The sequence below is a fragment of the Micromesistius poutassou genome (genome assembly GCF_964030765.1).
Source record: "Micromesistius poutassou genome assembly, chromosome: 2".
NCBI lineage: Eukaryota > Metazoa > Chordata > Actinopteri > Gadiformes > Gadidae > Micromesistius > Micromesistius poutassou.
In genome coordinates, this window is record NC_140272.1 from 21944688 (window position 1) to 22088866 (window position 144179).

Sequence of the window (144179 nt, forward strand, 5' to 3'; positions counted from 1 at the left end):
ATTTTAACCCTGAAGTTTGTATCTTATGACAATGGTGATCAGTCCCAACTAGCAAAACACAAGAACATTTTCAATCTCATGAGTATGTCAAAAAATGCTTTAAACCACTGACAAAATAGAAGGACTTTTCCTGTATCCACAAATTCATATATACACATTCATATATATACACATATACATATACACACACACACACACACACACACACACATTTAATTATCTATCTATCTATCTATCTATCTATCTATCTATCTATATATATATATATATATATTAATATATATATATATATATATATATATATATATATATATATACTGTATATATATTCTTCTTTTTCACATCAAAATATTCTGAAATACTGCATCTTAGCTCAAATGATTAAAATGTTACCATTTAATGGGTTAAAACTAAATAAAGGCCATTTAACAAACACTATACCATGTCAGTCATTATTTACGTGAAAACAATTTAATAAAATACAGTACATTATACATGGTCAATTATAGTTCTAAACATCATTAACCATTCAACTTCCAAATGCCTAAATGCATAAAACTGGATCAACTTTGACACAGGAGGTCTGTTCTGGCTGGTTGCTTGTCCACTTGTGCATGGTTCTTTGGATAGCTTCAAAAGCTGTGAATTGAATCATAAAACACAAATATTAAATAAGCACGTGTGTTTATAAAAATATTACTAGAATAATTCTAAAGCATGATGGGAACAGAAATGGAACAACTTTATCTTATTTTAAATATCTTCAAAGGTTAAGCACCTTATTGTGCGGTCACGTTGACCAATGCCCCTTAAACCCTTTGGGTTCTCTTAACCATTGTCCATTTCTTTTACTTAAGTCTTAAGAGTATAGCCGTAGGTTATTATAGCATCTTCAAAACAATTATAATTTTACAGTGTTAGAGGCATCTGCACATACTCCGATTATTTATCTATCGAATAGAAATCTCAGCCTTCTTCTGTCATTTACAAATGCCACTCAATTCACCCACGGTCGGTTCCATGAGTGCAATCTGTCACTCTCTCTCTTCAGCTGCGGCCACTCAGGACAGCAGCTCACAAGGCCGTTGTCCCACTGAAACCACCTGCTCACCTCTGCAGGCACTATGACAATGTCGAAACACAGTATAGTCATGTTAACACGTTAGTAAGAACATAAAACTATAGAAACGGTGCGCTGTCAGAGAAGAGATAGAGCAAAGGTGAGACCATTTTTAGGTCATCTCGTCATCTTCATCTCTTCATCTATTCACAGTCAATATCTTTAATAATAGTATTATCTAAGAATATAGATATTTCGCACATGATTTGTCGCCGCTGATAAGTAGCAAATGTGTGTACGATACAAGCGCTTATTTAAACAATTTAAGAGTAAACATAGTACATGGTTGTAGGAGAACTGTGAGTATTACATGTTCCACTGCCCACTGTGCCTGGCTGTAATGAACACTATATGGGTTGTTCTCATACTGTTCCAGCAATCCTCCAACCTGAAGTTCCGTTGATCATCTTCTCAATGAGGTAAGACCAACGTTGACAATCTGGTCATTGAGCAAACACTTGGATCTACTATTTAGTCAAATTTCGCCAAAGCGTTTATCCCAACGACTGAAGCTGAAATTCTGAAATCAAAGTGTACAATCAAAATTGTACAACTGCAATGAGCCCTGGGAATCTAAACAAGTTCCTAGTAGAATATAGAGCTAAAATAACACACGTCAGGACTTAAAGATAGAGAGAAAGATCCAGAGGGTCTCAGATCTTGTGGTGGAGTCATCATGGTTCCTGCTGTCAATACCGCCTCTCTCTCCTGTGGAGACCCCGACAGCCCCTCCTAGCCTACAGCACCCTCAGCCCCCCCAGCACCCCCAGCCCCCCCAGCCCCCCCGACCCTACCCCTCCACCTCCAGACAGGGGCGCGGGGGAGTTGGTGATGGAGCGCTCCCTGGCAGCTCTCAAGGTACAGCTGAAGGCTGGCTCCACCCCCTGCCTCCACCTGCCTGTGCCTGTGCCTGTGTGTGTGTGTGTGTGTGTGTGTGTGTGTGTCTGTGTGTGTGTGTGTGTGTGTGTGTGTGTGAGAGAATGCCTGGCTGTGGCCACTGGCCATGACAAGGGGTCTGACTAGCCTTCTCTTTTCTCCTGCAGCAGGCAGGGATGATGGGCAAGGACTGGGGTCAGAGGTCGTCCCAGTTCACTACGGCGACGGTAAACTACTGGTGGGCGCGCTACGAGGAGTTTGTAGGACTCAATGAGGTGCGAGAGGCCCAGGCCCGGGTCACCAAGGTAGGTACACACACACACACACACACACACACACACACACACAACCCAAGTTGTCACAAACTAGAACTGCACACTTAATTGCACATTATTGTAAATTGCCCTCTCTGCCTGCGGATCAGGCGGAGACCTCCTTCATGGTGGCCAGGGGTCTGGTCCAGGAGGCCCAGGCCAGCATGGAGTCAGTCCTGCAGAGGCTGAAGGAGGTGAGGACACGTCTGGACCGGGGAGGAGCCCCACTACCTGGAGCTTGCCACACTGGAGCACAAACTACTGCAGGTCAACCCGCATCTTTTACCTCTAACCTCTAACCTCCAGATGATCCAACCCTAACCATTGCATGAGAGAGAGAGAGAGAGAGAGAGAGAGAGAGAGAGAGAGAGAGAGAGAGAGAGAGAGAGAGAGAGAGAGAGAGAGAGAGAGATGGCTTTACAGGCCATATATTTATGATAAAGCAACCTGACCCTGATTGAGGAATGGCTCTGGCTGCAGACCTCCTCCATCAGTACAACAGCCTGTCAATTAAACATACAGTCGGTGCAGGTGCACTGCATTCACTGTCAAATCATGCAAGAATGTCGTGGTGCCGCTAGGGGGCGGCAAATGTATTTTTAATGGTTGATCCAAACGGGTTTTTAACTTTTGAAAGATGAGTTACTTCTAACTCATGCTACCTGATAGCACAGCTGTAGGCCTATTATGGGAACCTGCTTGTCCTCGACAGCAGTAGTATTTGATATGTCCCCAATTGCAAAGCACATTGCTTATGAAGTAAACTTGATATCATTATAAAAAATAATTCAGTACTGCGATGTACTGTACTATTGGGGTATCCTTGGGGAACTTCCTAATCTGTTTATCAAAGTCTAGTCGTAAAACTTGATGACTTGATGATCAATATCAATATAGATAACTACTAGCACATAGGCCTACCGGCTAACAAACGCTCACCTCTGCATTTGCTACCCTTTCAAACAGGGGTTCTGGCACCTTTAAGGGCTGATTATGGTCCCACGTTCACGCAACGCAAGGGGGTTACGGACCCCTACGTCCTTGCGGACCCTCCTTGCGTCCACCGCAAGGGCATAACGTGCGCCACCCAAAAATTGTAGCGTCTGCGTCGAAGCGTCTGCGTGGTCAATGCGTTGCGTGAGCGTGGAACCACTCATCTGCTCAGGGACTTGCATGTGATGGGCCCTGAGTTGATGGTGTGTGTGTGTGTGTGTGTGTGTGTGTGTGTGTGTGTGTGTGTGTGTGTGTGTGTGTGTGTGTGTGTGTGTGTGTGTGTGTGTGTGTGTGTGTGTGTGTGTGTGTGTGTGTGTGTGTGTGTGTGTGTGTGAGAGAGAGAGAGAGAGAGAGAGAGAGAGAGAGAGTGAATATATTTTATTGCCACGAGGGGGCGTCAAATGCCTTCATTTTTAATTGCTAATCCGAAATCAGTATCATGTATTTTACTTTCTAAAGGGATCAGAGTGACTGAACTCATTTCAGACATCACCTAAATGCTCCCCGATAGCACGGCGGTGTTTGGGGAGACTTTAACTCTCACAAAATATGAAAAATGTGTCGGAAACGCGAGGGGATGATTAGATGCTGTAATCAGACCCACTACGGTCGCACAGTGAGTTTAAAGTTTTAAAGTGGACTGGAGGAAGACAAAGGGACCCGTTTTACATGCCGTTGTGTTTCTGTTCACATTTATTTCCATTTTTTCTTCTATTTAAATCAGCGCTATTGGATAGAAACCCCGCGGGTCGCCGGACGGTTGCAGAACCTTTACGCATCGTTCCCAACCGTGCAGCAGACTTTCCTTCGTGTGTTAAAGCCATATGATCACTGAAGATGTGGATCATTTTAACGTTTATCTTAGCAGTGGTGCACGTGGAGGTGGGCCTGGGCTGTCAGCTGCCCGGGGACTGGCGACCCCAGACCGAGGCGTGCCGCGCTGAGCTCGCGGAGATCATCGTGTTCGCCAAGGTGCTCGCGCTGCACCAGGAGTCGTACAGCGTGTACAACTCCCTGCCCTGGAGGCACGACCCGGACCTGTTCTACACCGCCGAGGTGGAGCTGCTCTGCGACCAGGCCTGGGGTAGCATGCTGGAGGTGCCGGCCGGGTCCCGGCTCAACATCACCGGCCTGGGCTACTTCCAATGCTTCACCTACAGCGTCACAGAGAACAACTCCTATTATTTCTTCCTAAGGTAAGAGACAAAACCGACAAAGCTTTGCCCTGCATTCGATGGCCACATTTTGAAATATTGAAATGTTGAAATATACTTATATATTGTAATATGTTTCTTGAGGCTGATGGATGATTAATACATGCATCTCAATCTGCCCAACGTTAGGCTTCAACCTCATCCTATTGGTAAACGAACAGGCCTTCATGTGGAATGTGCAATGCTGGGTACAGTTCGAATCAGAGTGTTGCAAACTAGTTAGGACGCAAACTTTTCGTCCTAACTAAACGTCTGCTGAAACTGCTGAAACACCTTCGTTCATTTATTTCCATCAAGCTGATAGTCCGATTGTTTGCACTGCAACTCCATGTCACTAAACATCTGGCTGCCATGAGTGTTGGATAGTGTAGGAACTTATTTGCCCATGTTTTGCAATGTGTGTGCGTGCGTGCGTGTGCGTGTGCGTGTGTGTGTGTGTGTGTGTGTGTGTGTGTGTGTGTGTGTGTCCTGTGGTAGAATTGTATAGGCCTAACCCTAAATAATATGAACCCCATTTGGGGAAGCGAGAGCTTCTTGATGATAGCAATAGCAGTGATGAGGGATGAAAGGGTTCTTATAAACTGTGACCTTCTCTCACACTATAGCCTATCCACTAAAATAGAATTTGTGAACTCCGCAGCAAATTTGTATCGTTTAATCGTAGATCGATTTGGTACCCGGGAGGCAAGGGATCGTTGTTACACACAAACGCAAAAGCATATTTTTGTTTCAATATGCATTTGTTCTTGTGTGGCACCGGACCGAGCTCTTACCATAGGACAGCGCCGGGGCTGCGTCCCGGCCTGCATGATTACAGAGCAAGTCCGAACTCCAGTAGTGTTAGCCTGATGATGGCTTTTGATGTGATGGCCTGTTCCTCCTCCCTCTTACATGCATCAGAGTCCTCTGCTACAAACTCATCAGAACCCATAGAACCTATATCTCTGCCGGTCGGCATGGGTAACCCTCCAATAAGGGCTCAGGGTTGACATCCAGAGGCCCTCCTTCACCATGGAGGTCCTCTTTCAGTTCCATAATGGGACGTGAACAATGGCCAGGAACATTTGGAGGATGCAGTGAATTCTCAGACAGACACGTATTCACAATTCACACAAGTGTGAATGATGAAGGACGTCAGCGAGAGGTTTTGGTCATGGTTTTATGACCAAGCGTACCATGCTAGGTATGGTGTGATGATCTCAGTACGAGGGAGGACGGTGTAGGGTTTCAGGGAGTTTCACTCCCAGCCAAAAGACTTGTGGGTTTGACCCCTAAAGTTCACAAAGTAAGCCTGTATGCATCCTTGGTACGCCAGCTTCTCCATGAGATTTATCTCCACTGTGGTTACAAGTGTACTACGGTCATTTAGGACAGACAATGCAAACTCAACGGCAAGCGACGCGATGAATCTAGAAGGCAGGGTCAACTTCAATCAACCAGTCCATGAAAACGTTCAATCTTTTTTGCTTGCTTTTTTGTTTTCAGTCAGCAAGACAAAGTCCAAGTGAGTCAAAAGGAAAAACAGCGATAAGTCTGAAAAAATAAACACTTTGCGTGTTTTATTGTTTTCATTTGCAACACTGAGAATAAGGTCTTGGATCAAAAAATGTTTAATCATTCGCTCTGTAATCTCCAGTGAGTTCCATTTCCTGCGATTAAAATATCCCCAAAAACATCTTCCCAGACCAAAATAACCGTCCCCAATCAATCACTGATAAAAACAACCCTGAGCCAGCGTTGGTCAGACTGAAGCATGGAGAAAAATGCATGTCGGGGTCTCCCAGCGGACCGAGAAGGAGACGTGTACTTAGTCTGCTGCCTCCTAGTCTGTCATTTACTCCCATGGGATTAAGACCAGTGTCAGGAGGTGAGGCCCGCTAGAAAGACAAACATCAGCTTTAACTTATAGTTAAAACTTAACTTATAGTGTTTATCAATGTGGCATGGAGATATTTTCAAAATACCACAAGTGGTTTCTGTATTATATGAAAGGGTTACCATTTTCTCTGTTGAGGAATGGGAGACTGTGTGCTACATCTGTGTTGGGAGTGTACCATGGTTGTGGGATTCATGTAGTCTTGTGTGTGAGATGCTGTTGAAGGAGTTCATGAGTCTTGTTATATCCAGATCACACTGCACCCACTTTTGGGATGCACAACTCTTCGGGATGCACAAAGTCACAGCCTATCTGAGTTGCGAGGTCTAGAAATTTGATTTGTATTATGAGAAGCCCCACAAGCCAAAACAACACAATTTGGGATTATACAAACATGGAAAACTTAGAAGGTGTGTTTGTATACTTCAAGTATAGTAAATCAAGTGTACAAACATTCAGCCTGTGCATGTGCAAACACACGTTAGCCCTGCACTCATTTACACACACGTACTACACACTAGGGCTGCTTGATTATGGAAAAAATCATAATCACGATTATTTTGGTCAATATTGAAATCTCGATTATTCAAACAATTATTTTTGAGTTTGAAAACATGATGAGTTTATTCATAATTTCTCTCCAAAAAAAACACTTTGTAAATGAGAACTTTGAAATTTCCCCTTAAAAAAATACACAAAACTGTCAAATAGAAAATAAAGTCCAGATATGAATCCAGCTGTTCTGAAATTTGAAAAAATGATAATAATAAAAATAAAATCGTTTCAACTCGATTATATTAGTTTGGTGATCGTTTCACTCTGAAATCGAAATCGCGATCAAAATTTGATTAATCGCCCAGCCCTACTACACACAAATGCACACACACACACAGACACACACATGTACACGCACATGCACGCACGCACGCACGCACACACACACAGGCTTGAGAGTCCCAGAGTGATGATGGACTGGACAGGGATAGTCAAGCTTTTGATGGACCACAAGGGACACTAGATGGGATCCAGATGGATGGGAGCCATGTTGCTTCGGAGACTTCCTCTGCTACTCCCTCCATAGTGCAGGAGAAGATGTGTACCATGCGGGGCCCATTCACATGAAGGGCTCTGCCTTAAGCCGCGTTCACACCCAAAGCGACGGGGCGGCGTGACTCCATACAAAGTCAACGTATGGACGCGTTCTAGGCGCCTGTCGCCTGGAACACGTCTATATGTTGACTATGTTGACTCCGTCTATATGTTGACTTATTCAACATAAAGACTTATGTATTTTGGTGTCGCTTTTGGTGTGAACGCGCCATTACCCTCATCCAATGGGTATGAAGCTTCTAAATAAGGAGTATGTATTATCTCACTACTTGCTCTGCGTTGGTTGCACTTCTTACATAGATTGCTTAAACTTGTTGTGTTCAACCTTCACCTAGATAAATGCCCCCAATAAACAAATATCACTCTTTTTATCTTTACTCTTGACTGAATCATATTTTTAAGGAAAATAATCTTGAAAAAAGGCATCGTTTAAACCACACACTGAAATTCAGATTCGTTATGTTACACAATATGGAGAGGTAATTTTTGATTCCAAGCAAAATAAAGTCACTAATTGAGATTAATTCCGTCATGTGCTGAAGAAATACACACATTTGTGCAACACGCCAATGATTTCAACACATTGTTGAACCAGACCGAATGGGCCCCTAGAGGCAGAACCACTAAACGATGGTTCATAACGGTTCAAACGTTTACTACTACTCAGTTGAAGTATATGTACTGTGTGTTTCTCCCAAGCACTGTGTGTTACTCCTTGCCTGCATTTTATGTACGTATCTATGCAATCACATGCAATCACTCGCAATCCAACAACCTCCACAACTACCTGCCAATCCCCCACCAGGATGGACGAGAACTACAGCATCCTCCCTCATGGAGTCAACTTCCAGGACCCCATATTCCCCGACACGGCCGAGAGCCACCACATGTTCTCCAGCCTCTTCCAGTTCTCCAACTGCACGGCCGGGACGCAGGTCCACACCTACACCCCTGAGTGGGAGGCGCAGGAGGACAGCAGGGTAAGGAGCGCAATGGTTCATTTGAACCGCTAAAGTTGACCGTTTCACATTCAGACCATGAAGTAGCACTATCTCGGTACAACTCGGCATTGACTGATCGCTCCGTCTTCCACTTTGTCGCTGATTATTTGGAATAGAAAACAATCCCAAATAAATCAGGCTCTCACTTGGAAAAGAATAAAAATGTGGTTCAGTTTTCCATTAACGACCCTCTCTTTGCTGGGGTCTCTGATTACACTCAGAGCCGTCTGAGCTGACCCAGACAGCTGGTTCGTGTCATGTTTAGGGTTCTCCTGAACTAAAGAAAAACACATTGGTTTTTACTTCCACTACCCAAGAACGGATAATAGACTTGACATCAACCTTTGCCCGATCGCCTCATGCAGCGCCCAATGCTTGGAGTATGAAGTTGGTGAAACCTGCCAGTGCTGTAGAGAGATTCAACCACCAGCTCTGTTGACTAGAAACAGGCCTTAAAAGCTTGTTCCTTACAAAGCTTGTTCCTTGGCTCAGTAAAAAAGAAATCCCACCAGCAACCAACGATTAAACACAACTTTATGGCAACAGTTTAGTTGGGAAATGTCCTTATGGGAAATAAAGTTTATTTAATGTGTGCAGCGTTGGAACAGGGGAATTGATGATGTGTGATAGCATGAAAGGTGGAGTACAGCAACATCCTATCAGCCATCTTATAACAAACTGTCAATAATTATGATGCATGCAGTGAACATATTTGGCTCTTCCCAATGCTCAGCGTTTTGTAATGACTGGCATGCTGTACAGATTAAGAGTTAGCAGACTCTGGTGAACAGTTGTAGTGCAGAGAAACATCTGCCTCCTCTTATGAAGTCCCTTATGAACCAGAAATTGGTTCAGCATCCTGCAAAGGATGGACAGGTTTTCCAAAATGTCCTTGATTTCTTTACGACATTTGGGATTGATTATGGATTATAGACATGAACAGGAATGGAAAAATAAAAAGGGTTGTCCGGTACAACGTCCTAGTCCTGCACTGCTTTCCTTGCCTTCATGATGAGTTGTTGAAGTTAAGTTTAGTTTAAGAACATTAATAAGATAAGATAAGCTAAGATAATAACTTTATTTCATCCCATACGTGAGAATTGTATGGGATGTAATTCCAGGTAAGCCTTCCATTCCAACAAAAGTATTGGTAATGGTTTGATTCATTTAGATTGCTGCTTTCCAGTGTTACCACAGAAAAAAACAAAGCTTTATGAAGTATGGTGCTGCTTTTTTGAGGCAGGTTAATGCTGTATTTTCTAACAGCATCTCAAGCTCCGTCTCTGGGCTTTCCCAAGGCCAATTATCCAAGTATTTGTCCACACAGGAGCTTAGACGGAAAAATACATCAGGGTAGACATGGATTGGAACCATCTGTAGATTGACTCCCCCGTTTGAATGAAATTGAAACCTGTGCCCCAAAGAACACCCAGCTTTCTGTAGCGGGTTTCGTGCTAACAAACAGGAATTCTCCTTTTGGAAATAGCCTGCCTCACGAGTGACGTGTGATCACTTACACAGAGGTAAGACTTTATAAGTTGTAGATTGCTCACTCACAGAGGTCCTTGTGGCATAAGTAATAACATGTACGATAAAGCGTACAAAAAATGTATTTTACATTTCCTCAAACCCCATCCCACAGTTATACGAGTCAAATGTACTGCCGTGATTCTATCTGGGCCACGAGGAACTACTGGGCTCGGAGAAGTAAATCTACACCCAACAGAGAGGCAAAGAACAGAGATGCATTGAGAACCACCTGGCCTTTTCCACATAGGAGAGCAGGGCACCAACATATTGTAGACTCAAGAAATGTCTTCTTTCTTTTCCTGTGCATCAATACAGGCTGCACTATTTTAAACTAGGAAATAAATATTGTAATTGAGTTCGATTTGGGTTGAGTTCCGAACACCCAAAATGTTCTGACTCTTGCCTTTAACTTCAGATTAGCTTCCATGCTGTAGCGACAGTGAGAAAAAAAAAAAAAAGTATCTTGGATTCAGTTGTTCCTAGCATGGGGAATAGGGTTAGGTTTAGGTTTGGGCTGTTATGATTGGTCGTCAGCCCAAAATAACATTCCGTCAGTGTATGTATAGTGATCTGGTATATGCCAGTATATGTCATCCTTGCTGATGATTAATGAACAAGCTTTTGCATGATTAATGAAAATAAAAAAAGGGCAACAGATTGTACAAGCACTCACTTCATATGACCTGATTATGCGCCAAAGTTAATTCAATATTTACATCGGTCCAATGTGACTTAACCCTCTGCATGACTCAAAACGCCTCGATTTAGATTCAGTCACAAGTCATGGCTCTTTCTCCTGGGCAGCTGCTCTGCTCGGCGGTGCAGAAGGCCCTGTTTGAGGAGGAGGAGGAGGTGAGGACCCTCTCCCTGAAGGTCAGGACCCTGGAGAAGGCCAACGGACACCTGAGGGAGAAGGTGAAGACGCTGAAGAGGCTGCTGCGGCAGGCCCGGCAAGAGACCGGCGCCAAGGAGCGGCAGACCCACAGCCTCAAGCAGCTGTACCAAGCAGAGCCCCAGGCCCACCCGGACCAGGACACCCGCCAGGACCAGGGGAGCCCCCGGCTCAAGAAGGGCCTCACCAAGACCATAAGGGACTGAAGTACCACACACACACTCTTTGTTATCGCTGGTTCTTATCAACCCCTGGGCGGTGGGCTGTCTTTCACAGAGCATCTTAAACATGAAGGAGGGACATTTAGGGACCGAGTTTGTTTTGTAATATAAGGCTGAGCAATGTCCATGCATTCAGTAAGATGAATAAGTTGCTGCCATTGGTTTTGACTTTGTGAGGCTCTGATACGGGGAGTGAATCGCTCTGTTGGTCCTCCAGTGCACTACTTTTATATTCTTATGCTTTTGTTGCTGTCGCTTATATTCATATCATTTCATAGTAAGATTATCTAAAGCAAAATATGACTTCATTTGATTTTATCTCATTATACACGTTATAAACAAACAAAAATACTTAAACATTTCTTAACGGATTGAGCTTGAGGCTGATGGATTGGCTGAAGGATGTCCTTATTGCATTGGAATATCATTTATTTCTTTTTTCTGTGCTGGACACATGTATGTTATGTTGTGTTAGCATTTATACAAATTGACTATATGTTTGATTTGGGGGGATCAAAATCCACACTTATTTTCTGTAAGATGTGATGCACTGTGGTAACGGTGGGCGTTAGGTCGTGATCTGGACGTGCCACTCTGCATCAAGAGACACCATACATGGGTGAAGATCCATGCCTCAGGGACCAGCTTCAATCACAACAGAGTCCTGTTATGGTCCAGTAATGTTCTCACGCTCCCTATAGTTGAACCATCATTAATTTAATCCATTACTATTTAATTTACAGTGGTTAAGATTTGTTCAAAGTATGTGTGGGGACAACGATGTTCATCAATATATGTTCATACGTAATCCTTCTGGAGTTACAATCGACCATCCATCCACCCTGGCCTTGGTGGGCCAGCTACTGTACATAGTGCGTCTCCAGTGATCAGGGTTTCACTCGTTGAGGTTACTCTGTGTTACTGTACATAGTGCGTATCCAGTGATCAGGGTTTCACTCGTTGAGGTTACTCTGTGTTACTGTACATAGTGCGTATCCAGTGATCAGGGTTTCACTCGCTGAGGTTACTCTGTGTTACTGTACATAGTGCGTATCCAGTGATCAGGGTTTCACTCGCTGAGGTTACTCTGTGTTCTTTTTTTAAAAGTCGGATTGAATGTTGGATTTTTTTGTTATTAAAATATGGTGCTGAGCACTCAAATACAATACTGTCCATTGTTTGATTAGTCAAAAAATATCTTTTTTATTTTATTTATTATTATTTGGATGCAAATACAACTAATGAAAAAAATCATCTGGTTCGCTTTTGAGATGGCTAGTGTGTTAGTTTGTATAAATGGATATAAATTGCACTACAATTGTAATTTATAAGGTGATTTCTAAGGTGCCATTATGCTGTTCTAAGCATAACGGCACCTTAGAAATTAGATCGATTGAATCTATTGAATCAAACCAATTAAGAAAATGCATCTTACTTCTTTCCTCTAATTAGTCATTCCATCAGAGAGCCATTTTAGGAAGTGGACATTGAGGACCAGAGGACGCCCACTCCGTACCACCTCGCTCGCTTAGTTCCTACTTCTAGCTTCCTGCAGAGGGACGGCCTGGCGGCCACCATGACTCCATCGGTTTAGGATAAACGTGTTCAGACTACAGGACTCTGAGGTGCCAGAGGATTCCACTACATGTGTACTGCATGTCCCAATGCCGCTGATTTCTGATTCAGAATTGAAATCGAGCTAAAAAGACCAAACGTCAGTGAACTTCTTGCGGTGTGTGGCAGAGTGATAACACAACGTTCACGCTCGGTGCTTTGTTCTCATGGAAGTCCGGTGAACACCGGACAGGGAAAGTCATGATTTGTGATGAAACATGTTTTCTTGAAGCTACATCATCATTGAGGCTGACATTCTTCTAAATCAAAGTTGAACAGAATACTAAGAAATCTATGCCAAACAGGTGCAAATTCAAAAATAACTATTATATTTTAACCTTTTTCTCTCAAAGTTTTGTAAAAAAATAACCTTTTTTTTTTTGGGCTTTTTTTATGCATTTGGCCAGACGGTTTGCGCAGGCCATTTTTGAATGTCAAATAAACTTTTCAGACGGGCTTTAATGCAATCTCCATGAGAAAACACAGCCTAAGCTCTTCCATGTGTTGCCATGTATCATAAACGAGAAGAGTAAGAGCAAAGGATGAGGTGCGCGGCAAACGAAGAATGGCCTTGGAAACATCCACGCTACAAGAGAAAAGGCTTCTCCATAACCAACGTTTATACGGCCATAAAAGAGTCTTGAGTCTTGATAGAAAGTGTTTAAACTAATCTCCCCCTCTGAGGTTGTATTCATCAGACTCGCCTGCAGCCATCTGTCTAAATCTCGGGGAGGAGGCGGGCCAAGGATGATATACACACAATGCTTCGCTCACGTAAACCTTTGCGCGCAACAAATGTGCTAAACAGATGTGACGCTCCCTTCCAGGGGATGTGGGCTAATAGGAGCTACGCTTTATTGGTCTCCCCTGTGCTCTGTGTTTCCTTTACCGTTGCATTGGTGACCAATGCCGTACCGTGTGATGATCACAGGGACGTCAGCGTGGCCGCTTGTTGTCCAGCGCCGTCTCCTGGCCGATCCCTCGGGGCCCATATGTCACACATGCAGTCGTTTGTCCGATTATAGGTTAATGTTCCTTGCCGTCGAAAGTCATGGGAACGAAGGAAGCCAAACGTACCTACGCGTCAGGCACCAGCTTTTCCAGCCCGCTTCGGATCTGTGATCTGTTGGCAATTAGTGGCGCGTCGAGAGCCAAGACGTTTTCAGCAAAGCCCGGGAGCTTTGCTCTCTGTGTTTTTAATTAGTCATCCTATAATGTAGACGTACAATGGAGACGTGGATCTGAGCCGGCGCTTGGCATGGCCCAATCCGTTTCCCAACCTCTTTCAAATACGCTTGGAAAGCAGGCTGCTTGGAAGAGTTAATTTTTTAATTTTAGGATTAATGTAAGATATGCATAATTATATATGCTGGTCTGCAACTTCCTCATTATCAGAACTATGTGAATAGTCACCTGATACCTGAGGCGTCGACGCATTGGATGCAATACAGAACCTAGTGAAGCACATTATGTAAGAAGTGTGAGAATAAGGTGCGAGAGACTTACAAGGCAGCGTATACAGCGAACCAGTCCACGGCCACCACCACTCCCAACTACCAAACCAGTTCACTATGAAACATTTCCGACCACGTTCCTGAGGCGAAACAGGGATTCAAGTGTCACTGTGCCGGACCAGATGTGCCGCGGTGCCACGTCTGATTAGTTTTCCATCAGTCTGTGTGTCTGCTCCAATCAGTTTGACTGATGAGTTCCGCAACCCCCACCCCAACCAAAGACTGTTGGCGAACAACACTGATCATAATACCATACCCCTGCTCTCGGCCCGCGTGTGGCGGTCTGGGACCTCAAAGGGGGAACTACATCATGTTGGCTGGGCGCAGGGGTCCGGTTCAAGAGTCCTGCTTTATACGCTGTAATAAAGTGGTGGCTGCTTTGTAATTGCAATAGCACTGAACATGGCCAGCTGCTGTGGCGCTCACAGTGGCGCCCCGCTAAATAAACTACATGCAAGTGTTTTTGCGATTGGGATTTCAACTCAGACAAAAAAACAATGCTGATGCTCGCAGTCACTGACAGTGGCTGCAGATCATAAGTCTAGATTCAAAATATCCAAATCGCACAAGTGAACAAATGTCTTATCCGGATAGTGTTTCATCGGGGGATATTCCGTTCTGTTGTTTCACTAATGCCACTCCAACTAACTCTGTGTGATGCTGTGACAGAGCTACAACTGGGTTTTCCCCAATCGGACCTTCTGAATAAACGGTTGTTTCTCTCACTAACTTTGTTGTGTCCACAGAAAAAAACAGCAAGAATGTGATGGCATGTGTTTGCAGTTAGCGCTGCAGCATTTTGTTGTTTTTTCCTGCTGTCGGTTGCACTCAGCAGCCGACTTGTATTTAGCGGTGCCATATTTTCCATGCAGGATGTTTACAGTGCAGTGCCGTGATTGTTCAGAGGTTTGGGGTCTCCTTACACATACATGTACTGCATACAACATGCATAGCATGTACTAACATTTTAAATGAAGCATAGGTGAGAATGGAACATCCAACTCACTGTACAACAATGTTGTTTTAAGACAAATGCAAAGTTATGTTTGTCATTTCTTTTAATGCTCCAACACATGCCCACACACACACATACGCACACACACACACACACACACACATGCACAGACACGCACGCACACACACACACACACACACACACACACACGGTCATACACACACATGCACACGTACATACACATGCAAATGTCTGATTGATGTGTGTTTATTTGTTGCGTACATTTTGGAGGACAGCTGTGTATCTGGAATGGAATGATGTGATGTGTTTAGTGAACCTCTCCTCTCCTCCAGGGGGAGAGGGGCTGTGTCTCCTCCAGGGGACAGGGAGGGGGCTGCGAGAGGGGCTGTGGACCTCTCCTCTCCTCCAGGGGACTCAGGGTGAGAGGGGCTGTGGACAGGGTGGTCAGGATGGAGCTGGCCGATGAGGTTACGCTGGAGGTGTGGCTGTGGTGGAGAACCTGATTGGACTCAGGATATGGAAAAGCTTTCATTTGTGCATGTGGCCGCAGCGGAGCCGGACGTATGGTGAGAGGACTGCAGTATGAAAATATACTGACGCGTAGGCACGCACACACACACACACACACACACACACACTGCTGTGATTCAGAGACACAGAGACATACACTTGCACACCTGCACATACACACACAATTACACACGTAATGCACAATACACATATTTTTCAAATTACCAAGATTCTTTCCCGCTCTATGTAAAATGAGTTTATGTTTTTTATTGAATGCCAGATAATCCTTTGCCAGCTATTTTCTTGGGACCAAAAAAGGGAAAAACAGACAAAAATCATCAGTGAGGGAGGTTGTTCCCATTGGAAATATCCAGTGTTCCTGACTCCTCCAGCGAGGGTGGGATTAAATTATTTCATGCGCCAAACCAGGGTGGGTGGGGGGGAGCGGCACCATGCATGGTGACAAGACACACACGCGCACACACACACACACACACACACACACACACACACACACACACACACACACACACACCCACAGAGAAAGGTTCTTTGCTTTGGATCACCTCATTTTATTGACATGTTGTTGAGGCCACAGGAGGTAGAACGACGTGTCTGGAAACAGGAGAGCATTTGAACTCTTGTCGTGTTACATGGGAAGCAGATGAACTACCAAGAGGTTTATCAATAAAGCACTATATGTATAAAAGCAGTACGTGTACATCCAGTCCTGGGGTAGAAATACCACTATGCTTCAATTAATAATTAATATTGCACAAGCACCCCAATGAATCCATGTAATCCATAAACTTTTTTAATATGCTACTCATACAAAGGATTTTTCCTCATCCATGTGTCATTCTTTGTATCTGTGAATACAGTACAATACAGTACATAGTGAATACAGTACAATACAGTACATTGTGAATACAGTACAATACAGTACATAGTGAATACAGTACAATACAGTACATTCAGTGGATACAGTACAATACAGTACATACAGTGAATACAGTACAATACAGTACATACAGGGTCTCCAGTTCTTTGAATGATAACTTCTGGAAGACAGATCAACGTGTTCCCTGTCAGACCGACAGTTAAAGGACAATTCTGGTATTTTGAACATTGAGCCCCCTTTCTGGGCTGTCTAGGATGAAGGATTGCTCGTTGGCCAGAAACGGAAAAGGGGGGCTGTTTGCATTTGGTTGTCTTTTCGTTCTCCGTCTCAACAGTAGGGCTAGAACCAAACGAAAAGACTACAACCAAACGTAAACAGCCCCCCTCTCCGTTTCCGGTCAACAAGCAACGAGTCTTCCAACAAAAATCAATGGGATTTAATAAATGTGATAAATGTGCAGTAAAACACGACAGAAAGTGTATTTCGCTACGATACTTGATTTGGAACATCAACCAACACCACTCGGTGAGTTTCACATTTCTGAAAACGAACGTTTAGGGTTGTTTTAAGGACAGGTTTGTGAATGCCCTATAGCCAGCCATTCTGAAGCAGGCAGGGGCGATTCAAAATGAGCCAAATACCCGAGACAGGACCAATAGTCCAAATTTCGGTGTCAACCACTCTATCTCATCCTAGACGACACAGATAGGGCGCTCAATGTTCAAAATACCGGAATTGTCCTTTAAGCAACGCCTCTCATTTATATGCTGCAGATATTTTCAAGAACCGAAACGGCCCTCAGGGATTGATAAAGCCCTTATCTTATCTTAGTGAGGAGGAGGTTGGAGCAGACTGTCTCTGGCGTCTCCCAGAACTCACCATGTTGAGATGCTAACTGGACTGGGAGCAGACCTCTGAGACCAGTGGCCTGTGGTGAACATAGCTCAGCACTATTCCAACACCGTCATTCATGGTTCAAGATTGACATTCATGCATACATTTATTTATTCTTTGCAATCCTATGAGATTTTCATTTGCATGAAGTCAAAATTGAGATTTTATTTTTCTGAATATATTTTCTTCTTTCATTCCTTTCTTGATCCTGTATTTTGTTTTGAAATATATGAATCTTTGTGTTTTATTGAGTCAGGTCGGGCTGGACACTGACTGACAGCTGGACGCAAGTATGTTTTCTTCCACTAATAAATCATTTTCCAACACAGATGTGTGAAGAAAAAGTGTGACATGTGAAAATACACAGAGAGCTCTCTGTTTCCCCAGCTCTGATTGACAGGTCTGATTGACAGCACAGACCTGAAGGCAGACGGACTCCACGGTATCCACATGGAGTAAGGCTCATGGTGATCGACACACGAGACGTGAGCCATATATCTGCTGGATGCATTTCATTACGAAACCGACTGATATGTGGATAGGGTAACCTTGAATTACTTCTTCCTCCCAATGCAGATTTCACATTTGATTTGATCCCAAATGATGTCTTGGTGGATTCAGGTGGATATATTCCCATTCTTTGGCTTCTCTTTGTAGTCTGTAAACTTGTGGACCTATCTGGAAACTACAGGCCGGCAGCGGCAGTTAAATCATTGTAATATGTAGACTGCAGTGGTTGATATCGGTGCATGAGTATATCAACTTGCTTTGCCATTTTCCACAAGAAAACATTGTGTGTCTTTGAACTCGCAAAGGGTTTGTCTTCCTTCACCGTGCTACAAGAAGTACCAAAGTACACAAACACACACACAGACGGAACACCATCTTACATGTTACGCTGGCGGTCTAAACTAGATGGACACACGTTTTGAGAGGAAAACTTTGTTAAAACATGCTTTTTATTTTCCTTCCCCTGTGGCGGGGGGGGGGGTAGGAACGTGAGTGTTGCTGTGATGTTCTTTAGGTGCTGGGAGGCTCAAGCCCCCAGTTGATGGTTTCCACCCTGGCTCCGGCTCCACGTCCCCGCCGCTCCGCCGTGCCCCCCCCCCCCCCCCCCCCCCCTCCCCTGAACCCTATAATCACACCATGTTATGCTGGATGTGTCCCGTGCCCCTCGGTCGACCGCATCGTTTCTACCCTGTCCGCTGCGCCCCTGGTGAGGTAGACCACAGAGAGAGAGAGAGAGAGAGAGAGAGAGAGAGAGAGAGAGAGAGAGAGAGGCTCCCCGAGTAACGCATCCCTTCCTGGTCTATTCTAGAAGATGTTCTATTACCGCTACTTAGATACAAAGGTAAAACTCATTGGAAACGTGACTTCAGGTGGAGAAGACTCTGGGGAAGTCCTTCGCTCTTTGTATTCAACACATTGTTGAGTGTTTTGTGTACCGCTGTTGTGTCTTTCAGCACTAACGCACTCATCAAGAGCACTTGAAGAACCCTTGCATTTCTGCACGTCCAAACGCTGATGGAAATGTGGTCTGTGCGGCACTTCAGGTTTGCAGTAGCTCTAGTATTTGTTTGTATATTGATGCTTTGATTGTTCAACTGCGCTTGCACTCGCTTTGGATTAATAAAAGCTTCTACTAAACACATTAAATGATAACCATTATAAGGTGAAGCTGTTCCACAATGGTCGTCTCTATTAATACGATGTGTGTGCGGTGACTGCATGTACTGGACTGGCAGCCGTTAACAGCAGCGCGGAGCGGAGTTGTCCAGAACCAGACCTGAGCTGGAATGGATTAGGCAGCAGCTGGATGCGAGGAATGTTCTGAACATGGAGAGTCCTGTCATCATCATGTGACCACTGCCAGCTGACACCCGACCACAGGACCTACCAGGTGTAGCTTCGCCCCCGGTATGGGGACGGCGCTCGCGAGAGAGAGATCAGTCGGACACACAGTGCATAGACATGACATTTAATGTGTACACTTCACCAATGCTTTACTTACAGTTCAGTTCCAAGCACACGTTTTGTGGGTCTCACTACTGAGCCGTCGTCAACATCCCATAATCCACAAGGTCATCTGTACAGTCTGAGCTGGAGCCATATGCGGCCTTCACAAAAATAGCAATGTCATCACAGTACAAATATCTTCATTCGTACAATATCACCTTTCGATGGCTAAAGGTACTTTTCCGAACAAAGCGGCTGGTAAGAGAGAAAAGCAAAACGCGGTCAAAGTGGAGGAGAGATGAGTTCCTGAACAAGCCGTGGTTCATATCAAGACCGTTCCCTCAGAATAACAACTGTACGCTGTGTGCAAAAGAAAACAACCGCTAGGAACAATTTAATTATGATGTTCTCCTATAAAAGGAGGACTTTGGTGGTTTTGACCACCAACTCCCGATGACCCTGCTGCCAGTCAACAGGCTGGGGAATATAAATGCTCATTTCCCTTTAAGCTTGTAAGGTCCTGGTGTGATTGGGTAGTGAAGCGAAATTTGATGTATTTAATTTTTACATGATGCTTCATGTGTCCAAGCAATAGAGCAATCATCGTATTTAAAAATAAATAAACAATGTAAACATATCCAAAGGGACAGGTTTTTGTACTGCACACACATACACACATGCGCACGCGCACACACACACACACACACACACACACCAAAGATTGCACTTTGAACTTATTGGAAACCTCAATACATTTGCAAATCAGCTGCAAAGCAACTAGTACAGTCCCTGTTAAGAGGAGCAAACCGCGGCAGTCGTAAGCAGCACTTCAACAACTGAAACTAAACATCTTCAAAAACCGTAACACACCAGTCCACCATCTTGATTCACGAGTGTATCTCGAGTGTATCTCACGATAATCAATAAAAAAACAAAACATCTTTGGAGTCTTCTCAAAAGCTTGCAGACGCACACTGCTGAGTAATTATGTTTTTGTTTGGGTTGTTTTGTATCCACGTGGTTCATAACACAATGAAATGTTAAGTGTATGAGTTGACGACCGCTACCACTTTGAGACATCAGCGCATTCCTAACATAAAACCAACCGTACCACACACACAGACCACTGAAAACACATGCACTCACACACACACACACACACACACACTCACACACACACACACACACACACACACACACACACACACACACACACACAGAAGACAGAAATGGAATGATATTGTGACGCGATGGGATCTACATTTACATTGTTTTATCCGTGTTCACTGGGCATTAGATGAAGGAGGCGTAGTTGACTATAGAACAGATCAGGTACTGTAGAGGGTGGGTGGAAAGAAATGATCTTTAGGTCTGTAGTTTGGTTGGAGTTGAGTTGTAATTTAGTGTCCAGGGGCCACAGAAATGTGAGTGGTAAACAGTAACACTGTACCTTACACTGCAGAATGGTTGTGTCTCACTGTACGTGAACACTTTGTGTTGAGTTGTGAATAGGTCATGAAAGGAGCATTTTTAATAACATGGGACTTCAGTTCAGAGTGGATTATTTCAACGAAGCCTCTGGTATTCTGTCGTTTTCTTTCTGCTTTAACAAGACGTGGAAACATGGGGCAAAATAGGTTCAACCCCCAAACCTCATGAAACCACAACAATGGCCGCCTATTTACACCGGTCTCCATGCAACAACATTTGTAGGTGATAACGTCCCTTACACTTAATCGTAAACAAAGAAAAGTGTAAGTCTTATGTATATATATATCTGAAAAAAAAAAAAGAAGGACGTAATTCAGCAAGAAGAGCTGCGTGGTTTAGAAGCTACCAGTGAACAAATCTGGCCAACTTGTCTATCCTGAAGGCACGGTGACGAGAGAGCCCCCTGTGTGTGGGCAGAGAGGTGAAGGAGGGCGGGCCCACCACAGAGCACCGCCTCTCCCTGCTCACTTTAAAAACACAAACACATTTCACGTGTTCAGAAAATCTAATCTTTTTTTCTCTTCGGCGGAAGTCGCATTTTGGGACGTAATACTGCAATATATGTCGCAGCGCAGATCGGACACGCGACTGCGATAGAAACGTACGCAGTGGGCTCGTGAGGATGTGCTGCTGCTCTCATCTGCAAAGGTTGAACATGAAGGGAGGGGGACGAAACAAAAGGTATTTATGTCAAGAAAAAAGAAACATGACCTGAAATATACGCGGCGCGCTGAATCAATAAAACGCCTGACTCAAACAAGCTCTGTCCTGCTACTGCGGAAAAACACAAAACCCCACCATACCCCAGGGGTGGGGGGGCACCACGGCCTCTCTCCCCCCCCCCCGCCCGCCCGCCGTCACCTAACCCTTCGCTATCATCCAGTAAGTGAAAGTCAACTCCTCTGAAGCAACGTTGTCAGCGTCATCACCATCATCAACATCCTCATTGTCAACCTCACTATCACCCCCCCGCCACCCCCCCACTCTCCCCCCCCCCCCCCCTCCCCAAAAACGACCAGCTACAATTATTCTCATCATCCTTGCTTCAGCCCACGTTACTTGAGTGGACATGTGTAGCCCCCCCCCCAACCCCACCCCCACCCCCACCCCCCCCCCCCCTCCGCAGGGGCCCGGTGGGAGGACCCCACCGGGTGATGGGGGAGAAGCAGAGGCCTCAGGGGTCGCCCCAGGAGTAAAAAAAAGGAGAGTCAGTGGGGTGGATGGGGCGGCTGGGCTGGCCCTCAGACCCTGCTGGTGGGGTGGCAGCGGTAGGTGGGGGCCAGGGACTCAGACTCATCAGCACCATCCGAAGGTTGGCAGCAGCCGCCCTCCGACTGGGACCCTGGGAGAGGAGAGAGGAGAGGAGAGAGGAGAGGAGGAGAGAGGAGAGGAGAGGAGAGAGGAGGAGAGAGGAGAGGAGAGAGGAGAGGAGAGGAGAGGAGAGGAGAGAGGAGAGGAGAGAGGAGAGGAGGAGAGGAGAGTTAGAGGAGAGGAGAGGAGAGAGGAGAGGAGAGGAGAGGAGAGGAGAGGAGAGGAGAGGAGAGAGGAGAGGAGAGGAGACGGGAGAGGAGAGAGGAGAGGAGAGGAGAGGAGAGGAGAGAGGAGAGAGGAGAGGAGAGGGGAGGGGAGGAGAGGAGAGGGGAGGGGAGGAGAGGAGAGGAGAGGGGAGAGGAGAGGAGAGGAGAGGAGAGGGGAGGAGAGGAGAGGAGAGGGGAGGAGAGGAGAGGGGAGGGGAGGAGAGAGGAGAGGAGAGAGGAGAGGAGAGGAGAGGAGACGGGAGAGGAGAGGGGAGAGGAGAGGAGAGGAGAGGAGAGGAGAGAGGAGAGGAGAGAGGAGGAGAGAGGAGAGGAGAGGGGAGAGGAGAGGAGAGGAGAGATGAGAGGAGAGAGGAGGAGAGAGGAGAGGAGAGGAGAGGAGAGGAGAGAGGAGGAGAGAGGAGAGGAGAGGAGAGGAGAGGAGAGGAGAGAGGAGAGGAGAGGAGAGAGGAGAGATGAGAGGAGAGAGGAGGAGAGAGGAGAGGAGAGGAGAGGAGAGGGGGAGAGAGGAGAGGAGAGGAGAGGGGGAGAGAGGAGAGGAGAGAGGAGAGGAGAGGAGAGAGGAGAGATGAGAGGAGAGAGGAGAGGAGAGGAGAGGGGGAGAGAGGAGAGGAGAGGAGAGGAGAGGAGAGGGGGAGAGAGGAGAGGAGAGGAGATGAGAGAGGAGAGGAGAGGAGAGGAGAGAGGAGAGGAGAGATGAGAGGAGAGAGGAGAGGAGAGGAGAGGAGAGGAGAGGAGAGGAGAGGAGAGAGGAGAGGAGAGGGGAGGAGACGGGAGAGGAGAGGAGAGAGGAGGAGAGAGGAGAGGAGAGGAGAGGAGAGAGGAGAGGAGAGGAGAGAGGAGAGAGGAGAGGAGAGGAGAGGAGAGGGGAGAGGAGAGGGGAGGAGAGAGGAGAGGAGAGGAGAGGAGAGAGGAGGAGAGAGGAGAGAGGAGAGGAGAGGAGAGGAGAGGAGAGGGGAGAGGAGAGGAGAGGGGAGGAGAGGAGAGAGGAGGAGAGAGGAGAGGAGAGGAGAGGGGAGAGGAGAGGAGAGAGGAGAGAGGAGAGGAGAGGAGAGGAGAGGAGAGGAGAGATGAGAGGAGAGGAGGAGGAGAGGAGAGGAGAGTTAGAGGAGAGCAGAGGAGATGAGGGGAGAGGAGAGGAGAGGGGAGGAGAGGAGAGGAGAGAGGAGAGAGGAGAGGAGAGGGGAGGAGAGGAGAGGGGAGGGGAGGAGAGATGAGAGGAGAGGAGAGTTAGAGGAGAGCAGAGGAGGAGGAGAGGAGAGGAGAGGAGAGGAGAGGAGATGAGAGGAGAGGGGAGGAGAGGAGAGGGGAGGGGAGGAGAGAGGAGAGAGGAGAGATGAGAGGAGAGGAGGAGGAGATGAGAGGAGAGTTAGAGGAGAGCATAGGAGATGAGAGGAGAGGAGAGGAGAGACGAGGTGGGGAGAGAGGAGAGGAAGTAAGAGGACGTAAGGTAAGTTATGAGGACATACAATTATATTAAGTCAAGTTAAGGCATGTTCTCTTTTATTGGCAAGACACGTTTCAAGACGGTCTTAAAGCCCAGGCCAAAGTATGGCAGACAGTCAACTCCAAACGAAGGATGATGGATGTTTGTATGCAGACATACGTTTGCACTAATACACCATATAATAAAAGACGCATCGGTATACAGAAAGGACGTTCCTCTTCCAGCCTGTTCCGCTGTGGATCCCGACCCATTGTGTCCATCACGTTAATCTGGGACCCAGCAGTCCTACCAAGTTAGACTAACAGACTTTCTATGGAGAGACATCCCAAAGTCTGGGCCTTGTTCCCTGTTTCATTACAGAGATATTCCACCCAGAGAAATACATTTGTGTGAGCGGTTGCTTTCGTAAGGGTTTTTTATTTCAGAAGGGGAAAGCATATTTCTGCAGTGGCCAGTCGACAGGGCGTTCGTTCTAACGTTCAGAGCCACTTTTCCACAGTTCACCAGTGCTGGCTGGAGTTTGTGTTCGCTGTTTGCCGACGACACGTGTACAATAATAAAACATGTAAATGAAACGAAACGCCTCGTTAGCCCTGATTGGACCTCGTCCACCATTAGTCTCAATCTGGAGTCTGCTTGGTGAGACCAATGTCAGGTATCTTCTGGTCCAGAGAGCCAGGCGCTACCAGCAGGCGCTGCTAATACCGCCCGCTAGCACCGCCGGCTAGCACCGCCCGCTAGCAGGCGCTGCTAACACCACCCGCTAGCACCGCCAGAGGAGAGTAGCAGGCACTGCTAGCCAGCGTTGCTAGCCGGCGGTGCTAGCGGGCGGTGCTAACCAGCAGTGCTAGCCAGAGGTGCTAGCTGGTGCTGCTAGCGGGCGCTGCTAGCGGGCGCTGCTAGCAGGCGGTGCTAACCAGCAGTGCTAGCCAGAGGTGCTAGCTGGCGCTGCTAGCGGGCGCTGCTAGCCGGCGCTGCTAGCGGGCGCTGCTAGCGGGCGCTGCTAGTGGGTGCTGCTAGCGGGCGCTGCTAGCCGGCGCTGCTAGCCGGCGGTGCTAGCGGGCGGTGCTAGCGGGCGGTGCTAGCGGGCGGTGCTAGCCGACGCTGCTAGCCGGCGCTGCTAGCCGGCGCTGCTAGCGGGCGCTGCTAGCGGGCGCTGCTAGCCGGCGGTGCTGGTGTGTGTGACCTGTACCTGGGAGGTCCTCCGGCAGCAGGCTGGGCTGGTTGGGTCCCTCCAGGCTGGTCCCCAGCTGCAGGCGGCGCATGTGGCGCACCACGGCCGTGGCGTTGAACGCTCGCTGTGGGACCACAGAGACCGCGTGGTGATGAACCTCGTCAGGAGGAAGGAACCAGGGATCCACTGCCTTTGAAGATCTCACTGTCTTTGTTTTACACCCCATTGTTGTGTAGCCTAGTCCTAACTAGACCTTCGTACTCGTTTCATTCGTACCGATGGTCTAGAGCTGCTATAGAGACAAACGATTGCTCACTTGAAGGCGGGTGCTGTTGAAGTTTAAAACCTGTTGGCTCTGCCCAGTGCCACTCCGGATCTGCCTTAACCAATCGCTAACGTTTGGGCCTGACGTATTTCATGCTTAGCAAACTCCTTCTCCACTAACGGAGCCAGCTGGAAAATTAAACTTTTCCCGAAACCCGTGGGAAGAAGCGCCACAACATCTTCACCACCAACAAAACTAAGCAAAGCCTGTTCCTGCTCCGGCTTTAATTTATCGATATTCGGCAGAGTTTCCACAAGAGACCGAATAGCTTCGTTAGCATCTTTCTTCATGTTCTTCCTGCTGCTTGCTGGTATTTGTTTTGACTACAACTGAAACTCTCTCAGGACCTGTACATCACTGTTCTCAGGCCGCGCCTCCAAACTTGAGGGAATAGAAAGCGTGTGAACATTACACTACACCCAGACCGAAGTACTGAAGGGAGATGAAGATTGAGTGGAAGTACGGAGGCGGGCGGAACCAGGATATTTGTTCTGTTTACTGTTGAGCAAGAGGGCGGCTGGAGAATTGTGTCGAGATAGTGAAGTGAAGATACGTTATTTGTAATGTGCGTAGAGCGTTTTTACTTGACAACTTTTGAATGTTGTACACTGAGCTATGATCCAGCCCTGCTGTAATGTGACGTACTGTACATCTCTCACTGTACACGTCTCCACGGGGTTCTGTGATTGTGTGCATCATGGTATCGTATTGTTGGTTCTCCGTGTGTCTCCGTTGCGTTATTTCCTAATGTGAATCAAATGTTGTCCAGTTGCCCCCGACTACAACGACCCCTTCCGCCCTGAAGACCAGACCTGCACTACAACAGCCAAACTACTCTTCTGTTGTTTGACTTATGGTCCAAAACTACATCAGGAATGAATGAGATGAAAGAGTGAATTCATTCCACATGGAGTGAGAGCATCACTGCTGGTATGTCGCCTCACCCTCCACTTGGTCTTGGCAAAGTTCTTTTTGATCTGTGCGCTGACGGACTCATGGATGTTCTTGTCCAGGGCCGTGTCCCCTGCAATCCTACACAACACAGAGCAGACACAACAACCACATATCAAAGGCCTGGTGCCTGGAGTGTGTTACTGTTTATGTGAAAGAAGTGTGTTTATGTATTGTGTCGGTCTGTGCGTGTGTATGTGTGGGGTGTGTGAGTATGCGTGCATGAGTGTGCACGTGTCTGTGTGTTTTGGTCTGTCTTTGTGTCCGTGTGTGTGTGTGTGTGCAGACGTGTGTATCTGTGTGTTTGGTTCGGTGTGATGATTTGGGAGTGTGTGTACGTGTTTGGGCCTGGGTTAAGTGTCTGTGTGTGTGAGTGTTTGGGACTGTGTGTATGTGTGTGTGCATGTGTGTGTGTGTGTATGTGTGTGTGTGCTCTACCAGGGGTGCTGCAGGGCCTGCTCACAGGTGTAGCGTGTCTTTGGGTCTTTCTCCATCAGGTGAACTATGAAGTCTTTGGCTGTTGAGACAGGAAACAGGAAACCAATTATTCACGGGCATCTGCTGTCATTTAGCACACACCCATTATAGAATAAAACATTATGTTGAGCCTTTGTGTCTGTAAAGATCACTAACAGCCAAGCAGCTGAACCGAGAAGAGTTTGGTCCACTTCAGTGGTTTCTTATTGCATTCTGTTAACAATTAGGGGTGTAACAAAAAACTATTTGAATCGGTGATTTAAAAGATGCGAATCTTCTGAATCAAACTGAATCGAATCGTTCCATTTTAAAAATTTATCGTTCCTGAATTGTATCGTACCCCATGTATCGAGATACGCATCGAATCGTCTTTTATTGGAGAGATGCACACCCCTAACAAATACACTTCTTCTCTAGTCTTTGATAAATCTTTTTGAAGGAAATGCCACATTTACAAGTTAATTCATTTTGTGAAATGATTGTCTACTTTCAACAAGAAATCCATTGCATCATACCCTCTCGAATTGAGCCGTGCCACATCGAATCGAATCGAAATCCTTCTGAATCGAACTGAATCGAATCGTTCCATTTTAAAAATGTATCGTTCCTGAATCGTACCGTACCCCATGTATCGAGATACGCATCGAATCGTCTTTTATTGGAGAGATGCACACCCCTAATATATATATATATATAAACATGTAGGCTATAGTAGCCTCCATGATAGCCTATTATTACTTCAACTGACCAAATGAGGTGGATTAGTAGTGATCACATTCCCCCCCTACCAGATTCGGAGATGTCGTCCCAGTAGGGAGAGTCAAACTCGTACTCTGCCTTGAGGATCTGCTCAAAGAGTTTAGAGTCGTTCTCGTCGTAGAACGGAGGGTAGCCACACAACCTGGGACAGCAGAGGAAGGGAGGTTATTCATTCAGCGATGAGGAGGACCGGACCCCACCACCTCCTGTTGATGGACAGGGAGGACCGAGGTAGGACAGAGAGACAGACGGTGTGTTCCAGACGCCTCCGACACCAGCCTTCAGAGACAGACGGTGTGTTCCAGATGCTTCCGAGGTCCAAGCGGGGAAATCTCCCAGCTTTCTTGCGGCAATTCTCGGAGGCACGCCCCCCATTTGGTCGCGCCCCCCCTCGGAATTCTGAGAGTAGACGGAGCTCAGTGACGACGCTCTCAACAAAAATGGCTGCTCCCGTGAAGAGATTTCATTTTCTTTGTATTTGTACCACGTTGGTCATTTTAATGTCGATTTTAAATGCTCTTACACACTTGATTACAGTGCTATTTTATTCCGGTCACCAATGTCTGCATTGCTCGGTCTTGCTGTGCGTGCGACACAATGTAAAGTTGTGTTGTTCGTTTTCGAGCTGGTTCGCTAAAGAGGCTAATGTCGCTAACAATAACAACGACTAGCCAATGACACGACGCGATCACAAAGACGAACGGGAACGCTATAAGTGCTACGAGACAGGAAATGACGTCACAAGTGCAACTTCGGAGGGCTGGTGTCCGAGGCATCTGGAACACACCAAGAGCATTCACACGACCACACAGGAGCTCACAGTATGTAGGCGATAACTCCGATAGACCAGCAGTCCACTGCCTTACTGTACGGTTTCTGAGCCAGGACTTCTGGAGCTGAGGAACATAAAGGGTAGCGATGAATGCGCTGACTCACAAGTTAAATATGCAGTATAAAACACACACACACACACACACACACACACACACACACACACAGAAGAAGGTGAGCAGTTCGTACCGACGTAGCCCGGCGTTCCGCAGGCCGTGGACATGACGCTGCCAGACGCCTCGATCTTGGACAGGCCGAAGTCACTGATCATGATCTTGGAGTCCTCGTCCATGCTGTAGTACAGCAGGTTCTCCGGCTGTCGGAAACCATGGAAACAAAACCAGAGGTCTTCAACCCCCGTCCCCACAACGACACAAACCAGAGCCTCCAGCCACACAACGACAACACAAACCAGAGCCCTCAGCCCCACAACGACACAAACCAGAGCCCTCAGCCCCACAACAACAACACAAACCAGAGCCCTCAGCCCCACAACGACAACACAAACCAGAGCCCTCAGCCGCACAACGACAACACAAACCAGAGCCTCCAGCCCCACAACGACAACACAAACCAGAGCCCTCAGCCCCACAACAACAACACAAACCAGAGCCCTCAGCCGCACAACAACACAAACCAGAGCCCTCAGCCCCACAACGACAACACAAACCAGAGCCCTCAGCCCCACAACAACAACACAAACCAGAGCCCTCAGCCCCACAACGACAACACAAACCAGAGCCCTCAGCCCCCTGTCACACAACGACAACAACACAAACCAGAGCCCTCAGCCCCACAACAACACAAACCAGAGCCCTCAGCCCCACAACGACAACACAAACCAGAGCCCTCAGCCCCACAACAACGACAACACAAACCAGAGCCCTCAGCCCCACAACAACAACAACACAAACCAGAGCCCTCAGCCCCACAACAACAACAACACAAACCAGAGCCCTCAGCCGCACAACGACAACACAAACCAGAGCCCTCAGCCCCACAACAACAACACAAACCAGAGCCCTCAGCCCCACAACAACAACAACACAAACCAGAGCCCTCAGCCCCACAACAACAACAACACAAACCAGAGCCCTCAGCCCCACAACAACAACACAAACCAGAGCCCTCAGCCCCACAACAACACAAACCAGAGCCCTCAGCCCCACAACAACAACAACACAAACCAGAGCCCTCAGCCCCACAACAACAACACAAACCAGAGCCCTCAGCCCCACAACAACAACACAAACCAGAGCCCTCAGCCCCACAACAACAACACAAACCAGAGCCCTCAGCCCCACAACAACAACACAAACCAGAGCCCTCAGCCCCACAACAACAACACAAACCAGAGCCCTCAGCCCCACAACAACAACACAAACCAGAGCCCTCAGCCCCACAACAACAACACAAACCAGAGCCCTCAGCCCCACAACAACAACAACACAAACCAGAGCCCTCAGCCCCACAACAACAACACAAACCAGAGCCCTCAGCCCCACAACAACGACAACACAAACCAGAGCCCTCAGCCCCACAACGACAACACAAACCAGAGCCCTCAGCCGCACAACGACAACACAAACCAGAGCCCTCAGCCGCACAACAACAACACAAACCAGAGCCCTCAGCCCCACAACGACAACACAAACCAGAGCCCTCAGCCCCACAACAACAACAACACAAACCAGAGCCCTCAGCCCCACAACAACAACACAAACCAGAGGTCTTCAACCCCACAACGACAACACAAACCAGAGCCCTCAGCCCCACAACGACAACACAAACCAGAGGTCTTCAACCCCACAACAACAACAACACAAACCAGAGCCCTCAGCCCCACAACAACAACACAAACCAGAGCCCTCAGCCCCACAACAACAACAACACAAACCAGAGCCCTCAGCCCCACAACAACAACAACACAAACCAGAGCCCTCAGCCCCACAACAACAACAACACAAACCAGAGCCCTCAGCCGCACAACAACAACACAAACCAGAGCCCTCAGCCCCACAACAACAACACAAACCAGAGCCTCCAGCCCCACAACAACAACAACACAAACCAGAGCCCTCAGCCCCACAACAACAACAACACAAACCAGAGCCCTCAGCCGCACAACGACAACAACACAAACCAGAGCCCTCAGCCCCACAACAACAACACAAACCAGAGCCCTCAGCCCCACAACAACAACAACACAAACCAGAGCCCTCAGCCCCACAACAACAACACAAACCAGAGCCCTCAGCCCCACAACAACAACAACACAAACCAGAGCCCTCAGCCCCACAACAACGACAACACAAACCAGAGCCCTCAGCCGCACAACAACAACACAAACCAGAGCCCTCAGCCCCACAACGACAACAACACAAACCAGAGCCCTCAGCCCCACAACAACAACACAAACCAGAGCCCTCAGCCCCACAACAACAACACAAACCAGAGCCCTCAGCCCCACAACGACAACAACACAAACCAGAGCCACCAGCCCCACAACGACAACACAAACCAGAGCCCTCAGCCCCACAACGACAACACAAACCAGAGCCCTCAGCCGCACAACGACAACACAAACCAGAGCCCTCAGCCCCACAACAACAACAACACAAACCAGAGCCCTCAGCCCCACAACAACAACACAAACCAGAGCCCTCAGCCGCACAACGACAACACAAACCAGAGCCCTCAGCCCCACAACAACAACACAAACCAGAGCCCTCAGCCCCACAACAACAACACAAACCAGAGCCCTCAGCCCCACAACAACAACACAAACCAGAGCCCTCAGCCCCACAACAACAACACAAACCAGAGCCCTCAGCCCCACAACAACAACAACACAAACCAGAGCCCTCAGCCCCACAACAACAACACAAACCAGAGCCCTCAGCCCCACAACAACGACAACACAAACCAGAGCCCTCAGCCCCACAACGACAACACAAACCAGAGCCCTCAGCCGCACAACGACAACACAAACCAGAGCCCTCAGCCGCACAACAACAACACAAACCAGAGCCCTCAGCCCCACAACGACAACACAAACCAGAGCCCTCAGCCCCACAACAACAACAACACAAACCAGAGCCCTCAGCCCCACAACAACAACACAAACCAGAGGTCTTCAACCCCACAACGACAACACAAACCAGAGCCCTCAGCCCCACAACGACAACACAAACCAGAGGTCTTCAACCCCACAACAACAACAACACAAACCAGAGCCCTCAGCCCCACAACAACAACACAAACCAGAGCCCTCAGCCCCACAACAACAACAACACAAACCAGAGCCCTCAGCCCCACAACAACAACAACACAAACCAGAGCCCTCAGCCCCACAACAACAACAACACAAACCAGAGCCCTCAGCCGCACAACAACAACACAAACCAGAGCCCTCAGCCCCACAACAACAACACAAACCAGAGCCTCCAGCCCCACAACAACAACAACACAAACCAGAGCCCTCAGCCCCACAACAACAACAACACAAACCAGAGCCCTCAGCCGCACAACGACAACAACACAAACCAGAGCCCTCAGCCCCACAACAACAACACAAACCAGAGCCCTCAGCCCCACAACAACAACAACACAAACCAGAGCCCTCAGCCCCACAACAACGACAACACAAACCAGAGCCCTCAGCCGCACAACAACAACACAAACCAGAGCCCTCAGCCCCACAACGACAACAACACAAACCAGAGCCCTCAGCCCCACAACAACAACACAAACCAGAGCCCTCAGCCCCACAACAACAACACAAACCAGAGCCCTCAGCCCCACAACGACAACAACACAAACCAGAGCCACCAGCCCCACAACGACAACACAAACCAGAGCCCTCAGCCCCACAACGACAACACAAACCAGAGCCCTCAGCCGCACAACGACAACACAAACCAGAGCCCTCAGCCCCACAACAACAACAACACAAACCAGAGCCCTCAGCCCCACAACAACAACACAAACCAGAGCCCTCAGCCGCACAACGACAACACAAACCAGAGCCCTCAGCCCCACAACAACAACACAAACCAGAGCCCTCAGCCCCACAACAACAACACAAACCAGAGCCCTCAGCCCCACAACAACAACACAAACCAGAGCCCTCAGCCGCACAACGACAACACAAACCAGAGCCCTCAGCCCCACAACGACAACACAAACCAGAGCCTCCAGCCACACAACAACAACACAAACCAGAGCCCTCAGCCGCACAACGACAACAACACAAACCAGAGGTCTTCAACCCCACAACGACAACAACACAAACCAGAGCCCTCAGCCCCACAACAACACAAACCAGAGCCCTCAGCCGCACAACGACAACACAAACCAGAGCCCTCAGCCCCACAACGACAACACAAACCAGAGCCCTCAGCCGCACAACGACAACAACACAAACCAGAGCCCTCAGCCCCACAACAACACAAACCAGAGCCCTCAGCCGCACAACGACAACACAAACCAGAGCCCTCAGCCCCACAACAACACAAACCAGAGCCCTCAGCCGCACAACGACAACACAAACCAGAGCCCTCAGCCCCACAACGACAACACAAACCAGAGCCCTCAGCCGCACAACGACAACAACACAAACCAGAGCCCTCAGCCCCACAACAACAACAACACAAACCAGAGCCCTCAGCCCCACAACAACAACAACACAAACCAGAGCCCTCAGCCCCACAACAACAACAACACAAACCAGAGCCCTCAGCCCCACAACAACAACAACACAAACCAGAGCCCTCAGCCCCACAACAACAACACAAACCAGAGCCCTCAGCCCCACAACAACAACAACACAAACCAGAGCCCTCAGCCCCACAACAACAACACAAACCAGAGCCCTCAGCCCCACAACAACAACAACACAAACCAGAGCCCTCAGCCCCACAACAACAACAACACAAACCAGAGCCCTCAGCCCCACAACGACAACACAAACCAGAGCCCTCAGCCCCACAACAACGACAACACAAACCAGAGCCCTCAGCCGCACAACAACAACACAAACCAGAGCCCTCAGCCCCACAACAACAACAACACAAACCAGAGCCCTCAGCCCCACAACGACAACACAAACCAGAGCCCTCAGCCCCACAACGACAACACAAACCAGAGCCCTCAGCCCCACAACAACAACAACACAAACCAGAGCCCTCAGCCCCACAACAACAACACAAACCAGAGCCCTCAGCCCCACAACAACAACAACACAAACCAGAGCCCTCAGCCCCACAACGACAACACAAACCAGAGCCCTCAGCCCCACAACAACAACAACACAAACCAGAGCCCTCAGCCCCACAACGACAACACAAACCAGAGCCCTCAGCCCCACAACAACAACACAAACCAGAGCCACCAGCCCCACAACGACAACACAAACCAGAGCCCTCAGCCCCACAACAACAACACAAACCAGAGCCCTCAGCCCCACAACAACAACACAAACCAGAGCCCTCAGCCCCACAACAACGACAACACAAACCAGAGCCCTCAGCCCCACAACAACAACAACACAAACCAGAGCCCTCAGCCCCACAACGACAACACAAACCAGAGCCCTCAGCCCCACAACAACAACACAAACCAGAGCCACCAGCCCCACAACGACAACACAAACCAGAGCCCTCAGCCCCACAACAACAACACAAACCAGAGCCCTCAGCCCCACAACAACAACACAAACCAGAGCCCTCAGCCCCACAACAACGACAACACAAACCAGAGCCCTCAGCCCCACAACAACAACAACACAAACCAGAGCCCTCAGCCCCACAACGACAACACAAACCAGAGCCCTCAGCCCCACAACAACGACAACACAAACCAGAGCCCTCAGCCGCACAACAACAACACAAACCAGAGCCCTCAGCCCCACAACAACAACAACACAAACCAGAGCCCTCAGCCCCACAACAACGACACAAACCAGAGCCCTCAGCCCCACAACAACAACACAAACCAGAGCCCTCAGCCCCACAACAACGACACAAACCAGAGCCCTCAGCCCCACAACAACAACACAAACCAGAGCCCTCAGCCCCACAACAACAACAACACAAACCAGAGCCCTCAGCCCCACAACAACAACACAAACCAGAGCCCTCAGCCCCACAACAACAACAACACAAACCAGAGCCCTCAGCCCCACAACAACAACACAAACCAGAGCCCTCAGCCCCACAACAACAACAACACAAACCAGAGCCCTCAGCCCCACAACAACAACACAAACCAGAGCCCTCAGCCCCACAACAACAACAACACAAACCAGAGCCCTCAGCCCCACAACAACGACACAAACCAGAGCCCTCAGCCGCACAACAACAACACAAACCAGAGCCCTCAGCCCCACAACAACAACACAAACCAGAGCCCTCAGCCCTCAGCCCCACAACGACAACACAAACCAGAGCCCTCAGCCGCACAACGACAACACAAACCAGAGCCCTCAGCCGCACAACAACGACAACACAAACCAGAGCCCTCAGCCCCACAACAACAACAACACAAACCAGAGCCCTCAGCCCCACAACAACAACACAAACCAGAGCCCTCAGCCCCACAACAACAACACAAACCAGAGCCCTCAGCCCCACAACAACGACAACACAAACCAGAGCCCTCAGCCCCACAACAACAACAACACAAACCAGAGCCCTCAGCCCCACAATGACAACAACACAAACCAGAGCCCTCAGCCCCACAACAACAACACAAACCAGAGCCCTCAGCCGCACAACAACAACAACACAAACCAGAGCCCTCAGCCCCACAACAACAACAACACAAACCAGAGCCCTCAGCCCCACAACGACAACACAAACCAGAGCCCTCAGCCGCACAACAACAACACAAACCAGAGCCCTCAGCCCCACAACAACAACACAAACCAGAGCCTCCAGCCCCACAACAACAACAACACAAACCAGAGCCCTCAGCCCCACAACAACAACAACACAAACCAGAGCCCTCAGCCCCACAACAACAACAACACAAACCAGAGCCCTCAGCCCCACAACAACAACACAAACCAGAGCCCTCAGCCCCACAACAACGACAACACAAACCAGAGCCCTCAGCCGCACAACAACAACACAAACCAGAGCCCTCAGCCCCACAATGACAACAACACAAACCAGAGCCCTCAGCCCCACAACAACACAAACCAGAGCCCTCAGCCCCACAACGACAACACAAACCAGAGCCCTCAGCCGCACAACGACAACACAAACCAGAGCCCTCAGCCCCACAACAACACAAACCAGAGCCCTCAGCCCCACAACAACAACACAAACCAGAGCCTCCAGCCCCACAACAACAACAACACAAACCAGAGCCCTCAGCCCTCTGTCACACAACAACACAAACCAGAGCCCTCAGCCCCACAACAACAACACAAACCAGAGCCCTCAGCCCCACAACAACAACACAAACCAGAGCCCTCAGCCCCACAACAACACAAACCAGAGCCCTCAGCCCCACAACAACAACACAAACCAGAGCCCTCAGCCGCACAACGACAACACAAACCAGAGCCCTCAGCCCCACAACAACACAAACCAGAGCCCTCAGCCCCACAACAACAACACAAACCAGAGCCCTCATCCCCACAACAACAACACAAACCAGAGCCCTCAGCCGCACAACGACAACACAAACCAGAGCCCTCAGCCCCACAACGACAACACAAACCAGAGCCCTCAGCCCCACAACAACAACACAAACCAGAGGTCTTCAACCCCACAACGACAACAACACAAACCAGAGCCCTCAGCCCCACAACAACACAAACCAGAGCCCTCAGCCGCACAACGACAACACAAACCAGAGCCCTCAGCCCCACAACGACAACACAAACCAGAGCCCTCAGCCGCACAACGACAACAACACAAACCAGAGCCCTCAGCCCCACAACAACAACAACACAAACCAGAGCCCTCAGCCCCACAACAACAACAACACAAACCAGAGCCCTCAGCCCCACAACAACAACAACACAAACCAGAGCCCTCAGCCCCACAACAACAACAACACAAACCAGAGCCCTCAGCCCCACAACAACAACAACACAAACCAGAGCCCTCAGCCCCACAACAACAACACAAACCAGAGCCCTCAGCCCCACAACAACAACAACACAAACCAGAGCCCTCAGCCCCACAACAACAACACAAACCAGAGCCCTCAGCCCCACAACAACAACAACACAAACCAGAGCCCTCAGCCCCACAACAACAACAACACAAACCAGAGCCCTCAGCCCCACAACAACAACACAAACCAGAGCCCTCAGCCCCACAACAACAACACAAACCAGAGCCCTCAGCCCCCTGTCACACAACAACAACACAAACCAGAGCCCTCAGCCCTCAGCCCCCTGTCACACAACAACACAAACCAGAGCCTCCAGCCACACAACAACAACACATCTCAAGGTGACTGCTGCCGTCTCAATGGGGTCAAACATTCCTTGATAAGGAACCGTTGTACGCGTTACGCGGTGGGCGTGGGGGCGTGTCCTCCCCATGGATCTACTTTCACTGTGGGCCGATGTCCAGGTCATCAAAGGTCTAATTATTTGTACTAATTACCGTGTATGTTGACAATTCAAACACAGTGAATCACTGGCGATTGATCTGATCCTATCGTCTCCTAACATCGTAATTGGGAGGGGAGCATGTGGATATCTGGAATTATTTCTACACGGCATTCAGCAGCACAGGTAATCAACCAATCATTGGAACACAAGTGGAGCATGAAAGACATTTTTCAATGCTTCACTGTGCAAATGTTTACTACGCAGGAAGTAAACATTACCGAGGCTGTCACTGGCTTAGTAAAACATGCAAATGTTTTAACGCCCTAACGCAGCACTGTGAGGACTGTGAGCTCACCTTGAGGTCGCGGTGGACGATGCCCATGTCGTGGAGGTATTTCACAGCATCCAGGATCTGTTGGATGAGTTTGCTGGCGTCCTTCTCTGTGTAGAAGCCCTTCTCTATGATGCGGTCGAACAACTCCCCGCCAGAAACCCTGCACCAGAGACCTCTCGGTTAGGAACAGATTCCTTTGAAACGCAAGGTGTAGGACCTGACCAATGTTGTAATGTCTGAACAGCACGCAGGCATTGTTGAGAGAGACGCTGTTCTCCTCTTCACCGGCTCCATGTCTGAATGAACTGTAATTTGTTATTTAGTCTTTGTAATTTAGCATCTGCTAAATGAAAATAGTAACTAGCGTTGAAATCATGAGCCTCATATCACTACTCAACATATTGTTGTCACTTCATTGTATTCTATTTATTGACCACTAGGTGGAGGCCGCTAAACGTGTGTTCAACAGAACCAGAACACACACCATGAACAATGATATCATGAGACACACACACACACACACACACACACACACACACACACACACACACACACGCAGGTAGGCCTAATGAGATCAGGGAATACATGACGAAAGGACACATGACAAAAAGTTTAAAAATAGAAAGGGGTGAAGACAGGGGAGGATAGGTTTGTTTCCCATGACTTCCATGAACACCAATGTTATTTGTCATGTAAGAATAATTGCACACCGTACTGTTCCTCCTTTTAATTGCCATCTTTGAGGCTTCCATGTTCAAGACACCATATTTTATCCAGCTGAGTAGGCTATAATTAAATTATTACATTCTATATTATTCAGAGTGAGATGTGGCCGTGACAATATGCGGTAAAACGGGATGTGAGAGTGCTTTGATCCAGTGTAAATTTAATTGAAAATCCCAGACAATGTTTATGCATATTGCATGTTTCACATATCCCACTTTCCAGTCACTCTAGCCTTCATCTCTCTCTCTCTTGTCTCTTATGTGAGGGGGAAATGCTGACAGCCAGATGGTGTGAGGGAACTCCCTAATGGTTATAATTGAGTGTGAATGGTAAAAGTGTCTATGTGTGTGTGTGTGTTTGCATGTGTCTCTGTGTTTATATAGCTGCATGTGTGTGTGTGTGTGTGTGTGTGTGTGTGTGTGTGTGTGTGTGCGTGCGTGTGTGTGTGTGTGTGCAGTGCAATAATTAAGGCGTGACACACCACTAACAAGGAGCTTCAAACACACACATCACAAAAGCCTGTCAGGTGCGCTTGGCCCACACACCCACGTTCATACTCACAGCTGCATGACCAGGTACAGGTGGGATTTACTCTCAAAGATGTCCTCCAGAGATACGATGTTGGCATGTTTGAGTCTGTGAGTGGGAAGACGAAGAGAGAGATAAATATAGTGAGGAAGGTTTCACATTCATTACAGTATTGTTTCACTGTGAGAGCTTGCTAGAGGTAGACTCTATCTCGCCCCAGCAATATCCATAAGAACAATGAAAAAAGATGGGAATATAATTCCTCACAGTGATTGTCATGTGTTGTCTGGGGGTCAGCTAAACCACCCTCTTTGCTACCTCACTGAGCACAACCCAACCCAGAGCCACAGCCCGTAGAAGTGGCCTCGCCTCTTTGCAGAAAACAGGGCCCTAATTGGCTGAGCGCCGTATTCTGATACTTCCCAAGACCTGTTGGCGTGGTGACGGCGAGAAGCGGATGAGTCACCTGGAGGCGCAAAGTTAGTGAACTCACAACGCGCAGTTATCTCACAGTGTGGGACAGACTGCACCAGACATTGTGACATTCTGTCTTCTAACCAGGACATTCTGACAGACTCTGACACAGACACACACACAAACACACAATTACTGTAGAAATATCGACTAGCATTCAAGAAAGTCCAATAGTGTACCAGCCTATGTCACTTGGATCACAGACTTTGGCTGCAGAAGAACAGCAGCTCCATGCTGCCCCCTTGTGGCTGTAAGGGCGATGTCTACACACAGAGCGGTGTGACAGGAGGATTCAATGCATTCCTTCTACACACATTTGGATTCTGCCATAATTACCAGGACTAACCCGAACCCTTATCAAATATTGTACCTACGTACGGATGAACAAGCAATCACACGTACTGAATAACATGGCTGAATCAACGGCCTCACTGAAATGAAATTGAGATAATTGTGATAAACAATTCTGAGGTACTTGACAGGACAGAGAACGACATTCTGCATTCAACAGCTAAACAACAGACAGCGGCAAAACACTTTGCAATGAAAATCTAACAAACCCATTGATCAGACAATATAGCGTTTCTCCCGCTATATTGTGAGACGCCCAGAGCCCTCCTGTGTGGGCAGACACCTTGGACTAAACACCTTGTGTGTGTGTGTGTGTGTGTGTGTGTGTGTGTGTGTGTGTGTGTGTGTGTGTGTGTGTGTGTGTGTGTGTCTATGTGGGTCTTCAAAGTCAGCAAGGCCTTCACTGTACTGGAGCATTGAGTCACTCTCTCCTCATATCAAATGATTACAGTGACTCATTCATTATTATTTACTTATCCATGCACCTCTCTTTAACCAGGCTCATAGATGTCCATTTCCACCACCACCCGTTTCCAATGGGGGCTTCTTAACCCGGCGGACTCCCCCACAAACCGGCCTCGAACCAACAACCTTCTACCGCCCGAACACAGTTTCCAGCATGGAAGGGGATTAGTGCTGTGGCGTAACGACGGAAGGGGGACCTTCATCCATCTTCATCAATGTCTTTGTTCCTCTGAAGAGATACTTCTGTGATTGGATTAAATGATTAACTGATTGAAACGGTCAGATGAGGGGCGTGCTCAAAACCGTTGTGCAAGCTGTGCAGCCTTGCTTACGCGCACGCGCATGCACACACACACACACACACGCACGCACACACACACACACACACACCTGCACACACACACCTGCACACACACACACACACACCCACACACACAAAACTATATGAATAATGTATGTATTCATGCGTGCAAGATGAGCATGTGTGTACACATCTTGCTTGCTTGTCTGATCTTCTGCACATGAGAGGTGAACGGGCAGGTTCTCTACGTGGCTGTGAGGCGTGTAGGTCTGGCAGGATGATGTAACCATACAGCCCTTCAATGCTATCTGTATTGATGGCTGCTGCCAAACAGCATGCAAGGGAATTGGCAGCAGATACCATTTCATCACACGAGGAGTGTCTGTTGTGTATGACTCCACGGTCTGGGTCTACCCCTTTTAACTCGGACTGCAACCCTCTCATGGAGCCAGGGGAGCGGAGGGACGGTTTCGGACCAATGAATATACTGAATAGTATTTACATCCGTCCCCCCATGGCAATACATGCGTCCTTGCTTCGCACCGTGAAGGAATGAATGATGATGACTGATGATGTCCCAGCAGAGATACCGAGCGGACCTCTTGAGACTATACACTGTAGCAACAATCCTCAGGCCACCGTTTCTTTCAGTTCACCACAGTTTTGCAACCCCAAAAAAATTGCTCCCACCCCCGCACCCACATCTCCCATTCCACAGACCTCACCTAAGGATGGCTGCATATCGGCAATGGATGTGAGCCTCATGTAACCCAGGCAACAAGGACTCTATAAATAGCTTTAGGACCCAACGTAGTTCAGTCATTTCCGCCCTGGCTCTGTAATTCCTCCACTTCTACGGAGAAGGCTTTTCAAACCGCTCCACAATTGCTGGGGAACAAGGTCAGTTGGGTTTGTCTCAGAAACTATGCCATGTATCCATAAATCCCCATTACTTGTGGCGTCAACCCCTATTCGTCAGTAGCCGTTCACTAATCAGGTCAATCACTATTGACCTAGTAGGTCAATAGCTGTGCGTTGATAGGTGTTTGTGATAGCTGTTCATTGCCTGCTGGACAAGAGTTCACCACCAGGTGTTGAGTCTGCAACCCACTTTCATGGAACCTGGAAGTGGCTTTGGATGAAAGTCGTCTGCTACCTGTGAACGTGAATGTAAATATGATGTAAAGGAAGGGATGGAAGGTTAATGGAAGGCCCCTCACTTATGCAGGACGGCAATCTCGTTCTCGATGCTGTTCTCCTTGCCCTCCAGGGCTTTCTTGGGGATGCACTTGATGGCCACCAGCTTCTGGGTCCTCTTCTCCTCGGCCAGGACCACCTCGGAGAACGCTCCCCTGAAACACAAACCACACGGCCAAGCCCCGTTAGACCCTCCATCCCTGTGCACACCACGCTCTCGTTCGCTTGAGCACCCTCTCCCCTCTCCCCCTCTCCCCTCTCCCCCTCTCCCCTCTCCCCTCTCCCCTCTCCCCCTCTCCCCTCTCCCCTCTCCCCCTCTCCCCCTCTCCCCTCTCCCCCTCTCCCCTCTCCCCTCTCCCCCTCTCCTCTCTCCCCCTCTCCCCCTCTCCCCCTTTCCCCTCTCCCCTCTCCCCCTCTCCCCTCTCCCCTCTCCCCCTCTCCCCCTCTCCCCTCTCCCCCTCTCCCCTCTCCCCCTCTACCCTCTCCCCCTCTCCCCTCTCCCCCTCTCTCCCTCTCCCCTCTCCCCCTCTCCCCTCTCCCCTGACCCAAGCTTCAGGTGAACTGTCTTGATGACGGACGTGTCGATTAGCTAACCCTAGACCCAATAAATCATGATTAAGTGGCTGTGGACCGGATGCTAAATAACCAAGTCAGTCAAAGTTCAGCCCAGGTGGGATCTCTTGTCGTTGAGTGACGTTGCTCCATACATTCAAAAGCTTGGTTTAGTAGGATGACTGCCTCCTTTAATTTGCAGTAAATTGCCCACTTCTACAAGTCTTCATTATACAGTCTTGGTTATAATAGTTTAGTATAAATACTTCACATGGTGAGATCAAATTGTTGTATTTCATGTGGCCGTGTTGCGTGGGTGTGTGCATTGGCACTGTTGGTCACTCTAATGCTCAACCAGAAAATGTATTTTGATCTGAATAAATTCATAGCCCGGCACTTTTAAGCATTTGCCAAAAAATATGCCAGATGGCCACACTGTGCAAATCTCATCCATGAGTGTATGTACCCATCGTCATGCTTTCTCTCTCTGGCTCTTCTCTCTTCCGCTTCACAGTTATACATTAACAGCCATCATGGGCAGACCAACCTAGGTCGAGCTGCGTTGTCACTAAGCAGAGCTTTGTAAGCATTTTCCCATGACCTCCAATGAAAACCACATATTTCCTCCAGCCACAACATGTTGTTGGCCAGGGTCCAGCAGTTCTGGCAGCCCTGAAGAGCTCTGCATCACGCACACTCTGGACTCCTCCCAAAGCGTACTAGGGTTTTAACTGCATAGGTGTTTATGAAGTTTGACAAAGAATGTCGTTTGACTGCTGTGGTTTCCAAACATATTTTGCAACCCAACTGCCTGTTTCTCTGTCTGCATGTACACATGAGACATTGTTGCTTTACCATAACCATCTGAGTCATATACTGCTGTAAACATAACTCAAATATCTTAGAGTAGAGGACTGGAATCAACAAAAAAAAAGTAACAAAAAAAAGTATTCCAAACCAAACACTGTGCCAAATCCTACCCCCACAAGACAAAAGCTGATTGTGTCTGGGTGTCATTTCCCAGAAATACGGAAACACACAGAACAAAACAAGGTCATGGTATGAGCGGAGAGGAACTATTGTAACATAGTTCAGCATGTCACAGAAAGTTAAACTGAACAGATCGTACAGTAGCCTACGCTACCCTGACGACAACCAGCAGAAGGAGAAGGTGGATGGACTACACAACCGTTACTTGTAAAGATATATGGATGTTTGCTTGTCTGCTTTCAAACAATCAGGAACCAAGGTCTGAGGTTGTTATTGTGGGAAAGAAAAGGGACATTTTGACTTTGGGAAGAATTCCAGCTGTGAAGGATGCTGTCAGGAGTTCAAATTCCTGTGTAGTATAAAGTGGACATTTCCAACCCCCCACTTAAAGGGCCGGCGCTCCGAGATGTAGGGGCTAGTTCCTTGCTAAACCACGCATGTATGCAATGGAAAACCGTTCATTAAACATGTGACTTGTGCAAAGGTTTGCTTAGATTTGAATGAGCTTTCAATAGTCATTACATTAACATAAACCATAGCAGAATTACAATGCATTGTTGTGGAATCCATAATCCAAATTTCCACTAAAACCACATTTTAGTATTTAGCTCAGGGTGGCTATTGACAATTGTTAAAGCTTTTAAAGGCTATCACAAATGCATGATTACAAACAGATCATCGCTACTAACAATGCCCTTAATCAGACACTGGTCAACAATACCGGTCAAACATGTAATACCCAGGAGTGTATGTCATTAGTGTTTAATATTCTTATATCAATAGCATTTTTCAATATTGCAATCTCTCATAATAATCATCAATTATAATAATAATAATAATAATAATAATAATAATAATAATAATCAAAAATAATCAATGATGCTGTGTATTAATGATTGTTTGGTTTGGCGGACATTCCTGTGGAATTGGAATCTAAAAGGGTTAAGCCTAAGACTAACCAACCATACCTCCAAGGCAATCCATAACTCCAATACTAGTGGTGAGGACTACCAAAGACTATGGAGAGTATCTCCATCAACAAAATCCAAGAGTGACATGTACTCAGGAGATTGGCCGCGATATTCACTATTACTAGGGGTGTAACAAAAACCGATTTGAATCGGAAAATCGATTTTGATTTAAAAGATGCAAATCTTCTGAATCGAACTGAATCGAATAGTTCCATTTTTTAAAAATGTATTGTTCCTGAATCGTATCGTATTGGAGAGATGCACACCCCTAACAAATACACTTCTTCTCTAGTCTTTGATAAATCTTTTTGAAGGAAATGCCACATTTACAAGTTAATTAATTTTGTGAAATGATTGTCTACTTTCAACAAGAAATCTGTTGCATCATACCCTCTCGAATTGAGCCGTGCCACATCGAATCGAATCGAAATCCTTCTGAATCGAACTGAATTGAATCGTTCCATTTTAAAAATGTATCATTCCTGAATCGTATCGTACCCCATGTATCGAGATACGCATCGAATCGTCTTTTATTGGAGAGATGCACACCCCTAACTATTACCATCATTTAGCAAGGCAAAGAGTCCACTGCTCACAGTCACAGAGAGAACAGACAGTAGAGAGAGAGAGAAAGAGACCGATTTGAGGTTTTACTACTTCCAAGGCAGAACCCAGAAGTCATGATGACATCTTGGGTCACCGGTGTTGATAAGACACACGCGCGCACACACACCCACAGGAAGCAGTGTCAGCTCCCATCTCAAACACACACAACTCATGAGTGGTATCAGACAATGAAACCATTGAGTCAAGCATGTGTCTTCTGGCCCTCAAAGTGCTCATAAAACATAACTCAACAACAAGCAGGAATAACAACGTGTCCACAAGGGGCTAATCAAAATGACGGGTGGGTGTGATATGAATATTTGATAGTTGAAAGTATAGACGTCTGAGGAAATTCTGTCTAAACGCACTTTGCGCCTGGACTGCCAAATCAACATCGGTGTTTACAGAGTGGGATATCCGCTCTGTTGGCACCAGGGGAGACCCCTCCAGGAAGACACACTCAGTGTCCTGAAGCACAGCCTATCAGCCGCTAAGTCCTCAGTAAGGACACACTCACTGCCCCCCCCTCGTAGCTCTACAAACACAATGCACACCATCTCCAGTGTGGACAGGCAAAGACGCTTAAGTGATTAAGTGAGACTTAAACAATGTCAATATTGACCCGTCCCTGCTTGTGGTGACGGATAGGGTGGTACGGTAGAAGCGATCTGAATTAAAGAGGGCTTAATCCATGTCCAAACAGCACAGTAGGACACGTGGTCAGGGCCTCTTTGGTCAACGGTTTGTTAACTTTCATCCTAAAAGGGATCCATCAACGCTTGGTTAGCATAGCAATAAAAGCCACAAGTTCAGCCCTCCTGGCTCACAGCTCCCGACCACCAGGGCTCCCGTATGCGCCTCAGAGAGAGCCGGCTAATATCGGACTGTGTCTCTCAGGCCTCCTCGGCCTTATCGTCACCTCCATCGTGAAGCGGGAGGGCTCACACAGAGCAGTTCCAGGGACCGTTCTCTCATCAACGCTATCTTGCATCAATACAAGCTACATAAAAACGGATACGTTGTTTTATATAAATTGTATACAAACGTGTTGAGTTGATCACCTCACCCCCTACCGCCTCACGGTGCACCTTCTCCCCCCTGCCGAAGCCCTCCCCGTGTGGAAACGGCACAGAAAGGCTCCTTCATGGGCGCCAACCCCGTTCAAACTCACGCACGTTGCTTGGTTTCCGTCGCCACAACCAACCCTTTCATGTGGTGCCCCGCGGTGACTGGCCGCAGCTATCAAAGGGACTCAGAAAGAAAGGAATGCGGCACGACCACGACCCACACCGGGAGACACAGGGACAGGGACAACGCCATCAACAACATCCTGTATACCCCGGGGTCAGCGGCCAGGCCCCGCTCTGCTCAGTGCCATCACATGATCAGTCAGAGGACTTCAGCGGTGAAGAGTTGTAGAAAGAGGATGTCCGTTACGGATTAGACTCACATCTGCTTAAAGCCTTTTGTTTGCTATGAGCAGCAAGTGATCAAATACTGTATATGTGCATCTTCTTCACTCAGACTTACTCAAACCTTTATACTGACGCCACTCCAAAGGAGACAAAAATCCACAGAAAAAAAGCCTATATTTTGGACTATTTATAGAAAGGGTGTGGGGACTTCGCTTTGCCACCTGTTATCAATACCAAAGGAGGAGGTAAGATCAGGTGATCTGAAGTAGGAAGGGTATTTAAAGGCTGGTGCATGCATACATCTAGCTGATACGGCGACAGGGGTAAAGGAAACGTTAGATCACGACATCCCCGCTTATAAAGGGAAGAACATTTGTGTCCCATAGCTTCCTGCCATGTTCCATAAAAATACAAATCCTTCAATTTATGATTACTTTTGCCCTAATCCCAGCTGGGAAATGTGGTCAAGAAGGTATGACCAATGACAATATGGTGTTCACTTTAAAGGTCTGAGAGGAAACAGCCATCTGGGCTAGTCAGGAGTCCCACTGTGACCCTGGCCACACAGATGGAAACAAACATTTTCTCTGTGGGTTATTAAAACCAAAACCACCTGCCTAACCAATAGAAACACACGTTGACATGACATCAAAAAGGTAACACAGAAAGGTTAAAATGTCTCTCCAGACTTTAACTCAAGGTATGTGCATGTGACCCTCACCAGTTTATCTTATCAAGCTCCATGATGTGAGTCTCTTTGACTTTACTAGTATAAATGCATCTTTATTTCTAATCATACATCTTATTATTAACTATAACTCACTAACTAACCAGCCATATTAGAACGAATGGTTCTTAATCTGGATCTATGTGGACCAAGTGTCTCTCTTTGCAAGCTATTCAATGTGTTTCAACTCCTGAGTCTGTGCGTAACGCACGTTAATTTGTCATTCTGTTGGTCTAATATTAGGAACAGCTAACCATGCACATCTCCCCAACCTCAGAATATGCTTGCACTATACTTTCTGCAGGTGTTTGGAAGAAACACTTGCAGAAAGTAGTGAGTGCCAGGCCATTGTAATTGCTGTCCTAATTTAGTACCTATGCCAAAGTGAAACGAGAACATTTTTACGGTTTGAAACTGGGTTCTCCCTCGCAAACAAGTCTGCTGGTGTTGAAGACATTCTTATGTGATATTTCATCCCTGGTGTCTCTACTCGCTACACATTTCCCATCCCCCATCTTGACATGATGAAAGGATTGCAATGCCACTTCATCCTGATGTAGTTCAAGTCTAAATGAATTCCATCTGGACAAGAATGTTCTCAACTGCCTGCCAGAGAAAAACGAATGTGGAGAACGCTGAACGCCTATGAAGAAAGAGAGAGGAGCAGAATCAAAGCAGTGCATCTTGCACATTGTTCATGTCTGCTGGTGTTCAAGATCACAATATAATGGTTAAATATACACACTAAGTCACATTGCTTTGGAAGCATTCCTTCTGGAATCAAATCTGGTTTTTGACAGGTCAGTCAGTTCAATAAAACTAAAAATATCTACAGATACCCAAGCAACACATTTGATTTGGCTGGGCCTCAGTCCTTTGGCCAGGCTCCTCAGAAGAGCTAACAGACAAGCTTTGGCCCACCAGTGAGGCGAGGCCCTGCCAACAGTGGAAACATTAGAACGCCTCTGAGATTTCTACAAATTCAGATAAAACTGCTGTTTGAAAGTCCTCAAGGGTAACATTGTTGTTGGGTGTTGAAGGACGTAGCACAGAGAAGTATAGGTAACGTGTTATGCTTTGCATACAGTGGGATGTATTGAGGACGGGGAATGTGGAGTGTGTGTGGATGACGGCTGGTTTAAGACTGACCTATTGTACATTTAGCAGTCAATGTTCACACGTTAAACCAGCCATGACCACACACACTCTCTGGCATGGCAGCACGTTAAATCTACCGCTGTGTATCATTATACTCAACCGAGACAACAAACCGATTCCAACATCACCATCCGACACAATTGTTTTTTGAGGAGCCAAATAAAAGCCACCTAGGTGGTGTGTAGCACGGACATTGCTACAGGGAACTATAACAGATCGAAGTTACAAAAGTTGGACTAACAGAAGTTGTGTGTGTGTGTGTGTGTGTGTGTGTGTGTGTGTGTGTGTGTGTGTGTGTGTGTGTGTGTGTGTAAACTGTGCGTATGTGAGTGTGTGTATGTGCATCAGTGTATGCGTATGATCGTATGCGTGTGCTCCAGTAAAACGGTGCTGATCTGTGCAGTGCAGGGTGTGTGTGTGTGTGTCAGTGCTCTGCGGGCGCCTGCTCCAATAGTCAAATTCATTAAAACGGAGAAGAGAAAGACCGAAAAGTTAAACTCCCGGGTAAGCTGTGCTGTTATCAGCGCTACAGAAAGGGCTCAGCCTGAATCTGCATCCAGATTCTAATTCACTGTCTGACGTATTCCAGTTCTAAGAATAACCTCAAATCTGTCTTTCTTGTGCTTTTTCACGGAAAAACACACACTCCCTCTGGACTGTCAGAAGACAGAGGAGATCTCAGTGGAGGAAACAAATGAATAATCAGTTAGTTTGTGTGAGTGTTTTTGTGCGTCTCTCAGTGTGTGTATGTGTGTGTATAGTACATGTTTTGAGAGAGAGAGAGAGACAGAAAGAGAGATAAAGTTTGAGTGTGTGTGTGTATATAGTAGGGGGGAGAGAAAGCAAGAGCATTTAAGAGAAAGTGTGTGTGAGAGAGAGAGAGAGAGACAGAGAGAGAGAGAGAGAGAGAGAGAGAGACAGAGAGAGAGAGAGAGAGAGAGAGAGAGAGAGAGAGGACATGAACATACAGAAGGCAGGGTGTGCTTGCTGTCTTACTCGCTGTTCCTCTTTGGGCTTATCCACGGCTGAGAGGGAATTACAGGCTTGTCATATTAACATGTTGGACTGTACTTAGAGATACAGGGGGCCCTCACTCTCAACCCACTCTCCCCTTAATAAGGCAGCCCCGCGCTAATGCCTTTCTGCTCTACTGTCCATGTTGGGGACACAGAGAACGCCAAATTAAGCAGAGGAAACATACACCAGACAACACTTAAAGTGAATGAATGAACAGAAGAGATCAATATGAATGTAAATATGAATGAATATGAATAATTCATATGACTCCTATTAATGACTTCATTAGTTGATCTGATCCAGCAGTGCCCTGTGTTAGCAGAACCTCTGGGGGGAGGCGGGACAGCCTTGGCAGGAAATCAAGAACTGAAAGGGGCGGAGTTAGGCCTGGTTTCCTGTTTCATTACAGAAATATTCCACTGAAGAATACTCATTTGTGCAGATGAATGAATCTTTCAGAAGGGGATTTTAATTAAGTGTTTTTCTACAGAGGCTATACACAGTGTTGAATTGAAACCTATACAGACACTTTTTCTTTTGGCAAAGTTTCTCTTCGCCAGTTACATGGTTACAGATCGCAACATGATCGGTAAAATCGAATATGCTCATCTACGATTTGTGAGATGACCAGTGGCTTATAGTGAAAAGTAGAAACATTTCTGCACAAAAAACGACCAGACCTATCCTATATATTTTGAGTGGGATACAAACATTACCCCAAATGTTTACAGCAATGTTCAGACCCAGGAAATACGTAATGTTATTCACGGCAACAGTGTTACATTTGGTTGCATGACAAATGACCAAGCTAATGCTATCTGTGATAGATATTGTTTCCCGTACAGAAGTAAACAGAAAGAGAGAGTTTCTGAGAAGAGAGATTGAAGAAGATTGGTATTCTTCAGAACTTGATGGAATCTCTTCCTCAGAATCATTAACTTTGGGGCTAATCTCTCCATGGTAACAGGGGGGGAATTGGACATAATTACGTCCTCTACGTCCATGTACACAAGACAGCGTGGAGGACAGGATGGCAGGGAGAGAGTGAGAGATGAATAATAGATGGACTGGAACAGTTCTGTGTACTGGTTCCTGCTGGGAGAGCCAGCTGCTCCCCAACATTCAATTCTCCAGACTAAACAACCCAAACCTACAACGCCATATTGCTGCGCCGTCATGGTTACGCACAAGTATTACAACAACAACAACACTGCTGCTGTACAGAACATATACAAACATCTGGCTTAGGGTTTTGCATTCCTCATTTTATCAATCCTCAGAGAGCAATACAGGAAAATGTCACACTAACACCAAGTTGGTTCATTCATCATCTCAGACCAAACCTTTTGAGACAACATCTCACTATGCCGTATAGGTTTCAATCAACACACTCTGAATAGCAGCATTAGCTACAGGATGTTGACTCACCTGCTTCTAATGTCACATCACCAAAACATTGTACTGGTGGACCTCAATATTCTTCTGTGGTGACAGATTGACGAAGAGCCACTGACATTTCATAAACAGCCAAAAAACGTTAAGGACCATTGGTTAAAATCGGACCCACGGTTGGCTCAACAGCTTGCACAGCTGATGTTACCATTGCTATTATCAACCTGATAAGGCCATCAATCCCCTGAGGTTGATTTATACGTCAGAACAACCAGCACTACCACTGTAGTGACAGCAGCTATAGCAGTAATAGGCCACGATGGGGAAAATGTAATTAATTATTTTGCTTTTTATTTCATGTCAGCAACTTTTAACAATAGTAAGTAACTTATTTTGATTTAGTCTGGTTCATAAGTGCCTGAAATTCAGGACAATGTATTGTGTTTTCCTTTTTTTTATAAAGAAAACACGTGGTTTGATGATCCTAATCCTAATATGTTCTGGGTTAGAATTCCACCCATGCACTCGTTTATATTTACCTCTGCCACGGCTGTTCTGTATTTTCATATCTGCACAAAGATTACATTATATTATAGAGTATCCTGTGTCAATGTTCATCATTGACAAAACATAAAGTATCCTATGTAAATGTTTATCATCCGATCCTAGTATGCACATGTGGCACCTGTGACTCGTCTCCCACCTTTGGACTATACTCAGTACACTATATTTATATTAATATATATATATATATATATACAGTATATATACATATGTACTATATGTACTATACTCTGCAGGTCTGAGAGAGTAAATGTAGACACATTCAAATGTCTTGTTTCGTGTTCCTTATATATTCTTTCATATTGCATTTCATATGCATCTCTTCTCTGTCAATGTGCACACTCACAAGATACACATTACACAACGGACACACACACACCCACACACACACACACACACACACACATCTATGGACACAAAACATGCACGCACACACACCAACACACGCACAGCTATGGAAACAAAAACACACACACAAACATACACACAAACACACACACACACACACACACACACACTAAGAGTTTGACATTAACAATCAAACATACTGTACGTACACAATTACATTATTTGCTTGTTCTTCAGTTCTTCAATGAAAACGTTGCTCTTTTAATACTAGGACAATTTAAAAGACAAAATGAAAATGGATAGTATTATATAATAAGGATTAGGGTTAGAAATAACCCTCAATATATATATATATATATCTAACTTCAGACATGTTGTCATATTAACTGTGACCTAAAACCAAGTGGGCAGCAGGAATCCTCTGAGACCAAACTCCAGCACACAGACCTCACCTCGTCCTTGGATGAGAACCGTCAGATGCTGGAACTGCGTTTATGGTGAGTGATTAACACACACATTCTGTGGAGGACTTTCTGCATGAGAAAGCAGTGCGAGTTAGAGGACTATTCTGAAGACGCCATTAATCACCATGAAGCTCTGGGGCCATGAAGACCACTCTGCGTTCAAACACCAGCGAGGGTTTAGGAGGATCTGGTGTCCAAAGGGAACAAGACCAGGCCTGCTGGGAGGCCTCTGACATCAAGAGGGGCCGATCTCGTGTGTGTGTGTGTGTGTGTGTGTGTGTGTGTGTGTGTGTGTGTGTGTGTGTGTGTGTGTGGTGTGTGTGTGTGTGTGTGTGTGTTAAGAGATAAGAGCACTGGCAGAAAATAAATCAACACAGATAGAGAGAGTGAGACCTACAGAGAAACAGAGACAGAGAGAGAGAGAGAGAGAGAGAGAGAGAGAGAGAGAGAGAGAGGAGAGAGAGAGAGAGAGACATAAAGAGAGAGAGAGAGAGAGAGAGAGAGAGAGAGAGAGAGAGAGAGAGAGAGAGAGAGAGAGAGAGAGAGAGAGAACAGAGAGCAGAGAGAGAGAGAGAACAGAGAGAGAGAGAGAGAGAGAGAGAGAGAGAGATAAAGAGAACAGAGAGAGAGAACAGAGAGAGAGAGAACTACAGAGAACAGAGAGAGAGAGAGAGAGAGAGAGAGAGAGAGAGAACAGAGAGCGAACAGAGAGAGAGAGAGCAGAGAGCGAGAGAGAACAGAGAGCAGAGAGCGAGAGAGAGAACAGAGAGAGAGAGAGAGCAGAGAGGAGAGAGAGAGAACAGAGAGCAGAGAGCGAGGAGAGAGAGAACAGAGAGAGAGAGAGAGAGAGAACAGAGAGAGAGAACAGAGAGAGAGAGAGAGAGAGATAAAGAGAACAGAGAGAGAGAACAGAGAGAGAGAGAGAGAGATAAAGAGAACAGAGAGAGAGAACAGAGAGAGAGAGAACTACAGAGAACAGAGAGAGAGAGAGAGAGAGAGAGAGAGAGAGAGAGAGAGAGAGAGAGAACTACAGAGAACAGAGAGAGAGAGACCAGATATGGAGAGGTGTCCAGAGAGAACAGAGAGAGAGAGCATGAGAATCTGTCACTGACCGTCACACCACACAACAGATGAAGATCCCCCTACCCTCTGCTAACTCCTGTGGTGATTGGCCTGACCACCGGTTAGCGGATTACCTCACTGGTTAGAGTCATCTGAGTTCATAACTGTGATGACCGTCCTCTTGTTATGTGGTGTATGTCTCTGTGCCCTTACGGCTGTCCTGTGTGTTTCTGTACGTGTATTATGGATGCGTGGACTCTCATTGCCTTCCGATTATTTTGAACTTTCCAATTTTTTCTTTCCAAGTCCTGCCTGTACCCGCTAAGAGGCTCAATCATTTTCCTGCGAAACTCCCCCTTGCCCCGTTCTGCAAACACATATCTCTCCCCCCACAGCGGCAGTGCCCACGTCGCACTCCTCTCACATCAATCCAGGAGCCTGATAACGAGCCATGGGACCTGATGGGGCACTAGGTCACACGTGATGACCGGCGCCGTGCGGGACAATCCATCACACCCATTGATTGTAGGGGATTAGAGGAAAACAACCGCTACCCACAGCCTCCGCACTTCCAACACCTTCCCTATTGCTCAACTCACTAGCCTGGTCCTGGTCATGTCCCAGAGCGACCCAGACAGCTCACACGGACACGCTGTTGACCAGGGTCCGTGTTTAACCAGCGTAGAGTGTGTTTTGACCATGAGCCCCGTCCTGGGAGAAAGTGGCACGTTGTGCCGTTCAAACAGCACGGAGGGAGGGGGCCGTTACAGAGTTCTGCAGCTCAACGAGAACGCGTGATTGATGAACTGAGTGCCGGAGAACATTTACAGATGTCAAAGTCGAGGTCCAAAGTCGGTTGATTGTGATTTATTATAATATGCTAATATAATTATAGAGAAAACTTTGTGGGTGTGTAATAAGCAATGTGGCTTTGCTACAGGAATGTGCTTGGCTGGGGTGAAGACAAGATGAAGACGCACCTTTTGGAGATTTCAATATAAACTGAAACTGAAACCAAATTGTGTAGATTGTGCAAAGTGGTTGGGATGTTTTTTCTCCTTTAGAGACGTTACATTTAAACAAGGGCTTAGGGTTTTTTGCATCACATTTACAAGGGATGTCCGGCTATAGAACCCTCCATGTGGCCAATTGATTCCAGCCCTGAACAGGATCAATGGTCAGCCCTGATTCGCTCTCGCCTCCTGGAATGTAGTCCAATCAAAGAAGTTATTTGAATTGCATATCAAAGAGCCTCGGACACATTAGGGCCTAGCAGAGCAAACCAGAGTCCCAGTAGGAATGAGAGAGAGAGAGAGAGAGAGAGAGAGAGAGAGAGAGAGAGAGAGAGAGAGAGAGAGAGAGAGAGAGAGAGAGAGAGAGAGAGAGAGAGAGAGAGAGAGGGAGGAAACACAATCTATGCTCTCAGTCCGGCAGGAAGTTTGAGATACATAGGAATATATTTACATGTTCAGCCATGAATACTCCACCAATCACACCGGCCCACACGCAACCACCACCTCTACATCCTCAGTAGTCTGGCAAAACATCTGAGAGTGAAACCATTTCACAGACTAGAACCCTTTCAGTTCTATTCTGATGTTCAGAATGTGTGAACTGTATGAGACTGTGTGTGTGTGTGTGTGTGTGTGTGTGTTTGTGTGTGCATGTGTGGTTTATTTCCCTGCATAGAAGAAGGAAAAAAGGCTTAATCCCTCCCCCCCCCCCCCCCACACACACACACACACAAATTTACACTATGCCCACATATGCAGCCGCAACAGGCGTTGGATTGTTATTGGCAAATCAAAAAACTTTGTTTCCATAGTGACTGTTTGAGTCCATTATGGAAAGTGTCTCCTGTTGTTGCCAGGACAACCATTGGGGCGACGGCAAATGAGCGTGGCACACAGATGAATGATATGGTGAGCCGGTGATCTCTGCACAAACAACACCTCCTCCACCCACCCCACCACACATGCTGTTTGTGTAGAGATCACCCCCCCCCCCCCACCCCCCCCCCCACGGGGAGGGGGGGGGGTGATGGGGGAGACAACGGCAGGTAGGAAGACTCTAAGGCAATTTAAAGGGGTGACACGACACGAAATGTATACAAAGGTACATACATTATGTACAATACACACACACACACACACACACACACACACACACACACACACACACACACACACACACAGACACTGTTACATACAGGTGCATTGGGAAAATTGCACAGTGAAGATTAGGACTCCATCTTCAGTTAATCTCATGATGAATTGATCAGGTGTCATCACATTCCCTGTCCTGACCCTTTGAGCACATTCCCACATGATCCTCAGCCCATCATTGGAGACGGTTGGAATAAACACTTCTTAATTCCTGATTCAACAAGGATTTATGTGTACCTTCGGGTGTTTTTGAAGTAAGACGCCTCCTTGGATACACATCCTGTATTGACACATGGTGGAAGGTCAATACTCGTCATAAGGATAAGCCTCGTGCCTTATAAGACAAAACAAGCAGGGCTGCTGTCAACAAAGCATCCAGGACACAAACTAGGTTTACACTGAGAATTCAGAAAATTTAGTGTCCTCCACGTTTACTCTTACATCTAATGTTACATATACTGCCTATTCAATACACAAGAAGTTGTGCAGAGTGGTGTGAAAAATGTGCTTTTAGATGTCATATAACAATACTGACACACTAACGTGAGATTCTCATGCTGATCATAATAAAACAAAGGTATGCGTGGAAACGGTAATAGATAAATTTTAACCAGAAACGTTACCAAAAAATGGACAAATCACATTGGTGACGTTAACTATTTACTATTAAACCACTAGCCTTGTGAGTCATGAGACCCAGACTCACCTTACTCATAATTTACCAATGATGACACCCCTACATATACTGCAGCGTAAAGCGTAAAGCGTAAAGACGCTCTACCAAACCTTGCGGCGAAGGTTTGAACTACCAGTGAAAATTGCCCAATAATGTTTGCACCACAAAGGCCGAAAATATTTGTCTAGTTGGTCTAAATTGTCTGCAGTCTAACTGGAAGCATATTAGACCAAGCTGGCTAAACCCCTACTCAAATTATTTCACAGAATAGGTGGCTTTGGATAACAGCACAAAGAAATGGCAAATAAATACACACGCCCATGCCTTTACCCTTTCACTGTTCAGGATCTAGGAATGAAGGACCTAAAGCCTCAGTAGCAGCGGCTCTATGCTGTACCACACCAGCAGCAGTGCTCTGTCACATAGCCTCTTCTCTCTGTAGACCACGCCTGGGAGAAGGACACAGTAGAACCGTTCAATTGTTTTGGGGTCAGAGATCAAATCACACATCTCTCATGGTCAGCAGTCCCAGAATTCCCTAGCGTACTGAGGAATGTTCTAGTGGGCCACAGGGGACCCCGTTGTTATTGAGCCAAAGACCATATAGCGCCAAACGTGAAATAAAACCCCACGCTCTCGTGTACATTTTCTGTCTTGAAAGGTTTGGAACAAACACACGCGCGCGCACACACACACACACACACACACACACACACACACACACACACACACACACACACACACACACACATTCATGTTTGTCTCATGATAATGGCCAGGAATATGTGAGGGAGGATTAAATACAGTACATGAATTGAAATTCCCCTCTTGTAAATGATGACCACAGAAAAACAAAAAGTTTTGAACTGCCAAAATGTCAACATATTGACCAATATAACAATTCTATAGGGCCCTTTACCTAGTATAGCACTGCTATTACTGAAAGGTATATCTCTTGTTTTCTATCAAGGTTTGTCGTGGTGGAAAGGAATGCTTCACAAAATAATAAGGCCAATCCTCCTCCTCTCTATCATGCCTTTGTCAGTAAACCACGCTTGGGTCTCTTTCATTCGCAACATGGCCTTGTTCCAGAAAAAGCTTAATAAGCTTAATAAGGACCATTCTTCTGAGGTGATTCTCCGTGTATCTAGGAAGAAGTATGACTGACTACAGTGGCAGAAGTTGTTGAAGGAAGTGAAGACGATCAACAAAGGATGATGTGCTAATCAAGTACACTGTCCCCACAATAAATGGTGTAAACACATGTTGTACACCCACAGAGCTTCTCCAGAGCCGCAGCAGAAGGAGGCTGGTGAAGGCTCTGCTCAATTTGGCCCACTTACGTTCCCAGCACGTCTTTGAAGTCGTAGTTCTCCTTCACGTCTGTGGTTTTCTTTTTCCAGTCATGGCACTCATCACCCAGTGGCATCTTCTTACTGTGACGGTCGGCTGCAATACTGGAGCGGAGGAGAGTAGAAGACAGAGAGGAGGAGGAGAGGGGAGAGGGAGGAGAGGACAGTGTTTACCACAAGGGTTAAGGGTCAAGCAGCCGAGAGCTGGTGACCAATGAGTTATAGTCTTGTTTTTATGTTTTTGTTAGTGTATACATTTTAAATATACATTTACCATTTTATACAATTTTTTCATTAATAAATAACGTAACAATTATTATTTTGAATTGTCTTCTACAATGAGAACCAGAAGCAAGGAAATAATACAAAAAAAACAAAGAAAAGTATGGGAATATATTTCTTAATCACACCTGAAATGTTACTTAACCAGTTATCAGAACAAGCATGTAAAAGCACAAGTGTGTAAACTAATTAAAAAGGATCTCAGGTGACATAATCTAGCAGGTCCTGTTCTCCTGGCTCAACTGCTCCACCATGCAAAAAGCAATTCTTTTATTTGATAAAATTCTGACATCAGTGGTTTAACTAAACATTTATTTGTAATTTATTTATCAAGCATGATCACAAACAACACATCTTTAAAATAACCGGAACATTTACAGAAAGCGAAGGCGTTTGTGTTAAAAACGATACGTTTTCTCTCTAAATGTTTTCACTTGACATCACTGGGTCATAAACAAAAGATCTAAATCCCTACTCAAATATGAACAAATATGATGAAATATTTGTTTCATGAATTTTATAGCCATAGTGTTTGGAAAGCCTCAGCTCGTATCGTTGCTCTCATTGACTACGGCTGACCATTCTCCAATGAAGAATGCATTTCCTTGACGTGACTTAGCATGAATTGGGGTGTCCCACAGTCCTCTGTGTGGGAGAGAGCAGAGGACATTGCTGTCACAGCCATGATGGTACAAGCCCGTAAACCGTGGCCAACACAATCCTCCAGACTAAAATAGCCTGGCTCATATCAGTCCTCCTCACTCCCCTACTCCTGCTGCCTGCCTAGCAACTTATCAGTCGGTCTATCTGTGGATGATGTAACACATTGTTCTGGGCTGAACCATCGCCATGGCGGTTGCCAGCAAATAGTTCCATGGAAATCAAAAGGTTGGGTTGAAAAACGCTTGGGCGGAGAATGTTTGTTCTGTTCATTTGTTCTTCACTGTTTGTCTTTCAGTTTGCCACAAAAATCAAACACATCTTAACCATTATGGAGTTCGTGGCTTTACTTAGTAACAGGTTGTCTGTGCAATGTCAACTACTGTGACATGTGCTGTCACCGTGCTGTCAACTTTTTTCCACACCCTAACAGACACACACACACACACACACACACACACACACACACAAAGTTTAAGGAAGGAAGCAAATAATGAGAAATCAGGAAGTCAGTGTGGCTTCAGTAGTTACGTTAACATACAAAGCCACCATCAGACTGCACAAAGGGAATTAATGCACCAGCAATGTAATTGGCAAGTGGATTTTTTGCGAAGCACATAATTATTTACGCCTTAGTATCCTTAAGGCTTTTGGAATATATATATAACTTATATATATAACTAGATGTTGTTGGAGGTCATTTTTCTTCCCGGTTTGATAGTTATCACCACAACTTGGGGCGGGCTTGTGACAAACTGCTTGTGTTCAGATGGTATCTTTGCTAGAACAACGTGTGAGAGGACAGAATGAACAGGAAGAATCACACGCTTCACCCTAGCCCGAAGCCTCTTGTGTACTGCAGGACATTCCCCAGGTTGAAACGTAATCCTCCCATTGACGGTTCAGTATGCTAACAAAGGCAACGTAGGGAAAACCACGTCTAAATGAGGCCTGGCACCGCAGCATGCAAAGTGACGGTGGAGGGAAGTGGTAGGAGGAAGTCTAGTCAAACCAGCCAGAGAGGAAACTGCTCATCTGTAGCTGGCACACACACACACACACACACACACACAAACAGTGCCCTGTAACATTAACCGTAGTGCTTTCTCAATCCCACTGCTGTCGTTCTCTGGACGTTACGGATCCATTTCCAGTGGTTTGTCCCTCTCTCTAATGGCCATGCTGTACTGTAAATAGAATGAAGGACAGATCGAGTCACTAGTCATAGTTTACACCTGTGAGAGTGGAGTCAAGGGGACAAAGGACAGCTGTGCTTCAAAGCGGATGCTAATTTATGTCTGTTAAACCTAACAAATCCTTTTCAAGTTCACATTTTTTGTGCTATATGATTAAGTCAAATAAAATGCAACGGTATGAGTGAGACCGCCGTAATAACAATAAACAATATTGTGAGCGGTAGATAAAAAAGAACGAAAGTCCACATAGCATGTGATGTAGTGACCGAAGGATGCAGTTTCCTCTCAACTTAGATGAAGACATGAGGAGAAACTTAAATATTCATGCACATGTGTGGTCCTCATGATAAGTGATCAACACATGAATAAGTGCTAATATACTATTGCACTATTGCATTCATTACAGCGGGTGATTGTAGTAACTTAATTGAGATAATAATGTAAATCTACTTCAACACTGTGAGCTTTGGATACCTCGTATGGATATTCTGTTTCAACTGGCACACCACAAAGTGCAAACCCAGTGCAAGTTGAAGTTCAAAGCCATACAAGCAGCTCTCCACTCCCAAAAGTCAAAGCAGAGAAGTGTAGACAGCGGATGGGACTGAAGGCAGGGAGAGCCAACAGCAGGTAGGTCTTCAAGCAGCAGGAGACAGGACAAAAGGCGGTCATGCGGAATAGGGCGAACAATGAAGCCCAAAATAAACCTTGTTGCTAATTTCAGGAGATGAGCTGGGGCCAGTGGAAGGGGGGAGACAAACAAAGTGAATCCATCAGATAACCAAGAGTCAACCAGGACAGGAACGTGTGGGGAGGACCGTAGCAAGAAAGCAAAACATGACCACATTCTCTACAGGCTCTACAAAACATGCAGCATTCCCCTGCTCCGAAGCACACATCACGGTACTCACTGGTTTCCCATTCCTGTGAAGGCACGATGGACAGAGCAAACACACACACACACACACACACACACACACACACACACACACACACACACACGTGCTGTAAAGTCAAAAGTGGCTTGATGACAAGTTGAGTGTGTTGAGCACAAAGCAGTGTGACGTTGCTTGGATAATGCTTTTAACAAGATAGAAACTACAAAAGCAAACAAAAACTGGTAATTGTACAGAGTTTTGATAACGTAAGCCATTGTACGTGTTGTACTAAAGGCAACATCAGTTGTTGGTTAGTTAATATTCTTGGCAGTAGGCTACTACTATTTCTGAGCCCCGAAAATGTTTTGCGACGCAAGGAAAATATCTGATCATATTTGGTCGTAGTTAGACTAAACAATATTACTTTAAGCTTTTGTATATATGTGATACTCATCTATATTCTGGGCCAAACTGGGCCTGACCTGAAACTGAAGTGAAAATCATAGCAAGGTTCACATCTAGCGAATCACCAGTTTGACCATATGAGTGTTGAGGCTGAAGGATCACAGATCAAACAGTCATCACAACCATATACAGCTTCCAATTTGGGTAATAATGCTTGACTTGAATAAAATGTAGTTTACCATACACCGTCCACATACAAAGAGTCAGACGAACAAGGTGAGAGCCACCAGCAGATAGGGAGAACCTCTGATTTATTCAGTTGTTGTTCTCTCAACGCTGTTTCATTTGACTTTAAGAAACGAAAAGGAAATATCAAAATATCAAAAGGATTTCATGTAATAAACATTTTACATTGACGTTTTATTCCATATTCATTTGATTACATTTGTGTGAATACAAATTCTCATTTTAAATGACCCTAGAATCCCATTAGCAAATGAACAGCGTTGCGTTGCGCTCTGGATCCCTCTGCCCTCCCAACCCGTCATCCTAAATTCTACACCGTCGCGTGGCTCTGAAGCCTGCCAAGTTCTGATCAATTCTGCTCTCATAGTGTACACAAAGATTACAGATAAACCACCAGACTCAAACTGATTGTAATTTGACATACTTTGTTACTTTCCACACTTTGAACCGGTCGTCTCTGTTGACACTTGAGCACTTGAGACGGAGTGAGGCTGGGAAGGTCATCTTATTCACCGGAATATGAAGTGTCATCAGCATAACAAACGTTATATTATCCAAGACGCTAACACTTTTGAACGCCTACCTTAAATGAAGGCGTACATTTAAACAAATGAAGTGAGTTGCCGTTACCTTTTAGTGGTAAACCCAAATCCTTCTTTTCTAACTCATCGTGTCACCCTTTAACCCTTAGTACCATAAACATTATAATCATCATCATCATCAAACATTCATAAATTATTATAATATAACAATAATAATACTACTACAAATAATATATAAAGTAATAACACATGTAATACAACCACATTAACTATAACTATATATAAGTGTATAACTATGACAACACCAACAAACAGTTCTCCTAATCTACTTACACTTAACTATTTGGCATCTGTGTGCTATAACTCAATATCAGAGTCAACATCGAAACATCTGCCGTCTCTCTGCTTGGCTGGCTAGCTGGCTGGTTGGCTGGCTGATTGGCTGGCTGGCTGACTGACTGACTGACTGGCTGGCTGGCTGGTTGGCTGACTGACTGGTTGACTGACTGGCTGGCTGGCTGCTTGGCTGCTTGGCTGGCTGGCTGACTGACTGGCTGGCTGGCTGGTTGGCTGACTGACTGACTGGCTGGCTGGCTGATTGGCTGATTGGCTGACTGGCTGGTTGACTGAGTGACTGACTGGCTGGTTGACTGAGTGACTGACTGGCTGATTGACTGGCTGGCTGGCTGGCTGAGTGACTGGCTGATGGGCTGGCTGGCTGGTTGGCTAACTGGCTGGTTGGCTAACTGGCTGGCTGGCTGACCGACCGGCTGGCTGACTAACTGATTGGCTGGCTGCCTAAATGACCCCACGACTGAGCAGTGTGATTCCGCACAGCCTTCTCGTAGGACATGAGGGTGTAAGTGACACAGGACAAATCTCCTTTCAAAGCAAGCTTATCAATTGATAAGCGGACTTCTCCTTGTAAGCTGCGGCCATTGAGGAGAGTTTACAGTTAATAGTAAGGGATCGTTTATGGCCCAATGTTTATGGCGGAGGCACATGAACACATGAACACACGGGGGGGGGGGGGGGGGGGGAAGCTGAAGATAGAGTAGATAAAGGGTTTCAGTTGTAGTCTGTTGAATAGCATGCTCCATTATGTCAATCGGGTCATCAAAACTAAATTCTTTCCCAAGTTGCATTCAGAAGAGTTAGAGCTGCACGCTCTGATTCTACCGTCCGCTGGACACTGCACTGTATTCAGAATAATTGTTGAAACCCCTTCGGTGTCTTCCTTGATTACGCTTCTATATAAAATAATGGATTCTCCTTACAAATACCAATGACACAATTTGAACCGAAACATCCTACATTTCGAGTGTCAGACATAAAGACGTAAAGACGTAAAGAGCACCTACCTGCAGTGTGACGGTCTCAAAGGTCGAGTCTCGAGGAAGAGTCTGTCTGTTCAACTCCGAGCGCTCGCGGAGGAACTGTAGTACTGGACAACCGCTCGAGCAGCAGCAGCACTCCCCGTGACGTCACACGGCGACACACAGATGGAGGGTACAGAACCAAGTGGCCAATCACCGCCGGCGGTGGGGCGGCGCACAGGTAAACAAGACTCTTCTGCTGGCAATGTGGTTTCTAAGAACATCATTTTTGTTTTTCTTGTTAGATCAGAAAGTTGTATTGTCCCTATTTTAACCTAGACGTTTCCTACCTGACTTTTTTTTCCCCCCATTTTGATTCTATAGGCCTTATAATACAATAATAATAATAATAATAATAATAATAATAGGTTGGCCTACATAAGTACATCTCTGGATATTTACATGCATGGATCGATGCTCACAGTTTAAGGTGAAACCCTACTTCAAAGCGCTCATATTTTGTTTACGCATTTTGAAATTACAAAAAAAAAGTTGGTTCTATTGATTTGTTGCCCATAGTATAAAAACGATATGGTTGTTTAACTGTTCCGCCTATTTTTAAGAACAAAAGCGAAACATATGAACGCACCACCAAATTGTTAACCATAAAATTCATGTGCCTCCGATTTCTATATTCATTGCCAACATCAATGTTGCACTGAAGGGTAGTCAGTTACCTAGGCCATTATTAATGTAATCAATTCTCGATGTCTCAATTATTCATTCATTTGGTGTCTAACCATCTGCAAATATTAGCTTGGCTAATGTTGAGTGCCTTACACCCTGTGCACACACAATGACATGGTGGACTGCCAAACGAGACTAACCACACCATCTTGTGGAGGACAGGTACATTCGTCAGTGCATATATGCTGCAGACTGCTGTTTTTACCCTCATGTGTGATTCAATGAGTTCAGTCTACAGTGTATCCATTTTTTTCTTTTTTTATACAGACATTGAAATCAATAGTGCCGAGACTTGATGATTAGATTTCCTTGCATCAGTTTGTTCCCTGTAATGTTTGGTATTGATTTTCTGTTTCCCACAAGTAGACCTACACTGGATTAAGTAAATCAATCACAATGTTTATTACCTAGGACCATACACTCCACAGTTCTTATCTTGTGACATAATGGTAATGAAATAAGCCTCACAACAGATAAGCAAATTAAGTATCTGGAGTTCAGATGGTTTACTTTATGCCTGAAGTCCATGCCTAGACTCCCCCTGGTTCCTTTGAACCATGTGGCTCCAGAGACATAGCCTACTTTGCTCTTTCAGTCCTTGGCTGACCAACAAGGCTGCTAATACATCAGAATCAAATTTCCCTTTGAACAAAAAGATATTGTGAAGATATTGTTTTGGGATACAAAGCTACATTTTCATTGTCACAAAGCTAGGTTAATTTCAAGGTCATATTTACCATAATAGCCTACTATAATCCACAATCAGAGCAGAAAAGGGAAGAAAATTAATATTACTATGTATTACTTTGTAATACTTAGTAATATTATAAGTGTCATTTTGTCTAATTTTACATGCATGCAAATATTAAATATTCTACGGCGGAATTATGCGTTATCGCAGTCTACCACAACGCAATCTCCGGTCTCGTACAGAGCGGCGTACGCCAGTTAACCGTCTCCAAAGCGAGAAGCATAGGAACAAGAGTTCAAACAACAGGACAAGGATAATAAATATATAGTTTTGACAAAAAGTTTGACACAGCAATTAGGCTACGAAACAGTTCGCTCCTACACCCATGTATCTGAAGTCCCTCCCTCTCTCTCGCCATGTATCTAAAGTCCCTCCCTCTCCCTCGCCCCTAAACCCATGTATGTTAAAGTCCCTCCCTCTCCCTCGCCCCTAAACCCATGTATGTTAAAGTCCCTCCCTCTCTCTCGCCATGTTCTAAAGTCCCTCCCTCTCGAGCTCGGCGTTCCGTTGTGAGATGATAACACATCGTCAGCTGTGGATGACCTCAAACCTCCCATAAACAGACTCATCCCACTTGAATCACTTTTCCCCAGTGATTGCACTATTTCACACGTCCACCATAATGTCAATGCTGTGTATTTAGAGGGTATCTTTAATTTATCTGTTGATAGGAGATACCGGAATTTTTTATAAGATCCCACATTTTAGTATTTAATAGTGTAATATCTGATATGTATCTATATTTTGTAATTAGCGTTTTATATTTTGACTTATTCTACTCGTTCAACCGCTTTGGCAATGTATATGTTTGTTTCTCATGCCAATAAAGCTTTTTAAATTTAATTTAAATTTAATAGATTACGAGGATGTACCAGAAGGAGGTTATTTGATCCAGTCTGTGTCCTCGGCCCCTGAGGACGGTGCTACGTGCGGACCCTAGAGGGCGCCATGCGGTGCAGACTCGTGTTTGTGTCCTGAAGCCCCTCCAGCCAACGTGGCCCTGCAGAACCAGTTGCCTAGTGACGGAAAACGAGAGACTGAACACTTCCTGTGTTTTGAAGACTTGCTGACAGACAGATGATTGAATAAATCCTATTCGCAATGATGCATGCGTGCTTTATCAAGTGTACTTGTACATACTTAGGAGAACCATTGCATTTATTTAGACTGTGAATCAACTTTAAAGTCGGTTTCCTTGCAGTTTGCGAGGAGTGATGAATAACTATGTGTTCATAAGAGTGGTGGGGAAAGGGAGCTATGGAGAAGTGAACTTGGTGAAACACAGAGCGGATCGGAAACAGGTAAGAACCAAAGATATATACCAATCTATACCTTCAGGGTCATTGCTCATCTAGCATCTGCACGTTGTCGAATATGATCAACAACACGCTGTGTTGGCTGACACCTCCCAGACGGGTCAAAAACTGGAATGATATAAATTATATGTATTAATATATCAATTGCATTTGGGCTTAAAAGACAGAACGGTGTCTAGACACAACGAACCATCTTGGTGTAGAATGAGCTTGAGCTCCAGATGACGTCATCAATCGTACAGTATCAGACCCGTCAATCATACAGTATCAGACCCGTCAATCATACAGTATCAGACCCGTCAATCATACAGTATCAGACCCATCAATCATACAGTATCAGACCCATCAATCATGATGATGTGACAACGCTGTAGGAACAATTTCGAAAATGGCTTTTGACGTCTAATTGACGTTAAAAGAGACGTTAAATTGACCATCCAGCATAGTGGTAATACAGGGGGCCGATGTGCAGATCCGACCTGAATCAACATGACTCACCCCTCTGGTTCACTGACTGCTCCCTCGCCCCGATCGCCTCCCCCCCCCCCCCCCCTCAGTACGTCATCAAGAAGCTGAACCTGACCAAGTCCACCAAGCGGGAGCGGCGTGCAGCGGAGCAGGAGGCCAAGCTGCTGTCCCAGCTGCGTCACCCCAACATCGTGACTTACCGGGAGTCCTGGGAGGGCGAGGACTGCCAGCTCTACATCGTCATGGGCTTCTGCGAGGGCGGGGACCTCTACCACCGGCTCAAGCAGCAGAAGGGTGAACTCCTCCCTGAGAGGCAGGTGGTGGAGTGGTTCGTCCAGATAGCCATGGCGCTCCAGGTAGGCCATATCCTAAAGGCCTTTAGGCTGTAGTGTACTACACATGCATTACGGTGAGGGACTTGGCTTATTGCATAAACAAAACCAAACCTCTAAATCACTCCTGTGCACCCCCAACTACTGCCCCTGCTTTTATAGCGCTTATAAAAGTGCTATAAAAGCAGGGGCAGTAGTTATGTAGCAGGGGTGCACAGGAGCGATTTAGAGGTTTGGTTTGGGATGAGAGGATGAGTTTCCTCTGAATATGTTTATAAGCACATCCTATCTGATTGAACAGTATCTGCATGAGAAGCACATCCTCCACCGGGACCTCAAGACGCAGAACATCTTCCTGACCAAGACCAACATCATCAAGGTGGGAGACCTTGGCATCGCGAGGGTCCTGGAGAACCAGAACGACATGGCCAGCACCCTGATCGGAACGCCGTACTACATGAGCCCCGAGCTCTTCTCCAATAAACCCTATAATCACAAGGTATACAGGCTGAGAGTGCCTATTTACTGGGTGTATAAATGTCTTCCTTAATGGATACACACATTTAGTGTTCTTGTATAATTAAGGTATTGTTGATTAATGTTGATTAGACATATTGTGTATGAGTTTTTAGGTTTGGTTCAAAATCGGTATCATTGTCTCATCATACAATGTGATGTTTCTATCTCCAGTCAGATGTGTGGGCGCTGGGATGCTGTGTATATGAAATGTCAACACTGAAGCACGCCTTCAATGCCAAGGATATGAACTCGCTGGTGTACCGCATTGTACAAGGGAAGGTAAATAATGTGTTACATGTAGTATGTTCAGCTTTAGTTTAGGCTGATTGATGATGGCCTGTTTGGGACAATGCCCAGAAACAGTGATCAAATAGTTTAGAAATGTTGCCCAATATATGTTATTATTATTATTAGGGCTGGGCAACGATTATTTTTTATTGGTGAGTTAACTTGCGATTAATCACATTTTTTAAATTCTATTTTAAATCCACTCCAATTTAAGTTAAATGAGATTATCAAATGGAATGACACATTATCATTCATACCAAATGTACTTAATAAGAAAAAACTAGACCAAGTGATCTTGAGGGAGTTTTATTTACTCACTCAGTGTGGGTTGAATATGAAACTTACGGAACACCACAGATTTGGGAATTGTAGGAAGTTAATCAGTATAATTGTAAACCAACAATTACTACAAGTGTAGTTAAATTCAAATAAGTAGCACCACAGATTTTGGAATTGTAAACAGGCTGTCACTTACTACAAGTGTAATTGAATGTAAGTAAGTGGAACTAAAAACAAAAATGATTTCTAATATGAATGTTGACATTCTGTGGGAAAAACCTTTCAATATCAAAGTGAAAAAAAATGTGTGCGTTAATGCGTCACTTTGTATTGTCGTTAAAACAAGATTGCATTAACGCATAATTAAAGGTTTAACTTGCCCTAATTATTCTATATATTATATACCCTTCTTTCTTCCCTTTTCTCCCGCTTTGCTCCCTGCTGCCTCCCCCCTCCGGGCTTTGACGTTAATGAATAACACAGTTAATAATGTGACGCAGCGTGTCATGGTTTGACCGGTCATTCTGAATGGTTTCCCTTGGATGTGCGGCCAGCTGCCCCAGATGCCGGGTCAGTACGACCCCCTGCTGGGCGAGCTCATCAGGAGCATGCTGTGCAAGAGGCCGGAGGAGCGTCCCGATGTGAAGCTCATCCTCAGGGAGCCCTACATCAAGCGGCAGATCGCCATGTTCCTGGAGGCCACCAAGCAGTAGGTCCACCTCCAACCACCTCCAAGAATCGACCGGCCGTGCACCTCTCTCTCGCTCTTGATTATGATTATTATATTTCCTCACTTGTAATACATGTTTGTAATCCACATTTCTCTGTAAACAATGTAACTTTCTTTCATTCTTTATTTCTTTCCTGTAGTTTTCATTCTTATTTTCTTTCTTCTAATTAGTACAACACGTCTTTTCTCTGTTGCTCTTTCTGTTTGTGCTGTGTTAAAGAATGGCCCCGGGGGGTCCCGTCATAGATCTGTTCTTTGGTTTGTGCTGTGTTAAAGAATGGCCCCGGGGGGTCCCGTCATAGATCTGTTCTTTGGTTTGTGCTGTGTTAAAGAATGGCCCCGGGGGGTCCGTCATAGATCTGTTCTTTGGTTTGTGTTCGTTGTGCCTCTCCAGGAAAACCGCCAAGTCCAGGAGGAAGGCTGTGGTGGCGGCCGGTGACGGCAGTGGCAGCAGTGCAGGGTGTGGCGTCTCCCCTCAGCCAAAGAGACCGCCACAGAGCCCCCCCGCCCCGCCCCTCGCCCCGCCCCGAAGGGTGAGCAGGATACTCCAGAATACTATGGAATACTCCAGAACAATAAATGACTCCATAGAACCCTGAAGACAGTGTCCAACGACCAACAACAAAAAAGACCTAACGCATGCATGTCTTTTTTGTATCTACATCAATTTGTAATTAAGTTTAGTTAGTTAAGATAGTTAAGTTAAGCTAAGTTAAGTTAGATTAATCAAAAACTGAAAACTGTTAGTTAGTTAGTTAACTGTTTTATATTTAAAGAAGTATACTACATAATACAGTATGTATATAATATGTGTTTGCTGCATATTCTGCCAGTGGAGAGTTTGTGTATGTATACATAATAATAATATGATATTCATAACATATAATTATAATCATAGTATAATTCACTCTATTTTTACTTACTTTTTTATTCCATCAATATTTGAGGAATCTGATGTAGATTAGAGTGTAGAGTGTGTGAAGCCATCAGCCGATGTGAGTTTTGTCTTTTCAATGAACTCAAACGAACCCCCCTGCTGTCCGCAGCGAGAGGGCCAGCAGAACGGCCACGTCGCCGCTCCAACACCCTCGCCCCCTTCACCTGACCCCGCCCTCAAAGCCAGCTTGGTCTCCTTGGCGACCATCAGCAGCATCAACATTGATATTCAACCAGTGCAGCAGCAGCAGCAGCAGCAGCAGCAGTGGTGGCCGGGCGGAGGGGAGGAGCCGGCGGAGACGCCGTGCCAGTGGGCCCCTTCGGCAGTGTCCGGCTCCCCAGACCGACCCGTCGCCCCCGCGGCCCCCAGGGACCGCAAGCACAAGAGGAAACCGGACCCGTCGCGGCGGCCTCTGTCCCGGCGCCGCTCCCCTCACGACGGGTCGGGCGATGGCGGCGACGGCGGCGGTGGAGGAGGAGGAGGAGGAGGAGGAGGAGGGGAGGAGGACGGAAGGAGCCGGAGGTCGCCCGGCCGTTCGCAAGCTGTGAAAGCCCAAACAGATAAGCTCGTAGTGAAGCCGGCATCACCGCCACCACCACCCCCGGGCGCAGACGACAAGGACGACACCATGGAGCTACTGAAGGAGGCGGCGGCGGTGGAGGACCCCCAGCTGGGTCTGAGCGCCGTGGCTGTGGGGGTCCACAGCTCTGCAGACCACGAGAAGGAAGCCTCAGCTGCAGATGAACCCTCCAATGGCCAAGTGAGTGTTGCCCGTTTGTTTGACTGTGGTTATTCAGAACCGAGAGTCTCCTAAAGTCCACCTCTGCTTCTTTAGGAGATCCTAGAATCGACTGAGAAGCTACTGGAGCCCTTTTCAGCCATTGCGGCTATGGTGAGTATTAAGGATATTGCACCAGGGTGTTCTCAAAGTTTAAAACGACACAATATATGTATATTTTTAAGATTTGATTAAGTCAAGATTCATATACCGGTAGTCTTTACCAAAGTAAGGAAAACAAATATCCAGGTATTTGTGTTTCTTTAGGAACCACATGAAGACACGAGCCCGTCCTCACACCCAGTATCTGGGCGGGGCGGACAGGGGGCCCCGGGCGGACAGGGGCCCCCGGGCGGACAGGGGCCCCCGGGCGGACAGGGGCCCCCGGGCGGACAGGGGCCCCCAGGCGGACAGGGGCCCCCGGGCCTCATGGGGCCTCACTTCTCCATGGAGCCGTCCCTGTGCCTGCAGCACAGACAGAGGGAGGCTGGACACATGCTCGTGGGTCCCCTCAAGGTACAAGGACTCAGCCCCGCGGTTTCACCACAGATGTGCCTTGGCACACTTTGCCTGGAAGTGAGCTTTGAACTAAAAAAGGAAAAATGTTTTCAAACTATTTGATCGAACGAGAGGTGTCCAACAAGTGAGCACTGAAACGTCCACCAAAGCTATCCACATACGTACTTGTGTCATGCAATAAGCCCTTGCATCATCCATGCATTTCAAATGAAAACGTCTCAGATTCTGTCAAATGCCACAGAAGATAAGCATCTATGGATGCATAATTATGTATTCTTAGATTAGGGGGCATTATATTAAAGATATTGTTCAAATGATCAAACACACCAAAGCGTCATCATCCTCAATAGTTTCAAATACTTTGTGGCAGTATATTTCTCGGCATATATTCTAGCATATGAATCTATAATCTCTCCGTCATTAGTCCAGGGTGCCCTCTGCCCGGCCGCTGCCCCCCCCGCCGGCCCAGCCCCCGGCGGGGGACCGGAGGAAGAGGAGCAGGGTGAGCGCAGAGAAGAAGAGGACCACCGCGGCTACCTCCTCCTCATCGTCGTCCACTAGTCCCGTCAGTAGTGGGCTGCTGGCCCTCCCACAGGTACCAAGGGCCTTCAGGCTGAGCGGGTCTGGGACCGCCGGATGGTGGCTCTGTTATAACCGCTTTGTTTTTGTTTAGGAGCGCCCTCTGTCGGCTAGAGAGAGGAGAAGGCTGAGGCAGTCCCAGGAACAGGCCGTCCAGCCAGGTGAGTCACCTTTAATCCACGAGGAAGGATGGAAAGAAAGCCCAAAACAGCTCGTCCAGGCCCTGGGTAGAGAGCAGGAGGGCATTGGCAGGGAGGTCCATAGTGGAAAACCCAGTTGAAAATACAACCTGGAGAAGTGTAAATAAAACCTCCTAAGCAGTGTGACGTTAAGAATCAATAATTGATTCAACTAGTTCCCCAAAAATGACTTTTATCATCCCAATCTTTTGCTTTGGATGTTAGAACAGTGAATCCCATCCGACGAGTTATCCAGAGGTGTGTTTCATTTGGCTCGTGTCTTGTCTTCCACAGTGGTCCACGCCGTGAGACGGGCGTCTTACGACGTCACCGCCCACCAGGGCAGGCACCAGGACGTCCGTGGCTGCAGATCGGTCTCGGAGTCGGGCGACTCGCTCAGCCAGGTGGACGTCTGCAGAGCCAGCCATGTGTTGGATGAAGACTTTGATTGACGTTGATGTCTGACATACAGGATACTTTCTTTAGTCCTTAATAAAGAACCGGCTGTGTTTTCCTCCAGAACGAGCGTCTACACGGCCAGCTGTCCGAGGAGGAGGACTGCAGCTCGTCCACCAGCTCCACCGAGCGCTCGGAGGGCGACGGCAGAGAAGGGTAAGGGCGGTTAAAGGTGCCATGACACGCCACCAGCTGTGGCGTGATTGGCCGTTACAAGCCGGTTTGAGAATCTTCCCCCTTATGTCATCACAGGTGGGCGTGTCCACCTAGAAGTGTGACGGATAGATGAGCAGCGTTTGCTACGGTCCACTGGGTAGGCTGGTGGACTGATCTATCCAGCACACAGCTAGGAGGACACGCCCACTTGTGATGTCATAAGGGGCAGATTTCCAAAACGGCTTGTAACGGCAAATCACACCACACCTGGTGGCATGTCATGGGACCTTCAACACGGTGCAGTGTCTTGCCTCAGTGTTAGGATCCTCCGTTGAGAGGATCCTTGTGACAGCACCTCGCTTTCTACAGGTTTTTTTTATTATCATAGCTTTCACCTCAGGCTAATATTCCAGATTTGGTCAAGACCTCACTTGGGGTCACCTGGTACGCCGATCGGACGGTTGGCAATTGGCTGATTTATAAGCTGTAGAGCAGGGGTCCCCAATTACTTTTCATACTGGGCCACTTTTAAAATCCCCTTGGAAACAATAGGCCACTCGACCTCCTGCCCCGTCGGCCATCGAGCAACCAAACCAATCAGCCTTAAAGCTCACCCCTTCACAGGCCTTCCAGTAGTCTTCTTGTTGTATTGTTGTTTTAAAAAATGTTAATGCACTCAGTTGTATGTGCTTTGAGATTGTACAAACGAAAAGTGTATATCAGAAAAAAAAAAAAAGAAGTATATATCAGATTGTTTTCCTTAACAGGATAATCAAACAGAAAAATGTGTTTAGAATAAAACAAATAAGTAGTCAAAGTCAAAAGTCAAATTCAAGTGTTTTATTTGTCAGATGTACAGTGCAACACAGGGTCATACTGGGCAGTGGAATTCTTAGCAAATATACACGACAATATCAGCAATAGCAACAATAAATACTGGCTTGTATTATAGAGTGTAGGGGTGCAAACGTGACCCATACTGGGATGTTCAGGTATCAGGTGTTGTTTTCATTGTTGTGTTTTAGGTTGCTAGTTGAGAAGCCTGATTGCCCAGGGGTAAAAACAGTTTGTGAGTCTGGTAGTCCCTGCCCGTATCCTTCGGTAGCATCTACCAGATGGCAGCAGTGAGATAGATAGATAGATAGATAGATAGATAGATAGATAGATAGATAGATAGATAGATAGATAGATAGATAGATAGATAGATAGATAGATAGATAGATAGATAGATAGATAGATAGATAGATAGATAGATAGATAGATAGATAGATAGATAGATAGATAGATAGATAGATAGATAGATAGATAGATAGATAGATAGATAGATAGATAGATAGATAGATAGATAGATAGATAGATAGATAGATAGATAGATAGATAGATAGATAGATAGATAGATAGATAGATAGATAGATAGATAGATAGATAGATAGATAGATAGATAGATAGATAGATAGATAGATAGATAGATAGATAGATAGATAGATAGATAGATAGATAGATAGATAGATAGATAGATAGATAGATAGATAGATAGATAGATAGATAGATAGATAGATAGATAGATAGATAGATAGATAGATAGATAGATAGATAGATAGATAGATAGATAGATAGATAGATAGATAGATAGATAGATAGATAGATAGATAGATAGATAGATAGATAGATAGATAGATAGATAGATAGATAGATAGATAGATAGATAGATAGATAGATAGATAGATAGATAGATAGATAGATAGATAGATAGATAGATAGATAGATAGATAGATAGATAGATAGATAGATAGATAGATAGATAGATAGATAGATAGATAGATAGATAGATAGATAGATAGATAGATAGATAGATAGATAGATAGATAGATAGATAGATAGATAGATAGATAGATAGATAGATAGATAGATAGATAGATAGATAGATAGATAGATAGATAGATAGATAGATAGATAGATAGATAGATAGATAGATAGATAGATAGATAGATAGATAGATAGATAGATAGATAGATAGATAGATAGATAGATAGATAGATAGATAGATAGATAGATAGATAGATAGATAGATACTTTATTCATCCCATAGGGAAATTTTAGGCACCCAGTAGCATATACATACATACACACACATATCTCACACATATAAAAGTAATATAAAACACTCACAGGTACATAAAATAAAATGAAGGGGGAAGGAGTACAGCGCATGTGGAGTCATAAGAAAAGTAAAAAAGAAAAGTGAATAACATTAGTGTTACATTGATATTGCATGCAAATGTTGGTCGGTATGAGGAGGCAGATTGGGGCCCTTCCTGTGGGTTAATATGGGTTCATTTGGGCTCACAGGGCCAAGAAGTTTGGAACCACCACTCAGCTAGGATCTTTTGAATCAGACATTTACGATATTTTTCCTCCTTCATTCCTTCTAAGCAGGAAGACTGAATCTACCGACATGCATGATCTGGTTCAGATGATGACCCAGACACTACGAATGGATGGCCGAGAAGGTGTTAACGACATCATGTGCGAAAGCACTGCCTTGCCAGAGTTTAAACTCAACAGGAAGTACAGGGACACGCTGGTGCTTCACGGGAAGGCTTGGGAGCAAACCGACTTTCCACTCAATGATTTACCCACAGGTGAGCTGGAGGCTTTCTTTATTCTCATGCCCTCACATGTGTTGTGTTGTAGAGCCTTCCTGACAGCAAAGTATTTGATTTAATGGAGGTGGTCATCAGAGAGACAATGGGCTTACATGGTTCTTGAAGGGAGATGTTCACATCCTGGGCAGGAACAAGAAAGTATTCCAGGTCTGATACTAACAAAACAAAGGTGAGTGGAGTGACCGTCAGAGTCATGGATTGGCCTTGAGTGACAGGAGAGGCCAAGTTTATTTCCAATACACTATTGGGAAGTGGACATGTCTGCAAGAATAGAGATAGAGAAGTCAGGGGATTTCAATTGTACAGAAGAAGGGAACTATCTCCTAAGTGCAAGAATGTATACAGATCCCTTTTACAGATGCCTTCTGACTAGAAGTAAAGTAAAAAAGGTCTCAAAAATCTCATTTTGTGATATTATTATAGGGATCTGTTTTTTTTGTTGTTGTTTTTTTATCAAAAAAAAGTTTTTTTGATAAATGAGCAGGTACAAGTAAAATGTTCTTGTTGCACCACCTCAGGGCCGGCCAAGATCCGGAGGGCCATCGAGTGCCTGAGGACGGACGTGGTGAAGGGCCTGGGGGTCAAGCTGCTGGACAGAGTCCTGGAGCTCATGGAGGAGGAGGACGACCACAAACGACAAGTAACTGGTCCTCATTTATAAAGTGCTTTTATCCAAAGCGCTTTGCAGCGTTGACTGACATTCACACATTCACACACCGACGGCGGAGTCGACAGCCATCTTGTCAGGAGCAATTGTGAGGGTGAGGCGTCTCGCTCAGGGACACCACGACACTCAGCTAGGAGCCGGGGATCGAACCAGCAACCTTGCGGTCACCAGCCAACCCACTCTACCTCCTGAGCTAATGCCACAGGGACTGGAACCAAGCACCTCATATGACACGCCGCCGATAAACCTTGCCATACCCAAATTCATGTGTTAATTTAAATCCCTTGAAGTTTGCCTTTATATTAAATAATAGGGTGTTAAGATGGGGTTCAATTGGTTATTGAGTTTTGCGTGTACCGTTTAAAAACGTAATGGAGAATGTAGTCATCCCAATTATTTTTCTTTTTTTATATACCCCGATGTCAATCAATCACAATTCATATTGTAAAAAAAATATTTGAACTCTTTCCTCACAGGTGTGCCTTCGCGAACAAATGGGAGAAGAGAAGTACCTGGCCTATGCTGTGATGGTGAGGCAGCTGAAGTTCTTTGAAGATATTTCCTTCAAGGGATGAAAAACAAGATCTGTCCGTGTCTAACCTAAGATGATGTTGTGTAGTTGTTCCTATGTTCAAAGTGTATTACTGTTATCTAATATTTTTTTAAATTGTATCTAATTTTTTGCACAACTTCTGAGATATGTTTAGTATTATAACTATGCAACTATTATGATCCTTTCCATTTTTTTTGTTAGAAGTCACCTTCAGCAGTAGGTGCTACTATAAAGTTTATAATTCTATAATTAAGGCTGGAATGCAAGCTATTGTCTGAATGCTTTACCTTTTAATGAAGGGCATAGATCACGTTTGTAATGCTTTAAGTTAATGTAGGTGTTCTGTGGTTATCTACAACAGTCTCAAATAAACTTTAGGAATTTGTTACCTTTTTCATATTAAGAATCGACTAAACACATTTACATGCTGAAAACTTTACAGCAATAACACCTTAAAGTATTTTCTTCATATGCATTTCTCCATTATCCAAGCGGTAGTGGGCCAAAACGACTAAACAAACAAAAGGTGTTGGTTGGATGGATAGGCAAAATTCAACTGCCAGCAATCATTGATCTGACAGCCATCAGAAACAGTGAGCCAGGAAGGTTATTCTGAGCTTTTCAGTTGTAAATTGAGAAGTGTTTTCTTCCACCTGTGGTGGAGCAATGATAATGCTGTATGTGTGAATGTGATGGACGGTCAGAGCCGGTCAATGTGGAAAGGGAAGTCTGGGGCCCCCTGCGACCTGACCCCGGAGAAGCGGTTTTGAAGATGAGGAAGATGAGCCAAGATGAGCAAATCAGGGAAGAGCTCTGCTCTGTCAGTATTAATAAAAACATAATATAATTGAATATGGATAATTTACTCAAATATGTTCAGTTATGGATTTATTAATTTTGACAGACAATTCATCACCAAGTGACAAACATTGTAACAAAGTCAGCCTTCAAATGTGGATCAAAATATCATCCCTTACAAAATCACATCAAACCAATGAATCGGGTGGGGAGGGATTATTTGTGTTTCTTCTTCTTGAGAGATTCTGGTTTGGGAGCAGCTTCCACGGGGCTCTCTGGTAGCGCGGGCTGCCAGGCCAGAGGGTTCCTCCTGTACATTGGCCACGGAGGGAGGGTCAGCTGAGAGGAGAAAAGAGGAAAATATTATATGTAGAATGAGGTTCTTCTTCATGTAAATTATTGGTTGGTTTAAGTATTATATAAGTATTAGGGTTGAAGAGACCACATTTAAATAGACAACGGAAAATTACTTACCACGCAAGATATAGCAAAACCAGCCAATACTATATAAACCGTCCAGCCAAACTGTTCAATAACCAGACCATAGATAAACCCGATCACCTGAAGGACAACCCATAAGCATAAGGATTAATCATTCAATGCATCCACACATCATGTATACAGGACAGGTCTTAATATAGGTTTCTTACCGCAGATACAAGTACTATTCCTTGGAAGATCTGCTCAGCCAACTTCTGGCCTTTATAGTCCTGGAAGTTAAAACATTTTTTAAAAGTCGGTATGAAACAAGCACAGCAGTAATCGTAGCTCAAAGTAAGTTAATATAGCCTTGTCAAATAGTTTTGGCTCGTTGCTAGATTTGTATGAACATGGGAATCATACAAAAGTGGCATACATCCCAGAAACACTAAATATGGTCTGATATATATATATCTATATATATAGATATATAGAAAGATATATAACCATCTACACATGGATCGGAAGGATGTTTGCACGGTGCAGAACGAGCAATCAAAGAAAGATATGAATGTATTGAACATTAGTAATGTGCACATAGCTATGCTGTATGAATGCATGTATGATGAATTCATTTCAGAAGCTAAATAGTATATTATATCTATAGATATATAGATATAATAATAGTAGAGTCTGCTTTGGCGCAACAAAAACGAGATACAAAAAAGCATGGCAAGTACTATACTCTTCAGAGCAAAAACAAGAATGGATGTAGATATTTTGAACAGATATAACATTCAGGAGCACTTGAAAACGTACCATATGTGTTGGAATGCTGTTGAATTTTGAAAACATAGCGATGACTTATAACAACAGTTCTCGCAATAGATTTTTATTTCCGGTATCCAAACGCTACGTATAACAACTATGTGCAAGACGGACGAAAACCAGCGCTGCGCAGGTTCGCAGATCGTGTGACTATTCGGATCGGCTGAAGAGGTGTAGAAACCATGACAACAACCACGGCTGGAGCCGCTCCATTCAGCTAGAGGTCTGCGGGTGGTTGGTCCGGGTCCTCGGGTCGTCCGATAGACTGCCCAACATCAGCACAACTTACGTATTTAAATAAAAAATTTGACCCGATTCTAAAGAATATTTAAATATTTAAATACACCGAATCTACTTAATTTAGAATTAAACCATGTTCATATTACATACAACAGCTGTATTCAATAATATTTATATCAGGCAATGATATAGCCATCTATTACTGCAGCATTGGAAGCCTGAGGTTGAGTTGGCACTTGGCAGTGTTTGCTTTGTGCGTCTGTTTACATTTAGTAAAACGGGATCATGTAAACAATACAAATCATACATTTAGATGGGCCAGTTTTAATTTAATTTGGCCATCTTTTATTGGCTCATTTCTGTGAGCGATGCAGTTACCAGACTAAGCTTCACAACAGTCGACCCACAGTCGGTAAAATATAATATAACTGCACTGGTGTTTCATCTTACTGATCACGATTACTGATCAGTTTACATCATGACATTGAGGAGAGGTAAGTTAAGTCCGAATACTTTTTTTATTTTATTTTTTACTTTTAGTTATTTCCACGTTTAAAATCAATGGATGGAGCAATTTTAACTTCTCAGTAAGGATTATGTGAGATTAAACACGTGGGTTCATTCCCAAACACAATGTAACATCATTTACGTCATTTTCTCCAGTGAACATGTGGTTTTGTCTTTCAGTGAATGTGGTGATTCTGGTGCTGCTGGTAGTCGCCTTCTTGATTGTAATTCAACGAAATCTCTTAAATCTTAATGACTTTTTAAAGAAAGAAACTCCAGGTATGTTTTATGTGTTGCCAACTAGAACGTGTGTGTTCAATGTGCTGATTCTGTCTTCCAAGTTGTTTTGTGTTTTCTATGCGGTACTCTCATGTCCATGATGATGATGATGATGATCGAATTCAACTCTGATGATTCCATATTCTCTAGATTCAGTTTCGGGGGTGATCCTTCCCTTTGAATCGGACGTGTCCCCTGGTGTCAAACCAGACTCCATAAGGACGGGGGATGAGATCCCTGTTGTCATCACTGCCGCTGAGGAGAGACTGGGTGCTGTGGTGGCAGCAATAAACAGCATCTATCAGAACACCAAAGCCAACGTGGTGTTCAACATAGTGGCCCTCAACGGCACAGTGGATCATCTACAGTGAGACAAAACACAAATGTGCAGTACTATCACGACAATGCTATCTAAACGATTGTTTTCTAAAAACGACTTAATTTGGCATAAATAGCTTGCATGTTTGGCTTGGCATGAATCCTTTGTATCTGTCTGCAGGGAGTGGTTGAGTAGGACCAGGCTCAACAATGTCAAGTACAAGATAATTGTTTTCAAAGCTGATGTCCTAAATGGCAAAATATCAAAAGATCCCAAGAGACTGGAAACCGTGAAGCCGGTAACACAGCCCATTCACTCTCACTAAAGGCAATGGGAACTGATTGAATCCACTTTTGCTTTTAAAACAAATGTTATGTTATCCCAGTTAACGTTTGCTAGGTTTTATCTGCCCTTCTACTTACCTGAAGCTGAGAAAGCCATCTATCTAGACGATGATGTCATTGTACAAGGTAAAAGACAGTGAATGATTCCTTATTTATGCCTTAATTCTCTTGTTACTTTGTTTTTGTATATTTGCATATTAAAACCGCTAAAATATCCGCTAAAATCCGTTAGTGACCAAGATCCAGAAATATTATTAGTCCAAATAGAAATCTTGTTCAAGAGCTGTGCTCTGCTTCGTACTAACTGCATCTTTACATATGATCTTTGTCTTAAGGAGATATTAAAGACCTTTATGAAACCAGCTTGAAACAGGGACACGCAGCAGCCTTTTCAGATGACTGTGATTCGGCCTCCATCAAGGGTATCGTACACGGGGCTGGGAACCAGGTGGGTGAGGACACACCAGACGGCTGGTAAACCACTCTGGTGCTCTTGAACCTTCCCCTCACTGAACTGCGTGTGTCCATCAGAATTACTACATCGGCTTCCTGGACTTCAAGAAGGAAGCCATCAAGAAGCTGGGGATGAGGGCCAGGACGTGCTCCTTCAACCCCGGGGTGATCATAGCGAACCTTACCGAGTGGAGGAACCAGAACATCTCCAGCCAGCTGGAGCACTGGATGGAGCTCAATGCACAGTGAGTCTAACCGCTGCCCCTGTCTGGCTTGGTTGGGACAGGAAGGCGTTCGTTTTTGGGTCATTCCCACTTGCAGATGATTGCTGATGCACTATAGTGACGCTTTGAGTACAAGGGTTGTCCAACAAATACCTTGATGGGGATTGCATTAACCTCTTCTTCAGGTGGTATGGAAAAAATGTGTCAAACTTGCACTGAATGTAACACATTCAGTCATTGCAACACATTTTTATTTTATTTGGCCATGCACACAAAAATGCAACACAACAATTGTGCTTTGTGTGGCAAGCTTTGCATTACTGTGCGATTGTGCAACCGTAATTGCTTAAGGTTGAATTCTGAAGTATTTTCACTCTAATGAATGAATCGAATGCCAATTGATTTTCCAGGCAGGATCTTTACAGCAACACGTTGGCAGACAGCATCACCACCCCTCCACTTCTTATCGTGTTCTACAAACATCACTCCTCCATCGACCCCATGTGGCACGTCAGGCACCTTGGTAAGTACTTCAGCCACCGACGACTACCGATCTGTGTTCGACTGCACTGGCCTTTTTTATTGAATCAAACTGTACTTCATTTTCAGAATATTCAGATTAACGTAGACAAATGTTGCCGTCCATCACTACCAAATTAAAGATGAAAGGCTCTCTGCCACAGGCCCATAGTGTGATAAAATATTACACTCCACCTGTCTGCTACTACTGTTACGTTCAATCTTAGGTTAAAGGGGACATATTACACCACCAGATGTGAGTGTAATTAGCCATTACAGGCCGTTGTGCCGCTTCTGACATCAAGTGGGCGTATCCACCTAGATGTGTGCTGGACAGATCAGTCCACCCGCCTACCCAGTGGAACGTAGCAAACGCTGCTCATCTGTCCGTCACACATCTAGGTGGACACGCCCACCTGTGATGATAGACGCAGCACATTTTCAAAAAGGCTTGTAATGGCTAATCACGCTCACACCTGGTGGCATAATATGTCCCCTTTAAAGGACACCTCACATCTACACACCATAAGACTGTCTGCTGCTCTATATTGTGTATTTAATGTACTGCTTAATGCTTAAGGCTCCACAGGGGCCGGCCAGCGATACTCGGCCCAGTTTGTGAAGGCAGCGAAGCTCCTCCACTGGAACGGGCATTACAAACCCTGGGGGGTGAAGTCCGCCTACTCGGACGTCTGGGAGAAGTGGTACATCCCGGACCCCACGGGGAAGTTCAGTCGTCTTCGCAGACACTCAGGAGAGTAACGGCGTGATGAATGACCTGCTCTGGCAAAGTGACCATGGCTGTGGAAATCTCAGGAATAACTTGGTTAGTTAGCGGGTTAGTTGCCCCTCATACATGCCAAGGACCTCATTTAGAACGCCACACACATGCATTGATGAATCATAATCAACCAATTAAGAGGTGGCACATGTGGACGCCCACTACCGACCCTAAATGGTCAACTCATCCAGAATGCAGAGGGATCTGGAGCAGAGTTACTGGACCTACTAGAACCCCCCCAAAACATTACATCATAAACCTGCAGCCACGGCTGCAGTTACCCAATCATTTAAGGTCATAGGAGAGAACGTGTAGACCTGAGGTTTTGGCCGCATGTCCAGCTTCTACATGAGGCCCTGGTCACATATTTCCTTCCGTTCATGATTCATTCCCATTCTTCACTCCGCACCAAGTTTTTAAATGAGTGCTTTTGTTTTGAGCAGTGTATAGTGGACAATGGGTGTTTGTCTCCTTGTCTAAAGCCTTGGACTTTTAATGGGTCTCCAAATATTTGTATATATGTGAAGGTGATATATATTTTTATCATGCTACATCAATCCTATGCTTTTGTAGAAGGACACCAAAGGATTAGTGTTGATGAAATAACTGACCACTCAGCAACCCGTCCTAATCCAGCAGTAATACCACTATATTCTTAAATAGCCAAATTATCAGATTGCCATTTAATCTATTGGGACCAATTTCAAGAAGGAATTGAAGTATTGAGTGTCCTTGCAGTCGTTACCCATCTCGTATTTATCCACAATAACTTCTATCAGCTGCCATTTGATGTCATACAGCATCATGCCTCTAATCTAGACTGTTACATTCCGTGGAAATACCTTTTGTAGTTGGCTGTACTAACATTAATGAAATGGAAAATTGTATCTTGAACTGGATAGTTTTACTGCCTTCATGAACCTTTTGCTTTGATTTAATAACCACCAGGTGGTTGGAGGCATGGATTTTAAATATGCAAACCACTAACCAGTGCACCTCCAGCAACGGCAAATTTGCACAGAATTCATTCAAACACCATTGCCATTATTTCTAGTCTTGGCTTTTAGCAAATCCTGCTGCAACCATTCTTTTGTATACTTGCTTCAATAAAGTGTTTGACAATTACTAGATTATTTTTTTTATATCCTTTCTCCCAACTACACTTCTGAAAGGTGTTGAAGGAGCTTCAGGCTTTTTGTTGGAGACATAAGAGATCCATTAATTGTTTATTAAATGTAGGCTATATACACAATCTGAAGGAAGTTCATAAATCAACTTTAAACATTTAACATTACAGAAGAACATAGTCCATGGCCAGTATCCGTTTGATTCTTGTATTTCAAGTCACTGAAAGCGACGCTGGTGATCATTTGAAATCGGTGTTAAAGTCATAGGTGTCGTCGTTTGGGCTGATATCAACTGGAACTGACTGGAATTGGACTTTGTTGCTTTTACCTGTAAAAGAAATGCCACAAAATCAATTTAATGTACTGTATGATAGTAATTTACAGTATTGTAGGATATTAATGAACAGTATTGTAGGATATTTACTTACTTTTGTTAACGGTTTTCTGTACATCCATGTTTTCTTCAGCTGGTCCAGATTCTCTGTTGAGCTCCTGCAGCTGGAAAGAGTAGAAGGACTTAGGTCTCATGAACCAAGGAGGACTCAGATCACGTTGATACAGTGCGTCTGGCCAGCAGGATCAGAGTTGGATTAGAAGTCTTCATTATAGAGTCAGACTTGCGTTAGTGTCCTCATTTCCTTTTTGGGATCCAGACAGATTAAAAAGGAAGCATACATCTAAATTGTGAGGGTCAAAATGGTCTGTTGAAGCCCCACAACAGACATCAAGTATGTGGCTACTCAAGTCTTACAACATATATAGATTGTGGGTGCACTGGGATTAAAGTTACCTCTTTCGCCTCGTCTTTCGGTATTGGCACAGGCTTCTGAACGGCGTTTGTGGGAGTCAACAGGCCGGCTGTGGGGCCTTTAGAAATCAGGCTTATGCTACTGGCCTTGTTGGGATATTTAACACCTGATGGTGAGAAAAGGTCATCAGCCATACGAAGAACATGTGGTTTAAATCTTTTGTTTCCCTAAAAAAACCCGTGAACACCTTTGAGCTCCTTTAAAAGAGGCAATGATTCCAGCCTTAACGTACAATAAAAAATATGTTTGAAGGTCATTTTAGAAAGCCGTTAAAGGCTAACTAACCCTGGATTTATAATTTCAACAGTTTATATTATTAAAAAGAATCTGGAATACACATACCATGAAGAGTTGCCTCGTTTCCTGTTTTTAGTTTGTTGAGATTCAAGCCCTTCTTGTTCTCGGTAACCATGGTATCAGAGAGGTAAGGAGGCAGGCTGAGGCTCTCTACCCTAGTGTGATAACTCAGCTTGGCCCTGCGGAGTATTGGAACAATGATTAAATGTTAAAAGACGTGCTTCCTTTTTTTCTCATTACATGAACACGTGACATTTGAGGATCAGAGTTGGATTAGAAGTCTTCATAATATAGTCAAGACATTGCGTTATTGTCCTCATTTCCTCGTGCGTCATTTAGACTTGATAGCAGAACATAAGCCCTCACCCTGTCCAATCATCCAGGAAGGTGGTCGCTGCTTGCTCCATGTTAGCCTCTCCACCCTTCACCAGATAGCCACGTTTCTTTGCCAATAACGTTATGAATTCCAAAGAGTTTCTGTAGTCTGGTACGTTGTACTGGAGCATCACCTGAAAAAAAAAAAAAAAGTCAAAATGCAAATCGACTTTTAACGGGGGCAATCATCTCCTTATCCTAACCCGCTCACCTGGACCTTGTCGCACTGCTTCAGCAGCGTCCTCACTGCCTCCAGAGCCTTCTCCTCTCCTTCCTCCACCTGCAGGCTCCGCAGGGCCATGGAGGCCGGCGGGTTGGACGGAGACGCCACGATGCCCGGGCTGTCGTACAACTTTAGATTCTTCTGGATAAACACATCCTGCACGGACCTGGTGGGACGTTACCAGAGTGAGATCAAGCCGTGCGTGCACTATAGAGCACCTGGGTCATTGTGTAGGATTTACAAAAAGGGCAGTTCTATTGGAGGTTGATTTTGTCACATTGATATGGGATGACAGCAGGATCAGAGTTGGATTAGAAGTCTTCATGGTAAATCAAGACTTGCGTTAGTGTCCTCATTTCCTTGCTGGAATCCAGATTATTTTAAAGGCCTACATATATTGTATAGGGCACCATCAAGTGCTGGTTTAAGGCCATACTATAGAAATCTTCCACGTGTGGAAAGTGTCTTGTTAAATACCAAAGATAAGATCGACTCACTTTGTGATGCCCCTCTTGACCCCAGCATTGCACGCCCGTAGCCCCTTCATCGTGTTGATGAGACTGCTCTTTCCAACGTTAGGGAAGCCTGGGGAAACGCATTTAACGTGAGTATTACAGTTGAACATGCACCCAACCATTTAGTTATATTCTGGAATGACCTTCGAAAGAAAGCACCATGAACACACTCACCGACTACGCCTACTTTGAGTGTGCCTTCGGGTTTGGAGGTGGCCTGGAAGCTCTCCAGCAGGCTGAAGAGACAGGTGTTACCGAAAGACAGCAAAGCTCGGGATTTGTCAAGAAGCGAATCAGGAAATCGCCGCTTCTTCTCTTGCTGAAAAAAAAAGGTAAATATATAAAATAAAAGCCTTTTCTTCAGCTTTTATGACAAGGGAATGGTTTTGAGAAAATTTTAACTAAAACAATCTGACCTACCAGTGAGGTCTTAAAACTAATTGTTAAAAATTCTCAATTTTCTTGTCGGTACAATTTTAAGATGCGTGTGGAGTACTAGAGATCCCAAAACTCAATGTCAAACAGAAGCATCGAGCAGCACTGTGGGGGTCCAGAGCCACCTTGTCGCGTTCAGTTAGTTTCTCTTGGAGGTATAAACCAGTTATTACAGCACAAGCTGCGTAACCTTCTCAGTCCTCCTTCAAATATAGCTCTAAAGGTGACCTTGTTTCGGTACTTGGTGGTATGAAGTTCCTTACCACGGTTTTGTCCACAAGCTGCGTAGACGCCTTGAACGCCACAACTGGAAACTCCTGCTCAAGACACTGGATCCACTTCTCCACATTTTCCTGAGGCACCAAATCTTTATAGAAAAAAATGTTACCCAAGTTAGAAGGAAAAATGCCAATGTATCTATTGCGGAAGTCACTTAGTTGTTAATGTATCTGAAGAATGTGCCACATTTCTACATATTAACCTATTTTGGTCAGGACAAGCAGCAGCTTCTTGTTGCCAGGCCTTGTGAGAACCGCTTCCTCCAGCTGTGGACACCGGTAGCCCAGGGGATCTCTGGCGTCCAACACTTCTAATATGACATCAGATTGATCAATTACCTGAAATGGGAATCACAACTTAACCAGTTACCTTTAAAAGAATGTTAACAATCATTAACAATTAATCCCAGACTTCAAGACAGAAAATTAAAAGTCAATGTAAATAAATCACTTGTTCTTGCAAATTATATCTGCAGTATTCTTGATTTTGCATTACCACAGCGTGTGGAAAAACAAGCAGCTCAGACTTACCGTGTTTATTTCATTACAAAGAAACTGCTTTGTATATTTGTTGATGGCACTCTTTTTTGACGCCTCCTTGTCATCCGTGTCCTATGAATTAAAAGTGTAGAATTAGCTCAACATGTTTTTTAAAGGCTTCAAGAGTTAGTTTTATTTTATTTTTTTCCTGGACAACGAGTTAAACAGCTTGACGGGGAGAAGGTCAGTTAGGGCTCGCCTCTTTCATGGGGAAATACTTTATATTATTTTTTTTTTCTGGGGAAAAAAAGGGTCAATATCTAAACTAAAGCCTTTTATTTTCAGCTTTTATTATAAGGGAATTGTTTTGAGAAAAGTAGTTAATCAGAGCGGCATTTTTAATTCATGGTACAGACATCGTTGGGTGACATGTGCACCTACCAGTGAAGTCTTAAAACAAATGGTTAAAAATTCTCGATTTTCTTGTGGGTACAATTTTAAGATGCGTGTGGAGTACTAGAGATCCCAAAACTCAATGTCAAACCGAAGCATCAAGCAGCACTGTGGGGGTCCAGAGCCACCGTGTTGCGTTCCGTTAGTTTCTCTTGGAGGTATAAACCAGTTATTACAGCACGGCACAAGCTGCGTAACCTTCTCAGTCCTCCTTCAGTTCACTGGTCACTATCTGGTCCCTTACCAGTCGAGCCTTCTTGGCCTTTGGGTTCTCGCTTTCTGAACGCGGCGCATCCCTCTCCTTTTTCCTCTTTGCTCGCTCATCTTTTTTTTCTTGTTTCCTTTTCTCTTTTTCTTCTTCAATCTGTAAAAGCAACAAAGTTTCCATCATCCAAGCATGAGTGAGTATGTTGTAAACTTTACCCGATGGTCTATTGTAACTCTAGCCTTAAATTTGACAGTCTGAGAAATGCAACTTGTGTGGTGTTCCCCGTCAAATAGCCAACATCTGACCCATAGATTAAATATATTTACATTTTATTATTAATGATGATTGGGACATTACCTTCAGCTTCCTCTGTTCTGCTTCTCTGAGAACCTCCTCTTTGAAAGGTGCGATATTGGGGACTCCAGGATCCTTCTTCGCTCTTTTGCCCACTCCTTTCTTGCCCGCCTCTTTTTTGAGTTTTCTGTTGTGTTCTCGGACCTTGAACACAAATCAAACACAATAATAATATCAACTTATACCCAAACGTCAATGGTTTTATACAAGATTGATATTGTCTACATTTGACAATGTGCATTCAATACATATTCTTAAAATTGATGGTAAAGTACACTGACTGTCTCTTAATGTGCGTACAATGTGTATCCGCGTTGTATTGGTTATGGGGGGGAAATAAACATGGGCCTGTGCTAACACGACACCAAACTACAAGCACGCTGATTAATCTGTGACAAACATCTTTACGCAGCTAGTCTATCAGTGTCTCACCTTCTTCTGGATCTTGTAACGTTGGGAACAGGAGACCCTCTTACTCGCCTTCTTCAACTCTAGAATGAACAGAACAGTTTGCCTGGCGTCAGTAATGGACCGTCAGACACATGGACGCCTCTGCACCATGTTCCGAGTTACTGAATACAAGTTAAAACCACACGTTTACCGCATAACAACTGATGACTTGGGCTGAATTCATTACTATATGTTAAATGTGCCGTAAACAACCCCGAACTATAACAACTGTCTGTTATCTGTACTCACTGGGACGCTTCATGTTGACGGTACTGCTGCACGTGGTGGAATGAGGTCTTCTACACGGGTCCTGTCCTGATATCCGCTTCCGTTTTCTCTCATTCTATCGGTCAGTCTGTGGGGCGCCCCCTACTGGACCGGAGGAGTCCCGGTCCCTAAGGGAACAACTCTGGACGCTTCAATGTTTGAATTGTGACGTTCATAACCTTAGAGATCCCATATCATGCTTCTTTAGGGTTAATAATTGCATTTTGGGGTACTACTAGAACAGGGCTACATGCCTGTATGTTAAAAAATACCCCTTATTATTCTCACACTGTTCATTTCTCCAAAACCAATTTCAGCTTCTTTCGATTTGTATGATGTCGCTTTAATGCTGTCTTCAAAACGTTCAGAGGTTCGGAAGCTCTTACAAGTCTTTACATAAACCTTCCCTTCTTCCGAAATAAGAGTGTTCGGGAAACGCCCCTCAGAAGTTCGTAGGCTATGATATAAAACCAGAAAAACGGATTATTCATGAGACTAGACTTTAGATCAACAAGTATGGATGCCCGCAGGGGCCTTCTTTGCTGTATTCACAGAGAACAGATAAATCAGTTGTTAGAACTTCTTGCGATTGTTGGTGATGCCATAAGGCCCCCCTCTTGAGTAGCCGAGTCTGTTGCGATTGGTCGAATGTTTTGGGCGTGCTTCAGCAAATTCCCACCGCCGAGAAGTTGTAAACATTGCGGGTAGCCGGGAGGCGCGACTTCTGCACTTCAGAACCTGACGTCACACTATTACAGAAGTAAAGTTTGAACGCAAACGGGCTGTTTCACGTACTTATTGAGGGGCGCAAATACTCCCCCTGGCTCAGACTTAGATTGTTCAAGTTTAGCAGACATAAAAAATGTATACATACATCATGTAACAGTCGCAAGCAAAGGGAAAAGTCGAAAAAGCATGATATCACCCCTTTAACAATAGTACAAATGTTAAAAGTTAGCATTCATACAACCCAGAATTGCAAACACTCAATGTCACAAAGACAACATTTTTTCTTAATTTCCATCTTTCCATTTATTTTTATTCACCAATTCATATATATATATATATATATATATATATATATAGTCACACAGTAATGTTATCTGTGACAATTTTTATTGATAATTATTTTAATGGAAAGTTAAAGTTCAGATTCCTGGTATTCTTCGGGAATTTGTCTATTTGTAAAAAACAAAACAAAAAAACTTTTAAACATTAAACAGATTGTATAAACTCTTACTTACTATTGTTCCATTGCTGGTGAAACTTTCCCACCAGTCCTATTTTCTAAGGGCCATCTCCTTTACCATAATTACGGTAGTCCTCTTTTCTAAGGGCCCTTTCCTTTACCATAATTACGGTACTCCCATTTTCTAAGGGCCCTTACCTTTACCATAATTACGGTAGTCCTGTTTTCTAAGGACCACTTCCTTTCCTTTCCCATCATTACGGTAAGCAGCAGGCACTCCGCGTCACGTGACTCCGTAAAGCATCTTTTTGGTCCATTTTGGATGATACAAAGTGAACCTTGCAACCTTTGAAAATGACCAAATTACAGTTTTTAAACGTGTTTTTGACTGAGCGGCTCATGCTCGCCGCGCAGGAGATCTACAAATCTGTCGAGGACACCATCCTGGAGTACCAGGAGGAGATCGCGCTGAGAGAGCGGGAGAATGACCATCTGAGGCGGCGGCTGCGGGACGCGGGGATCGAGATATGGCCAGGTTAGCTTAGCCGTTAGCTCGCTGCCCAGAGCTGACGCCAGGTTAGCTGCTACTGTTAGCCGCTAGCTCACTGCCCAGAGCTAACGTAACATGCTGATACCAGTGCTGTGTGAAAACCCATGCTTCAGATGGAAACGCGGCGCTCAAATTCAACGCGTGAACCGCTGTGCAAATGTTTAGTTTTGAAGAGCTGGTTTCAGGTTTAGCATTTCCTAGCACGCCTCCACGTACAGATGGCTCACTTTAGCAATTAACTTCAGCTGTTGTGGAGCCTCCGCTAACCTCTTAGCTAGTTAGGTAGCAACCTTTGTTCGTTAGCTAGCTACCGTTAGCAACGATATCTTGATATTATGTTAAATATATATTGTGCTGTTATTTGCCCCATGCAGGCCATGTTCAGCATGTGAATCAGCGCTTGTGTTCAACGTGGCTGTTTTACAACAACTTACATTCGTAAAATAATTTCACGGTACACATTGTTATGAACCCAAATCTGAGTCTGTTTAGAGAAAAATATGACGTGTCCAAATGATGACGCCAGTGATGAACTAACGAACGCCCCTTGTGCTCTTGTGCACCCAGACCGTCCGTCCATGGCCCTGCTGGATGAGGAGGAGGGCGAGCACCCGAGGCGGGAGTGGAGTCCCAGCATGGGGCACGAGGAACGCCTCCCCCTCCAGATCAAGGAGAAGAGAGACCTCCGGTCCAACCAGGGAGACGACCAACAGCTCCGCCCGCACGGGTCGTGCAGCACCCCAGAGTCCATGTTCACGCCGCCGCGCGTCTGCAACGACTACCCCCAGGAGGCCCCGCACACGTCCAGCATCCCCCAGAGCCAGGGGGTGGAGAACCGGGAGAGGGAGCCGGCGCCCAGGGCCTCGTCGAGACACGTGAAGGCGGAGGGCGGCGCCGGCGGCGCTGGCGGCGCCGGCGGAGGAGGAGGAGGCCACCGAGGAGCCACCTCCTCCAGCAGCGCGCCCCAGCCCCTGGCCCCGGTCAACCCCAACTGCTCGAACGAGAACAACATAGAGATCCAAGGGGCGGAGAACGGCGGACAGATGGCGGGCTCCAAGGGAGGCGCCGGGGGGAGCCGGGGTCAGGGCTCCCACATGCGCAACCAGGGCGGCGCGAGCGCCAACGCGGACTGTTCCCTGCAGAAGTCCCCGCTCCAGGGCCACCTGTCGTCCTTCAGCTGCAAGGTGTGCGGCGAGGCGTTCAGCCACGTGGGCCACCTCCACGTGCACGTGCAGGTGCACACGCGGGAGAAGCCGTACCGCTGCGGCGTGTGCGGCAAGTGCTGCAGCTCGTCCGGCCGCCTGCAGGAGCACCAGCGCAGCCACACGGGGGAGAAGCCCTTCCGCTGCCAGATCTGCGGGAAGGGCTTCACCCAGATGGCCCACCTCAAGGTGCACATGAGGATCCACACGGGGGAGAAGCCCTACAGCTGTCCGGTGTGCGGCAAGTGCTTCAGCCGCTCCGACAAAATCAAGCGGCACCTGCAGACCCACAGTCGTGAGGGGACCTACTTCTCAGGACAATGAGAGCCCTCTGCGGGTGGTTTTTTTCGTTGGAACCAACTGAAATTTGTGAATCGCATTGAAACGGGACACTTTTTAAAGAGGAAAAGCTAAAGTTGCTGCCGAATGAGACGTTTTTCCTACTTTCAAAGAACTAGAAACGTACAAACATTAGTGTTTTATTCTTTTGACCTAACGGTGGTCTCTATGCCATAGTCCCTGCTGTAGGATGTGTATTAGTCTGTTTAAGACGTCTCTTTAATTTTAACTTCTCACACATATAAACTCTTCTCGATTCTGAGTAATTAGCTAGGCTTCGGAATTATTTAGTCTTTCATTAGTAATATGATTAGCATGATAAAGTCTTCCACACATGCCTTGAACCTGAAATTAATTCAATAATTTGTTCATCCATTTCCCAACAATCTTTTTTTGGTTGCATCCTTTAAGTTGCTGAAGTCAAAGTGACAGAATTGACTACTAATCAAACTCCTTGATGTTGCATTCGTTGAATAATCCACTTTGCAGTAATAACACAAGGTATTTTATTGGTCTGGTTTCCTTAGCTTTTGATGATGTCATCTTTGGTTGGTTTGCCAATACGCCCCCCCCCCAGACCTGGTTACAACGTCAACGGTCTGTTTGGAGGAGAGATGGAGTCTTGAATGTGTGATTGAACAGTTTTCTATTTTGTTTTCCGCCGTTTTGGTTGTGATGGGAGACTCATGTCAACGCTAACCATGAGCCCCTAGTAACCTTAAACTGACTATGTTGTATTTTCTTTTGCATTGTTGCAGCGCTCCCAATATCTCATTATCAATTTATATTTACCACCTCATTCATGGGAAAATCTATCTACCGTTTTGTAAGATATTTGTATCTTGTCAAATACCACTAGTTTTTATAACCTGCACTATATAATAGCATTTCTCCAAAATGAAGGAATTTTACTCAAACCAGACCATCCAGTGTTACCTATGTGGGGTCGTTTTTCTAGAGGCTCAGTCTGTGCTGATGTTTATGTATTCACCAATGTTTCTACAACCTTTCTCTCAAACATAGTTTTTCTTATGGCCAATCCAAATGAATGGATGGGTTTTGAGGAAGTCTAGTACCTGGTCTATTCGTCACCCGACTTTCTTAAACAACGGAATTCACTTCTCTCAGGTCTAATGCTGCATTCATGTCATGTGGGGGGAAAATTGCGAAACACATTTGACCGGAATAGCTGTTGATTTCTCCTCACACAATTATGAATCAGATTAACTCGTTTATTTGACGGTATCAATTTCAAACACAGCAAAAATAAACTAAAGGGATGTTCTTGTATATTTCAGAATGCATATTAAATAAACAATGCATGTCAATACATTTTAAAGTAACATTTCAACCAAGTCATTTCTGATAGAATTATAAATACAATGTCCTGTTTTTAATGCCCCTCTGTTTCCTGAATGCAGCACGATTGGGCTGCCAAACTTCCGAGCCGACCAGCAATCTTTTTTTAAGTCCACCTGGGGGCGCCACTTCGTTCCCACACACACATTACTGTATACAGTGTTGTATCATTGTGTTTTAAATGTTATTTTTTAATAAAGTAGTTATTGAGTATGAATTTAAATTAAGTTGTGTGTATGCTAGGTTACCAAATGTTGAGGTGGGGAACTATTTTGCCTCATTCTAATCAAACTCAAAACCTGATTCACTCCTGCTCTGAAGAGTTGACATTTGGTAGATTCCCAATAATATTGTGAATCTACCAAATGTGTGTCTTTAGAATTCACAAGTCACTGGCAGCATAGAAACATGAACTTTGAATATCCATACATCCACCATGTTTCATGTGTGACGATGCCATGTTTCATGGTATCGTCACCATTAACAATATTATTGTTAATGGTGACGATACCATGAAACATGGTGGATGTATGGATATTCAAAGTTCATGTTTCTATGCTGCCAGTGACTTGTGAATTCTAAAGACACTAAAACCTTAATGTTTTGCTCCAGATTGTTTTATTGGAACAAATGGAAACACCAGATGGTGTAGTGGCTGTTTTAATGTTTGTAAAACTGTTGAACTGAATTCAATTCAGATCTGTTTACCAGATAACATGCCTAATGGTAGTCACACATGTGCTCTTGCTGTTAAGAGAACGTCATTAGATTGCGTTCAAACAAAGGATTTGTGACCGCGAAAGACAAAAGTACAAAGCAGCATGTAATGAAACTTGAGGTTTAACTGAAGCAGTCATCCGGTTGAACAGAAGTCAGTCAGAAACACATTTAGATTCAGATTACTTTATTAGTCCTTGATGGGAAATTCGGTTTACAGCCAACTCATCCATTAAGGCTAAAAGTAATAAAATTGAAATAGAAAAATAAATAAGTAAGTACTGCAGCAGTCATACATCACCCTGCATACAGATATCTCTCTCATAACATCCTACACATGACCCAATCATTACACACACGCACGCACGTACACACACGCACGCACTTCACCTGCCAGTGACAGAACAGAGCAGCGGGGTGCAAGAGCCAATGTTGCTGTGGTTATGTATTATATTAATGTAACAGTCTTGTGATGTTCATTTAACAGTCTTAAAGCGGAGGGTATGAATGAGTTGTCATAACGGTAGTTTTCCCTATCGGCACATGGTACCGCCGCCCTGCATGATAACAAATTCATTACTGAGTACATGACTCGGTTGGCACAGTGTTCTGTTGTTTTCTGGACAGCCCATGTTTCACAAAGAGAACAGAGATCTTTTAACTGGGTAGCAGTGATTTTGGAGCACACTTTCACAATGCCGCTTAGGCTCTTTTTGTCTTTCACAGATAGTCCATTAAACCAACCTATGAAAGAAAATGTTAATAGACTCTCAATGAAGGCTTGATAAAATGTGGATAGAATTGTTTTACAAACACCAAAAGAATTAAGCTGCCTCAGTAGGTATACTCTTTGGCTTGCTTGATAATTCTATCAGTGGTCTCACTCAATTTAAGTTGCAGGTCAAACACTGCCTGGTTTCTTATATGTTTGGACTAGTTGAACATCTTCATTGTGTATTACACTAGGTTTTGGTTCGTCACTGTGTTTTCTAGTCTATATAAGTCTATAATAAATTCTTTAGTTTTAGACCCATTTAAGTCAAGAAAGCTGTCGTCACTTCACCATCTGACAAACTCCATAAGGGCGCTGTTATGGTCAGATTGGTTGCTCTGGAGAAGAGACAACAGGGCTGTGTCATCTGAAAATTTCACCAGGTAGCTGTTCTCCCCAGATGACCTGCAGTTGTCAGTGTATAATATGAAGAGCAGGGGGGAGAGCACACAGCCCTGGGGATACAGTGACAGAGGACGTGACCATTTACATAGAGGCTGAACATTCAATGAGAATGTGAGGCTGCATCTTATTAAAGGCTGAACTAAAGTCAGCAAATAAAAGTCTTGCATGTGATGCAGGTTTCGCAAGATGTTTATACACCCTGTCGAGAATGAAGAGCTTTGCACCCTTGCCCGCTTGGTAGGCAAACTAGTGGATCTAATTTATCTGCAGTTAATGAGATAATTGTATCCTTCAGGTTCTTTTCAAAGCACTTCATTACCAGGGAAGTTAGTGCGATTGGTCTGAATTCATTAATGTCTTTAGGAGATTTTGTTTTGGGGATGGGTAGTACTGTAGAGGTTTTCTATGAATCAGGTATATCACCACTATCAGCACATTTCTGGAAGATGACCGTGAAGGCCTCCCTAAGCTGCTCAGTGCAGTAGCGCAGTGTATGCCCACAGATGGCGTTAGCACCAGCTTTTTTTTTTTTTTCCTATTTTTGTTCTCTTAAGTAGCGTTGTGACTTTGGTCTGTTGTATTTCAATCCCTCTCTGGGGCGTTAACGTCTCTTTCAGTGAGGCTATACTATCTGGAAGGGACCTTTCAAACCCGCAAACTCTTGAGACAGCTTTTTTCTCTAGCGGGTCCCCTAAATAAAATGTATTTTTTTTCTTGTTGATAAATCTTTTCAGTTCCTTCATGGTTTGTTATTAGGATAAATGACTACCTTTTTAGATGGAATAACCTCATCAACACAATATTTAACACTGTATCCATGAGTCCATCCATTAATGTACACTACAAGTATCATAAAAACAATTCCAGTCCGTACATTCCAGACACCCCTGTAGAGTGGAAATACTGTCATCTGTCCAGAGTTTTATGGTTTCCTCCTCACACTCAAGGTGTCTTAAAGCAGGCTTATACACAGGCATCAGATAGACACTATTGTGGTAAGAGGCACCAAAGGGAGGCATGGCCATGGATCTATAGGCCCAGAGGCGCAGCTTATGACAGGCAAGGCAGGCAAGCTTGGGGCCCCGGGCCGCCAGGGGGGCCCCAAGAAAAAAGCAAAAAATAAATTATATATATATTTTTTATATATATAAGGATCATCCCTATGGCATTTACCACTTGTTTGACGAAAATTATCTGCCAGACAACAAACGGTTCAAGACTTTGCTTTAGTCGAGCCAATCGCTACATTTATGTGCTAAAAAATAAATAAATTGCACACAAATTGCAAATTGTTTCACCTGAACACGTCTGCAGTGGAAGATGATATTTTGACGGCTGATACTGAGCTGAAGTCCAGGGCTTATGGACAATTGGGACCTTACTCACAAAGGAGAAGTATCCAACCATGAGGAAATGTGCTACCTCCTTGACTGCATTATTTGGCTCGCCTTATTCGCCTAGTTATGCCAGTCAGCCTTTTCCCACATGATTATAAGTCCAAATACCGTTCCACCATCACTGATGGTCATTTGGGAAAAGGCATAACTAAGTAGAGCCTGATTGAGAATAGCGTCCAGCAGCTACTGTCCGGACCATGCAACCCTGGCTGACTCCATTCAGTGCAAGTCAAGAGTATGTACTCTAGTATATATAAATAAATATATGTTTAACATTGTTTAATGTAGGTAGATCATTTTGACCTGGTCATTTGAAAGTAGCTCGCAGGCCGAAAAAGTGTGGGCACCCCTGAGCTAAGGCAAGCATTTGCCCTAGCAAAGGCCAGAAAACAGCATTTGTAGTTTGTTTGCTGTTATATTAATGTTCAGAATATCATATGTAGCACCTTTAAGGGTTTTGATTAGCACTGGAATTGTAATGTGGGTTTAATTACCTAAGAAAACTATTCATAAGTACTCAATTGTAACTCATTTTAGATCATTAATACCAAGTCACTTCACAGGTGTGCATTTTATACTATGTTTATATCTATTTTTTTTGTTTTATTGTTCTATATTTGAATTAATATAGTGCTAACAAATTATTGTGAACACTGACTGTTTTTCAGTGGAGTGCAATATTCAATGTCTTTTGATGTGCGTACATTTGCACTAGCCATGGCATGTTAAACAGCATTTGCTAAATAAATGCTTTATGCATGGATGAACACTGGCCTTAATACTGGTTTGGTCAGATCATTTATAACATAATGCTGACGAACGTTGTTTAGAGGGGCCCCTTAGGAATTTTTGCCTAGGGCCCCAACAGATTCTGAAATGGCCCCCATTTACTGAGCCATACAGAGCCGTATTAAACGCATTAATGGCCCTAGGTGGCCCAAGTTTTTGGGCCACCCCCCCACCCCACACACACACACACACACACACGTTTTCATATTTGGTAAACAAACAATTGTCACATGATTATTATGCCCATTCATTTAGTATATATATATATATATATATATATATATATGTATATATATATTTTTGTGATCAACATTTTTATTGTTTTTCAAATGGAGGGGAGGGGGGGGGGTTACAGACATATCAAAAGTCATATGTTAAATTGAGGAGTAAAAAAGAAAAAGATAGAAGAAAAATATCAGGTTGGTAAGACAATACATAAAGCAACAAAAACATGTTCAGCAGGTAACACATCACATCAGATATATATATATATATTAATACATTATCTTATATATTTATATTTAGATATTCATACAATTTGTAATTTCGGACTAGGGAGCCCTGATGCAAAAAGAGACGGACAGCAATGTCAATAAAACAAATATTTAATGAGGGGGTAGTATGAGAATAGGGAAAGCAGGGAGTAGTGGGGCAGGCAGTGACTGGCAGTGGACACAGCAGGATGGCTAGGCAGGGCAGGCAGGCAGGGCAGGCTGGATGGCGACTAGGTGAGCTGATAACCAGTCAGAACAGGTGGACAGGTAGACAGCGAGATGGCTGGGTCTGGATCCTAGAGAATAAGGAACACTAATATTAGTAACATGTAATAATAGTGCCAGGCAGGTGTGACCGTTTATTTGTTGTGTTGTCAATTGTTTATAGTGGGAAAGTATAGCCATATATTATACTTATATTACATTATTTTACATGTATATGCATTTTACATGAAATGAATTAACATGTATTTAATGTTTGATTTAGATATTAATGGAAAAATTTACATTTATAGATGCTTTCTCCTGGCTTTCGATGAGGCAAAGTCCTCGATGATGTCATTGAAATCCATGGAGGTCGTCAACTCATTTTCAACAACAAGGCAAAGGTGTTTAGTTTTGTTTCCCTCATTGTAGATCTTAGGTACATTTTCACCCGTTTTAATACAGAAAACATAAATTTTTTATTTTTTTATTGCTCTCCGTCTGGGGCCCCCTAGTGGCGAGAGGGCCCTAGACGCGTGCCTAGTTTGCCTATGCGTAGATACGGCCCTGGAGCCTATGTTCTATGGTGGTGTTCCTCTGCGTTGTAGAGCACGTTATATACTGTTCATATGATCTTAAGGTCTTGTCTAATATGCAGTGATTAAAATCTCCCATTAAAGGGGTATGTTTGGAAGATTTTCTGTTCCCTCCCCTCCTCACCTCACAGACCCAGAGCCACGCCCCTTTCCTTGCCCATTCATTTTTCCCACTCAGTTCAATCACCTCCAATTAGCCCATATCAATTACGCAATCACTCCCTACACTGCCACAGACTATTTAAGCCACACCTGTGACCACTGCCATTTCCTTTTTGTTCAGAGACACTGAACACCTCGAGAGCTGTACCTTGAACTCCTCGTGTGCGTATACTAAGAATGTGAGTTTGTTTTGTGGTCAATGAATTTTGTTATGTTACATATGGCTTGTAATATTTATTTAACTCAACTTGTGGCAATGCATTGTGGAGCTGATTGTTGTACATTTTGTTTGCTTCCCAGAAACCACACATATCCTAACTTAGCCACACACACACACGCACGCGGACACACACACATCCCTATACATGTATATCACCCACCAACCTACTACTGACACATACATGCATTCATACAGCCTGCTCACACCCGTTGGAAATAAAATCTTTTTGAACCTTGGAGCTTGACTGGACAACCCTGTGTTCTAACCGACACCCCCATTGGTCTCAAGCCAGCATCCAGACATCCTAAAAAACCTCCTTCAGGATTTTGGACATCGGGTCTCATTTCCAAGTGAGCCAGTGTGTTATTTATCATTGGAGACGGTTTTCAACACTTTTCTTTTTTCAGTCCTTCTAGTTGCAGAAATCGCTGGTGCTAGGCTAGCGCAAGTCGAGGGGAACTGCTAGCCTGCCAATAAAAACAGTTTTACCCACTCCAAAGTACACCAGATGCAAACCAATTATAATGCCCGACTGTCGATGTAAATGTCTGTGTTGATAGAATAATATTAGAAATAAAACTATCCTTATATCGCAATGATCATATTACATTTTGGGGGACTACTTTCTCAGCAGCGGCGGAATTTCAGTTTTCTCCGGTGTAGCAACCAATTCACTACAACAGAATGTAAACAGAAGCGCACTCCAGGTAATATCAGTCCGCCGCTGCCGTAGCTTGCTTCCAACTATCAATCAATCAATTTATTTAAAGTGCAAAATCACCATGGTACATGGTCTCAATACACTTCACAGTAAAAACAAGTACAGTTAAACATTCAGAAAACCACCAGAGGAAACAGTTAAAGTGCATTTACAACTGACAAACAGTTAAAACACAGAGAAAAGAATAACAGTTAAAGCAATAAAAAACTATAAAAAATAAAAATGTGCGCAGTAATGACAGTTAAAACACAATAGTAAAACACACATACTAAAAGTTAATTTACTCAAAGTATTGGGTAAAAAGGTGTGTTTTAAGACAGGATTTAAAAATTGTGATAGATGAGGTACTTCTGATGTTTTGTGGGAGGGCATTCCATAAAAGAGGAGCACGGTAAGAGAAGGCCCTCCCACCAGCTGATTTTTTGTTGATGGGTGGAATGACAAGGAGGTTTAAACCAAGGGAGCGAAGAGGACGGGATGGAGTGTAGGGAGTGAGTAACTGGGAAAGATATAGCGGTGCAAGACCATTCAGGGCTTTAAAAGTTAAAAGAAGAACTTTAAAATCCGCTCTTGCCTGAATGGGCAGCCAATGTAACGATGCTAAAACAGGAGTTATATGACAAAATTTACTTGTTTTAGTTAAAAGTCTAGCAGCTGAGTTCTGGACAATCTGGAGACTCCTGGTAGTGGAGATGGGGAGGCCAGAAAAAAGGACATTGCAATAGTCAAGTCGAGAGGACACAAGGGCATGGAGAACCACCTCAGTGCTACGCAAGGACAGAGAAGGGCGGATTTTGGAAATGTTTCGTAGATGAAAATAAGCTGTTTTAGTGATCTCTTTTATATGAGATTGGAAAGTCAATGTCGGGTCAAAGGTAACACCAAGGTTTCTGATGACAGTATTTTCAGAAATAAAACAACCATCAATGTTTAGACCAAGACCCTCAGAAAAGTATTTATAATTATTGGGCTTGATCACCAAGAGATCAGTCTTGGCGGTATTAAGCAAAAGAAAGTTGTCGCTCATCCAGCTCTTGATTCGGACTACACAAAATTCAAGATTTTGAATTTGAGAGGGGTCATTTGGTTGCAGTGGAATGTAGAGTTGTGTGTCATCGGCATAAAAATGGAACTGGATGCCGTATTCAGCAATGATCCCACCCAGAGGAAGCATGTATATACAAAAGAGCAGAGGGCCCAAGACAGACCCCTGGGGCACACCAGAAACAACTGCAGAACATTCGGATAAAGAGTTATTATAACTAACACATTGGGTTCTGTTCGATAAATAGGACTGGAACCATGAGAGTGCCAACCCGTGGACACCCACACAATGCTTCAGTCGGTGTAGAAGTATACAGTGATCTACCGTATCGAATGCCGAACTTAAGTCAAGAAGGAGTAGAAGAATAGTAGAAGAAGTAGTAGTAGAATCCTGCTGTTGTTGGCCTCATTAAAGGGGGAAATGAGGAGGAGTACAGAGACACCATAGACAATTTTGTGGAGTGGAGTACACACAATAATCTCCATCTCAACACCACAAAGACAAAGGAGATAGTTGTGGATTTCAGGAGGGGAAGGAGGAGGACTCAACCAACACCAATCAGCATCGGGGGCACTATGGTGGAGATGGTCGCCAACCACAGGTACCTTGGTGTGCAGCTCGACAGTGAGCTGGACTGGAAAAGTCATATGGAAGCGGTGTACAAGAAGGGACAAAGTCGACTCTTTTTCTTGAGGAGACTAAGGTCATTTAACATCTGCCAACCCCTACTGTGCACTGTCTACCACACAGTGGTGGCCAGTGCTCTGTTTTTTGCTGTGGCATGTTGGGGAGAAGGCGCCTGCACAGCGGACAAAAAGAGACTGGACAAGCTGATCAGGAAGGCCAGCTCAGTGGTCGGGGCTGAGCAGCTAAAGGTCCAGCAGGTGGCAGAGGCCAGAATCCTCAACAAACTGGCCTCAATAATGTCTAACCCCACTCACCCACTCCACGCCCTGAAGGTGATCAAGAACAGCACCTTCAGCCAGAGACTAATTGCACCAATATGCAAAACGGAGCGGTACAGGAAGTCCTGTATACCAGCTGCCATACGGTTTTACAATGCACAAAATTAACTTTGCACCTTATAGTATTTAGTATTTATTATTGTAGTATTTAAGTATTTTAGCATATGAGGGAATGTGTGTTTGTTATGTCTGTCCACGCTGTTGTGACACTGTAATTTCCTGTAAAGGATTATTAAAGGATCTATCTATCTAAGAGAAGCAGATCCAGAATCGGCGGTAATGAGAAGGTCATTAACTACTCTAGTTAGGGCAGTCTCAGTAGAATGACGGGAGCGAAAACCAGATTGAAAGCTGTCGAAGAGATTGTTGGCAGAAAGGTGGGCAGTCAGTTGGTCGGCAACAATTCTCTCAAGAATTTTAGAGAAAAAGGGGAGAGTAGAGACAGGACGATAGTTAGCAAGAACCAGTGGATCGCTGTTGGGTTTCTTGAGGAGTGGTTTAATGATGGCAAATTTATAGGATAGAGGGACACACCCTTCAGCGAAGGAAGTGTTCAGGATGGAGAGTAGAGGGCCACTAAGACAGGGGAAAAGTTCCTTACAGAGGTCAGAAGGGATAGGGTCCAGTGAACAGGTTGTGGGCTTAGAAGCAGCAACCAATGAGGCCAAGGCTTCAGCTGAAATCGGTTCAAACTGTGAGAGAGAACTTGTGGTTGCCGGGCACTGGTCACTCATAGAAATAGGGGACTGCTGCCTAGTGATATTGCTCCTGATTAAGGAGATTTTATCAGTAAAATACTCTAGAAAATCATTGGCTGAAATAGCAGGATTCAAAGTAGGTGAGGACTGTGTAAGTCTGGCAACAGTATTGAACAGGACCCGATGGTTGTTCTGATTAGTGTCAATCAAATTGGAGAAATAAGAGGACCTTGCAGCAGAAAGTGCACGTTTATAGCGTTTGAAACTAAGCGTCCAAGCGAGGCGGGAGGAGTCAGATTTACTGGTGCGCCATCTGTCTTCGAGTCTGCGGCAGGCCCGTTTTAAAGAACGGGTGTGGTCAGAAAACCATGGGACAGATTTGGACCGAGTGCCTCTACTAGTTCTAAGAGGAGCCAGTGTATCAAGTGTTTCAGACAGTGTAGTGTTAAGGCTATCTGTAAGGACATTAACAGACATGGCTGTGTTGGAGAATGACTCAAGTTTATCGGGGAGAAGATCAGCAAAAAGGGACTTAACATTGTTGTTAATGATACGGAAAGAGTGAGGGATGAGTTCAGAGCGAGTGGTCAGTGCAAGCGGGTGGAGGTTAAAAAAGATGCAAGAGTGGTCAGAGACTGGGACCTGAAGAATAGAAGGGAGATCAGTAGTAATATCCTTTGTAAATATTAAATCCAAGGTGTTACCAAGATTATGAGTGGGGCCAGTGACATGTTGGGTGAAACCGAGACCAGAAAGAAGATCCAGAAATCTGGTTGCTTTGGTATCCAGAACATCATTAACGTGGAAATTCAAGTCACCGAGCAGAACTATTTTGTCATATTTAATCAAAGTGAAAGATAAAAACTCCGAAAATTCGGTCAAAAAGATGGGGTTATACCTGGGTGGTCTATAAATGAGTAACGTCAGGATACGTTGGTGACTTCCCACGAGTATGGCCAGATACTCAAAAGATGTGTAGTTACCAAGTGAGCATGCTGTACAGGAAAATTGATTAGAAAAGATAACTGCAAGTCCCCCACCTGTTCTGTCTTGCCTGGCAGAGAATAAGAAGCTGTAGTCAGGGGGAGATGCCTCAATAAGAACAGTACTAGCTGTGGAGGAAAGCCAACACTCAGTGAGGAAAAAGAAATGCAAACTATAATGAGAAATAAAGTCATTAATATAAAATGTCTTGCTAGATAGTGACCTTATGTTAAGTAAAGCACACCTAAGGTCGACCGGGAGAGGAGCGAGAGGGACAGGAACTGTTTTAATGTTAATTAGGTTAGAACTCATCCTTCTATGAGGGCTGGAGCGAGTAACTTTTGTAGGATCAGGGTTGATGCTATGAGGACAGAGAGAACGTTTTGTATCACCCCTATCAGTGACTCTAATAGGAATATGAAAGCTAATAGGGGCAGAAATCAACGTAGGGAAATGGGTCAGGGGATGAGCTATAGGTATTACAGCCACAGAGGAACAAGGTGGAGTAAGGGGGCCGAGTGCAGGGGCAGTGCCCGTACTAGAGGTAACAGCAGGACCCGCACTGTCAGAGACAGTGTTGTGACAGGAAGACAACATGAGCAGGGCAGGGTCGTGCTGGGGAAAACATCATTTCAAGCTAAATGCAATGAAGTTAATGAAATTGTTTGTTAAAGACCGGGTAAACCAAATTCAGTATTTTTCTTCTTATCATATTAATTAGGCCTTAAATGTGTCCCTCAAAACATGTAAAAAATATTTTTCCCATTCATCATTTCCTTGAGGAGCTAGGCCTCAGAGAATGTTCTGTGTGCAGGTTTAAAATGGGCGGGTCTACATCGAAGACCGCGTTACGTAAAGCGGCCATACTCACATAAACCCGCCCCCTGCTGCCCTCTAGGTATAAATACATTAACCGCGCACTAGCATTCTGTGGTTTCACCCGTCTATGGTTTTACCGCTCACGAGTCTGGTTTGAATTGTCAGTTTGCAGCTAGCTTGCCCGTTGGACCTCTCCGGTGATGGGCGTGGTTTCCTGGCCTGCAGCGCACACGCCCCCACCGTCCTGAGCCAGGGATTACTGCTCATTTTTCATCAACTTTGAAGCATAATTTTATATACTTCGCGATTTTTTTAGTCCTTCAAATTTGGCAGGATGGTTAATAATATATTTTCCTGTGGTATTATAAACTCAAAACCCATAATTATTTTTGGTTTACCCGGTCTTTAATCTTTCGGACCCCTTCCTGTTCAAATGCAGATCATCAGCTTTAAAGAGGTCACGCTCAGTCCAAAAAGAGTCAAATTGCTAATAAAACCAAGGCCTGTTGCAGTGGAGAAGTTCTGCATCCATGTGTGCAGACTAAAAAGACGGCTAAAGCGTTCTGAGCTCTTGAGAAGGGTAGGAATAGGGCCAGAGAGAACACATCTTTTACCAAGGCTTTCAACAGTGTGAATCAATGACTCAAGATCATGGTACAGTTTGAGGGAGTGTCTGGCCATGACGTCATTTGTGCCCGTGTGCAACAGAACAGTGAGAACAGACGGATGGAGATCAATGAGGACAGGTATCAGCTCTATGAAGTCAGTAGTGAACCCACCGGAGAGACAGTAAGTGATGGCGCCTGGGAGATGTACATTTCTGATGATAGAGTCACCAAGTATGAGAATTTCAGGAGGCTGATTCTTACAGCCGTTGTCATAGACTGACAGTTTAGGGGGCAGGGAGAGATGGGAGGTGCCAGAGTTTTGCAGAGCAGTAGAAGAGGAATTAACGTCACCTGCGCAGATGACGTCATCATTGGGCGTCGTGGGGAGCGCACCTAGCGGGAATGGTCGCTGAGGGGCTGGGAGAGGAGGCCAGTTTTCTGAGAAAGAAACAGATGAAGGGGATGAGCACCTTTGACGTTTGTCCTGGGACATCAGCGGGCTGGATGGAGGGGTGCAGCGCTTTCTGCGTCGGGAGTTTGGCAGGATTGGTTGCTCCGGAGCGGTGCATGAGGAAGTAGCCGGTAGCTCAGCTAACCTTTCCAGGGGAGTGAAGGAGTTTGACAACGGGATGGGATCGTCATCACATTCATCCATGCCAGGGGAAAACAAGGGGAGAAAGACCCGTCTCCCCTTCGTAGCAACGGACGTCCAGGGGGGAAAGGGGGCATCCGATGTGCGGTGGACAGCATTGGCCGAGCTGGGGTTATCCTGCTGTAGCGCTTCCACCCGGGCGAGGAGCGAGGATTGACGCTGGAGGACATCATCCAGGAGGGTCGCAATGGAGCGGAGCTCAGACTTCAGACAGGACAGCTCATCATGATCCACCGGGGCGAGTGGAGGCATACTAAAACACGAGGCCGCTGGCCTTGCTGGATTGAGTAGCGAGAGTAATGGTGGTGATGTTGTCGTATGTACCTGCGGCTTAAACAGAAAAAAACAGAAAACTACAGGGATTATAAACTAAATGCAATGCAAGGGTAAGTTTATTTCTAACACTCTTCTATCAACACAGACATTTACATCGAAAGTTGGACATTATAATTGGTTTACCTCAGGAGTGGGTAAAACTTTTTATTGGCAGGCTAGCAGTTCCCCTCGAGTTGCGCTAGCCTAGCACCAGAGATTTCTGCAACTATAAGGACTGAATGAAAAGTATTAAACGGTCTTCAATGATAAATAACACACTGGCTCACTTGGAAATGAGACCCGATGTCCAAAATCCTGAACTAACCGTGTCAATTTCTCCTTTGTCTCAAACATGGATATTTTTCAATGTATTGTATTTCAGTTAGATTTTCCATTATCATGACAACAGTTATTATTAACCTTGAAGAAAAAAATCACACCATCACAAACGTAGGCAATGTCACAGTTGTACTAAGCAGGCCCGGCGATTGCCATAGGCGACCTAGGCGATTGCCTAGGGTGCCAAAATGTTTTGGGGGCACCCACTAGTGGCGCCCTTAATTCCCATTAATCATAGAATTAGAACAAGAAGCGAAATTAAACATGTTTATTAAACATGATCATCCTAGGGCGCCCCCTCAGCCACACGGGGGGGGGGGGGCGCCTCCATGCATAACTGCGATCTGATTGGCTGACGGATCTGTCGCTGCCCGAAAATTCGAACACTTCTCAACTTTTGACGCAGGCCATGAAGCCGACTTGACGTACGGACCCACAATGCATTTCGAGAGTGCCCCATGCAAAGTCAAAGAGATCCGTCCATTGACGGAGGTAGTGTGCATGAGGCGAGTGCACTCTCGCCATTAAAATTAAGAGGTCCAGACTCTCTGGTGCGCAAGGACGAAAACGGAAAAAAGAAGAAGAAAAGAATACCAAGTATAGAGTTAAGTCTTCTCATCTCAGCCATTATAGTGTCAAACTAAATAGTATTGTGCATCACCTAATATTGGACGTTTCATTGCTACCACTAAGCTATCGCTAGCTAGCGACTGTTACTTTGCTAGCTTGCTACGTATTGCTAACGTAATTTTATTCACTTTCTGAGAACCTACATGAATGTAAATGTCAAATGACCTGGATATGGTATACTTTGTAATGCTATTTTGCCAACTGGTAGCACAGGTGATAAAAATCCTTGAATCGCCTAGATCGCCAGCTACTGTGCTGTCAGTAATATTCCTCTCTTCATTTTTCATTTTCCCAGCCCTCTAGCTCAGAAAACACTCAGAAAATAGTTATGAAAACTAGAGTTGCTCTCTACAATAATTATAAATGGCAAAAGTTTTATTGAGTTCAAAGCAGACCATAATAGCCCACACACAGTTACCATTTTGGTGATAGTGGTGGTGTTCATCCTTCTGTAGGGCTTCCCTCCAGGAATATTCTAAAATTATACATGTCTTTTTTTATTGGCCAGATGCACTCAGGCAATATTTGCAGAGGCCGGCACCTGCAGGAGAAAGGACACCTGATCCTTCATGTTCGTCTCTCTCTGAACTTGTTGCTGTTTTTGTTATTGTTATTATTATTATTATTATTATTATTATTATTACTATTATTATTAGCACCAATTGTTATTAGTAGTATTATTTAGCCTTGTAGCAGCCTAGTAGTAGTAATATAAGTGGTGGTAGTAATTGTCATTTAAGTTAGATGTTCAGAATCAGATAAAATGAATTTGTAGAATGCAACTATGTGGTAGGATGATAAAAATGACTAAATGCAATAGTATAATAGACTGCTGGTCTATTTATACTCTATATGCTGGTTTATAGTATAGTAATGTATAGCTTAAGCACATCATAGTAATAATGTACATTTTTGCAGTATTTACTGTATGTTGTATTATGACTTACAAGATCATTGATTAATCTCATCAGTACAAACAAAATAAGAACATTTGATGGATATGGATACAATTGACAGAACATTTGTTATTGCATTTTTGCTTGACATTGTGTACCCATATTAAAGCATTAACATCAATTTTTCATGTATGTATTTGCCTTTAGGTGAAGGAACAACAAACACAACATGCTCTGCTACTACACTGCCGCCTGCAGACACCTCACCCTCCGCAATTCCTGATATCAAGGGAGCACCTATAGATCCTGCTGACTGGCCAGCCCTCTGTGATACAGTAAGGACTGAGTTAGTTGGTAGGGGACCATACCAGACCAATCCAGAATTTACATTTCCAAAAGCAGCTAATGGAAGAAGCTAGTAAATGGGGAGAAAATCAAGAGAAGTTGGCTTGTATATTCAAGGAAAAAAAATACTTTGTACTGCTTCTGCTGCAAGCTCTTTTCACAGAAAAATTATAACCTCATCAGTAGTGGTCTAAATGACTGGAAGAATTGCACTGAGATCCTGAAAAATCACGAGCACGGTCCAGAGCATTCAGGGCACATGACCACATGGAAGGAACTGGAGACTCGACTTGCAAAGGGCCAGACAATAGACAAACTGGAAATGGCACTCCTTCAAGCTGAAAGGAGGAGGTGACATGATGTGTTGACCAGGTTGGTGGCCATAATTCAGTCTTTGGCCGAGCAAAATATTCCCCTGCGGGGGAGCTCAGTCAGGCTTTACCAGCCAAATAATGGGAACTTCCTGAAGGAAGTTGAACTCAAAAAGCAAGCGAAATACTACTCAATTATATTGGATTGCAACCCAGACCTCAGCCACATGGAACAGTTATCGGTTGTAGGTTGCAGTAGATGACACAGACACCCCAACAATGAAAGAACATTTCATGGGGTTCCTTGAGGTGGAATCATCCACGGGAGAAAGCCTCTTCAACCTTATTCTGAAGAGACTGGAAGAGTTCAACCTTCCCTTCGAAGACTGCCGGGGACAGTCGTACGACAACGGTGCCAATATGAAGGGAAAGACAAAAGGTGTCCAAGCCAGACTTTTGAGGAAAAATCCCAGAGCTTTATTTGTCCCATGCGGGGCACATACTTTAAATCTTGTTGTGGCTGATGCAGCAAAAATTTCTACAGATGCACTTAGCTATTTTGGCTACTTACAGAGAATGTATGTACTATTCTCTGCCTCCACACAAAGGTGGACCATCCTAAAGCATCACGTCAAAACCACTGTTAAATCATGGTCGGATACAAGATGGGAAAGTCTGTTTCCAAGATGGGAAACAGTGTGCAGGCTGTGAGATTCCAGACAGCGGAGGTTATGGATGCCCTTCTTGAGGTCAGGGAGAAAGCCACTGATTCAATGGAAAAAACTGAGGCACAGTCTTTGGCTGAAGAGGTTGGGTCATACCGCTTCTCCATTTGTAATGTTGTGTGGTATGACATGCTGGCCAAAATTCATCATGTCAGCAAATCATTGCAGTCTGTGTCAATGCAGCTGGATGTGGGTCTGAATTTCCTGAGGACAGCAGAAGCCTCTCTGGTCAGCTACAGATGCACTGGGTTCGCTTCTGCTCAGGTATCTGCAAGAGATCTCTGTGAGGAGATGAATGTGGACACTGTCTTAAGGCAGAAGCGGCTGAGAAAAACCAAAAGACAGTTCTCTTATGAATCCCCTGATGAGCCAGAGGGAGATGCTCTAAAGAAATTGGAAATTTCCTTTTCCAATGTCATTGTTGATGCGTCGGTTACAGTAAACGGTTACGGTAAACTTGATGACAAGTTTGGAGTGTTGGTTAACTTCCCTAATTTGCCAGAGGAAGACCTGGCAAAGGAGTGCGAAACCCTTAGCAACACTCTGAGCCATGTTGACCATAAAGATGTTGATGGGAGGGAACTGGCACTTGAGATGAATAATTTCCCAGTGTTGCCAAAAGCCGGCATGACAACAATGGAAATTCTGAATTACTTGAGAAAGAGCAGAAACTTGAAGTTTTTCCAAATATGTGGGTGGCCCTAAGAATTGCTGTCACACTACCTGCGACAGTAGCTTCTGCTGAAAGAAGCTTCTCTTCTCTAAGTTAAAATTACTGAAGACCTACTTGAGGTCAACGATGAGTCAGGAACGCCTCAATGGGCTTGCACTGATGAGCATCAACCAAGAGGTCTCAAGTCAAATAAAATTTGATGAAACCATCAACGAATTTGCCATTAGGAAGTCCAAACGTGTCAAATTTTAATGCTTAAGTGGTACTTAAAATATCTGTAATAGCACTTTTGTTTGTAGAGTGTATAGTTAAAGATTCCTCCTATAAGCACCTTTGCATTTTATGGAGTTCATCCATGCTTTGAACCAGAATTAGAGTGTGTAATAAGTTATTGAATATAATAATAAAACATTTTTTTAAACTGAATGTAAAACTAGTGGTGTCTAAATTATTTTTTCTAAGGCTTATGATTAATTCTAAAGAAATAGCTGAAAATGAACACAAAAGATGAACTTAGTTTCTGCCAGAGGCGTTGATTCTGTTGATTGTTATGTCTATTTGGAAGTCTTAATCTGTAAATTTCCCCCCCAAAAATATCACCAGAAGTAACCATTTAAAGGGTTATTTTTCAAAATTGCAAAACTCAATCTCGCCTAGGGCACCAAAAGGGCTAGAACTGGCCCTGGTACTAAGAGTTAAATTAAAGTTAGTATTGTCACATAACTTATCAAAATGTGATCACAAGGCACCATGGTGTGATTTATTTTGTCACACCAAAAAATACTAAATTTTGCCCATAGTTGGAGGGATGTAACCATGTCAAGTGCATGATGTGTTAATGATATAAGTATAATCTCAACTACATGTCCATTAAGCAATTATATTTAATAATTTGTACATTTCACAGTCAATTGAATCCGAGTATATCTGTTAAGTATGCTTAACATTTAAAATAAAAAATAATTAATTACCTGCTTCCTCTGCTGCAGTTTGGCTACAGTGCTGTTCAGATTGTTCCCGCTGACTCGATTCTGATGGCGCTGTAACATTTTGGAGCACAGAAAGAATGGTTGGTGTAAGGGACTCAAAACTTTATTAAGGATCTTGATGAATGCATACATACGTTTTTTTCATTTGAAAATTGTATGGATACCTTAAAAAAATAAATATACAGTTAATAATAGAGTTAAGAAATAAGGGTTTTATCACTTTGGGCAATGACATTATCCATTGTCTTTAATGTTATAATATGTAATAATAATATGTATGATCATGTCATTTTGATTTAAGAAAAATCTTCATTAACTCATTTGTCATGGTTCCACATGCAGTCCATTGTGTAGAAGACATGTTTGAGAGATTCAGTTGTTAACATTACATACTGTAACTATGGACTAAAGTGAAAAGAAAAAAAACAGGGAGAAAAGTATTACCGTAATAGCACTATAACAGTGTAATGTAGCAGTCTTCGGGTTTTTTAGTAGTTAAAAACAACTCCAAAAACTATTCAAAGACATGTGGTAAGTGGCGCTAACAGAATAACTTTACAAGTCCAATTTCAAAGCTTGGACCACATTTTCATCACATATCGCCTAATTTAACATTAGATAAATGGTTGAACTGTCTGTCTTTTGACCTAGTTAAGAGTTAATTTTTCGTGTTTGACAGATAATTTGACAGCCTAAATTATATATATTAAAAAACAAAAACAAAACAATAAATAAATAAATAAATAAATAAATAAATATATATATATATATATATATATATATATATAATCTGTAAAAAAAATGCAAAAATCTGTATTGGCAGGTTAGACGCTTTACAAAATCGGCAATCGGGATTGGCCAAGAAAATTGCAATCAGTGCACCCCTAATTATTTTGATTGAATAACAATATATTTCTTGCCCCGATGTGAGTTCTAGAAATAACATATTAGCTGTTGGTGCTGGATGCATTTGTATTCAGATGTTTCTATTTCTATTTAATATTGTTCTTTAACAGGTTTTCCCAGGGGCTGCAGTTAAGGCAAATTGATATGCTTCAGGATGGTGTGGCAGGAAGCAGTCAGACCCTGTCAAAGATGAGCCACAAATTGAGAAAAGTATGCCAGAGGGCAATCAAGAGGAGAGAAAGAATGACCACAAAGACGGTGCTCTTGGCAGATTGCTGCATGACATTCGCCACGAACACCATCAATAACATTTCATTGAGTTTTGTTGATGTAGACAGCTCTTTTGTTTGTTAGATTTTTTTCAGTGTTCAGTGACTGTTCTTGAGAAATGCCTTGTTAAAAGTGCAGCCTTTATTTTTGTTCCATTTTAAAATGCCTTTTTTTGTTTTGTTTGTGTTTTCAATTGTTAATATTTTCTATATCCTGTTATTATGTTATTATGTTGTATACATTTTTAAATAAAGTGGCTGTAGATCCCTCATTGTCATCAACAGTGGTTTGGGGTTTTATAACTAACCTTAAAGTGCTACTGGTAAACGAATGGTGAACGAATGATTCAAAAGCTTAACTACTGGTGAACGAATGGTTCGCGAAAGAGTGACAACTCAGTATGATGCATGACTTTACATGAAGGTACCCAAAAAGCTTCACTACTGGTGAACAAATTATTCAAAAAGCTAACTACTGGTGAACGAATGGTTCAAAAAGCTTAACTTTTTGAACCATTCGTTTAAGAGACAGCAGAGAGAGAGGTTGTGTTTCCCGAAGCTCCGCTAGGCAGTGGCAAAAACGACTTAATTCATTGTTCAGGTCTACTCTATTTTATTTTATTTCATGATCATAATACTTAAGAATATATAGTTTGTTTCCGTCAACCTCCATTGCTCGATTCAACAATACTTTTTGGCACTTTGACTACCGGATCAGACCGCAGCAAAAGCCTTGGACTTTCCTATCGCCAACATGCCTCTGTACTTGGATGTCTCAGGCACAGAGACTGGGAAATGCACAGACTGCACCAAACTGCAACAGACAGTGGCTTTATTTGAAATGAGGCTAGCAGCATTAGAAAAATGAAAAGGACTCCTCCAGGATACAGTGCCGATGGGTGAGTTTGCTGAGCTAGCTCAGACAAATACACAACAGGATGATCAAAGCTACACTATATCCTTCCCAAGTTCACTCAACGCCAAATGCTAAGCTTCCCAAAGCTAAAATCAGCCAGATTAACCAATCGCTGAAGTTTACCATGCCGCTGAAGAACCGGTTCCTGCCACTCCAGGAGTCCACGAACACGCCTGCCACCCATGCACCCCTAAGCCCCGAGATGCGTCCAGACGGATGGTGTGGACAGAGACCGACCATGACCCTGTCGCCAGAGAGGCCAGCTGCGCATGCATCTGCCACCCGTGCACCCCTGAGCCCCAGGATGCTTCCGGACGGACGGTGGGGACAGAGACGGAACAAGAACCAGTCGCCACGGAGTCGAGCTGTGCATGCGTCTGCCACCACCACCTCAAGCCAACAAGAGCCCATCTCACAGAAAGCAGATGAACCAGACACTCTGATTGTAGGAGACTCAACCATAAAGGTCAAAACATGCTACTTCCCAGATGTGATGGTTAGTGATGTCAACCAGAAACGAACCACAATTATATTGGAAAACCCTAAAATCTCACAGGTTATTGTGCATGCAGGACTTAATGATATTCAAAGAGAACAGTCAGAACTTCTGAAGAGGGATTTCACTGAACTATTGGACACACTGGACAAATTACACATTAGGTCATTCATCAGTGGACCCATACCAGCAGTTGACAGGGGAATAAACAGATTCAGTCGTCTACTTGCACTGAATACATGGCTTTCAAGAGTCTGCAATGAAAGAGTTGACAATTTCAACTTGTTCTGGGGGCGCAAATATCTTTTCAGAGCAGATGGCCTACACCCAAACAGGTTAGGCTCAAAACTGTTAAGGGACAATCTTCTCTTCTCACTCTCCCACAAATCTACCCTGTCATGCCATGAGAAGAAGGGAGACTACAGGCTCCCCCACACATCTACTGTCCCACTATCTGACACACAGATAGCAGACAGACCACAGACCTTGAAGAGAGACAACAGCCTGCCCGACACCATGCCTCCCCCCTTTGCTGATGCTGGCTTGGCGAGGAACGGCCACCCCCCTCCTCTGCACTCCCCCACAACGACAACTCCAGTTCCACTGTCTCCTCCCTTTATGATTTTCCAGATGAAGTTAAGAAACTGAGAAATGTTGGCATCGAACTTGCATCTGCGTCAATGATACCGTCCCCACGTCATGACCACAGTCTGATAACACCCAAGCGGAGGGCGCCCCAGCCCCCCCCTCCCTATACTGATAGTGACAAAAAAGGGTTCAGCCGTAGACACAGCACAAAGGAAGTTTTTTGTTTATGATTTTATTACCACTTCTCAACTGGATTTTATGTTTATAACTGAAACATGGCTAGAACAAAATAACAGTGCAACCATTCTGATAGAGACAGCTTCTCCCAACTATAACTTTTTTGATGTATGTAGATCTGGAAAAAGAGGTGGTGGGGTTGCTGCTATATTTAAAAATGTATTTCAGGGGAAACATGCTATTTGGTGATTTTCCATCATTCGAATACCTTTGTGCTGTATTGAAATGTTCCCCCAGAGTTCTCCTATTAATTATTTACAGGCCACCCACATATGCTGCAAATTTCTTCGATGACTTTACAAAATTATTGTCTAGCATCTTCACAGACTTTGACTGTCTAGTTATAACTGGTGACTTAAATTTTCATACTGATGATTTTAATGATAAGTGTGCAAAAAAACTTTTTACCAAAAAAAGAGGCTACTCATTGTAAGGGGCACACTCTAGACCTGGTTATCACAAAGGGTCTCAATGTTTCTGATCTCTCGTGACTGATCCTTCACTGTCTGACCATTTCTGTGTTTTCTTTAATATATATTTTATTCCCGGCATTAGGGATGTCACGATACCAGAAATTTAGTAGTCGATACCAATACCAGTGAAATTCCACGATTCTCGATACCCAATTCGATACCACGGTCAAAAACAAAACAATAAATCCCATGTACTTTATTTATTAAAAACATTTAAACATTACAAAAAACAGTGGCACTGGCATGTAGCCTTCAAGTAATGAATAAAAATAAACCACTATTAACATTACAAAAAAAGAACAGTGGCATGTAGCGTTCAAGTAATAATAATTTAAAAATAATAATACGCGGCTATAAAATAAGCAGCTATGCGGCTTGCGTTTACACTTGCGTGCATGGCGGGGTTTAAAACATAACTTCCAACCTAATATTAAGTAATATAACGCAGGTGCGCAAGGCAGCCACAGGAGACGAATTACCAAGTTTTGAAAAGAAAAAGTATTTGAAGCGAATAAGCAACTCTGTTTTTGATTTGTTTATTTGGTTTTGAACGAATAATTTTGGATGCATGCATCGGCTTTGAGTTGGTTTGTTTACTTTGAAATTGCATACGCTCGCAACACACACGCACACGCATGCACACATTCACCGCCGCACCCACTACAACCTGACGATCTTCAATCAAAACAACATCAAGTAAGTGATGCCGAACGCAGTCGTACCATGCGTGTTTAGACGCGCAACATTGAAACGGGTCCCGTCTGAAACAGTCGCGCGGCGCAGCGTTCCAAACGCAAAGTACTTCCAGACACGACTCTTGCTATTCTTTTTATCGACGAGTCGAGGCGGAGCCGTCTCACTCGCTGCAGCTGCCGTCTTCCATGTTCCCGTGTAGGTGTATATGCTGCCCACGTGACGTCCAGAGGAATTGCATCCTCGGTACCTACGGTACTAAGAAAAACGAGTACCGTCACGTTTTTTGAATTTTGGTATCGACTTGGTACCGAAGTATCGGTTCTCGTGACATCCCTACCCGGCATACAGACAAAATCAAATACTGTCAAAAAACTGTATATCAATGAACATTCTAATGTACTTTTTTAAAAGGCCATCTCCTTGCTACCACCTCTCAACCAATGTTCTGCTGATGATCTTTTAGAAAACTTTAATTAGAAAATTTTGAAAGTCATAGATGTCATTGCACCTTATAAGGTTAAAACGATTTCTGGAAAGCAAAAGGCACCTTGGAGAAAAGCTGCTTTTGTAACAGCCCAGAAAAAATAATGCAGGAAGGCTGAACGCATATGGCGTAAAACAAAACTTCATATTCACCATGACATCTATAAAGAGAGCCTCTGTGCCTACTTAAAAACTTAAAAAGTGCTAGAGAAACATTTTTCTCCAATATCATTAAAACCAATACTAATAATGCCAAAACCCTATTTGCAACTGTTGACAGACTGACCAAGCCCCCAACACAAATTCCACCTGACCTTCATTCCACTCAGAAATGCAATGAGTTTGCAGCATTTTATACTAATAAAATTGAAGGTATCAGACGCGCCATCAATGTCTCCACTTCAAACAAAAATGTTGGACTACCACCCTATTCAGGCAAAAGTAACATGGCAATGACATGCTTTAATGTCATAGAACTCTCTAAAACTCTTGTGGAAACTGTGACACAACTGAAGCCATCCACCTGTTGCCTTGATACTTTACCTACCAAGCACTTTAAGAATATTTTTGAATGCCTAGCAATAGACATATTGCAAATAGTTAACAACTCTCTCCAATCAGGCACTTTCCCAAAAGCCCTAAAAACTGCAGTTATCAAACCCCTTTTTAAAAAGCAGAGCCTAGATGCCTCTATTATTAACAACTACAGACCAATATCAAATCTACCCTTCATAAGTAAAATCATTGAGAAAGTTGTCCTCCAGCAACTTAGTGACTTCCTGGTATAAACTGGTTGCTATCACACCTTCCAATCCGGATTTCGACCCCTTCACAGCACCGAGACCGCCCTTATTAAAGTTGTAAACGACATCCGTCTTAACACAGACTCTGGCAAAATCTCAATACTAATGCTACTAGACCTCAGTGCTGCATTCGACACTGCGCCACAAAACTGGGTGGGGCTTTCAGGCACAGTCTTAAATTGGTTTAGGTCCTACCTACAAAATAGGAACTACTTTGTTTCCATTGGCGACTTTGTTTTAGAATCAACAAACGTGACATGTGGAGTCCCACAAGGTTCAATCTTAGGACCTTCTCTATTCAACATCTACATGCTCCCACTAGGGCAAATCATGCAAAATAACAATATTGACCATCACTGCTATGCTGATGACACACAAATCTATATATCTCTATCACCAAATTACTATCAGCCCATAGATCTGTTGTGCCAGTGCATTGATCAAGTCAAAGACTGGATGTGCCAAAAATTCCTTCAACTAAATGAGGACAAAACCGAGATAATTGTATTTGGTGCTAAAACCGAAAGGCTTAAAGTTACCCAACACCTTCACTCTCTGTCCCTGAAAACCTCAATCAAAGCCAGAAATCTATGGGTTATCATGGATTCAGATTTACATTTCGACAGTCACATCAAATCAGTTACAAAATCTGCATATTATCACCTTAAAAACGTAGCAAGACTTAGAGGGCTCATGTCTAAGACTTACAAAAACTTGTACATGCCTTTATCACTAGCAAGCTTGATTACTGCAATGGTCTAAAAAAAACTCTAAGGCAACTACAGCTTGTTCAGAATGCTGCTGCTAGAGTTCTAACAAAGACCAAAAAATGTGAACATATTACACCAATTCTTAAATCATTACATTGGCTCCCTGTATGTCAGAGAATTGATTTTAAAATCATGTTGCTAACCTATAAATCCCTACATGGTTTAGGGCCAAAATATTTAACTGATATGCTTCCACTACATAAGCCTTCTAGGCCACTAAGATCCTCTGAGACCAATCTATTAATTATCCCCAGAGTCAACACGAAACATGGGGAAGCAGGATTTAGTTACTATGCAACAAATAGCTGGAATAAACTCCCTGAGGATTTAAGACTTGCCCCAACTCTGACAGCTTTTAAAACAAGACTGAAGACTTATATGTTTGCTTTAGCTTTCTGCTAAATCTTAAATCTACAATGCTTCTATTTTTTATTTTATTAGTAACTTTGCCTTTATTTTCTCACTTTGTAAAATGCATTTTTTTAGCTCTGCCTTTCTAAAATGTTTTTTTTTACTTTGCTTTTATTCTCTATCTATTTTACTTTATTGTATGACAATGTTTATATGTGAAGCACTTTGAGTCTGCCTTGTGTATGAAAAGTGCTATATAAATAAAGTTGCCTTGCCTTGCCTTGCCTTAACTACTGGTAAACGAATGATTGAAAAAGCTTAACTACTGGTGAACGAATGGTTCACGAAAGAGTAACAACTCAGTATGATGCATTACTTTACATGAAGGTACACAAATAGCTTCACTACTGGTAAAGAAATATTAAAAGAATGATTCAAAAAGCTTAACTACTGGTAAACAAATGATTCAAAAAGCTTCACTACTGGTGAACGAATGGATCACGAATGAGTATGATGAGAACAACTCATCATCAGTCAGATCCAGCTCTACCAGTCGTTTTTGCGTACCTTATTGTAAAGTGTTACCGATTATCCATATATTCTTTGCGTTTAGTGAATGAAATACAGACCCTCTAGAAGAGACTTATTCCTTGTGCCTTACCTGAAATCTCTGATGCTGTGTAGAGTATGCAGAAAATAGCAGGGGAGAATAAACAAACAGAGGCAGATCAGATTAACATTCATTCAAATTAACAGGCTGATCAAGATACTGACATCATATGAGTTACATCTCATCACAGTCAAATCTCCAATTTTCAAAATACGCTAACACAATTCAGCAGATCTTACAGGCTGCCAATTACTACCCTGAGGAGCACTCGTAATCAAACTCATATTGGGTGGTGGTAATACCTGGTGATGGATGTTCTACATCCTCCATCTCTAAAGAGGGCTCATGTTTCTGAAAAATAAACATCACAACAATTTTTTTAAAATAATATGGCTGGTAGAGGTGTTGAAATTAATCAAATAATCAATACATTGCGATGCGGACATGGACGATGTTGCATCGATGCAGTGGCCGACCATAATCGATAACGCAATGCTGTCACTCGTTAATTTTCTGCCCGCGGCATAAACATTCAAATGAACCTGTCAAATGAACCGTAACCTGTTTAGTCTAGACCAGTGGTCGCCAACCCGTCGATCGCGATCGACTGGTCGATCTTTGACTCTCCCTGTAGCTCCCAAAAAATAATAGAAAACTATATACACAAGTAAATGCCTGATTAATGTTTTGTTTTGCAAGTGCTCTCTCTCTCTCTCTCTCTCTGAGAAGTGCTGAGGAGTGCTTCATGTTCGGAATCGGGATGTTGTTGCCCAGCTGACTCTCGTGACTTCTCAGTCCTCGAGTCAGTAAACGAACAGCGACTCACGAGTCAGCGCGACTCAGTGACTAGTGGGTGGAGCTGGGAGTCGAGTCTCGGAGAACTAACGAGACGAACGACGACGAACGAGAGCGGTGAATCAGTTCGGTTTGTTTGTTTTAAAGAGTTGTTCGAACTCGTTCGAACTGATTCGTTCGCGAACGAGCCACCACTAGTTGGTACCTGGTAGTGTTAATCCAGCTGGTAGCGGCGGTCTGGCTGGTAGTAGCGGTCCGGCTGGTAGTGGAGATCCGCCCGATGTTGGATCTTCTTCTGCATCCTCCAATTCTGCATGGGGGGATGTTGAAGTGATCTCAACTGTTTCTGAAAAATAAACATCACAACAAAATGTAGAATAGTTAATTAATAATTATCAATCTTTGGATGTAATTACATAAGTCAGCACTTAAACTCTGGATTTTTACCATTTGGCTCAATTGAGATTTCCTCAAAGCTCTGTCCCTTGAATTCCGAAAGGCGTCCTTGTTCGCATGCCATCAGGATCTTAATCATTTTTGCTAGTTGCAAAGTTCCCTCTGGTAGGCGATAATACTGCCTATGGACATCATGGCCAAGGAAATCTGCTAGCTGATCTAGCTCTGTGTCATTTAGATTTAGCACTTTCGACAATTTTGATACTTGCTTCCGCAATTTTGTTGATGAGAGGCTGGTCGTTGCGCTCCGCAGACTCGGGCGAACAGACGAATAGCGTCTGACCCCCTCAAGTGGTTAACTGTACCAGGCCTGGCGAAAAGGAAGTTATTGTTTGTTATTGTTTGGCAGCACTCCACATGCGGTCTCTGATTTGAAAATAATTCAAGAGACTACTACGGCCAGCGTCAGTAGCACAGGGAACTTTCTTCCTCTTTTGCCACAAATTTCTATGCGTGTGAAGTACTTGCATAGCACTCGACATCTGACAAGGCATGTGCTACATCATCATGGAGGGGTGTGCTGGTTCTGGACAAGAATGTTGTCAAAAACATCTTTGAGACCTCTCCCTCTCTGCGTCGGTTAAACAAGATGACCTGAGTCAGAGTCACTTGCGCAAGTTTGGTCCAGTTTTGTGATTTCTGATCACCAGAGAGTACACGATAGTACTCCTTCTGTTTCTCATATAAACACAAATGCATTTTCTTGACATCTTCAGTGAATGGAATGAGCTGGGGTGAATTCCATTTAGCTCCATGTACGGATCGGTATGCAGAGGCAGAGACGTATTCATTCCATCGTTTTTTGTAAATTTGAAGGAAGTCTTCTATGGAATTTGCTTTTTCTTTGTTCCCAGCTATTAGAGCTTCACAGGTGACAAGATCGGCAACCTTCTTTAGACTGTGCCCAAGTTTTAAGGCCAGGTTTGATTTTTTAAAAACATTTTTTTCTTGCCACTGCCACTCTTTTCACTGCAGTGATTAAGTGATCCATATTCGATGGCATGACGTACTGTTCTATCTTAGTCAGTGGAGTGGTCTTGCCCTGCCTGGACCAATCTTCCTAGTTCTCTGAGGGTCTGCCTCGTGTGTTCTTGTTGCATTCCTTCTTTTTTATTGAACATTTGCTCCCCGAGAGCAATGATGACTCTTTCTGCATGGGGGGATGTTGAAGTGATCTCAACTGTTTCTGAAAAATAAACATCACAACAAAATGTTAGCAGAATAGTTAATTAATAATTATCAATCTTTGGATGTAATTACATAAGTCAGCACATAAACTCTGGATTTTTACCATTTGGCTCAATTGAGATTTCCTCAAAGCTCTGTCCCTTGAATTCCGAAAGGCGTCCTTGTTCGCATGCCATCAGGATCTTACTAATTTTTTCTAGTTGCAAAGTTCCCTCTGGTAGGCGATAATACTGCCTATGGATCCGGACATCATGGCCAAGGAAATCTGCTAGCTGATCTAGCTCTGTGTCATTTAGATTTAGCACTTTCGACAATTTTGATACTTGCTTCCGCAATTTGGTTGATGAGAGGCTGGTCGTTGCGCTCCGCAGACTCGGGCGAACAGACGAATAGCGTCTGACCCCCTCAAGTGGTTAACTGTACCAGGCCTGGCGAAAAGGAAGTTATTGTTTGGCAGCACTCCACATGCGGATCTCTGATTTGAAAATAATTCAAGAGACTACTACGGCCAGCGTCAGTAGCACAGGGACCTTTCTTCCTCTTTTGCCACAAATTTCTATGCGTGTGAAGTACTTGCATAGCACTCGACATCTGACAAGGCATGTGCTACATCATCATGGAGGGGTGTGCTGGTTCTGGACAAGAATGTTGTCAAAAACATCTTTGAGACCTCTCCCTCTCTGCGTCGGTTAAACAAGATGACCTGAGTCAGAGTCACTTGCGCAAGTTTGGTCCAGTTTTGTGATTTCTGATCACCAGAGAGTACACGATAGTACTCCTTCTGTTTCTCATATAAACACAAATACATTTTCTTGACATCTTCAGTGAATGGAATGAGCTGGGGTGTATTCCATTTAGCTCCATGTACGGATCGGTATGCAGAGGCAGAGACGTATTCATTCCATCGTTTTTTGCAAATTTGAAGGAAGTCTTCTATGGAATTTGCTTTTTCTTTGTTCCCAGCTATTAGAGCTTCACAGGTGACAAGATCGGCAACCTTCTTTAGACTGTGCCCAAGTTTTAAGGCCAGGTTTGATTTTTTTAAAAACGTTTTTTTCTTGCCACTGCCACTCTTTTCACTGCAGTTATTAAGTGATCCATATTCGATGGCATGACATACTGTTCTATCTTAGTCAGTGGTCTTGCCCTGCCTGGACCAATCTTCCTAGTTCTCTGAGGGTCTGCCTCGTGTTCTTGTTGCATTCCTCCTTTTTTATTGAACATTTGCTCCCCGAGAGCAATGATGACTCATCATTTCCCAGGCTTGGCTTCCCTCACTGAGTTGTTGGCAGCAACTCTTCCCAGACCTGGCAGTGGGTCCACCTCACCAACTGGGAAGTTCCCCCTCAATGCACTTGGGGGGGTTCACACACTTCTCCGCAACTTCTACGTTGACCTCGAAGGCACGCCTTTTCTTCCTCCACTGGGAAGAAAAGAAGGTCTGGGGTGACAAGCCAGAGGGACTGGAAATATGCTGCCCTCATGTCCTTTCTGTTGCCGCATATGCCAAGCAGAAGGTTGATGGGCAAAATAGCCTAACGAGCACATCACATGACATGTACATTACGAATATAGTTAACTCTTGTTCTAACTTAACAAACATATCACATGTACATTACGAATATAGTCAGCTATTTTTGATAACCTATTTGTGTTAACCTGTAAAAAACCTGATTGACCCTAAACGCGCGTCGAATATCGGCTCGCTGCATGGTGAAGTATCTCCCTCGAGACCATAGGGCCTATAATGATCGGGTGTGGTGATACAATACCCCCGATGGCCAAGGTAAAGATGATAAATGGAATAAACTGGGCTATGAGAGAGACCCAGAGGAATTAAGGCCTATAATGACCGAGTGTGGTGATACAATACCCTCGATGGCCAAGTGACAAGGATCGGGTATGGTGATGCGATACCCCCGATGACCGAGGTAAAGATAAATGGAATAAACTGGGCTATGAGAGAGACCCAGAGGAATTAAGGCCTATAATGATCGGATGTGGTAATACAATGGCCAAGGTAAATAAGGCTCGCTGCATGGTGAAAAGAATACCCTCGAGAACCTTGATAAGTGGATTTGAGGTGCCTGAAAAAGCACGATAAATAATCTTTATTTGGGCCATATATTCATTGCATATGCGGGGACTGACGGACAAACACATGGACTGACGTAGACTAGGGATAGCAGAGACCTCTCAGACAGTGTCCATGTGTGCGCTGGAGAATGAGAAACAGTGTGCGTGAGAGCGAAAGAGACCGAGAGACGTGAGAATGTGTGAGCGTGTATAGGAGAAACTGAGAGTGAGTGTGTGTGTGTGTGTGTGTGTGTGTGTGTGTGTGTCGGACTGGGGGTCGGGGACCCGAGACACAGTTGGGAACTGTGTGTATAATCAATAACGTTTGATATCGTCTGGGTGGTTCATAAGAAATGGCGGTACCAGAAAAGATACTATCAGTCGGGATAAGACGTTGCTTTGAGCCCTACGCGTCAACACTGTTAATCATATTGTGCTACATTGTTTGAAAAGTAAAAAATCCTTCTGCGAATAACCCTGCTCTGCGCGCAACGCTTGCTCGCTTTGTTACGCTTAACACCGTATTGCTGTGTCTGATGATTGTGTTACACCGACCACTGTAGACAGGAAGGGTGGACAACTTTTACCCCTCCCTAGTTAGGGGTGAGTGGCTGACCATATATCTCTGTCCAGGCCCCCAGGGCGTGTGTGGGTGTGTGTGTGTGTGTGCGTGTGTCAAGAAAGTGCACGTCTGAGTGTACGTGCATGACAGGGTGGGGACGACAGTGTGCATTTGGGTGAGTGTGGACGCCAGTGCGTACGTGTGTGTCAGCATGTAGGCGTTAACGGGTGTTTGAGTGTGAGTTTGCGCAAAAGACAGCTCGAGAAGGAGAAAAAGAGGCTGTGTGTACGTCAATGAGTGTGTGTGTTCGTTGAGGAGAGAGACAAGAGAGTGTGTGGGAACTGACCCCCATGCCTAAAAAAGGACAGTAGAGATAAGAGGGGAATGCAGCCTGTGAGGGAGTCACAGGGAGACAGGCAGAGAGATTTAGAGGTTATTATCTAGACTCCATAACAGGAACAATTAGCATTTAAAGTTGTCCATAGCATGCACACCGCTCGTCCACAGAAGTCCAGGGGTCAACCAGTGCTGGGGACTCTTTTTAAGAGTTCAGGGAAAATCCTCTCTCACCAATCTGAGCAGAAGGACCCGCCCTAAAAGGACTCAGGGACTGCGGGGTTAATGCACAGTTCAACAGACCTGACAAGGTTTAAGTACCAAAAAGACAGCACAAATATATATATATATATATATATATATATATATATATATATATATATATATATATATATATATATTTTTTTTTTTTTTTAATTCCTGAGGGATTACGGTAATAATAGACATTATATTAAAATTGATCATATAATCTAGACAGAGAAAGGCCGGGTAGTAGGCCTCATCAGGGCCACTGAGATAAGGGAGGTTACTCCCCTGCGCAGAGTGTTGGAACACACAAGGTGGTTCTGAAAGCATATTTCAGATGAAACAATAGAGTTAATAAGGAAATGGTCTTTACTATAACTAATCACAATTACATTTGTGTCAACTAAATTGTAAAAGATGTTCTGATATTCACATTATGGCTAAAGGGGAATACATATCAGTCATACAAAATAATAATGTTACTGCAATTGAAGTTAAGAGTGTTGTTATTAACCAAGTGATTTAACCTAAAAGAATACGGATAAACAATAGGTGTCATGCAACTTGAAAGTTAATGTTATTATTTACACTGGAAAGGATAATTGAAAAAATATGGATATTATAAGGATAAGAATGAATAAAAATACATAAAATAAAACTTAATCTTAAAAACCTGTACAAGTAGGACAATTAGATTGATTATGGATTGGATGGATTAGCGCTACATCTGCTGGGAAGGGATCTAATGTACAAGCTAGGTTCTCAATTTACATTCGGAAGTAATGGGTTTACCTTTCAAATGCCACTACTACTGCTGTTACGCCTTCATAACATGTTAACATTTGATAATTTTACTTCTCACTCCATCAGAAAGTTACTTTCTGATTGGCCCCATCATCCGCCCACTTACACACACAGGGTAACCGCCCTGATGTGTCTCCATTACACACACACTTGGCTGCATGAGTAGCTGGGGCTGAGGACTCTGTCTCCATCCCTCCACTTCGCAATCTATTCCACCTAATGGGTGGAAATTGATTGTATCCCAGGCACGGCATCCTGCAGTAAGCCAGTATGGAAGGCTGGTTAGCCAACGACGGGTAAGATCCCACCTTGAAACCAGGGACAACCTAAGGCAGGCACAGTCACGATTACTTGGCAGAGTCACTGTGAGCATTGACTCACTTGATCGTGAAGTGACGAGCTGCAACCATCATAGGATGAGCCGGGTGGGGTGAAAGCTGGAGGAGGAACAGGAGTCAGATATGTTGGCTCAGGCAGCGGAAGTGGTGGACATGTCACGTTTTCGTTTATAAAATGGTATATAACTCAAGTTACGTTTTCGGTTTAGTGCATGACTTTGTTAATTTCGGGAACAGTGTGGTTTTACGGCGGCTGATGGTAAACCCACCAATATCGGCCTTTGGTTTTGGATATACTGGCTTTGATTTCCCTTCCCACCAGATTGGTTTTATTTTAAGGTTGTTAAGGTTAGGGGCTTCAAAGTTGGTTGCACTTATGACGTTTTTGGGTTTACCTATCATTTATTAAGCATGGAGGGGAGTAGTGAGAGATTAGAGCAAAGTGTGGATGCTGTAATCAAACTTTTGACTTTTGACTTGTGTAGATGCACTACCACTAGCACTAATGAGTTATCACACGCATGCTACTACAATGATGCATCTAACCCCGCATGAAATGCTTACGGGTCGACCCATGCCTTCACCTATTATTCCTCCATTAGAGCAATAAGTAATAGGATTAAGAAAATATGTTTGTCCACTAACTGCTGTACATGAGTTTATATTCCAACAATAGAAACACAAGTTCCAGAGCGTGAGGAGGAGCCAGATGCAGAGACGCCCGGAGCCGACCAGCCGAGCCAGGATTTGATTTTGATTTGATTTGTTTTGTTGTATCAACACACACTTACACCACACACATGAAAAGACAAAAGATTTATTGGGGATTGATTTGATCTGCAATATTTCCCGCTGTATTGCTCATGCTCACCAGGGGCCTCATGTACAAAGACTTGCGTGGATTTCTGACTAAAACTTTGGAAAGCTGCTGCGCACAAATAAATCCGGATGTATCAATCCTTGCGTAAGCACGATTTCACGCAGATTCTCTTTGTACATCCCAATTAACGTGAAATTGAGCGCACATGCACGAGCCCGTCTCTCCACCCAGTCTCCTCCCTCATTTAATATGCTAATTCGTATAAATAGGCCTGCAGTAGTGCGCTCGTTAGGAGAAAGGAGAACATGGAGAAAGGAAGAAAAAATAACTTTAGTGAATGCGAGGTGGAGGTGCTGATTTCGGAGGTAGAGGCCAGAAATAAGATCTTGTTTGGCTCTCTTTCCTCCGGAATCAGCACCAAAAGCAAAAAACTGGCGTGGGAAAATGTTGCCAAGTCGGTCAACGAGGTTGGGGCCGAAAGCCGAACTCTGGCTGACATTAAAAAAAAGTGGTCGGACATCAAGGTGGACGTAAAAAGAAAGGTGTCTGCCCACCGGAGAAGTGTGGGTCAGACGGGCAGCGGGGCGGAGTCGGGGAGCTCTCCCTATTTGAGCAAAGGGTGGCAGCTGTGATTTGGGATCGGCTCACTTTTGCCCAAAAAATCATAATTGTCGCGGTACACCCCTTCATTTCGAATGCGACCATCTTCTAACAAGGCCAACACTGCCATTGTCAACCTATCGATTATTGCCACATTTTGCGCATGCTTTTATATTCTCATTTATTTGGATGCATGCTGACGATAGGTTGTATCCATACACCCAATGTGTCAATAATATGTAGGCCTACATAATTCGAAATTGGCCGACTGGTTCATTGATGGATTGATTTTAAGTAACAATGGCTTGTGCTTACTCCACTCAACATCACATAATAATATTGCAGTCAAGAATTTCGCAACAAATGTGTGAAGAGAGATCATATGTCATGCGTGGTCCGGAAAATATGTAACGTTTAATAAACAAGCCATCACTAAAAATAATATTGCTGGGGCTTCCTTTTAATTCCAATATTGCAATTTAGTTTTATGGGTCTGATTAAGTTTAGCCTAACAACAGTGTCACATTATGCGTCTCGACAACAATAACGCATGATTGAAGCGCATTTAAGATCACGCATTCCAATGTTCAAATCCACTTTGAACTCGCCTCATATTGCAATATTACTTCATGACTCGTGATCGCGTAGGCCTAATGTTGTTGTTGCGCTGCATTGCCTCTATGTGCCGCCAACTGACAAAATGCAGCAGAAATGTGCGTAAGCCAGGCATTTAGTTTGCGTGGAGAACCGCACTTTCTCACGTCAAGTCAGTCTTTGTACATCCGAACGTTTGCGTGAGAAGTTGCTTACGCAGCTTTTTTGTGCGTAAGCAAGCTTTGTACATGAGGCCCCTGCACAGCATCATCCCATCACTCAAGGTCATTCCCTTCACCTGTTTCACCCATACTCCAATGGTTAAATACCAGCATTCTGCCTGCCGGGGTCTGGCCATAGAACACAACTGTTACCTTGTGGTCTCCAGACATCTTTTTATCTTGGAGGCATCGTTGCTGAGTGGATCCACAACGAGGCTCCTCTGTTCTGAGGGGAAGATGACCTAGAGAAATGTGGATAAACCCACTGTGCATGTGTCACATTCACATATCCCAATAAAAACATGGATGTGCCTTAGAAATTCAAATATAAATACATAGGGTAAGGTAATGGTTAACTTACTGTGAGTATCCAATGATTTGGCTCATTCACTACCCCCAGAATGACTTGATACAATGATGGATTGCACTTCTAAAATAACACACAATACACTGTTAAAAAACAACAACCTCAGTTTAGTTAATCATCAATCAGAAAAAAAATACCTGTGCCTACCCTTAGTATTGCAGTCTTCCCGTTCCAAATTTGGGTCGTTGTAAAGGTATCGATTGAAAGTGCCTGTTTGCCCCCTTGGCAATTGTGCTTTTGCACCATTTTAAGTAGGGTGGCATTGATCACCTGGGGAAAATAAATCCATTTGAAAATTAAATCAGTTAACTTATGGTGTACCAGTATTTGGAGATTTCTTTGTTATATGAGTTAACTTAAGGAGAATAAAATACTGAAGCTTACCTCACTCTCGAGTTCCTGACCCGCAGTTGTCCTACATATATCCCAATAAAACAGCTTGTCCGATTCTGGACAGCAGAACATGGACTTTTTTGCCGTCCCAAGCCTCTGTAACATCTAACATGAAAAAAATAAAATAATATTATTCAATCGGTTCAATATCTTCTGTCGTGAACAGCTGTTTTGTTTGAGTTATCTGAACTTTTATGGTTGAACATACATAAAAGTGTACAATATCAGAGTGAGCTTCATAGCGTTACATACATTTCTCTGAAGTGGAGGAGGTGTCTGCAGGTGGAGTGGACCTGGCAGGTGGAGGGGAGCTGACAGGTGGAGTGGAGCTGACAGGTGGAGGGAAGCTGACGGGTGGAGGGGAGCTGACAGGTGGAGGGAAGCTGACAGGTGGAGTGGAGCTGACGGGTGGAGGGGAGCTGACAGGTGGAGGGGAGCTGACAGGTGGAGGGGAGCTGACAGGTGGAGGGGAGCTGACAGGTGGAGTGGAGCTGACGGGTGGAGTGGAGCTGACGGGTGGAGGGGAGCTGACAGGTGGAGGGGAGCTGACAGGTGGAGTGGAGCTGCTGGCAGGCGGAGTGGAGCTGACGGGTGGAGTGGAGCTGACAGGTGGAGGGGAGGTGAAAGAAGAGACTGGGGGAACTCTTCTCAACCTCTGAGGTATTCTTGGGGTTTCGGTGTGGTGCAGCTTCAGGTGATCAGTGTTGACCTTGTGGATAGATTTTCCTGAACTATCCACAAGGTCAACACTTTTTCTATCAATGTGCATCACTGTGAACGGTCAAAGAAACTCTGCATCAAGCTTTCCCCCTTTCCGCTGCAGGCTGCGGACAGTCTTCCTCCACACCATGTCCCCCACCTTAAAGCTCTTACCCTTTGGTCGGGATTGCAGTCTCCCTCTGCTTCTCTGACAATGTTGATCATTTTTTCATTTTTGTCCACTGCCACCTCCTCTTCATTGAATTGCTCCTCAAAGGACACATCAACCTGTAAAAAAAACGAAATTGGTTATTTAACTTGATTGCAGTTCATAACTATGTAACGTCATTTGATCAAAATAGTTTTTTGAAGAACAAGAGAAAATATATAACCATTCCAGCTAACCTCATAGTTTTCCTGCACCTGGGATGGATACCTTGCTTCCCTCCCAAACAATGGAGAGAAGCGGGTTGTCAGCTGCCTTTTTGTGCGCAATCCAAACATGACAGTGTCCAGGTATCCATCCCATGTATTTGGTTTTTGTCTTCTCAAATCAAACATTGCGTCTATGAACTTTGGCGATTTTAGTGACAGGCCACGCCCATTTCGATGCCACGCCCCCTATTTGAAAAAATTCAGAATTCAGAATTTGATTATGAACAACTTTTGTATTGGGGTCAACATCATAGGAGTCCAACTTGATGTTGATATGAGCAATTAACTATTGTCGCGGTTTAAACCACGCCCGTTTTAGAACTCAATGGCTCATGTGTGCTTTAAACTTGAACGTACAGACTAATCTTTATGTCAGATTGAAGATAATCGTCCATAGATGATATGTGCCAAAGGATTTTTGTCAAAGTCAAAAATCCTGGGATCCTTAGGCAATTTACTGTTTTTAACAAAATTCAAAATGGCAGAAAATCTGGCAACCGGAAGTCATTGGTCCTTGGGGCATATTTGTTCATCATGTGGATCTGCATATGTGAGCAAAGTTTCGTGAGTGTAGGTCAAACTGGTAACGAGATATGCTTGTGCAAAGTTTGCATTTTTTGGACAGTTGGTATAGCGCCACCTTTGGGCCAATCAGTGTAATGTTTGCTGTCTGTTAATCTTGGGTCAACCTCTACAGGTATGGTAAATTGCATAAAAAGCATGCGAGCGGTTTAGGCTGTGTAATGCAAAGGCGGAATAATAATAAAACTAAGAATTTCAATAGGTTCCTCGCACTTCGTGCTTGGCACCTAATAAATAAAATTAAAATAAATTAGGGCTGGGCAAAGATTAAAAGTTTTAATCGCATAGTATTGGTGAGTTAACTCGGGATTAATCACACTTTAAATTATATTTTAAATCCACTCAAATTGAAGTTAAATGAGATTATCAAATGGAATGATACATTATCATTCATACCAAATGTACTTAAAAAGCAAAAACTAGACCAAGTTATCTTGAGGAGTTTTATTGACTTATTCACTCATTGTGGGTTGAATATGAAACTTACGGAACACCACAGATTTTGGAATTGTAAACAGGCAGTTAATTAGTACAAATGTAAACCAACAGCTACTACAAGTGTCGTTAATTTCAAATAAGTAGCACCACAGATTTGGGAATTGTAATCAGGCAGTCACTTACTGCAAGTGTAATTTATTGTAAAGTAAGTGGAACTAAAAACAAATGATTTGAATGATGAATGTTGACATTCTGTGGGCAAAACCTTTCAAAATCAAAGTTAAAAATTTGTATTATTTGTGTTAACTAGTAATTAAGATTGTGTTAACGCGTAATTAGAATTACAGCCCTAAAATAAATACATAAATTAAACAAAGTCAAGTGCTTGCATGGCTTTGCTACAACAACTGCTGCAACTACTATTTCCCATTATTGGAAGTCGACTGGGGAAATAGAAAATGGTATTTATGCTGAAGGGCAGAGGGTCAGAGGGTGTTGTAGTTGTCTGTTAGCCGAGAAGCTGTGGTGCTGAAGGGTAGATCCAGCCCAATGTCTGCCATCTGCTGTGTCAACAAACCGAAAAGAAGAAAAAGTAACATATAGAACAATTGGTAATCTAATGCAGCATGCAGTTCAATCACTTATTTGACATGGACAATGAAAATAATACGATTTAAGATTACCAGTGTTCCTGGGCTGTTCTCGTGCACCTTAACAACATCCACCAGACTTTGGCGTCAGTGATGTGTGGTCCAGGTAGAAAGGGCTTTCAGAGATGGGATGTGGTCACTGTTTGCAGAGATGTGCTGCTGCTGAAGGATTTGGTAGAATAGGGCATAGTGGACAGACACAATGGTTGTGCCGAAAAACATGTCATGGTCAACTTTTAGTTAAAGCATTTCATCTAGATAATTGCGTATGAGGCAAGGCAACTTTATTTATATAACACTTTTCATACACGAGGCAGATTCAAAGTGCTTCACATCGAAACATCGTCATCAACATACAATGAAAATAAATACAATAAAACAGATAAGTAAAATAAAACAAAGGCAAAGTGAAAAGAAGAATAATAATGGATACATAAAAGATAACATAACACTGTCACAATGAATTTGGTATGTACTAAATGATTCAAACTATTGAAATACTAATAGCTTCATGGAAACTGAAGTAGGTTGGTAATACTTGGACACATTCTCAATATCTTTGATGTAGACATGGTCAATTAAAGTACCCTTTTCTGTGGTTGCAGTTTGTACACTGTGACGGCCCTCTGACTGTCTTGGGGCAAGATCCTCTGCTCCTCCCCGACTTTCTCCTCTCAGGTGGTTCCTGGTGGGTGGAGCTGCACAATCAACTCAATCAGCGGGTAGCAGATATATATATATATATATATATATATATATATATATATATATATATATATATATATATATAAGGCTCACCAGTCTGCCCATGGCACTCGCCCTCTCCAGACATCAGTTGACTTTTGTTAAACCATTATTTTTGGTTACCTTTTGTTTATCAATAAGTTATGATTACTTTTGCATTTAAACCTTGGTGTGTCTCCCTATTTGTTATGGCCAAGAGCCGGGCCGTGACAAATTGGGGGCTCGTCCGTTTGAATCAAGTCGTAGTAAGCATTTGTTGTTGGACTCTTAACCTGGCTTTACACAACAATGATCTGAACACAAACCGCAAAAGTGGCGTTGTGCTCCCACTTTTCATTCCGCGTTTAAACGAGCGTCTTGGGTGGAAATCTGTGTGCATACGGTGACGCAAAAGTGTGTGAAATTCAACATGTTTGTTGTGGTTTGCCTGTACTGCACATGGATGTGACGTCAACGCGTACGGGACGAGAGCACAGCGTGAGCTGAGGGGTGTTCCAAGAACGGAAGTTTAACAAACACAGAGTTAACGCTGAACTCTAGGTTGTCCGATCCTGTGCCGACTAACCCAGAGCTGTCGGTTCCACAGCACCGGTTATGAATTAGTTCAATCAACACAGGGTTGGTTAACACAGGGTTGTGCGCGTTCACGGCAAACCTATAAAGACGTGATGTATGGATCATGGAAATCCTGATCAAAATGGCGAAACGGGCCGCATATTTTACCGATCAAGGTACTAATTATTCTTTTTCCTCCCTCAGCAACTAAAGAATAAAAATGATGGAAGAAAAGTGTTTTTTTTATTTTTTTTTATTTAAATGATTTCTGCAAATGTGGTCTCGCATCCTTTGTCAGCCCTTACAAACATTTGCGAATGTGTTCCTCCTCGAGGAACGGGTAAAGTGGGGAGGCATCTCTTTGCGCAGAGTGGCTATATTGTGGAGGACGGCGCATGCAACAATTACATCGCATGCCCGTTCCGGACAAACTCTTAGTCCACGTATGCATTGGAATCTGGACTTCAATATCCAGAATGTATTTTCAATCTTAACGCGGGTTCTGCTGTGTGCCAGGTTAAATGTTGTCTGTGGTCCAGGAGCGGGATTAGGATACGGGGTGATGAGCGTCGGGAGGCATTGATACCCTCGATCTCCTAGGAGATCCCCATCGAATTGCCCTGCGATCAAATACAAACTTTGATCTATCTTGCACAAGCACAACAATTATATGAGGTCTATGATATGTTCATAATGCAACGCACCCTGTTGAAATGTATTGCTCACATTGGATGTGTGCCATCAATGCACCCAATTAAATTAGGAAATCCTGAAATATAACACCCAGATGAAAAGTCAACAAGGATAATTTCGGAGCCATTTGGGAACACTTAAAGCAGATAATGCTGACCTGCAAGTTGGTGAAACTCCATGAAGTTACGCAACAACCGCTTCAGCGCAAGACAGACGCACGGAGCGGCAGACGGTAGCTTTGCCTATGTGCTCAGCATCTCCTACACTGTACAAAAAGCTACCCGTCGCAAAAAAACGCTATGCAAAAAAAAAAAGCTATGCAAATTGTTTGTAGTGAACTGAGGGCAGATCCACGATTGGTAACATTTGCAATGTAGGGTTGGAGAAGGCTATTTAAATATATCAAAGAATCACGTGAAAAACTATATCTCTCCAGCAAAAAGTCATCCGGAAAGGACAATCCCAGCAAACATTTTCTCGACCTGCGTCAAAGCGAACAAGTCCAGTCGACGTCGAGTCACGACGTGACTTCATTTCGACATGAAAACATAATCATTAGAGGAATGGTGATTTCAAGGAAGACTTATTTTAGAGTGGTGAAACCGAATAAACACTCCCAGCAAACATTTATGCATTCAACAAGTCTAAAATACGCCGGGTCACAACGTGACTTTATTTCGACCATTTGCCGACATGAAAACATATATGCCGTTACGGAAATGGTGATTTCGAGGAAAGCTTGTTTGACAGTTGTGTAACTGAATAAACACTGTTTATATCGCTATTTAACTTAACGTAACTTTGTAACATTAGTGTGAACGGTAATGTTTACACATTAATAGTATTATTGAAAAGTGTTATTATTCCAAACGCAATATGCTATCATGTATATGGCCAATATAGGTGCTAAAATGTTTTATTCCAGCATTTACTCCATCCATTTAGGAACTATTTTTCCTTGCGCACCAACACGTAATCCCTCCAACGCATGTGCAGGTGATATCAGTTCGCCGTCAAGTTCGGCACTCAGCAGCATGCGGGAGTTGCAGGTGAGTTTCGAAAAGACACTGCAATTTAAAATGCAACTGTATTTGTAGAGACATTACCCTTTTATTATTTGCATGCTAAACTGTTGAATTTGAGGCCACATGGTGTATCCTCATGGATAGCGGCTTTTCGTATTTGTAACGTTACATACGAGCGGGAAGCTAGCAGGCTAATGTTAGCTTAGCCCTGAAACAGGACGCTGCTACTTCCCAGCCTCGGAGTAGCAGCGTCCCGTTTCAGGGCTAACGTTAGCTGTGTGTTCTTGAATAAAACACGGGTGGCAAAGCCCTTTCCCCATTTTCTTGCTTTTGTTTAGCAAAGTAAAAGTAAATTTCACGTAGGTTGAAATGTCGTCTATACAACGTCGAAACGACGTGGATTGATGTCGTCTACGAGCCGTCGAAACGACGTCGGTCGAAAGACCGACGGCAGAAAAACTTTCATATCAGCCCCTCAAATCGACGTCGTTTCGACCTCCATGACCAACGTCGATTAGACGTCTGATCGACGTCGAAATGTTTGCTGGGATATGTCGAGCCGTGGTCTAATTAATCTCTGTGAATTGCACAAATTATTTGCGCTCCGATATCAATAGGCGAACACGTAAAAGCTGCGATAAACGTGGGTTTAAATAGCCTACTCTGAGCAAAACCGGGTTATCTTCCAAACTTAACCTGCGCAAAACCTGCTCCGACCAGGTTTGATTGAGAGCATATGTTTCCATAGCAACATACATGCCGTGGTCATTTTGGAACGGAAAACCTAGGGTTGCCGCTAACCCTGGGTTAACTTAGCTGGGTAAGTGATAAAACCGGCTTTGTGGAACACCCCTCAGATCAGAGCACACTTTTGCGTTGTTAACCCTTTAGACGGAAACGCAACGGTGGAGCGTTTTTTTTCCACTCTGGAAGGTGGGTTCATTTTTTGGGGTTTTTAAGCCCCAAAAACGCTGTCGCCATCTAAAGGCTGCCCCACACTACACGATTTTTTTTATCTTATGCGATTTTTGAGTCGGAGTACACCACACACTTAACGAGAATCGCAGCCGATTTTTGCTCTCCGATCCGACATAAGATTAGAACACAAGACGGAACACCCCACACTACAGGATAATCTTATCCGATTCTCGGCCGTGTAGGCTACGTCATCCAGCACGAGACAAGAGATCGAGAGACAAGAGATGGTAGATCTAGAGCAGCGGTTCCCAAACTTTTTTTCCTGCGCACCCCCTTTACGTCCCAACCGGGTTGGCGCACCCCCGATCCCCACTTCAAAAAGAAGGAAAAAAAACGCAACAAAGCTTTGTTTTATCGCCATATAAAGACTCATGTTTAATCATGCGCAAATTACCAGAACACGCATGACAATAACAACATCAACAAATATACAACAAATAGGACAGCCAAGGGACACGACTGACGTTGTGTGCAAGATCTGCTCATGTGTGATACGCGCAATAGACGGGCAGACGACCGATCTACATGACCACTTTATGCGCCTCGCAGAAGTTAATAGAAATGATGATAAACAAAATATCACAGAGCATAGAGCAGGATTGTGAACGTTTACAATGTATCATGTCAATTTACAATCTGCAAAATGTGTCTGTGTTGGCCGACTTACTTTTTTTAGTTAGGATATTGATGCTACGCGCCTCCTATTTGCAACGGAATTTGTTTAAGATATAAAACCATTTAATTTAACACACACGCACTAAAACAGATATTTTCGTTTTTAAATAAATATTTGGAAACGAAAATTGAAAAGTGAGGCGCCGGGGGAGGGGGCATCACGATGGTGACTCTCCATCGTGATGTCGGTCAGCCATCACGCATCGGCACAACCCTAATCCCTTATCCCAACCCTAACCCTTGAATTAAATTGCAATGAAGCAAACGATCCACAACATTAAAGAGAATAGGTTCCGAAACAGATAAAATAAATGAAAACGAGGTAACACCAGACAGCCGTTACATTTTTCATCTCGCGCACCCCCTGGTAGCAGCTCGCGTACCCCTGGGGGTGCGCGCATACCCCGTCCCGTGAAGAAGACGCCAACAGTAAAAATGGATCAACGGCTTCTGACAGCAGTTGTTTCTGCAGTGCTTATTTGCTCCGAAAAAAAAAGGAACGAAAGAGAAGGACATGGACAAAGGCATGGCTGAGAAGGCGAAACAAACAGGGTTTGTTCGTTCTACAGCAAGAGTTAGAGGTGAGTCGTGACTTTTTAACTGAGCTGTCCTATCATAGTTCTGGCCTGTCCAGATCGCTAGTTGAGCTAGGCTACTCAAACGTAACCATGGTAACTATCTAAATGAATTAATGATGAATTACCTTCAAGAAATGAATTACAATGAATTACCTTCAAGCTTTGACTAATCTTTGGCAAATACTATGTTGACTATTGATACAATGTTAACAGGTTGAGGACAAACAGGGATTCAGGGAGCTGTTACGGATGACGGCAGAGGAGTTTGAGGATCTTTTAAATAAAGTTTCCCCAAAAATTACAAAGCAAAACACGAAGATGAGGCTGCCAATTAGTGCAAAGGAAAGGCTTGCTGTTACCTTAAGATTTTTGGCAACAGGTTTGTTGACATCGCACTTGCTGGCTGCTTTCCCCCTTGTTGAACCTTATTGCATCTTCGGGATACATCCAATGTGTGATAAATCCGTGTTGTATGTGTATGAGCTGTTTTCATTATCGATCATTTTGCAATACACGAAGACACACATATCGGTCAGACTTCTTCTGCCGTAGCTTCCCCAGAACTGTGCACTATGCCAATAGGTCCGCTATCTACTGGCCAACATAAACGTCACACGACTAAAGAAAGAAAGATAGATAGATACTTTATTGATCCCCAAGGACCAATGTAATTATTAACAAACCTAATGAATTGAATGAAGTGTTTTTCATTTTTTGGAATTTGTGTTTTTGTAGGGGAATCTTTTTCATCATTCCATTTTCAGTACAGAATTGGGGAGTCGACAGTGTCAGAAATTGTGATGGAAACATGTGATGCCATACACCAGACCCTGAAGGTGGACTATTTAAAGGTATGTTTGATCATAACAGTTCATTGTCAACACCTCCTAGTAGAAGAAGGACAAGAAGAAGTAGAGCCAAGCATGTAATTAAAATATGTATGAATATTGTCTGAAAATGTATGTTTCAGACTCCTAATTCAACAGATGAATGGAAGGACATTGCTCAGGGGTTTCACAAGAAATGGCAGTTCCCTCACTGCCTCGGTGCCATTGATGGCAAACACATACGCATTCAACCACCAGCAAACAGTGGCAGCACTTTTCTGTCCAAATGATGGCTGTGGTGGATTCATCATATAAATTCATTTATGTGAGTGTAGGCGCTCAGGGTAGACTCTCTGATTCAGGCATTTTTGCACAATCCGATTTCAAGGCAGCTTTAGATTCTTCCCTCCTTAACATCCCAGCTCCAGAAAAAATACCTGGCTCAGAAATAGAGGCTCCCTATTTGTTTGTCGGGGATGAGGCCTACCCTCTCAGAGTAGATCTGATGAAACCATATCCTTTTCGCCTACTTGAACAAGAGCAAAGGATCTTCAACTACAGACTCTCCAGAGCCCGTAGAGTGGTTGAGAATGGCTTTGGAATTCTCGCCAACCGCTGGAGAATATTTCGCACCACAATAGCGTTGCATCCAGACAAGGTGAAAATCAAGAAATCATATTTAAAATGTCTTTGCTTTAATCTGTTTATTCTATCTTATACTGTATCTTTTTACTTTTCTCTCTGAAGGTGGTCAAGATAACATTGGCTGGAGTATGTCTCCATAACTACCTGAGATCTATCCGGTCAGAGGTATATCTACCACCTGCACTGGCTGACTGGGAGGATGGTGACCATGTTACTGTGGAGGGTACCTGGAGGAGGGACGGCCTTGGTGCAATGGAACCATTTCAACCTGGCTATTCCAGAAATAGCTCAATGGCTGCTAAGGAACTGAGAAATAGTCTCAGGTCCTACTTCCTGACACCTGCGGGCCAGGTCCCATGGCAGCAAAATTATATGTAATTATTGTTATCGTTGTTTCTCTTCTCTTCCTTTCTCTTCTCTCCTTGCACCTCGTTCTTAGTGTTACACATTACTTACACTTAGTTACACATTACACATATGCATTGCATTACACTGCTTACATTGCTGCACCACACTTTGGTTTGGTCATACATGTTCTGATATCTTTGAAAAGTTTTTGTGTGGTGTCTGTGTGTCTGTGTGTGTGTATTTAATAAATGATTGTTGATTGTTGTTTTAAACAATGATTGTTTAAAACGTATCGGTGTGGTCTCCCATTGTCATTCCTGCTCTGAGCCAGGTAGATCTGACAGTTATAGTATTAAACATATTAAGTATTATCATAATTATATATTATAACTTATTATTACTTACTCTTACTAATGTCATAACAAATTAAAGTAACTCCATTGATGTAACTAATAATAAAGTTTAATATATTTTAATACAATAAATACAATACAATGTTATATATATATATATAAATAATATAAATAATTATACATTTACATACAACCGCTGTGGTGGCTTTGAGAGTGGTACATAGATGTAGTGGAGTATGGGGGTTGTGGAAGGTAAGGGCTTGTTTGTGGCATGGGCTGCTGCTCATGAGGTGTGTTTGGGGTAGGGGGATACATAAGTGGCGGAAGGGAGCTGCTGGGCAACGCCTGATCACATTCTTGGGCCTCATAGATGTCATTCATTAATTTAGTTTTTAATCGAGTTTTAATCAGGGGGTTTTGTATTAATCTAATTTCTTCTGCTACTTGCTTGCCAAATGTATCTTCACTGTCAGCAGGCCTCTGGATTGCAGTGGTGATTTGTTTTAATATTTCTAATTTTTCATGTTCAATTGGGTCAATGGTGGCTACTTTATTTTTTTTAGGTTGGTTTTGGGAAGGTTTGGGTTGGGTTTCATACAGGAGGCCTAATTGTGAAGGGCTGGTGTCAGTCGGGCTCCCTGCCGTGTCTTGGGCTGGTGGGTGTCTTGCTTGGTTGGTGTCTTCGTCGTTTTCATTAATGCTGTCATCAATGCTACTGCTGTCCTCCTGTTGCATAAGTGCCTCCTTCACTGACTGATCAAGCTATAATAATATATATATATTATTAAAACAAGAAAAGTGAATGTGTTAGACTAACAATTAAAATACACAATTAAAAAAAATAACTTCTTCTGTTTATGGTATTAGCTGATCCCCCCACACAATGCAATTAGCCTACTCTTCATTAAAGTTTGAATAAACCAATGCAAGCATGGTTTCAGTAGCCTACCAAAATCTCAAGTTTATATTGTTGAATAGCCTACATAGGCCTATTCCTTTCATGGGACTGACTTAACTGTATTAGCTGTACACTTTTCCACCTGAATGCATAGAATCCCATTGATTTTAGTCAAAATAGTGAATGCATGCACGATAGATATTGTTAGGTTAGGTTAGATATTGCCTGACTCCTGGACCTAATCAGAATTGAACAGACTTTTAGGAAATTCCAGACGAGGGCAAGCCTTGTCGACCAATCAAAATCGAGTATTTCACTTATTGGGCGAGCAGCAGGAATCAGGATACCGTTTGGCACGTTTGTGACAAGTGCGGCTAGGGTCAGAGATATGCTACACTTTCTTTAAAATAAACTTAAGAGAGGGTAAACACATTTTTGTATTATTCAACATTACGTGAGCCAATTAAGGTAGGAAAACATGTAACGTTGACTACCCTGCCATGATATGAATGGACCATGCATTAGTGACAACCTAGCAGATACTCAAACTGTCTGCTTATCAGCGATCGGGTTATCATAAACACTCACACTCGTTTCAGTGGCACGCTGAACTATGTACTTCTTTAAAAACTCCAGTGATCTGGACATCCACATTTGCCTGCCGGACATTGACTTCGCCCCGCTCCCGCTAGATTTCGGCTTTAACAGCTTGGAGTATTGGGTGCGGAGGGTTGTGGTCCTTGCCTTTACCTCCTCGACTGAAACAATGTGGACAGACATACAGATAGACAGACCGATGTGATTAAGGCTCGAATTGTTTATATTATATGTTAATGATCGCTATGCTGCACACATTTATTTTAAAAGTAGCCGGGTTATCAAGGACTTGTTACCGTTAGCCGACTGATGTGACAGTAGCCTAGTTAACGTCTCAACGTCTCACGTCGTCTTTAGCTTACCATCAACTCCTACACCCTGGGCAATGTTCAGCCATCCCCTGGCTTTTGCTAACCTGTCATGATATGCTTTACATCAGTGGTCCCCAACCCCCGGGCCCCGGACCGGTACCGGTCCGTGGGTCGTTAAGTACCGGGCCGCACAGAAAGAATAAATAACTTTCATTATTTCCGTTTTATTTATTATTCGAGTCTGAACAATCTTTTATTTTGAAAAATTCTCCGAATTCTCCCTGTTACATCCGTCTATGACTCACGTGACCCACTCTTGACACCGCTTGACCTATGCGATTGCGCTTTCAAAAGAGTTCGAGCGCTACTTCCCAACCGCAAAAAAAGACCCACGAACTGAAAAGGAATGGATCCGCGACCCATTTGTCAACAAACCGGGCGAATCCAGCATGTCCGCGCAAGAAGAAGATCAGCTGCTGGAGATCGCAAATGACGGCGGCCTGAAAAGGATGTTCGAGACGTCAACTCTGCCGGTATTCTGGATAAAAGTCATGGCAGAATACCCCGAGATTGCCACAGCAGCTCTGAAAACCCTGTTGCCATTTCCGACATCATATCTGTGTGAAGCGGGGTTTTCTGCAGTCACAGCAACCAAAACAAAATCACGAAATAGACTGGACATAAGCAACACACTCCGGGTGTCTTTGTCTCCCATCACCCCGAGATGGGACCGTCTCATTGCAGAGAAACAAGCTCAGGGCTCTCATTAATTTAGCGTTATGGTGAGTTGTATTTTTCATGAACTTCATATGTTTTATGTTGTATTTTGAAGGTATGTTTAAGTGTTACCAAAGCGACCAGAGAGCGCGAGGCAGAGAGGTTGTTATTGTTATTATTATGTTATTATTATTGTTGTTGGTGGATGTCAGGAGGACGCAAAAAAAAAAAAAATGTCAGGAGGACGCTGCTAATAAAGTTACATACAAGTACACAGTGGATTCAGGCTTTTTATTATTATATTTACAAAATACCATGGTCTTGTCATTTTATTTTGTTGTATTTATCCGCCACACCTTAAAGGCCGGTCCGTGAAAATTTGTCTGACATTAAGCCGGTCCGTGGCGCAAAAAAGGTTGGGGACCGCTGCTTTACATGACACATCAAATACAGAGGGATGCTGCTCCCAGAGTTCCACTAAAACATCCTCCATCTCCTTTGTCCATTTCACTTTTCCGGCCATTTCTATTTCACTGTTTTCTGTTGTTATTTTTTTCTAATTCTGTAACGGTTACAATTCATAAGTACAGTAGGCTACAGGTCGCGAGATCGAGCGCTTTGGCATTATGGAGCACCTTCGGGTCAGCGTGTTTGTGTGTTTTGCGCGTGTGTTTGTGTGTACGTGCGTCGCTATTATGTTGACACACTCAACATGCCGAAAATATGTTGGATAACCCCGATTTTGAGATCGGGAGGTCTTAAGTTTATGAGATTCTATCTTAGAACACTACGGCAGACAGGAAAATCGTGGCCGATTTTCGTCCCGATTCGGCTGCCATGGGAACGCCACCCCGATTCTCGTAAGGGGCAAATCGGCCCCGATATCGGGACATTTATCTTGTAGTGTGGGGTCAGCTTAAACGAAAGGCTCATCTGATAAAATAGGAGGAGCGTTGTCGTGTAAAGCCAGCCTTAATTTTGGTTCTGTTAATTGTGTGGCTCCCAGGTGCCTTGTTTGGTATGGGGCACACTTGATTGCTTGATGTGTACCTCCTGTGATGTTCCTTTGTTGAAGGAAAGGAGGTGTCACTTGTGAATGGACCGAATTCTGGTGGCTTACGTCATCAGACTTGTAGTATAGTGCACCGCTGTGTGTGGTGTTAAAGCCTTGATTGGAATTCGTTAAGCGTTTGTGGAGACACCCTGAGGTTTGTTTAGTTTAAATATAATTGTTAAACTTAGTCTATTTTGTTCTCTGTTTGGTGTCTGGACGAGAGAGGGGGAGCATTTGTTTTGTACAGCTTTCACATGGTCTTCATTTGTGCTTGTTCTGTAGCTTGGGGCAAGGCGCAGCCATTGGACTCATTGGGGTTTTGCTGAGCGCTGCCAGTAGTGTTGTGGTGACCGCGGTTAGCAGCAGTTGTCTCGGGGGCACAGCCATGGGCTTGGGGGGGAGGCACCAGCGTGCTGGTCTTCATTTCCGCCCCATGGGCTTCAGTGCATAAATACCCGCTGCCAATAGCCACATGTCTGTGGGCTGGTTTCCAAGGATGAGATGTCTTCACTCGCTTTGCGTTTCAACACTGTACTGTAAAGTGGTCGACTAAGGCCATTGGTACCTGTACCTCTGCAGACAGGTGGATTACTTACAGTACTTGTGCTGGCCGACGGCTCACGCTCAGGGTCTCGTTGTTCGTCACAGTCACCTTGATGCCAGTCACCTCAAACATCGTTCCAACCGCATTCATAGAGCCTGCAAGTTTAATGACAGCCCTGTACAATGCTACAAAGTCAGCATGATAAACAAACACTTTTACCATTTCCATCAAAGAGTCTGTCAGCATTTCGTGCATGAGAATCAAATAAAGCATACCAGCTACTATGTGTGACAATAGCACATGTGGTTCCATGTATGGTTAACAAACATGCATCAAATTCCAACAAAACCCTTTACAATGCCTCGTTCAATGGCAACACGTCATTCATCAAATTCCGGCCCACCAACAACACCAGCGACTCATTGGTCGTAGTCAATTGACACAGATGTATTACAGAGTTTGTGTTCAATGGGCAATTCATGGATTGCAACAAAACCACTTGCAATTTTACCTGCATCACACAAACCTCCATAAAGCACATTTCCATGGCATAGTATCTCGTCCAGGTCCTTTGTTCTCCAGGTCAACACGTTCCTCATTGTACTCATGATGACTGCATCAACACTGCTTGGTCCACACTGTTTTCCCTGGTATGGCGCCAACTGCCGGTGACCTTGGTGAAATGAGCCATGCACATGACCTCCATGACTGGTCCCCACACCGTGGTGAGAACCTCCTGCTCCGCCTCCAGTCGCTGCCTCTCAACACATTCAGGAACAAGGACCGCCTCCTCCGAGAGCCGGATGGTGGTGGTCTTTGTAGTTGTCAGCGACAACCCTCCCTGGTCACGGACCGACAGGTCCGTCAGGACGTAGGACACGCCCTGCGCCACCTGCCCAATAAGTCACTCCCAGAGGACTAGTCAAATTTTTCCCGTGTGGTCAGCAAGATGGAATTCCCTGACCTCCAGGTTAGTGGAAAAGACATTGGCCGTGTTACTGCAGGCCTGCAGCCACACAACCTTTGCCTTGATCTTTCCAACCTACAACACAGGAAAAAGACCACATGCTTATCTACTCATCCTTAATATTGAATATGGAAGATTCATACAAGTTGGTCCTCATTTCAAGTATTGAACCACATACTTTTTGACAAGGTCGGAGGCCAGCCACCTGCACTATGGTAAATGTGCTGCAGTTACTGGGTTCCTTGTAGCCAAAGCCAAGGGACACCACCACCTCCACCGTTGACGCATGATTTATAAGGACATCAAAGTCAGCTCCGACATAGCCTGTAGAACCGAAAAGATAACACACAATTACCATACATGTCCATGCAAACCAAGTTATACTGCAAACACCAACCCCCCCACCCACCACCTCTAAATCCTTTCACAAAAGCACCAATGCACAGCCCTCAAACAATACACCACTTTACTTGCCCGATACATAAAACAAGCATGCATTCGGCAACATATGTATAACTTACTCTTCTCCGGACATTGCCTAGCTTCACGGCCGCGTGCTCGGCCGCTGCCTGTTCAAAGCATCTATGCTTCTCTGCTGCAAACACAACACCTCTTCTATAGACGTCTCGGGACGTTTGCAAGATACAATTGAAATATTTTGTGATCTTCGCTGAAAATCTTCACTTTGGACACGCAATGGAGGTAGCCCTTAACAGTATTGTCTTCCTCGCAAACTCTGGCACGTTTTGGTGCAGACCCGAGTTCGCTGGTCCCTTGTGGCTATGTGTATTATTTCCTAGTATTCTTGGCGTTGGCTTAATTTTGTAATTCCCTTTATTAATTTTATTAATTCCCTAATTTAGAATATTCAAAGAAATGGAAAATAAATGGCATGAAAAGATTTTGGATTTCTCCAGTAATGCTTCATATTTTACTAATTTTGTGGGGATTGAACCCCAGATGACCGGGTGCAAGTCCGACACGTTAACTCGAGACTATGTCCCTGATTATAAATCCATGGTCAATATTCAATTAAAATATGCTACACTTAATATTACTTATGCATCCAAGAGAACGGCAATTTTTTTTGCCAGGTGGCCTCCCTGTTTTTATTAATGGTTACGGTGTTCCCTTTTTGAGTTGTTATCATATGCTTGTACTCCTCATAGACCTCCACAAACAGCTTATGTTTGCCGCTGGAAAAGATCCCGCTCGGTCCTTTTCGGACATTTGATTGCGCGTAATCCAGGATAACGTTAGCCTGGCTTGAACTAACCTGAGCAAGGCGTGGCTGAACTGTGTTGATGGAACGGCTTAAGCCTCAAGTGGAAGTTGGCGCTAGTTCTAACTGGGCTTAATCAACTAAGTGCCTCTTTCGTTAGCGACTTTGATGGAATACCCCTCAGGCACAAGGTGCGAGGCAACCTATTGTTATTGTGGGTGTTTTTATGTTTATTATTCCGCCATGTTTGAGTTACAGCCTAAGCCACTCGCACAATTTTGATTAAACTTACTACAGCTGTAGAAGCTGATTCAAGATTAACAGAGAGGAAATATCACACTGATTGGCCTAAAGGTGGCACTATAGCAACAGTCCAAACATGTGTGGCGGGGGCGATAAACGAAAGGATGATCTAGGGAGTTACACCAACAACGCCACCTTAGGACTTGCACCTAAAGAATTTACTCTTTTTCAAACTTTACTTTCTCAGAGCACAGGTCGGTACACAAATGAATACAGGCACGGTTTATAGAAAGTTTAACAAGTTTTATTTAGTCACAAATGGGAACATTAATTTATTTAAGTTACTTATCTTCTGTAAAAACAATTAGTTATTTTTATTTCCAAAGAGCACAATATTAATCTGTACCACAGACTCAGCTTAAGTTGAGACTGAGGAGATAACTAAGCTGAGGTCCTGCACAGCAAACAAAGAGAAAAGAAACCAAACAAAATATCAAACAAACTCAAATCAACACAAAAGAAAACAAAACCCATAATGCTACATGCATAACTTTTGC

The 144179-nt window shown here is 44.2% G+C and overlaps 7 protein-coding genes, 1 long non-coding RNA gene and 5 other non-coding genes across 14 annotated transcripts; 5 read left to right on the top strand and 8 right to left on the bottom strand.

Annotated features, from left to right (window-relative positions):
• The first annotated feature begins 3832 nt into the window (after positions 1-3832).
• Positions 3833-12252, top strand: ccdc3b (coiled-coil domain containing 3b). The gene is made up of 3 exons (XM_084464878.1): positions 3833-4499; positions 8309-8483; positions 10839-12252. The coding sequence occupies exons 1-3, from the start codon at positions 4141-4143 to the stop codon at positions 11130-11132; spliced, it is 828 nt and encodes a 275-aa protein (XP_084321004.1). The 5' UTR covers positions 3833-4140; the 3' UTR covers positions 11133-12252.
• A 9872-nt stretch (positions 12253-22124) lies between these two features.
• On the bottom strand, positions 22125-62574 carry camk1b (calcium/calmodulin-dependent protein kinase Ib). The gene is made up of 12 exons (XM_084463782.1): positions 62483-62574; positions 56904-57017; positions 41477-41608; positions 38699-38773; positions 37433-37571; positions 28692-28818; positions 28492-28567; positions 27701-27813; positions 26874-26952; positions 26429-26516; positions 25178-25283; positions 22125-22345 (listed from the first exon to the last, which is right to left on the bottom strand). Exons 2-12 carry the CDS (start codon positions 56987-56989, stop codon positions 22245-22247), a joined length of 1122 nt encoding a protein of 373 aa, XP_084319908.1. The 5' UTR covers positions 56990-57017; positions 62483-62574; the 3' UTR covers positions 22125-22244.
• Positions 62575-65038: 2464 nt separating this feature from the next.
• On the top strand, positions 65039-75696 carry nek4 (NIMA-related kinase 4). The gene is made up of 16 exons (XM_084463487.1): positions 65039-65236; positions 65809-66075; positions 66353-66550; positions 66742-66849; positions 67692-67846; positions 68262-68400; positions 68914-69271; positions 69365-69459; positions 69961-70098; positions 70526-70696; positions 70775-70841; positions 71154-71263; positions 71380-71471; positions 73908-74178; positions 74622-74777; positions 75281-75696. The coding sequence occupies exons 1-16, from the start codon at positions 65150-65152 to the stop codon at positions 75377-75379; spliced, it is 2511 nt and encodes an 836-aa protein (XP_084319613.1). The 5' UTR covers positions 65039-65149; the 3' UTR covers positions 75380-75696.
• On the top strand, positions 69480-69960 carry LOC311338631. Its single transcript, XR_014633172.1, has 3 exons — positions 69480-69564; positions 69640-69696; positions 69850-69960. It is a non-coding gene; the product is annotated as an uncharacterized lncRNA (long non-coding RNA).
• A 536-nt stretch (positions 75697-76232) lies between the features above and the next one.
• spcs1 (signal peptidase complex subunit 1) lies at positions 76233-77534 on the bottom strand. Its single transcript, XM_084463918.1, has 4 exons — positions 77395-77534; positions 76806-76865; positions 76630-76716; positions 76233-76494 (listed from the first exon to the last, which is right to left on the bottom strand). Exons 1-4 carry the CDS (start codon positions 77428-77430, stop codon positions 76372-76374), a joined length of 306 nt encoding a protein of 101 aa, XP_084320044.1. The 5' UTR covers positions 77431-77534; the 3' UTR covers positions 76233-76371.
• A 345-nt stretch (positions 77535-77879) lies between these two features.
• On the top strand, positions 77880-82197 carry glt8d1 (glycosyltransferase 8 domain containing 1). Of its 2 annotated transcripts, none has more exons than XM_084464066.1 (9): positions 77880-78137; positions 78331-78429; positions 78580-78796; positions 78929-79046; positions 79134-79218; positions 79428-79540; positions 79624-79790; positions 80180-80292; positions 80869-82197. In XM_084464066.1, the coding sequence occupies exons 1-9, from the start codon at positions 78122-78124 to the stop codon at positions 81048-81050; spliced, it is 1110 nt and encodes a 369-aa protein (XP_084320192.1). In that variant the 5' UTR covers positions 77880-78121; the 3' UTR covers positions 81051-82197. The 2 variants fall into 2 exon arrangements, with proteins under 2 accessions (XP_084320192.1, XP_084320193.1); XM_084464067.1 differs by having other exon boundaries at positions 80878-82197.
• Positions 82198-82282: 85 nt separating this feature from the next.
• On the bottom strand, positions 82283-87368 carry gnl3 (G protein nucleolar 3). Its single transcript, XM_084464065.1, has 15 exons — positions 87323-87368; positions 87056-87114; positions 86627-86767; positions 86306-86425; positions 85660-85740; positions 85332-85467; positions 85114-85217; positions 84590-84734; positions 84398-84485; positions 83889-84066; positions 83669-83811; positions 83348-83481; positions 82987-83111; positions 82625-82694; positions 82283-82524 (listed from the first exon to the last, which is right to left on the bottom strand). Exons 1-15 carry the CDS (start codon positions 87333-87335, stop codon positions 82436-82438), a joined length of 1626 nt encoding a protein of 541 aa, XP_084320191.1. The 5' UTR covers positions 87336-87368; the 3' UTR covers positions 82283-82435.
• LOC311339508 (small nucleolar RNA SNORD19) lies at positions 82765-82836 on the bottom strand. The gene has a single exon (XR_014633222.1). It is a non-coding gene; the product is annotated as a small nucleolar RNA SNORD19 (small nucleolar RNA).
• On the bottom strand, positions 83551-83628 carry LOC311339507 (small nucleolar RNA SNORD19). The gene has a single exon (XR_014633221.1). It is a non-coding gene; the product is annotated as a small nucleolar RNA SNORD19 (small nucleolar RNA).
• On the bottom strand, positions 84188-84261 carry LOC311339506 (small nucleolar RNA SNORD19). The gene has a single exon (XR_014633220.1). It is a non-coding gene; the product is annotated as a small nucleolar RNA SNORD19 (small nucleolar RNA).
• On the bottom strand, positions 84927-85055 carry LOC311339513 (small nucleolar RNA SNORA47). Its single transcript, XR_014633226.1, has one exon. It is a non-coding gene; the product is annotated as a small nucleolar RNA SNORA47 (small nucleolar RNA).
• LOC311339512 (small nucleolar RNA SNORA47) lies at positions 86141-86274 on the bottom strand. The gene has a single exon (XR_014633225.1). It is a non-coding gene; the product is annotated as a small nucleolar RNA SNORA47 (small nucleolar RNA).
• A 1438-nt stretch (positions 87369-88806) lies between the features above and the next one.
• Positions 88807-92202, top strand: LOC311339289 (uncharacterized protein). The gene is made up of 2 exons (XM_084464670.1): positions 88807-89064; positions 89647-92202. Exons 1-2 carry the CDS (start codon positions 88884-88886, stop codon positions 90603-90605), a joined length of 1140 nt encoding a protein of 379 aa, XP_084320796.1. The 5' UTR covers positions 88807-88883; the 3' UTR covers positions 90606-92202.
• The last annotated feature ends 51977 nt before the right edge of the window (positions 92203-144179 follow it).

What these genes read in the sequence shown, in the direction of transcription:
- nek4 (XM_084463487.1), top strand. Translation starts at nt 65,150, where the DNA reads ATGAATAACTATGTGTTCATAAGAGTGGTGGGGAAAGGGAGCTATGGA. An exon ending in ACAGAGCGGATCGGAAACAG is followed by an intron (nt 65,237 to 65,808) that starts GTAAGAACCAAA and finishes CCCCCCCCTCAG; the next exon opens with TACGTCATCAAGAAGCTGAA. An exon ending in ATAAACCCTATAATCACAAG is followed by an intron (nt 66,551 to 66,741) that starts GTATACAGGCTG and finishes TTCTATCTCCAG; the next exon opens with TCAGATGTGTGGGCGCTGGG.
- glt8d1 (XM_084464066.1), top strand. An exon ending in GGCACAGTGGATCATCTACA is followed by an intron (nt 78,797 to 78,928) that starts GTGAGACAAAAC and finishes ATCTGTCTGCAG; the next exon opens with GGAGTGGTTGAGTAGGACCA. An exon ending in GTGGCACGTCAGGCACCTTG is followed by an intron (nt 80,293 to 80,868) that starts GTAAGTACTTCA and finishes TTAATGCTTAAG; the next exon opens with GCTCCACAGGGGCCGGCCAG.
- gnl3 (XM_084464065.1), bottom strand. An exon ending in AGGCCAAGAAGGCTCGACTG is followed by an intron (nt 85,741 to 86,305) that starts GTAAGGGACCAG and finishes TTTAATTCATAG; the next exon opens with GACACGGATGACAAGGAGGC. An exon ending in AAACGAGGCAACTCTTCATG is followed by an intron (nt 83,112 to 83,347) that starts GTATGTGTATTC and finishes TCTCACCATCAG; the next exon opens with GTGTTAAATATCCCAACAAG.
- LOC311339289 (XM_084464670.1), top strand. Translation starts at nt 88,884, where the DNA reads ATGACCAAATTACAGTTTTTAAACGTGTTTTTGACTGAGCGGCTCATG. An exon ending in GGGGATCGAGATATGGCCAG is followed by an intron (nt 89,065 to 89,646) that starts GTTAGCTTAGCC and finishes TTGTGCACCCAG; the next exon opens with ACCGTCCGTCCATGGCCCTG.
- camk1b (XM_084463782.1), bottom strand. Translation starts at nt 56,989, where the DNA reads ATGCCACTGGGTGATGAGTGCCATGACTGGAAAAAGAAAACCACAGAC. An exon ending in GAGATTGCCGTCCTGCATAA is followed by an intron (nt 38,774 to 41,476) that starts GTGAGGGGCCTT and finishes TCCCACTCACAG; the next exon opens with ACTCAAACATGCCAACATCG. An exon ending in TCGTCCACCGCGACCTCAAG is followed by an intron (nt 28,819 to 37,432) that starts GTGAGCTCACAG and finishes GGTTTCCGACAG; the next exon opens with CCGGAGAACCTGCTGTACTA.
- spcs1 (XM_084463918.1), bottom strand. Translation starts at nt 77,430, where the DNA reads ATGTTTTCAAAATTCAACAGCATTCCAACACATATG. An exon ending in ACAGCATTCCAACACATATG is followed by an intron (nt 76,866 to 77,394) that starts GTACGTTTTCAA and finishes TTTAACTTCCAG; the next exon opens with GACTATAAAGGCCAGAAGTT. An exon ending in GAATAGTACTTGTATCTGCG is followed by an intron (nt 76,717 to 76,805) that starts GTAAGAAACCTA and finishes GTTGTCCTTCAG; the next exon opens with GTGATCGGGTTTATCTATGG.
- ccdc3b (XM_084464878.1), top strand. Translation starts at nt 4,141, where the DNA reads ATGTGGATCATTTTAACGTTTATCTTAGCAGTGGTGCACGTGGAGGTG. An exon ending in TCCTATTATTTCTTCCTAAG is followed by an intron (nt 4,500 to 8,308) that starts GTAAGAGACAAA and finishes ATCCCCCACCAG; the next exon opens with GATGGACGAGAACTACAGCA. An exon ending in AGGCGCAGGAGGACAGCAGG is followed by an intron (nt 8,484 to 10,838) that starts GTAAGGAGCGCA and finishes TCTCCTGGGCAG; the next exon opens with CTGCTCTGCTCGGCGGTGCA.